The sequence below is a fragment of the Gorilla gorilla genome, chromosome 4 (genome assembly GCF_029281585.2).
Source record: "Gorilla gorilla gorilla isolate KB3781 chromosome 4, NHGRI_mGorGor1-v2.1_pri, whole genome shotgun sequence".
NCBI classification, from domain to species: Eukaryota; Metazoa; Chordata; class Mammalia; order Primates; family Hominidae; genus Gorilla; species Gorilla gorilla.
In genome coordinates this window covers 99,478,764-99,613,611 of record NC_073228.2, presented here as the reverse complement: position 1 = coordinate 99,613,611, position 134,848 = coordinate 99,478,764, and the positions used below count along the sequence as shown (strand labels likewise).

The following is a 134,848-nucleotide window of genomic DNA, read 5'->3' as shown; positions in this document are numbered from 1 at the left end:
GTACTTCAGAGGTTAATAATTGAACTGAATTTTCATCTGGTGTTTCCAAAATCTGGCTGAACATTATAATCATTCATACCTATGCAATCAGAATCTTTAAGGATGGGGACAGGCCTAGGACTCTGCATTTTAAAGGTATGCCGAAGAAATCCTAATGTTTATTCAGATTTTCAAACTACTATATTACTCCAATGATGATTCTTCCCTTTATTTCTTCAGCAAGGTTCAACACGTGCCATTCTCTGCTCATTTCTTCCTTATCTTCATAACTGTCAAACTGATTCAGTGATTTTAACAACCTGGTCCACAGACTTAGCCACAGATGCACTTCAAAAGGCTGCCTGCATAGCCCTCATCTCCATGCCATTTCCTCAGGAAAACACTTCAGCTTTTTCTTCCAGAATGGGTTGGCTCCATCTACCTAAATGCTTTGTGTTCAGTTCTTGCCCTCCATCTGTTTTCTGGAGTGTCACTTGCTTCACAAGATTACCCTTTGCTTCGGGACCATAATCAAAGGGTAACCTTTTGACTTTTTTGCCAAATTCTGCCTTCCAGGGACCTCAAACCCAGGTTTTTCTAGACTGGAGGGTTGGAAAAACGCCTGAGTTGATACTGTCTCAGGTCATTCTTTTTTGCATTTATGTGCACACATTCTCCCTTAACTTTCGTTGCCTTCTTCTCAAATTGCCACCCAGTTACTGTGAGCCTCAGATCATTTCTGCTCACATAATTTGTATGGAGCTTACTTTGTGCCAGAGCTAGGCTAAGTGTTCTTAACATTGTCATTTAATACTAATTAATAAAGGTGAATGGTGTTAAACAACATGCCTAAAGCAAAGGAAATTCACGAATCAGTGTTATCAGATTCCAGAAACTCTAAAACAGTGGCCAGAATGTCTTTTGGGAGTTTAAAGTTTTGTTTTTCTTTTTTTAAGATGGAGTTTCGCTCTTGTTGCTCAGGCTGGAGTGCAATGGTGCAATCTCAGCTCACCGCAATCTCCGCCTCCTGGGTTCAAGTGATTCTACTGCTTCAGCCTCCTGAGTAGCTAGGATTACAGCCATTCACCACCACACCCACTTAATTTTTTTGTATTTTTAGTAGAGACAGGGTTTCTCCATGTTGATCAGGCTGGTCTCGAACTCCCGACCTCAGGTGATCCGCCTTCCTTGGCCTCCCAAAGCGCTGGGATTACAGGCGTGAGCCACCGCGCCGGGCTTTATACATAAGTTTAATTAGAGAAATTAGATTAAAAATTATTTCCTGAAGTACCAGTATTTAATATTCATATTAGTATTTCTTTTGTTATATTTTGTTTGAGAATTGTAGTGAATTTTCTGCTATTTTTATCCATTTTTTATTATTGATTAATTAGATGTTTATACACTAGTTTGGCATCTGATAATTTCCTATGGGAAAAACATGTTTCAGCTTCCAAGTAAACTTTTGGAACACAATCTGTTTGGGGTCACTTGTCATTTTTCATGAAGTGTCCCTTTTAATTTCTGGTCAGGAAAAAACAATTTAAAATCCTGTGCTCTCTTTTCACTTTATGAAAAGGAGCTATTAAACTTCCTTTAGTTTAGAATTCTCTACAGAATAGGATTAGATAGAAATACTCATACATTAAGGGAATTAAAAGATGTGGTTATTTAAAACAGTATAAAACATTAGGTAAATATTTACTAGTTTGTAATGTATGAATATGAAGGTATACATATTTGGTTGCTGCATAAAAAGTCTGATACCTCCTTTGGGAAAGTTTTATAAGAATACAAAAATGAAGCCTATTTTGGAGTATGAGTGAATGTGGCTTGCAGATCCCTTTTTGTCTTGGCACATTAAAAAATGTAGAAACTTTGTTTTGACAAGGTTGACCCTTGTGTCTCTACAGGTCTTCCTTTCACTCACTTTAGTTGTTAATGGCTAGAAAATGTCTCAGGCTGCCATGCTGCTTGTTGTAAGGTATAACACTCAGCTGCTGGTTATAAATTGACCCTCAGTTTCCAGGAGAGGTTTTTTTGTTTTGTTTCTATTTTTGTACATTAAAAAGGTACATTTATGTATTATATACAGGTACAATAATTTTTCCACTTGTGTTTTTAAAGACTTTTTATACAGATGAAATGAAAGTCCAAAAACTCCCTCATTTAGAGTATGTGCCTCATTTTTGGTTTAGAAAATGTAGTTAGTCACATAAGATCTATCGTAACTCCAGACCATTCATGGTGTCTAGCTGTCCCTATGCTACGATAGTGGGTTTTTCATTCTTTGGATTAGAAACTTTTTGAATAGCAATATTTTAAATCCTGGTATGCCTAAATAAACACCCTTACAACCATAATATTTTTATAAATGCTAAACTATCTTTAGACCTCAAAATGTTTTGAAGTAGGAAAATAAAGGTGAGTATCTCTTTAACAAGAGCTATTATGAAACATTTGAAATATTTGTTCTTATTAATTATAAACTTAGAATTGAAAATAACTGTTTGTTTTAGGGAAGGGAAATGGCGCCAACAGAATGATGATTGAAGTTGGAGTATGCACCAAAACAAGGGTTGGATTTCATATTATATCACTGGACTGTTGAAATAATTGTCATGTCATGAGGGTTTGAATCAGTATAAAAAGTTTATTTGGGCTTCATTTTTCACCATATACTTTCCCTGTATGTAATGCTTATTATAAAAACATTTAAATTACATTAATTTTGGGGGGGATAAGGTGGGTATGAAAAAAATGCTTATCTTGCAGCTTTTTCTTATAGTAAGCAGTATAATGGCCTACAAAGATATTCATGCCCTAATTCCCAGTTTGTGAAGATGTGGCAAAAGGAATGTAGTTGTTCATTTGTATAATAGCTAATGTATGAACTACTCTCACCCAACACGCTACTTACAACACAGTATCACCAACACCATTGTTAAGTACTTCACTCTAATTCTCTTTAAAATAAACCACATTAAATTATACTCACAAAACTTAAGTGGTATGTTTCAGGCTGAGTTTCAATATTAAATGGGTATGAGACTAAATAAGTCTTGGCCTTTAGTGTTTATTTGAATTTGTAAAATAGGCCTTGAGCTAGGTTTCTAATGGCAACATTCTGTTATTCTAAGACCACCAATGTTTTCCAAGTCAGAAGTGAGCTGAAACAAAATACTGAAATAAACTGCTTGGTGCAGCACCTATGAAGCAGCAACCTTGGTTTCCATTGGACAGTGGGACCCTCTGTGCTTGAAGCCCTTCTTAGGGTAGAACCCCTTTGCCAAGAAACCTATACGGTAGAAACAGATGCGTAAACAGGTCTTGGTTCTTGGTGCTAAGACTATGAGAAGGAAAAGTTGTTCTACGCTCAGAGACTATTTTAGTGGAAGCCAATATCTATGAATGACTGAAAGTAATTACATGTGCCTGCTACATGCCAAATAGGTTATACTTTTTTTTTTTTTTTATTGAGATGGAGTCTTGCTCTGTCGCCCAGGCTGGAGTGCAGTGGCGCAATCGCGGCTCACTGCAAGCTCCGCCTCCCGGGTTCACGCCATTCTGCTGCCACAGCCTCTCCGAGTAGCTGGGACTACAGGCCCCGCCACCAAGCCCGGCTAATTTTTTGTGTTTTTATTAGAGACGGGGTTTCGCCGTGGTCTCGATCTCCTGACCTCGTGATCCGCCCGCCTCAGCCTCCCAAAGTGCTGGGATTACAAGCGTGAGCCACTGCTTATGGAAAAACTAGCCACATTAAATACATTTGCATTGTTTTATTATCTGACTCCCAGGTGACAAATAACTTGGGTTTCTAAGACCCTGCCTTTTTAATGCCATTTCCTTCCCTTTGATCATATAAAATACGGTCATTAATCTTCAGAGAAGAAATCCTACATACTTTAGTATCAAGCAATCAAGAGTGTTTCTGGAAAACATCTATATAATAGTGGTTTAAAAGTTCTTACCTTAATTTGTTCAATATAATAGATAAAGAAAGGGAGAATACTGTACAAATAGTCTTTATATACACCCTAGCTTCAGAAGTTTGGAAATTAGCCTGTGAAGAAGTTAAGCACTATGAAGAAGTTGAGTGGTATGGAATAAAAGACAACTACAGGTTTGGTCTTCGCAGAGTGAGTTATGTGTTTTCTTGCCTATACATATTCCTGGCAGTGCAAATTTCTGTTGTGTTGAGGACACAAGTGTCTCTGGGCACAGGAGAAAAGCCAGATGGAGCAGAAGGTTTTTCGTATGGAAAGAAGGAGGAGTTTAGGCACAGAGAAAAAGCATTGCTGAGAAGGCAAATTTATATTGTTATAAGCAGCTTCTATTAGGTGGAGATAAATATATTTCTGAATTGCCTGAGGCCAGCCTTCCAGTGCCTCAGAACAAGTGTTATGCATATGGTTGGAAGGTTTTTCTAAGAAATAGATTCAGAATAAAGAATCAACTCACTGGGCCCAGATTTACATAAACAGTGGTGAATAATTTGTAAATATTGGGAAATATATAGGCAGCATAAAGTTTTTGTGTCAAGTAGCTTCTAAGAAAGCCCAAATAAGATCTAGTATTGCAAAGGATCTTGATACTGCACCAGCCCACCCTTTGCTTCAGGAGAGGAGCTTTTTGTGCTTAAGAGGTAGTAATCATTACCCACCAGGGCTTCAGCAACCGGGGATAGATTGAATGCCCACCATGTGCCAAGCTCTTTATCACCTCATTTAATTTTCACTTTTTTTTAATAGTGGCTATTATCCTTATTTTACAGACCAAAAAACTTTTATAAAGAAGTCTCAGAGAGATTATCTTTTCTAAAATTATCTGTATTCTTAGGCAAGCAGAATCTGGCCCCAAAGATAGTTTCCAATACTGTTGTCAAATGTTGTTAATGATTGCTGTCAACTCAAAGAAATGGAAAAAAGTTGAGGTGTGTATCTTTGAGTCTGACTCAGTTATCCTACGAACCTGTATTCAGATGCTGCCATCTACCTTTTAGTACTATCTGAATTCTAGGAGGAAACTTAAGAAGAAGGGAACCTCCTCCCGAGGATTAACTTTGCAAATTTAAGCCTATGTAATGATAGAGAATAGAATACTCCACTATTGTTACATTTTGAAGTTGATATAAGCTGGCTGAAGTGAGCTTATTGTTTCATTTAATCATTTAATCCTTGATAACATCACAAATGCCGGCCCTTGGTTTTCTCTTTGGCTTTTTCTAACCTGTCTTTCCAGAGTTCAACTTTCTTTTGGCCATCCCATGTTAAGGTACAAAGGACTTTACTTTTTTTTCCTTTATCAACTAATCCCCGCAGAGAAGATAGTTGGTAAAAGCTCATGGGTGTGTATATGTTCATTCATTCATTCTTTTCTTTCTTCCTCTACCTATCCATCCATCCATCCTGCATTTTTTGAATATTTAATGTTGGTATTATGAATACTTTGAAGCTGTTAAGTGCTAAGTGATAGAATTTTGGCCTAGAGACCACATGGATTCTTTAGTATAAGAGTCATTTTGGGTTGTAGGGGAGGGGGTTTATCCAGTACCATGTAGGCCCCACTCCATTTGAAGTCTATCCCTGAATGTTTGCCTTATGAACACAGTGCATTACTTTTTTGTAGAAGGACCTACTAGATGAGTACTAATGGCTTTTACCTGGCTGTAATGGCTATTGGGTTTGCTTTGATGGCCAGGACTTTTGGAGGAAACATCCTTCACTGGACATTAGCATCAGCATCTTGTGCACCTCCAGTCAATGTCCATAATGTTGCTTCAGCTGTTAGCCTCCTTCTCCAGAGACAATTGAAAGAAATGCTTTTAAAATAGAGGAATATTTCTGCATTATAGTTTGTTCCAGGAGAAATCTATATTTTGTACTTCCCTCTGCTTTTGTCCATTGCTAGAATTATTGCAAGCCAAGGTATTTCTTCTCATACATAGTAAAAGAACCTTTTTTAAGCTCAAGTATTTTTAGATACTAATCTGAATCAGAGTTGTATGCCAGTGCACCATGGAACTTGTCTTTCTTTTCCCATAAAGATAAAAAGCTCTGTTTACTTGTATTAATACCATTTATCAAGTACAGTACCTGTTATGTATCAGACACTAGTATTAGATGGTTTACATATATTTAGAGAAACAGTGTAGCATAATGTTTAAGAACAAGTTCTCTGCTCTTGTGAGTTCAAACCCTTGCTCTATCTTTTACTGGCAGTATGACCTTACATAAGTTATCTAACCTCTCTGTGCCTCGGTAATAGGCATCTGGTAGATTAAATGCATTAATCTATGGAAAGTACTTTGAGCCATCTCTAATATCTGATGATAGCTCAATAAATGTTTTTTCTAATGCCTCAGTAGCCTACAAGATAGGTATTGTTATCCCCATTTTAAGATAAGGAAATTGAGATTCTGAAATTAAGGAATATATCCAAAGTCACACTGCTAATGAATGGTGGCACTGGGTTTAAACTCTGGCTTGTTAGGCCACAAGACCCTTCAAGACTTCTCAGCACAGAAGTTTGGGTTATTTTTCTCTTTTCTCAGTGTATCTTTTGAGACTGTTGAAGAAGACCTGGTTTATGACGTAGTGCTGAGTTCATCAATGATTTCTGATTTGTAAACATCACATTTGTATTTGTAAATATCTTCTGAAAGGAAGTAGCAAAACTCTACAAAAGAACAGAGAGTTATGGAAATTTAGTCTCTGGGGTCACATTTTTATAACTGTATATCAAGGGAACGATTTGACATAATATTAAACCCTTAACACAAGTGTGTGTAACTCTAATCTGAAGAGGGAAATGCCTAATTAGGTAGAGGCCAAAACAGCCTAATGTTTTTCCTGGCAACCATCCTTCCTCTCTCAGGGAGGGCTCCCCACCCTCTCTGCATTGGAGAAGATGCAGCATGTTTATTTTATGGCATGGAAGGAGACTCAAGAAAGCATTTGTAACTATTCTTCACTGTGTTGCATAATATACCTTGTCAAGTTTACATTGTAGGTTGGGGTCCTCTTTGATAAATGGAAAACTAATGGTGGGTCTTGAAGTAATACTAGTAGAACTCCAAGTTGATTACTGATACCATCTGCCAGCAGGAACTCCCAAGGAACACTGAAACCTTCAAATGATTACACTCCCTCTCCTACTTTACTGCTGCACGTCTCCCCATACTCGCCCAGGACTCTTCTGCTGTTCCTTCAGTGTTAGGTGTCTTCAGTGTTAGGTTGTTCTTGGTCTCTAATTCTCACTGTAGTCTTCACGTCCCCAACCCCTATCCCACCTAACCAAGGCAATGCCTTCCTCCCCAGTAATTCCAGTAACCATTTCTCTGCTGGTGACTTCCAAAGCTAAATCCCCAGTTCAGATCTTTCTCTCATGCTCCAGGCCCAGCTCTCTCACTAACCACTGGACATCTCCATTTGGATGTCCCATAGATGCCTCAAAATCAATTAGTTTAAAACATCTCATTATCCCCTCTCTGCTGTATTATTTCCCTCCTTTCCCACCCAAATTTGCTTCTCACACTGCATCTAAAGTATTCTCTACACTGCAGCCAGAGGGATCTTTCTATAAAATACAAATCTGTCACTCTCCTATTTAAGATCTTTTAAAGGCTACTCTGGATCCTTAAGATAAAGCCCAAGTTTCTCAATATGAGTTACAAAGCCTTTTGTGATTAGACACCCCACTTTTCCTAACTTCTCCAGCCTTCTCTCTCACTACTCACCTCCCCTAACACACAGCATAGGCTCTGACCTACACTTATTGAGCTTCTTGCAATTTCTGGCATATATCCCCATTCTCTTTTGGCCTCCAGGCCTTTGCTCAGGCTGATCAATCTGCCTGAGCCCTCACCTCTACCAATCAAGCCTCTTTCCCTTGACTCATGTCTGCTTATACATTGGAGGTCTCAATTTAGATACTCCTTCTTCTGGAAGACCCCTCTGCCTGATTCCCTGTGTTTCTGATAAACACAGGGAATGTGTTTCCTCTCTCTGGCTCTCCCATTACACTCTACTTTCCCATGTATTTGTGATTTTAATTGTTGATCTTTTCCACTAGACTATAAATTCCCTGAAGGCAGGGTTTGTGTTTAGGTTGTTCAATATTGTATCCACAGTGGCTAGCCCATGGATGTATGGAAGCTGGAAAGATAGAAATAGTAATACTTCACAAAAAGTTTGGAAATCCCTTTTGTAAGGCAACAATGTGCACTCTGTGTGTGTGTGTGTGTACTATAGATCAAATTTTTCCTTCTTGGTGTTTTGGGATGCTACTTGCTGCTACTATGGGTGAAGCCAATGGAAGGGAGTCTATGTTTGGAAAATTAGAAGACGGGAGGGCTGCTGGTGTCTAGAGTACTCTGGGAATGCTGTTTCTTTGACCAAAGTCTTGGGCCTTGCTGCTGTCCTGACTACCAGATGGTGAGCATATATGCCTCACAATGGGGCTGAGAAAGCAGTTACCTGTGTGGCAGAAGGGGAGGGATTTGTCCTTAATTTTTAGTGCAGAAGTAAAACACTTTGAACATGACCATCTAGTCCTCAGTATGAATAATTTCATATGATTTTTCCCCAAAGAGCAAGTTTAAAATTTTTTATTCTACGTATGTAAGATGTACATTGTGGGTTTTAATATACATTGTGATACCTCAATCAAGCTAATTAACGTATCACCTCACATAGTTACCATTTTTGTGTGTGTGGTAAGAACACTGAAGATCTCTCAGCAAATTTCAAATAGACAGTACATTATTAAGTATGATCCACATGCTGTACATTAGATCTCCAGAATTTATTCATTTTAACTTTAAAGTTTGTATCCTTTGACTGAAATCTTCCATTTGCCTCGGCTCCCAACCCCTGGAAACTACTGTTCTATTCTCTGTTTATTTCTATGAGTTTTGGCAACTACTGTTCTATTCTTCATTTATTTCTAAAGAGATTCCACATGTAAGTGAGTTTGTGCAGTATTTAGCTTTTTGTACCTAGCTTATTTCACTTAGCATAATGCCCTCTAAGTTCACTCATGTTGTTGCAAATGGCAAGATTTCTTTCTTTTGTAAACTTGAATTATATATATATGTATATACATAGATGACAGTTTATCCATTCATCTGTCAGGTGGTTTCCACATCTTGGCTATTGTGAATAATGCTGCAGTGAACATAGGGTGCAAATATCTCTTTGACATACTGTTTTCACTTTATTTTCCAGAAGTGGGATTGCAGGATCATGTGATAGTTTTATTTTTAGTTTTTTTGAACAGCCTCCATATTGTTTTCCCTAATGGCTGTACCAATTTACTGTCCCACATACAGTGCACGAGGGTTCCCTTTTCTCTACATCCTCACCAACACCTGTTATCATTTGAGTTTTTATATATCTGTTGGCTATTTGTATATCTTCTTGGAAAAACATCTATTCAGGTCCTTTGCCCATTTTTTTATCAGGTTATTTGTGTTTTTGGCTATTGAGTTGTTGAGTTCCTTATATGTTTTTGGATACTAGTTCCCCATCAGATATATGGTTTGCAAATATTTTCTCCCATTTCATAGGTTCTTTCTTTTTGCTGATTGTTTCCTTTGCTGTGCAGAAACTTTTTAATTTGATGTAATCTCACTTGTTTACTTTTGTTGCCTGTGCTTTTGCTGTTATATCCAAAAAGTCATTGTCAAAACTAATGTCAAGGGGCTTTTCTCCTATGTTTTCTAAGAGCAGGTGTTGATAATAGGAAGGAAACAACAGGAAATTTAAGGGCAGCAGGACCCTTAACTATCCAAGACTGTTTAAATGGTGTTTGTACTTAAAGTAAAAACTACCTGAGCATATTTTAACATATGCCTCAAGTCTGTAGCGTGGATCTGGATTGCAGATTCTCCAGTGCTCAATCATCCTATATTTGTGGGAAGAGAAGTCTGACATTTCCCAAAGGATTAAGTAATATTGTTTGATATGGAATAAAGTGCCATGTATATTGAGCTTCTTTAGGAGGATAGTTTTATTTATCTTTTTGGATTTCTGTCAAAATAAATGCAAGGGGAGGGAGGCCCAGTGCTCCACTGGTTCCTTGAATAGAGGTGAATTTACTGTGAAACAATGGCTCTTAAGCTTCAGGGGCTCCTGCTTGCATGAGCTCTAGCCATGTATTTACAAGATCATTGTCATATTTACAGAAGTAAGACATTTTAAACATAATTGATGAATGCCACTGATTAAGACCACTGCCTCTTTTCACTCCCACTTCCCTTGATGTCGGGTGGTGCTGAAGTGGCTGTGGACAAAGAGAAGTTGAGTTGGGGATACATTTGGATTACAGAGATATATTCATGTTGTTCACAGTCACTTCTGTGTTGAGTTACTACTAGCTGTCCTGATTAGGAGTGGCTTCCAGGAATATTCTTATAGACTTCTGTGCTAACTCATCTGGCATCAGGACAGTACATCAATAACAAACTGAAACATCATAAGCTTTAGACTCTGAGAAACCTGGATCCACCTGCTCAATGAGCATAGTTCTTTGACTATCTAGAGTCTGTGCAAACCCGTGAACACCTCAATTTGGCATCCCAGGTAGAAGAGTGGTGATAGAGGATTCTTTGATCCTTTGATCTAGTGCCCCACATGTTACTGTCCTGGCCAAGAGCAATGAAAGATCTATTGTGGGAAAACTTTTGGCCTGATTTTACACTATTATTTGAACTACAATCTAATTTAGAACATTTTAGAACATTAGAACATTTAGAACAAGGAGAAAATATATATTTTTTTCAGTTGCTGTGTATCCTCTCTGCTTTTGTAGCTATGTCTGTATAGCAAAAAGAGAGTGAGATGACTTGACTCTTAGTCTGCATTAATTCCTAATTTAACCCTCCCTACAATCATTTGTTTAGTTCATTACAAAGAGTTACTCTTTCAGCCTATTATATTTGTTGTTGTTTTTATAAAATATTTTTAGTAGAAACAAAAATATTATATAAAAATATAAAAGCTTTCATAAATCCTTAATGTAGAAAACAGAAGTTTTTTAAAAAATAAAATCCACTAAGTTTGTTGTAAATTCTTACCTTTTTTGGCATACAGTATATGCATATTATGTTTAACTTAGTTAAAACATTTTATGACAAAAGTGGATCATATCCATATTGCTTTTAAACTTGTCTTTTTCACCTAACAGTATATCTTGGACATCTTTCTGTGTTCTTTTTAAAGGGCTGTCCAGCATTGGGTGGTGGGGGGAGTGGCCTTGTTAATACCATTTAGTCAATCAATTCCTTATATTTGGGTGTTTTCTGGTTTTGGTGTTTCTTTTCCTGTTTTTTTTTTAACTATAACAAATGATGCTATAATGAGCATTCTTGTTCATATATCTTTGCACACTTTGGGAGTTTTTTCCCCCGGTAATATAAATTTCTAGCCATAGATTGCAGGATCAAAAGATATTTACATTTAAAAACGTTAACAGATGTTTTCAAATTGCCATCTAAATCATTGTACCAATTTATAGACTCGCCAATAATGTATGAGAGTGCACTCTTTCTCCACCCTTGCCAGCCCAGTATTATCAATCACTTTAATCTTTGCCAATCTTGAAAATAGTAGCTAAGGGTTTCTTAATTTTTATTTATTTAACAGTAAAGTTGGACATCTTCTCATACCTTCAATACCTTCATATTATTATATTCTTCTGTGCTTGCCTGTTCATATCCTTTGCCCATTTTGAAAAAAAATTGATTATTTTCTTACTTACTTGTAAGAGTTATTTGGGATTACTGGGGATATTAGCCCTCTGTCTTAGCATGATATTTGGTTACAAAGGACATTTACTATTGCATTATTTTAATATTTCTTACTTTTTCGTTGGATACCATATCATCACTGAACATACTGCATTTTAAACTCTTAAATTAAATTCTGCTATGAAAATCCCTTCAGTTATAGACTCAATGATGCTGCATGTGGGTTATTAATAGCAATAAAAGGAGATGTTTCATACAGTTAAAAAATTACAGAAGTGAGCATTAGTCAAAAATTTACTCAGAAGGTAAACTTGTTCTGTATTAGGGGAGGAAGTTGTCACTTTTCTTCCCTAAGCCAAGGAGGGAGCCTAAGTCGGAAGCAAAGTTTCCATTGCCAAGCTTACATAAGTTCTGTGATTAGAAATTAGTCCTTGTTATAGCAGAGTGCATATCCTGAATAGTTCATTTTTATGTTTCATGAATATACTGCTCAATATTAGGCTCTATATTTAATATTTATATCTAGAAAAGTTAGACAATTTTTTTTTTTGAGACAGAGTTTTGCTCTTGTCGCCCAGGCTGGAGTGAAATAGCGTGATCTCGGCTCACTGCAACCTCTGCCTCCAGGGTTCAAGCGATTCTCCTGCCTCAGCCTCCCGAGTAGCTGGTATTACAGGCGCACGCCACCACACCCAGCTAATTTTTGTGTTATTAGTAGAGACGGGGTTTCACCATGTTTGCCAGGCTGGTCTCAAACTCCTGACCTCAAGTGATCCACCCACCTCAGCCTCCCAAAGTGCTAGGATTACAGGTGTGAGACACTGCACTTGGCCAACAATTTTTAATTGTATAGGAAACTAGCATTTTTGAAGTACTTCTGAATTTAGCACCTAGGTCAAATTATGTTGGATATGTTTTCATGGAAACTGTTGTATTCTCTTATTTTGCATGGTTTGGCTCTTAATTGCTTATAATTCTGGTACATATTGAGTACAAGGAAAATATATTTTAAATACGCATAAGTTAGACTTGCTACAAACATTGAGATTAGAAGTTGCACACTGACCACTAGGTCATATCTGCTCCACAGGCGTATCTCACATAGTTTGATAACTATTTTGAACTAGTTGCTAAAGCTTAAAAATAGAGGAATTTCTCTTGAAAAGTGGAATTTTGGATAATAATGGATTTTATATATATATATATATATGTTAGTCATGGACTGTCACTACATAGTAGCTATTATTTTTAGACAGAGTAAGTGCTCTCCAATTTGCCAGAGCTCCTGTCATTCTTTAATATATTACAGCTGGCCTACTTCACTCATGTACCTTATGTAGATTCCTCTTTCATTATTTGTAGGTATATATATACATAAAGGCAGATATATAAAGAAATTTCTTAGTTTTTTCATTAATAAATTCAAGACATCCAAAGCTTCTTTGCTTTATTATTTTTCTGGTACATTCGTCTCCTTAAAAGGAGACATTAGAAGCAGTAAACATCCCAGAGATAGTAACTTTCTTCTTCAGAACTTTTTCCAACAAATCACTCCATTGGCTGGTGAAAAAGAAGATGACTGAAAAGGTTTATACTTCCTGGAGTTCCACTATCTTGCGCTGTAATTTCTTTAGGTCTTTCTGTACTTTATATTTCTCTAAATCCATGTTTGTTTTCTGTATTTGTTGGAGGGAGCTGAGAGAGTCATGAATTGATTTAAATCCTGTAAGAGGGTACAAGAATAGGTACACTTAAACAATGCATTAGAGCTTTTTTTAAAAAGGTTGCTAATCGGCAGTCCTGCCATAATTGATTATCATTTAATTCCAAGCGCATTAAATTCTATGAAGACCAGCCTAAAATTGTACATAATATTTCTTGTATGTCATGAAGATCCATTCACAATAGTGTTTCAACTTATATCTGGTTATCTGGTTTCATTGTGAAATTTAATTATTTTTCTCCTCCTCTCCCCAAATATATTGTGTAATTCTATATTGCAAGAGAGAAATTTAAAATATTTTATTCTTTCTGAATGCTTTGACGAGAGACTTGTGTGATTTTTTTTCAGTCTTGTTACCAAATTGAAGGTAAAGATCACAGATGAGATTTTAAATCTTCTCTGAAAGTAGCCTATTTGAGGGACCTAACAGCGGCCCCCTGCTTCCCTCCTCCCTCCTGGCACTTTGTATCTCTCTTATGCATGTCTAGTCACTCCTGACCACAGACCTATCAAACCTCAAGGCCTTAGGGCACAACCCATTTGTTATTCACTGGGGCCTTTCACAGAGTCGTTTCTCAACACATTTTTATTAAAGTCATAAAGCAGCAAACCATTAATTTGAAGTTCCCCCTTTTTAGAACTCCTCCTCATTAGTAAAATGAAAGAACTTGCAGATGGTAAATTCCTTTTCAGTTCACCCTGAAGTTTTACTAATGGAATAAGTAAAATTAAACCTCTGATAGTTAAACAGAAAGCAGGGCCTTTAAAAGAAGGGCCAGTTAAGTTTGGGACATGATTCCTGGCCAGATAATTCATTATTTTGATATGACGGTGGGAGGGGTATATTGGGAGGGTTGAATTTCCAGGCAGCAAATTCTACTTATATGCCAGGAACATCTGGCAGATTGAGACCCTCATGTCCTCCCAAGGCACCTCCAAGGTATCTCTATACAGGACCAAATTTGGTAGAATTTACACATGAATTTTTCTGAGATCTAGAAGACAAAAGAAAAAAAATTACTTGGGACTTTCTCTAGTAAAGAAACTCTTCTGAGTCCTGGTAATTCCCTCAGAATTATGACTCAAGGCAGATGGCTGCTCCACAGCACCTATCCCGTGTCCTTCCCTTTGAGAAATTAGATGAGCCTTTCAAATTAATCCTCTTTGATGTTAGCTCAGCTTGACACTGCTGCCATTAGCCTCTTCAAAATAAAAGCAGTCATTATACTGGACTCTGCTAATTCATCCCTCTTTCTCACTTCTAAAGGTCAGGTCTCCAGTCTGACATCTGTCCAAGCTCATTACTTGTGGTTCAATGAGAAGGGCATTTGATTTAGGCTCTTAATTTCATAACATACCCACAAGTCACATCTTGGGTATGTCCAAGGATTTTCCAAGTCTGACAATTCCATGAATTAGTAAAAATTCCATGATCTTAGTAAAAAAAAAAAAAAATTTCACACCAATGGCAGGCCTGTGACATTGCCAAGTGTAAGTGAAGAAAGTTAATTTATTTATATGCCTTCCAGTATAATACTCATATTCTATAGGATATTTAGAAAAGTGGAATAAATACATAACGATGTCACTAATGACAAGATTGATCCCTGGCCATTAGCTCAAAGTGGAAGACTGAGGGATTGAACAGGAAAGGACAGATATTCTTTACTTAATAAAAGGTATCTGCTCACCTGATTGATATTCATTCTGCATTGTCTCTAATTCACCCCAGATCTGCTTTTCCATTTGTTCCATCTTTTTGGACAATTTATTTTCCGTATGCTTTACTTTACTTAGTTGTGTTTCCCGTTTCTGTGTGTTAATGAAATTCTCTACTTTGCTTGAAAGCTGCAGCAGTTTTTCTTCCATTTTATTTTCAGACTTTTCCTGTAAAGGAGATTATGGGATAAAACTTCAGAAATGTACATGGATTTATCTTTCAGCTTAGAGAAAATATTTTTAACATTCATTTTTCTATGTTAAGCATGAAAATTCAAACCAAGTTCCTTTGTATCTAAAACTGTGTGCATAAGTATAAGAGTTAATCCCTTTGGCCCTGTTCATTTGTAGTTTCTGGAATTCAACATGTTATGGAATAAAAGAAAAGGGCTGTAGCGTGGCCCAAATGCCTTGAGAATTTGGCATTTAAGTCTAATAGTCAAAGACATTTTAGATAACTGCTTTTCCTGAGTTTCTTGGACATACTCCCTCAATTTCATACCTCCACGTGGACAGACTTCAGCTAGAATAGTGACTCGCCATTCCAGTCGTTTATTAACATCACCTGGACCATACCCCAGCCCCAGGAATTCTGATTTAATTGGTCTGTGATGGAGCTCAAGAACTGATAGGATTTAAGCACTCTCCAGGTGATTCTAATGTACAACCAAGGTAGGGACTGCAGAGTCAGCCTTAGGATAATCAGCTGCTTTTCTTCTCACTTCTCCACCGGGAATCTGGGAGCAGGAACTGGGCATGGCAGGTATGACCCTTTTGATTCTCCTCTCTTTGGCCCCATCTGCCTCAGGAATAAGTGTTGGTGGATTCCAGTCTCTGTGTTCCTTATGGTGGGAGGTTTCTGCCTGCACAATGACCCCACCGTTACCTAGTGCTGCATATAACTGGTAAAGGAATCTGCCTGATTCAGGAGTGAAGAGCTAGCAGTCCCACTCGGCAGCTGCAGTCTTACCACACATACTTTGATAGCCTTACCAGTGATAAAGCTTTATGTTTATCTCCAACTCTTGGCTCCTTTGTAACTCTATCAGCTGTTTACAAACTCAGGTTGGAGCTGGGGACATTATTTCCTGAGCTGCCTCTGCCTAAAGTCTCTCTACCTAAGTTCTCAAAACATCTTACTTTAGTCACCTGCAGGACTGGCAGCCATTGACCACAGTGATGGCGTTGTGCTGCCCTTCCCATTGGGTAAGATGTGCTGGTTGCAGTGGGAGAGGGGACCCCTGAAATAAGTATATTTCTCATAAACCTTGGTAGCCTCACCCCAAAGCTTGGGGCTGTCTTTACATGGTCTGATCTGAAAAAAAGAGTTTTGAAAACTTTTAATCTACTAACAGATCTCCAGAAAAGTCAAATGACTTGTCTGCACATCACTCAGGGAGTGTGCCTTTAACCACTGATTCCCAGGGGAGGCCCCAAGAGAGTCAGACTCCCTGGGTCTGGGGTGGCAATCTATTTTTTTTTTTTTTTTTTTTTAAAAACCTCTTCAGATTCTTTTGGTACAGATAGAGCACACTCTGAGAAACACAGGTTTGCAGAGTTGGGGAGTAGCAAACAGGACCAGAAGACAGGCCTCTGGACTCCTATTGTGGTGTTTAAAAAAAAAAAAAGTTACTGAAGCAGTGAAGATTACCATAAATGTTGAAGTACAAATTCCCAGACCTTTACTCACTGCTAACAAGGACTATGCAGGTGCTTCCTTCACAAAATAACAGAACTCCTCACCAGTTTCTCCTGCAGGACCTTCAGACACTCATTTATATGGCCCAGGTGGTCTTTTCTATATTTGAGAAATTGGTTTTCTGTCCATTTTTTATTATTCTCAACTTCTTCATACAGATTACTTGAAAGTGAATGAAATCTACGGGAAAAAATGTTTTGTTTCGTTTTAATAAGTGAATTTAAACATAAAAAATTAGTATTGAAAAAGTCTGCAGTTTTTTGAGGTGACGAGACTCAGTGTGTCTAGCAAGTATTTGTGGGGTGACGTGGGAGGTGCCAGAGGCAAGGTAAGTACACTCTGGGTTCCTGTCCTGAGCTTGAGTTCAGTCCAGCTACTGTTAACACCCCCTCTACATACCTTAAAATACAAACACACAGTGACAGGAGCACTGCTGGCTAGGAGCTAACCACAGCCACACTGAAATGTAGTGTTATCCATGCAGAATTCCTCTCATGGCCTGGGGCTCACTGGTTGTGTGTGGAGGAAATACTTTGATAAGTTCCCTTGGGGTGGGGATTATTACTCATGCTAGGAGTTGTCTGTCAAAGGCCAGATAGTAAATATTTTAGGCATTGTGGGCCATATAGTCTCTGTTGCAACCACTCAATGCTCCATTGCAATGGGAAAGCAGCCACAGATAATATGTAAAGAAATGAGTATGGTTACAGTCTAATCAAACTTTATGTAATATTCACATGTTATGAAATAGAACTCTTTAATTATTAGAATGCATAGAAACCATTCTTAGCTGTGGGTAAATGTGGCTAAGGGTGATAGTTTGCTGACTCCTGCTAAGTGCTGGTATGTGGCTGGGAGAGGAGCAGGGGCAGAGAGGACCTGCATTGTCTAGCAGAGGAGAGAAAGGTCAGAGGCAGGAGAGTGGAGGAGAAAAGCCCCCAAAGAACCTGGGGAATGCGCCAAGGGGGACTTTAGGTTGCATTTGTCTCAGGCAAAATCTTCCATAAAGTCCCCATTGCTACCAATGAGTCTGTGTGAGTGGATTTTTTTTTAGAGGGCGTTTAAAGAGGCCCTGAATTACTCATGTGGGGCAAAAGCAGAAGTAATAGAGGTACAGGAAGGTACCTACGGGACCTATCAAGATGATGCACCATGGAAGTATTAAATAACAGAGAATGAAAGATTTTTAAAAATAGAAGTGGATAAAAGGGTTGGAATCATATATCATCAGTTGAGAAGTCACTGTAGAGTGGCCGAGGGTTTGAGGAGAGAGGGGAATCCAATCTGAATTAAATGAGGTATGGGACTGGGAAGAAGTAGGATGAGGGATGGGGACTTGTGAGTGGTTTGTGTGTGTGTTTTCTGCATGTGACTTGCTCATGATAAGATGTTGGCTTCAAATTCCCTTTTAGAATAGGTAAAACTGTTAGATTGGCAAGAACAATGTTTGTTATTGAAAATATTCAGACTGTCTTACAATGTGTGGTACAGACAGTTAAAGTAATAATTGCTCTGATGTTTTCAGACAAAATTATATGCATATAATTTAGTTTGTGATGTTTATCATTGGAAATTAATTGATTAAGTCATGCTGGACATACACTGCATGTACATGCCTCTCTTGCTCTTTGGAAAAAGTGTTTCGGCTAATTATTAGAAAATACAAGTTCTGTGAAATCATTATTTTTAGGCTAATAGCTTTCAACTGGGGGCAGTTACCCCCCTCCCACCTGCTTGCCCCTGGGGGACGTTTGATAACATCTGGAGACAATTTTGGTTGTCACAACTGAGAGGTGTTACTGGCATCTAGTGGGTAGACACTAGAGATGCTGCTAAACATCTTACAATGCACAGGAGAGACTCACAACAAAGAATGATCCAGCTGAAATACCAATAGTGCGGACACTGAGAAAACCTGACTTAGATGATGAAACCAAGGAATGGGAAATGTAAGTTAATTTTCCAATAGTTATATTAGTTACAGTCTAATAGCTAAATTCTGATCTTCGTCCTCTGAATTCTCTCATTATTTTTGACACAGAGTGATATTTTTCACATAGATAAGAGGCATATCTTGATTGACTGTTGAGTACCTCAACACTGAAGATGGAGTTGGTTTCTATTCGTGTTCTTAGTCTAATCATGATTCCCAATCACCTGTGCTATTGGTTAACAGCTGTTGGATCTCAGACAAATAAGCCCACCCACTGGATACGTAGACTCCCTCATTTTAGCCAATTGTTTTCTCTATCTGGAATACTCTTCCTCAGAATGTCCATTGGCTCCTGCCCTAATTTCATTCAGATTTACATTCATACACCACCTTAAAAAAAAAACTCTTTCTCCTTATTTGAAACTTCCTATTCTCTTACCCTACTTAATTTTTCTCCAAAATTCTCATCACCATCTGACGCACACTAAGTTGTGTTCTATCTCCTCCACTAAAACTTAAGCTCCATGAAAGCAAGAATTTTGCATTGTCCATGGCTGAGAACAATGCCTGGAATATAGTAAGTGCTCAATAAATAGTTGGCTAAATGAACAAATGGGTCATTCTTTCTCATTAAGTATCTTTTATTAGCATTGCTGACAAATAACAAATCATAGATTTGTCAAGCTATTTAGAAATCTAATCTGCTTTGGCTTTCATCTTCCTTTCCCTGTCTCTGGTGGAAGTATTAATTAATAGTCATAGTTAAGGGGGCCAGTAAATCCCCAGATAATCAAGAGATAGCTTTACAATTGAGAATCCAGCCTTCAGTGCTCACCTTTACTGTATAACAAATAAATGAGAGCATTTACTCTTTTATCACTGATACAATATTAACATCCCTCTGAAAACCAAGGAAACATTAAGTATGCCCATGTAATATCTCTGGAAGGGCATATCAGTAATTGAAATTCTGAAATTAAAGCCATAAAGAATGAATTACTACTTATCCTTTTATTACAAGATTTGCTTGCAGCTGGCGATTAATTTTCCTAGTAACACTCAGAAGTTGGATTCTGTTGGTAGTTTATTAAAATTCGAAAGCATTTTTGGAACAGCAATCTCCTTGAGAGATGAAAAGAATAAGTAAAATAAAGGTTTGTATAACTCTTTCTTTGCATAAGCTTTTCGCGGACATAATGGACATGATTTGCCATAATATATTAATTACAGAACTTACAGTTAAAATCTCAGCAGTATGAATCTATCTTAGATGACATTCACATTTTAGATCCCAAATCTTCTATTTCAATAGATGTATGAGCATTTCTATTAGATGTATATAGATAGGTGATGAGATAGAGCTTTTTCTTTCCTTTTCCTCAAAACACAAAAGTCAGACGTTTAAATTATAGCTAGAGACCTCACTAGGATGATGAGGGCTATTGGTTGTTTTTATGTTTTTAAGTGTTTATGCTGATTTAATCAAATTAAAGTATACACCGAGAGCAATTATAAGGGAGAAAGTTACAAAAGAGTGAAGGAAAGCTGAGTGAAGATCTACAGACATAGCAGAGCACAAGGCAGAGAGCTGCAGTGAGGGATTAGTGGTGAAGGCAGCCAGGGTCTGCCTTCCTTGGTCATGGATGACATACAGAAATGAGGATGTAGCTCTATCCTAGGCCAGTTTTGCCAGTGCACTTATGTCCCAAAACCAATGTCTTGTGTTAAAAAAAAATCTATTGAATGAACTTTTCCAAGATTTTGAATTCTTGGAAACTATTACTGCTAGCAGGCTATCAAGAACTTAGATAGGGCTTTGACCAAGTGTGAATGTAAAAAGAATTAGTGGCCTTTCATTTGCTGATAAACAGAAGATATTTTCATTTTTGTAATCATATTTGAAAAAGAGCTTAAGACAGACCATATGCTATTATTTCTTTGGAGACTGAGTCTAAGATTCTGAGTTTCACATTAGAAACCAAAAATTAGTTCCAAGAAATACTGTTTTTCTACTAACTTTACACCTACAGGTAGAACTCTCAAACTAATTTCTTCTTAATGTTATGTGATTTCTAATTAGTGACACTAAAAATCAATTCTGCCTCCACTCTGATAGAAAGACTTTTGTTTCTTAGATATTCCAAATTGTTCAAATCCCAATACATTCACAGCCTGTTTCCCAGCCACCCAAGTCAATGTGGTCTTTCCCTTTTAAAAATTTCTGTGGTAGAATTAGTTTTCAATAGACAGAATTGTGAGATGGAAACATCATGAATTGATCAAAACAGTTTGAGCTTTAGAGTGAGACACTTTCTAGCTGTGTGATTTTGGGCAAATTAATCTCCATGATTTTATATGTCCTAATCTTTAAGATAGGGATAAATAAGATCCACCCTGCAGAGCTGGGTGCATTGAGTATCTTCAGCACTAGTGGTTGGTAGGCATTCATAAATGACAATTACTATATTTATTATTTCTGCCTATTGATATATCATCTCATTTAACATTGTCTTAACTTTTACTTTTCCTGTGTTTAGCTTTTCACTTATGTTTTTTCTTCCCAACTGTGAGTGGCAAGGATTATGTTTGGATATTCTAAAACACAGTTTACATAATATAGGTGCTCAAAAATCATTCATTCATTCATTGGCTTCTACTTCCGTTTCAATGTGTTGGGTGCTAAAGATACAAAGTTGAATTTGACATATCTCTGTACTGGGTAATTATTAACTTTCTACTGTGGTAGTGTTTTCAAAGTTGGATGATATTATTTGAGTCTATGCATTTGCTTCATTGACCAAACACTTTTTCTTTTCTTATAAATCACTGTCTACTAAACAAGCGTCAGCAGTAAGAGCTATCTAGGGAGTGACTGGTAAGTGCTGCCCCTGCCAAACCCTTGTTAAAAGACAGCTTTATTTCCTGATGGCCAAGACTCTTGCTGTGTAAGAACTAAGTAGGCTTAGGACGTTACTTAGCAGAAGCTCAGAGGATGAACCTTCTGAGGAGGAGGCACAGTGGAGGGGTTCAATGCATGTCTTTGTCGGTTCTAGAGATCAGTGCCCAAATCCCAGCAATTCACTAGAAAACTGTCAGAAAACACTGTAGCTTTTAAGTTCAATATAAGTTTAGCTGACCATTAAACTTGAATTTGTAAATGTTTCTAAATGGGAAGATTGCCTATCTAACCTTTTTTTTTTTAATTTGCAGACATAGTTTTATTTATATTAATTTATTTATTTAGATACAGAGTCTCACTCTGTCGCCAGGCTGGAGGGCAGTGGCACGATCTCTGCTCACTGCAACCTCCACCTCCCGGGTTCAAGCCATTCTCCTGCTTCAGCCTCCCGAGTAGCTGGGACTACAGGCGCCCGCCACCACGGCCGGCTAATTTTTGTATTTTTAGTACAGGCGGGGTTTCACTATGCTGGCCAGGATGGTCTCCATCTCTCGACCTCGTGATCTGCCCGCCTTGGCCTCCCAAAGTGCTGGAATTACAGGGGTGAGCCATCGCGCCCGGCCAGATGCATAGTTTTAATTTTGAAAAATGCGCATGTAAAGTTTGAGGTTCCTCGGCTGCTGTTTCTGGTGCTCGGCCGTCAGGAATGGTGGCTATGGAAGCCGAGGCTCTTTGTATGTTTTAGCCGCTGGTATCATTTTGACAACCTGTCTTGACAGGTTTTAACTGTATCTTGGCAAGTGAGGTGACATAAAAGCCATCGTCTCGGGTTTCAATTTACTAATGAGGATGGTGGTGGAGATGGAATTACCTTGGCGTTTTGAAGGCATTTGCTCCTGGATTCCCTGCCAAGACACCTGCGAGTAGGTGTGGCACGGGGAAACTTTTCCAGTATTGCTCTTCTCTTCTCTCCCACATTTTCTATGATTGACATCTGGTAACCACAGAGGTATTCCGAGTGAAGGTGGCCCTGGCCTGCAGCAGCTCTGCTCTTTTTTTTCCCCCTACTTTCCTAAACTTTATTAAAGAAAAAAGCACTAGAACATAGTCACTTTTCTGGGATTCCTCCCACCAAAATGTGACGTTTGATTTTCAAACATGCCAGAAGTGGACATGGTTCCCAGTTGTACTAAATAGGTGAGAAGCTGAAGTCCTAAAGTGTTCATCTTCCAACTTTTCCCAGTCTGTGGTCTGTCCTTGGATCAGTAATAATTGTCTGAACAGCTACTATGGCTTCATTAATTTTTGTCTGTAGCTCTCTGAGCTCTTCTATATGCAGCAATTGCAGAATTTGAGCAGCTTCATTAAGAACTACATCTCCTGCATCAAAACCAGTAATATTTTGTCTAAAGCAGCAGGCAAACCCTCTGTTTGATTTGCCTTAGCAACTGCACCCTGTCAGGTGCTCCTGAACCAAAATTTGAATTGCCTTAGGCATTACCAGGTAATCGTCATGACATTGAATCTGAAGCAGGTTAGCCTTCACACCAGCCTTAACATCAGGATTATTTACGTCCAAATTGATCAATGGTTCTGCATTTTTAGTTGCATTGTCAGCAGTTTTTGCATGATCAGGTACTAAGTCCTTGTATTTTTCAGCATTATCTCCATATTCAAGCCTCACAGCTAAACCAAGAAGCCAGTCAATAGCTTCTTGTTGATCTTGAATCTTGAAAGGACTGTCAACATCTCTGAGACACTTTTCAAAGAACTTGTGCCAGTCACTGCTGTGGATGTTTCTTAAATTAGCTGTCTTCAATCTTGTAGTGTCTAATTTTCTGGTCTTCAAGCCAAACAAAGGTTAACTTTAACCTTTGTTAAAAGACTTTTTTAGAGACCAGGTCCTGCTCTGTCATCCAGGCTGGCATGCAGTGGTGCAATGATAGCTCATTGTAACCCGAACTCCTGGGTTCAAGCGATCCTGCTTGCCTCAGCCTCCTGGGTAGCTGGGACTACATACAAGTGTGTGCCATGGTGCCTGACTAAACTTAACCTTTAATGTTATTAAAACACTTTTATTTAAAGTTAATCTCTTTATTCAGAGAAAGTTCTTTCTTTAAAAAAAAGTGAGTTCTATACATTATCTACTTCATTTTTAAATGTATATGTACCTCAAAATCCTAATATTAGCAGCAATTTACTTTTTTTAAAGTAGTGGAACTACTTATTTTTGTTCAAAGTTAACCTTGTTAAAATCTAAATCCAATATACTAGATTGAAACAGAAGTCCTCTGATTGAAAAAAAAATAACCCTGTCTTACTTTCTCTTTGAGCAAAATACATTTTCAATACATATCTCAGTCAAATGGTTAATATCTCTAATGTGAAAGAATCCTACAAATTGATAAGACAATGACAAAAATCCCAATACAAAACTTGATAAATAATAATGGGCAATTCACAGAAAATTCAAATGGTAAAAGGGAATGCAAATTAAAACAGATGCTTTTTTCATCCTTTGGCCAGTATTAAAAAGAGAACACATTCATCATTGGTTAAAATGTAGAGAAAGGTCTTCTCACACATTGCTGGTGGAAGTGTAAAACCCTACAACATTTTGAAGAAGAAATTTATAAAATTAAATATATATGTGTATATATATGTATATCTATATATGTGTATATAGATATACATATATATGTATGTATATATATATACTCTTTAACCTAGCAAGCTTGCCTATAGAAATAAAAGTGCCAGTATTTAAGGATATCTAAGGATATACACATAATACTTTTTTTGTTTTTTGTGGTAGTCCTAAACTAGAAATAATCCATTCAGCAATAAGATAAACGGTTGAATTAATTATGGCACATATATAAGTTAAAAGATTGTACAGCTATTAAAAATTTAGAATATTTAATGATCTGGAGAGATATCCAGGATGTACTAGAAAAATCAAATAATTGAGTAATATGTATAGAAATTATTTTTAAAACCCATGCTTCCTCTATACATATAATATATACATATCCTTTCTCTGTTATATACTTATATTAACAAGGAGGAAATTGAGGATGTCTACATCCCTGGTGTTAATATTGATTACAACAGAAGGCTGAGATGATGACCTCTTTTTTCACTGTTGTTGGTTTTTTGTTTTTTTTTTTTTACAATTAATGCATATTTTTAATTTTTAAAATTGGAGAAAATTTAAATATAAAAGTCAGTTGTGTAACTAAATGAATTATTAGAATTATTTGCCTGGGGAAAAGCATGGTTTATAGATTCACTGCCACCTACTGTAATACTACTGAAATATTAAGACTTCATTATTTAAAGTGAGAAAAAGAGTCAAGTTTACACAGTTATAAAAGTGTCCAGATTCAGATTTAACTACTCAGATGACTTTCCATAAGCCAAATTCCCATAATACCAAAGACAGAAAAAATAAGCATCATCAGTAATGCAGCAGTTAGCCCTGGATCTCAAACATTTCCTTTTTCTCTCTTTTCCACTTGTTAATATACGTCATCCCTTTAAGTCAGCCTTCCATTTCAGTTTATAAATCCCATCCCTTCCCTATACAATCAATTCTTAATCTGTATATCTAGAAACAGACTACTTTTCTACTTTTCCTTTGGACAGTTTTGTCTTAATTCCAAGCTAAAGGTATTAGATCAGCTATTCACTGAACACCCTCATTGTGCTAGAATTTAAGAAAGTAGAAATGCTTTCTTAGAGTATAAAGAACATGAGTATTTTCTGTTTACTTGACAACTACTTCTCCAAGTTTTAGTGAGGACAATTGTTTTACATCAACTTGTAAGACACACATATTTTGCATTTTAGCATCTCCAAAATCAAGAAATATCTTAAAATGATGATATGCTATGGTTTAATTGTTAGCTTCATGTCTTACAGGTACAAAATTATAATGGTGCATGTTATATTCAATGGCACTTAGATTTAATAAAATACAGTAGAGACGGGGAAAAATGGAGAAAATAGAGTATTATCAGGATACTGGATTTGATTAAGGCATTAAACCCAAATGTTGTGAGACATAGAGGAAAAAGAATAAGAGCATAAGGGACAGTATGATAGTATCCAAGTAACTAGAATTTCCCTCTGCCTGCACCATGACCCTGGGAAATGATGATCATTTAAAAAAAAAAAAAAAGGAAGATTTGATAATAAGGAAGCCAGTAATTTGAACATTTGTGGAGCTGTCTCCTTTACTGCTTTCTCCATTGAGTGGAGGAAAAAATTCAGTTTAAGATGGGGTAGAGAGCAGTCTTAAAAAGAAATAATGTAGGCCGGGCACGGTGGCTCACGCCTGTAATCCCAGCACTTTGGGAGGCTGAGGCGGGCGGATCACCTGAGGTCAGGAGTTCGAGACCAGCCTCAACATGGAAAAACCTGGTCTCTACTAAAAATACAAAATTAGCCGGGTGTCGTGGTACATGCCTGTAATCCCAGCTACTCAGGAGGCTGAGGCAGGAGAAAGGCGTGAACCCAGGAGACAGCTTGCAGTGAACAGAGATCGCGCCACTGCACTCCAGCCTGGGCAACAGAGTGAGACTCCGTCTCAAAATAATAATAATAATAATAAAATAATGATAATGTAAAGGAGTAAATAGAGGATGTTAGGAAGAATCTTAAAGGAAAAGCTTGTGTATCAAAATCGTTTTTAAAAATATTTGATAATCTTGAGGAATGAAATTATTTTCCATAGTGCTTTACATTGAGACATTTTAATATACAATTGATAATAAGTAAAAATTACAGGAAGGGTAAAAATGATTGTGTCAATTCAGTTGAGATATTGTGCAGTCAAAGTGAATGATAAGATTAATCTTCATCATTCTTTTATTATAAATATTATATAAGTTACTTTAGTGTAGAATATTCTCTGTGTTAGTTCACTGCTTTATTTCTTGGCCAGGTTCAAATTCCTGGGATAGGTTTTTATTTCATGCCAATGCTTTCATTAGGCAAAACTCTTTGGAATTCACTTAACAGAATTAAAAATCTTCTATTCACTTACTTGAATTCCAAAAGGTTCATTTCGTGGCGATAATCCCCCTGGACCATCTTTAAATTCGAGGTTTGCTCAGAACTGGCAGTTTCTATCTTTCCTAAGAGCTGCATCACCTAGTCAAAGTACAAGAGGGTTTGTGCATATGAACAAAACCACCAGCATTCACATTAATATACTTTATTCCTTTAAGGAGCCGGGAAACAGATTAATATACTTTATTCCTTTAAGGAGCTGGGAAACAGACTTGAACCTAAAGCATGATTGCACTTGAAAATGCCTTGTGTTCAAATGAGTATTACAGTTACACTATCTTCAAGGAAAGAATAATAGGGAGTGTTCCATTCTGTTGTCTAGAATATTCTTTTTGATCATAGGCCATCTAATGATATAACAAAAACATGCTGTTTCCATTAGTTTGTTTATTAGTCTGTTAATTTGATTATATTTCTACTTCTCTATTGTCTCCAGTTACAATACAAGATATGGTATGCTATTACCACCATATCCTCAGTGCACATTAGGTGATCAATGGTAAATGCTCAACAAATACTTATTGAATAAATGTTTAAATGCACAATCAGGCTCTGAGGAAAACACACATGACTGGCCCAAGATTTCCAGATAGTACTCTGACATGAGCACAAGTGAATCCCAAGTGAAATGACTTAGGGCATTTAAGGATAGGAAAAAAACAAATTCCAGTTTTAGAATTTAAGATTAGACCACCTTTCAAACTGCCAGAAACATTGAGAAAGTTTCTTTATGTAAAAGAACTGGATTAAAAAATAGATGCAGAATTGCAACCCATAATCATGCCTAAACTAGTCACTTCTAAGGAGAATGAAACTACATGATTGGCTTTGGTCAAACAGAATTCAGCTCCTAATAAAGACGGTCATATGGAGGAGAGTGGGCATTTAATAAAATGAGTTCTTACGAAAGAAAGAGGGGAGTAACGGAAGGATTTGAATAGGTAAGTGTTGGGTGGGCAACCAACAGCACTTGAGTGGCTATTTACAGGAGAAAGATACACTTAAAACAGGCTAAAGATGGAAATGTTTGAAATAAAATAATAGGCAATTTATTATAATAAGAAATTACAGGTAAAGGCAAAGGAAAATAAAGCAGCAGAGCAATATTAATGTTAGGTAAAATATTACTTAAAGCAAAACACATTTAAAAATGGGACAAAGATGGTCATCTTTATAGATGAAGAGTAAAACTCATTGTGAAAATAGAGAGCTGTGAATATATATTGAGCAAAAAAGCAACAGCTTTTCAGGATAAACAGACAATACATTAATGATTTTAAATGACTTTTCTTGACTCTTTACTGGTCAAGTAAGTAAAATATAAATAATGATACAGGAAAATGTAAAAACTATAAATGTATTTCATAGATTTATATATCAAACCATGTAACTTGGAAACAGCATTCATTTTTTCCCAGTGCCCACTAAGCATCTGCAACAACTAAGCACATATGCAACATTAAGTAAATCTCAAATTATTCCAAAAAGCAGGAAAAGCACAGGCCATAACTCCACACTGTGCTAAAACTAGAAATTAATAAGGAAGCATAAAGGAACAAAAACCCAGTCACTTGAGTAAAAAAAAAAAAAAAAAAGCAACAAAAAACCCACTCTTGATTTTAGTGTTTCACATGAAAATGTGCCTCTCAGATGTCCTACTGCAGGGAGCATAATTGGCCAAGGGCTGTGACTACTGTGCTCAAAATCCATCACGAGTGTCCACCAGACCATGCTTTCTACAGGCCGTGCCTAGCCAATGCCTGAGTAGTCCTTTGATGGGTGACTTTCGTTCAAGTAACAAAGGAACTCACTGAAATAATCTTAGAATGGCACTGCAATCCTAAAGCCTTCTTTCTCCATCTTTTTCACAGAAACCAGACCTGTGTCATAGTCTCCCTCCCAATTTTTCTTCATCAATTTTCCTCTCAATAAATTTCTTGCACATCTAATTCCTTTATGGCATTTGCTTCTCAAAGGATCTGGACTAACACAAGTGCCGAAGAGTAAATCAACACTGCAATTACAAATTTACTTAGGAGAAGATAATGGAAACATTACATATCAAAAGGACACAGCCAAATATATAATCAGAGGTAAATTTGTGGCATTAAATATTTTCATAATTATACAAGAAAGAATAAGGCAATGTAAGTGAATCATTCATTTCACGAAGTTTAAAAGGAATAAAAAATTCCTAATCAAAGGAAAGCAGGATGAAGAAATTGACAAACTGTGGGAGGCAGGATGGGCTCGCAAAGATGTCCATGCCCTCAGTCTGAAACCTGTGAAGGTGCTATGCTGTAGAGCAAAAGGGATTTGCAGCTGTAATTAAAGTAAAAGGGGGAGATTATTCTGGATTATCCAAGTGGGCCTAACTTAATCACAGGGGCTCCTAAAAGCAGAGAAGTTTTTCCAGCTGGTGTGAGAGGGATGCAGCAGAAGGTGAAGTCAGAATGACTTGAAGCATGAAATGGACTTGACCTGCTGTTGCTGGAGAAAGGCCACATGGAAAACACAAGAAGGAAGGTAGGCGGCCTCTGGAGCAAGGACCAACCCCCAGCTAACAGCCTGCAAGGACCTCAGGCCTACAACTGCAAGGAACTGGATTCAAAAGTTTGAATGAACCTGAACAGGATTCATTCCTAAAGCCTCCCCAAAGAAACACAACTCTGCAGACACCTCGATTTCTGCCTTATGAGATTCTGAGGGTCCAGTCTAGCCCCTCCCAAATTTTGACCTACAGAAACCATGAGATAATGCATTTGTGTTGTTTTAAACTATTATGTTTATGGTAATTTGTTAAGGCAGCAATTGAAAACAAAGATTTTAAAAATAAATGAATAAAAACAAAAGGTATGGGGTTGATGTGTAATCCAAGGGCTGGTTTTTCGAAAAGGTAATAGGCAAAGTTTGTTCTACTCTACATGTGAAGTGAGGAAACTTAAGTATGAAAATTAAGAAAGAAAAAAGAGTAGGTATGAATATCTGTAAGCCAAATAACATAGCAGAAACATTCTAAAAACTGAAATTATAGGTGAAATGGAAGTCTGATAACCAGAGGGGACTTTAATTCACCTCTCAATCCAAGACAGCAGTAGACTGAAAAATAAGTAAGGATCAGAAGATTTAACCAGTAAGTTATTCCCTATAAGTACTGATTCAACTTTGTGCCCTAAAAATACAGAATACGCTTTTTTTAGAACATGTATGAAAATGGACTATCCAGCCACCAAAAACAATCCTCAAAATATTCCAAAAACTAAAACTTACATATATTAAAATTTTTACCTACAATGAGATGAAATTAAAATGAATACCAGCATAACAAAACAAAAAGTCCTTAACTCAGAGGGTGGGGAAAAAACTTCCTTGATATGGTTTGGCTGTGTCCCCATCCAAATCTCATCTTGAATTGTAATTCCCATAATCCCTACATGTCATGGGAAGGACCCCGTGGGAGGTAATTGAATCATGGGGGCAATTACCTGCATGCTGCTATTTTCATTATAGTGAGTGAGTTCTCATGAGATCTGATGGTTTTATATGGGACTTTTCCCCCTTTTGCTTGGCACTTCTCTTGCCTGCCACCACGTAAAACATGCCTTTGCTACTCCTTCACCTTTCACCACGACTGTGAGGTCTCCCCAGCCATGTGGAACTATGAGTCCATTAAACCTCTTTCTTTAAAAAAATAAATTACCTGGTCTTGGGTATGTCTTTATTAGCAGTGTGGGAACAGACTAATACACTCCTCTTAACTATTTAAGGGAAGATACCACATGCAATTGCAGAATTTCTAGGAAATAATAATGAGAATACTACATGTTAAACTCTGGGGGATATAAGGAAGAAGAATGAATGCTCAGGAAAAATTCACAGCCATAAATGCTCATGTCAGCAAAAAAGAATACAAATACATGTGGTTTTAAAAAGTTGCAAAATGAACAACAAAATACCCTGTAGGCAAGGAAAAAGAAGAGATAAAAGGTGAAATTGGAGAGTTGGAAAAGACAATAGAAGCAGAAAATAAAAAATATATAAAAGGATTTGTTAATTGTAAAACCATTGTTAAGGCACACCTAACCTAATCAAGGGGGAAAAAAAAGAAAGGCACAAATATACAAAATAATAAAATAGAATAAATAAAAGCAGAGAGAATTAAAACCACCCTAAAAGCATTTTGCATAACTTTATGCAAATTCAAAATCTGAAGGAAATAGATATTTTTTTCTAAGAAAAAGTAATTTATAGAAGCTAACCTCTGAAGAGATAGAAAGTTTAAGCAGACTAATCAACAGAAAGAGACCTTATCTCAAAAAAACTAAATAAAATATAAAAAATGAAAGCTATCAAAGGGCTTCCTTCCCCATCAAATCATCAGGCTCAGATAATATGTCAGAAGCAAAGCTACCAAATCCTTAAAGAATACTTATCATACTCTTTAAACTGTTTCAGAACATAGAAAAATAAGAAAACTTTCAAATTTTTTTATGAGGTCGGTTCAATGGTGATTCCAAAATCTGAAAACGATGGCACAGAAAATAGGTTAATCTCACTTAAAAGCACTAATGCAAAATTCTTAAGTAAAATGTCAGCAAACATTATCCTGCAGCACACCAAAATACATCATAATGAGTGTAATTTATTTAAGAAAATGCAAGGATGGTTTAATAATAGGAAATAATTACACTAGTATAACACGAGAGAACACATCATTTCATAAATGCTGAAAAGGTATTTGATAAAATTCAATAATCGTTTTTGATTTCTAAAAAATTCAATAATATAGGAATAGTTGGCTACTAAACCTGCTTAATGGGGAAACTTACTTTCCCCATCATAAGGGAAACACAGGACAGTTAAAGTTAGGAAGAAGACCAGGATGTCCACTATTCCCACATACTATCTAACATTGTTTGGGGTTATTAGTCAAAGCAATTAGAAAAGAGAGAGAAATTTTGTATACGAAAATGAAAAAACATGAGCTAAAACTATTACCATTTACAGATCATATGATTGTGTTCTTGGGGAGGAAGGGAAACTAAAAACTTACTATAATCAAGAAGAGAATACACTGGAATATAAAATTAATATTGTCTTCATAATATACAACTAACAATGAATTAGGAGGCATATCGAAGCCCCTGTTACAATAAACTAAAAAGATTTCAAAATCTCAAAATACATTTAATAAGAAATTATGCCAAATCTACATGAGAAAAATTTGAAAATACTCCTCAAGAACTTAAAAGCAAACTCAGACAAATGGGAAGCACACTACATTCTTGGATAGAACACTCAACATTATGACTATGTCAATTCTAAAATTTATTTACAAATTTAACATGATTTTAATAAAGATTAAAATAGTTTATTTTTGATTTATTTATTGAAATGAGACAGGCTGATTTAAAAATTATAAGCAAAAACAACTAATTATACCAGGAAACTGAAAAAAGAACGTAATGGAAGGAACTAGCCTTACCAGATATAAAAATACTATAAAGATTCAATAATTAAAACAGTAGTTAAGACACATATTAGGAAAACTACAAATGGACGAAGGATTTAAGTGTAAACAACAAAGCCATGAAAGTGCCTGAAGAGATATGAAGAATTCTTTCAAGACTTTGTGTAGGGAAGCTCTTTCTAACTGATCTGAAATTCCAGCAGCCACAAAAGAACTGATAAATTCAACTACAACTAGAGAACTATTTGTGCATGTCAAAAACCAAAGACCTATGACAAACTGGGGAAATGCATTTGCAATTTGTGTCATAGAGAAAACAGCTCATCTCCTTACCATATAAAGAGCTCCTAGAGATAGAGAGGAAAAATAGCCCAGTAGAGAAATAGGCAAAAGACATAAACAGATAGTTCACCAAAAAAGAAATACAAATGCCCCTTAAATATGTGAAAAGATGCTCAACTTCATCCATAATAAAAAAGGCTAATTAAAACAAAAAGATACTGCCTTTTTCCTATAAGAATGGCAAAATTCAGAAGTTGAACAACACTGCATTGGTGAGGCAATGGAGACACAGGACATTTTACATATTGTTGGTGGGTGTGCAACGAGGTGAAAGCCATATAGAAAGCAATTTGGCAAGATCTTTCAAAACAACACACATGTACTCTCTCTGCTTAATTCTCTCTGATTTTATTTATTCTATTTTATTTTGATCCAGAAATCCCACTTCTGGATATTTATTCTACAGATATATCTATATGCATACAAAATGACATATGTGTGCAAGGTTATTCATTGCAGCATTGTTTGAAAGAGCAAAATATTTGAAAGAACCCAAATGTCCATCTATGCAAGAGCAGTTAACTGAACTATTACATACAAAGGAAGGGTATGCAGTTGTAAAAAAGGATAAGGAAGGTCTCTGTGTATCAATATGGAAAGATGTTCAGGATATATTTGTTTAATTTTTTTTTTAAAAAAGCATAGCTCTATATATATACTATTTATATATACTATATATATACACTATTTTTTGTGCAATAAAGGGGGAATAAAAATATTTATTTGCATTTGCTCATGTCTGCATAAGGGCATACTGAATGCATCCACAATTGAATAAAAATGCTTACCTGTGAGGATCATGAAAAAAATGTGATGAATGGTTAAGGGGTGGGAATGAAAATTCTCTGGCTATATTTTCTTATGTAGTTTTGTTTTTGAGCTATGTATATGCATTATCTTTAAAAATATACTAAACAGAGAGGAATTATAGTCCAATGTCACTTTTGAATCCTGATGCCAAATTATTGAATTATTATACAATAACTGTATAGCTTTCATTATAGAAATCCAAGAATGTTTCAGTATTAGGAAATGTATTAACACATTAGAAGGCCAAAGAAGTCAACAAAGAACACACAAATCCCCAAACCAAAAAACAACCAATATGGTGGTTCTAGATATTTGTTGATATCTAAAAGGCATTTGATTAAAGTAGATATTCCATCCTGATAAAAACTAAGTAGGAATCACTGGATACTTCCTTAACATGATTAAAAAATATTTCTAACCAATAGCCAGCAGCAAACAGCAAAGACATTTCCAGGATAATCAGGAACCAGATAAGTTTCCTTCTATGACCACTTTTATTTAACAGTATTCTGGAATTTCTGCTCAAGACTTTAAGAAAAGCAATGAAGTCTTAAATCAGAAAATCAGAGATAAAATTGCCATATTATTGATATGATTGAGTACCTTGAAAAACAAAGAGAGTTTAAAAATTATTGGGCCTAATAAGATGGGTGGGTAGGAGGTAGATAAGGAGAGCCAGATGGGACTAGAGTAAACTATGTGCTCAGTAACACCTGCTCTGGACTAACTGGCGCCTACCAACAAATAATCAAATGCCAAACTTTCATATTTCCAATTTCCAGAGGATGTCTACTTTGTTCTGCCCAAACGACTTCAGAGGAGAAGAGAAGTGTTTGTTTTGCATAAGATGTGACAAAGTGGAGCACAGAAAACTTTGCACTGGGCTCCACTTTAGTGAAACCATTGACTGGGAAGGTGAAAAAGAGACACTTCAGGCAGAAAAGAGCACAAACTAGAGGAAGATGTGTAATATCTTGGTGTGAGTGGCGACCTACCTACAGGGAGCTCAGTATCACTGGGCATAAAGGGTGAGTCAAGAAGCACAGATGGCCTTTAAAATCCAGACCAACCAAAGGACTTACATGTTATTTTGTAAGAGATACAACCCATTGCAGGGCTTTAAGTGGGATGTAACATGAACAATTCACATTTATGTTGGACTTTTAATAATAATAGCTTCCATGGGAAGTTCTTTTGTTTATATTCCTTGGTTCAATAGTCTTTGAGTAAAAATAACTTTACTACTTCCAGAGAGTAAAAAAATAACAGCAATGGTGGACTCAAGCAGTGCATGCTTAGAGTAGATGGCTGTGTTGGAACACAGCAGACATTCATTAAACATTTGTTGATTGAGTTGACTGTTTCCATGGCGTATATGAGTGAGCTGTCAGAATTACACCCTTTGGAAGAAAAGAGTTCTCTTAAAAAATTACCACCTGATAGGGCATTTTGATAAGCTATAATGATCTTACTTCTGGCAGTAACACGTAATATGAGTCCCATCTATTTTCAATTACCTTCATGTCCAAGTTCTTGGAAAGAGTTTCCAGTGCGGGCACGAATTCTTGAATGGCTTTCTCAATTTGCCGGTACTCTTGCCTGAATAAGTGAATGTCTCCAGAAAGCTTCACAATGCTTGAATCACATCTAATGGCAAGATGGAAATTGGTGTGAGATCAATACCTTTATAACATTTTTAACACTATAGTAGACACCTGCACATTCGTTTGATGGCCAAAGTTCTAAAGTCATTTGAAGAATGAGTTGGTAGATACAGGAGTGTATTCAGGAATCTCTTTCTTCATTTTTCCCTTCTCTTTCTGATGAGAGAGAAACCAGGTTGAATGCATTGGCTCAAACCAGAGCACCAACTTGAAATAGTTTACATGGGGATATTGTGGTAAATTGAGGGAATTTTTACATTTTCAGCTTGATATTAACTTAGTCATAGGAGTTATAGCAAATTTTGATGTTTTGGAAATATACGCTGCTGCCTATGGTTAGGCAAAATTAAAATTTGTTCCTCTTATATATCGTGTTCTAAATCCACTTTCCTCTCTTTATCCTCTTTTCTTGGCCCCCAGACTATCAATTCTCCGTTGGCAAGAAAAGGTGTCCCAGCAAATCAAAATCTTCCAATCCATCTTCTCCAATTTCTCACCCTTTTAGCCTCAAACAAAACTCCTGTTCCTTGAATGGTCTCAGTCAGGCATTGTCATATTAGGACAAAACCAATTCACACTAACATATGAATGAAGGTTTGGTCCATAAAGTTGCATGTGATAATTTAGGGAAGGAATTCTGGTGAGAAGGAGCTAGTGAGGTAAGCCGAAGATTATCTTCCCAGTATGTTAGGAAAGATAACACACAGAACCACACCCCCACAACCGTTACCTGTGACTCTCTTGGAGGAGAGCAGGTTGCACAGTGTATTAATGGTCAGTTTCTGTATACTTTCACATATGCATGAAGGATAGGTTGAAGAGCACTGAAGGACTTTATCTTTTGTATATCTGAGTTATCAAGGATTATTTTGATATTTGTCATTTTATAAAATAACTGTTTTGACTGTCATCAAATAATATTAATTAGGAAATACATTTTCATATTATTATGCTAAGTGATATAAATATTGTTTGCTTTATGATGTCAACATTTTTAGGATCCCAGAATGAATCTTTTAAAGTTTTTGGTGCAAAAGATTTGAGGCAAAGGTGAGTTAAGATGGCAATTTTGCCTGAGCATTTCTTTAAAAAGATACTAAAGGTATCCCTTTAGTATCACCCTTAAAAATGGCTGTAGTGGGGGTGAAGAAGCTGCTGGGAGAAAAAATTAGGAATTAGTCTGATCAAGAATGGGAGCAGGATGGTACGCACAAAATTCCTGATGAAAAGATGTTTTACACCTTTGCATATACAAACTGTCATTGTCAGAATGGCACCTCTATTGTTGGTTAGTTAGAATGTCCTGATGTGAGTCCATATTAAGACCCCCAAAGACTGCTCAGGAGTGGCTGCTGCTACCACCACTTCCTGCCATCTCCCTTCTATCCTTCTTTTGTTTCCCACCCTCAGGGACAGCAGGGTCTGTGCAGTGGAGGCTACTGGTTAAAAATGTGGTTTCTGGTGTCAGATAGACCATGCTTCTGCTACTTCCTAGGTTTATGATCTGGGAAAAGCTTCTTTTTTTTTTTTTGAGACGGAGTCTTGCTCTATCCCCCAGGCTGGAGTGCAGTGGCACAATCTCGGCTCACCGCAAGCTCCCCCTCCCAGGTTCATGCCATTCTCCTGCCTCAGCCTCCCGAGTAGCTAGGACTATAGGCATGCGCCACCACGCCTGGCTAATTTTTTTGTATTTTTAGTAGAGACGGGGTTTCACCGTCTTAGCCGGGATGGTCTCGAGCTCCTGACCTCGTGATCGGCCCGCCTCAGCCTCCCAAAGTGCTGGGATTACAGGCGTGAGCCACCGCGCCCGGCCTGGGACAAGCTTCTTAACGCCTACAGATTTCAGTTTTCCTCATCTGAAAAAAAGGGGAAATGATGCCATGGTCACTGCATACAGTTGTACAACTTGTCTACCACACGACTCCAGGAGTGCCAGAAACACGTGGTTGACAATGCGAATAATGTCTCCTGAGTGCTCAACCTTCAAAACTGTAAGTGGCTGTCCTGAATAGTGTTACTTTGTAGGTTATTTAGGGATGAAAGGAGGTGATGCACGCAAAGCATTTAGCCAGTGCCTGACACAGGGGGAGTACCCACATAAGATTAGCAGCTATGATTTATTTACTCAACTTGAGAGTTGCCGCCTATTCATTTTCACCTCCCCTAACCACCACCCACTAGCCTAATCCCACATGTTGAAGTCAAGGACTGATTCATGGCTTTTCAAAGCTGCACTCTATATTCCAAAAGGAGTTCCTCTGCCTCCTCCTTCTTTAGAATGATTTTATTGTTTCTGTTAAAATAGTACATCACCATTAGAAAAAATTTCATATCATGCCTCAAAGAACAAAGAGGAAAGTTAAGATCTTTCCAAATCCCTTTTAAAAAGTAACATTATTAATATTTGATTATCATTCTGTTCATCATTATACATATATACTTAAAATATATGTGTACATATATATATATATATACATATACACAGAGATAGGAAGAAAACATAATTTAGAATACTGGGATTATATTATATGCATCAACTTTAAAATATTACATTTAATTTTACTTTAACCTAAGAAAAGATAAATGTAGTGAGAAATGAAGAAATTGTTGAGTTTCAGATATGTATTTCTTCACTATGAGAGAGATTTCTTTTCTAAAAAAAAGAAGCTATAAAAAGCTATCATAGATTGGAATTGTTATACTTGTCACAGCTACCATCTCAATACCAACTTTAGATATTATCTGTTGACCATAAGCCAAAAAATGAGAAAATAAATAAGTTTATATACTTGTGCCTTCAACATTTAAAAAAATAATTTGCTAATTTTAAAATGTTAAATTTTATGACATTTGCACTGTGTTCTGTCACTAGAATGTATATGGTTATTTAATGTTCACTTTATATGTAGATTAGATGTTCATTGATAATCCTTTCAAGCCATGATTTCTTTTCTAAGATCCTTATTTTGATTTATTCCATGGTTGGCCAGATTTTGTCATCCAGATTTTAAAAGCAGGGCTCAGGAGTACTAGAATTCTCAAGTTCTTGAGTGCTTGAGAATACCTGACTTCTCTTGTGATTGAAAGGTAACTTAGTTGAGATAACATTTTTTTTCTTTCTTTCAGAACATGATAAACATCAGTCCATTCTTTTCTAGCATTGGTTGAGGTGGAGAAGTCTGAGGTGATGACATTTCTTTCCTTTTTTATGAGACTTGCTTTGTCTACCTGGATGCTCGTTGCAGTCTTTATCCTTATTGTTCAGCAACTTCAACCAGGATATCTTGGTTTCATTGTTCTTATATCATTTTTTCCATGGTCACAGTTTTTCCTTTTAATCTGTAGATTCACATCTGTATTTCAAGAACACTTTCTTCTCTTATAGGCATGATTTTTTTTTTTTTTTTTGAAGAATTCGTTCTGTTTCTTCTTTAGGGCCTTCTATTAGTTCTATATTGGATGAGTTTTCCTTGCCTGTCATATGACAATTTTTCTACAATCATTTTTATATTGAAAAGTAACTATCTCTTTTTATTTGGTGTGGTTTACTCATGTTTTTACTTTTTATAACTCATTATTTTTGGTTGCATTTGTTCTATTTTAGGAGCTTCTAAAGTAGATTAATCTTCATAGTATCTTGACTTTTTCTTTCATCTATCCCTGAGCAATTCCAGTTTATCTATCTCCTTTTGTTATCTGATAGTCTCTTTTGGAGGGAAACGTTTTTATACCTTACTTTTAAAATGATTATTTATTTTATCAAAGTAAAAGATGCCTGTAATTTGAAAGTTAATAGTAACTAATAAGCTAATAATAAACTACAGTGGTTTCTGACCCTTCCTCTCACTGCCTCTCTCAGTTCCTCTCCCTAGTGGCAAGGGCCTGAAGCCTTTTGAAAATTCTGTTGCATAAAGTTACGTTGTTCTCAGCTTATCCTACAACTTGAAAATTGGCTTTCATTCTGCTAAGGCAGTTTTCATGTTTCCATCTGCTTTCTAGGTTCCAAGACTTCTATGCTGATATCCCTGGTCCTTATGGGTTTATATTTTAAAGAGAAAATCTTTTTACTGTAGATTCAGTGGGGCTTTTAGAAGGGCCAAATTACATGTGACTGTTCACAAGTAATCCTTTTTTTTTTTTTTTTTTTTTTTTAATTCTTTGTCTTTTGTTCTTAATTTCTTTGAAACCGGGAGAACTTTTGGCTTGAACTCTTCCTGTGCTTTTCTGGGAAGTTCCTTCATGAAGTGTATTCACTAGTCTTTTGCTTATGTTTTATGTATCTATTATCTGTCTGTCTGTCTATCATCTATCTATCTGTCTTCTGTCTATCTGGGGATGATAGTGGAAGTGATTCATATGCATGACTGCATTCTAACAATAACTATTATGTCTTTGAATGTTTCTGCTACCTGCAGAGGATCAGTGAGTGTGTTTGGTGGCTGGTAGATCACATCCTCTATTCAGGCTTGCAGTATCAAATCTCTCTCCTTCCTCAGCTTGTTGCACTTCAGCCAGTTTCTCTCAGGTATAAGTGGGCAAGGAGGGAGGTCCTAGATGATAGAAATGATAAAGAACACGGTTGCATCTTTGGCTAGACCTCCCGGCTGTTTGGTATTGCTGACCTGAATCTCTAAGGGGACATGTTGTCTTTCTCCGATGACCCACCCGAGCCTCTAAGTAATGCTGCTTGATTCCATTTTGCCAATGCCTCTCAAAATTATGACTGTTGACTAGTGGGAAATCATTATGTTTAAATCTGAGAAGGACTGTATCAGTCCAAATGTCACAATATTTGGTAAGTGTGCTCTGTTTGTGGTCAGTGGTTACAGCAACTTCCATATTATATTAAAGATGGAGTTTTTTGTTTTTCTTCTTTTATTTTTCACTGGCATTGATTTGTCTCAAGTAAGAGGAGTGGAATAAGAGGTTTTTATTCTGCCCTCTCTGACCAGGCCTGTCATAATATCCACATTATTATGTTTCTTTAAAGAACATGATTTTGCTTTTAATCACAAATCAACAAAATTTATCTTTTTTTTTTTTTTTTTTTTTTACCCACATGCAGGTTTGTTCTGGAGTCCTAAAGAGCCAAATGGGGCTAGAGAGTTCGCCTCTGACTGCGGCTACGGATTGTAAGTCATATCCATCCCTAGGGGTGCCCTTCCCATGCTCGCCTTTTCCTTTTTTTGCACTTCACCTGAATCTCTAAGGGGACGTGACCTCTCTCTCTGATGACCCACGCAAGCCTCTACTCTATTAAATAAAGGATGGGTATCAAAAGCAGGCTGGCAACTTTGGGAACCTCATCTCATTGGGAAGACTTACTTTTAAACTGCCATGTATTGCCATGGGAAATAAGGTGTAAAATTCAAATCTCATTGTAGTTATTAAATATTGAGACTGATTTATGGAGCAGTAAAATGTTTGCTAGCAATTATGTTAAAACAATCAACTTAATTTTACTTATGCCAAAATGCTCATTGGAATAGAGTTCCCTCTATGTGGAAAGACAGTAATCAATCTGCCTTAGCTTGTCCATTAGTCATTTGCCTGGCAAAGGCACAGAAAAGAAACAGGAGAGGGAGGGTGAATTTAAGTCTCATGGCCCTTAGCCAAATTCTGTCTCACATTGCCAAATAGATTTCAGAAATTTTCCATAAAAGGGAGACATTTCAAGGAAAAATAAGACCTTGTTCTAAAATCACTGCTTTTGATTGAAGGGGAAGGTAAGCAAAAAGCAAGCAGAGCAAAAAGAATTGCGTATTTTGACATAATTTCATTGATCTCTTAGTTTCTTTGAGATCCATTTGCTATTTTGTCTTGTAAATAAAACACGGTTTACAAAAATAAAATAATTGGTTTGTAAGTGGTTTGCAGAAAGAAATAGTTGGTAGGAGTGTCATCAGCATACCACCAAATTGAACCAAATTATATTTCATTTAAAACATGTTTGAAATTAGCCAGTCATGGTGGCGTGCACCTGTAATCCCAGGCACTCAGGAGGCTGAGGCATGATAATTGTTTGAACCTGGGAGGCAGAGGCTGCAGTGAGCCAAGATCACGCCACTGCACTCCAGCCTGGGTGACAGAGCGAGACTCTGTCTCAAAAAAGAAACAAAGAAACCATGTTTGGTTTTATCTTCTTTGCAAAATCTTGGCACACCTAAATAGGGTTGTGGGTTTGCTGATATTTGTTTTGTTATCTTGTTTCATTACTTACCCAAATGTTATAAAACTTCTTTGGTATTGATAAAATATTAATGAAATAAATATTTCTCTATATTATTTATTTATATGTTAATATACAATATAAATTCACCTGTTTATTCTCTGGACTGGCTGACAGTTATTTTTTTCTTGGATGAGAGTTTTTCAACCATATGTATTATTTCCAAGACGGCATCTTTTATTTTTAACAGAAATGAAGCCACACTCCAGAACTACAGAGTCTTTCCTAAAGCCACTAAGTCGTTTATGTTGTGGGCCAACCAGAAACTTGGGCATCCCTGACACCTCCTCCCTTCCTCCCCTTTGAGCTCCATGCCCATTCCAGCTAATATCCTGATGGCGTCTCATACACAACATGGTGGAAGCCAAACATTTTATTACTCCGTTTCTCTTTCCACTTCCTTGTTATAATTGCTCCTTGTTTCATATTTTCTTCTCTGTGGCATAACATGAGTATTCAACCAGTCTCCAAGCCCAGAAACTTTGGTCATTATCCTTGACCTTCCCCTGCTTAATTCATCCTCCATGTTTATTCATGCAGTAATCCTGTAGATTCTATTTCTCTAATGTCTGTGTTGTCTGTCCCCTACTCTGGGCTTTCATGTCTAGTGCCTTGGTTTAGGCCCTGCCACTTCTCACCTGGATTGGTACAATAGCCTTCCTCTGATCTCCACAACCTTTTTTTGTATTCTACCAATTCACTGCAACTAGAATATCACAAAATATGATATGCCACCCCCTTACTTAAAATCCCCCCATGGTCATTTATAACCTTCTACATAAAGTTCGAACTCTTTACCTTAGCCTACAAGACCCCTCATCCTCCAGGTCTGGACTGCTTCTCTGGCTTCCTGTCCCAACTTTCTCAAAATGCCTACTCCAAAATACCATAACCAAAATGCCATTCTCCCAGGTAGGCCCATGAACATGTCACAGTGATCCTTCCCTCAGTTCCTTTGCACATATTATTCTTCCAGGTAAATTGTCTTTCTCACTTTTCCTTGTCTAGTTAACTGTTATAAATCCTTCAAAACTCAGCTCAAGTGTCACTTCCCCTGGGAAGCCTCTCTTCTGTGTGGGTCTGATTTGGACATTTCCATAGCATCCCAGACTTTTAGTACAGCATTCACTGTATTGGTTATTGATACAGCTTGTTTTTCCTGGTAGACTGTAAACAGCTATAGAAAGGAGACCATGTTGCTGAATTCTAACATTACACGGCCTGGCATAAGATGAGTGCTTAATACATTTTTGTTGAATTAAATGGGTAAATACCCTAAGAGAGCTTCGTCTTAGGTAGTAATTATCTAATTCTTAGGTAGTAATTATCTAATTCCGAGAGGATTAATCAGATGGAGATGGGAGTATTTCAGGAGAGAGGAATGAGGTACTGGCAGAAGATGTAGTGATGGAAAGGTGTCCATAGTCAGCCATTCACAAGTCATCTTTGATGTGTCCGCCAGAGTGGTGCTGCCATTCTCAATACCTACACATATTTGCTGAACTGCATACCATCAATTCTTTTGATTTAGAAATCTTGTACAAAAGATGTTATTCAAAACTTTATCCATTTGGCAGTAAATCCCATTAGACTATTATAATTCTTGTATATTGTAAATGTTTTACTCATTAGCATTTGACACATATGGGGATTTCGTACATGGTTATGAAGGTGCGTCTATGTATGGATGTTGGCATTTGGACGGTTGAGGCTGTAAAGACAGAACTTTGGTCGCTTCCATTGGAATCAAACTGTGTAAGGGGTCTTTACAGAAACTTTGAATCTCACAGCTAGCGTGAGGCATTCAAAGTTCTATGGTACACTTTCTCAAATGCCATCTCATTAGTTTAGCTTAATGTGTAGACAATATCTTTTTTCCACAGCATGGAGCTTGTTTGGGAATGAGAATTCACTGGCCAAGAATTTACTGTTAAACGTTAGTTAACATGCTTCTTCTCACCTGGCTACTCTTCCTCGAAGATCTCCAACTCCTTGTAGGTGTTTGATGTTTATCTCGTGTACTGCAAAGTTAGTTCCTGTGGCCGCCTGATCTCGAGCTCTTATTTGGTCTTCTAAAATCTGTAATTTTGAGTCAAATTTCCCATTAATTTCCCATCACACATGATAAGGAGACATCATTTAAAGCAGGGGTTACCTAAATGAATGCATTTTGTAATTAGGCTGATGGTGTGCATGAGTGAGAGAGTCCTATCTCAGAGAGAAGTGATCTCTGCTAATTTATCTGAGGGAAGCAGCAGTGGTTTGATTCTAGGTGATTATTGCCAAGTGGGAAAGATGTCTCAATAGTGTTTTAAAGGAAGCTAGAAATCCAGATTTTATATGAAATTGCTCAAATTAACAATATTGGCATATTATTCAAGATCTTTTGTAAACCATATATGGACCAAACAGAACATGCATTGTGTTGATATGGTCATGGGTTGCCGTTGGCCATCACTGACATAAAAGCTTTTCACAAAAATGTATTTCACAATTGGTGCCATAAGTTTGGAAAAGGATTTTTTTCAATATTGCATCAGGCAAGATTTTTTATGGATTGAACCAGAACCACAATGAAGTTAACACAGCGCAAGCAAGTCTGAATCAACCTGTTTCATACACAATGAAAAAGAGTTTATCTAGATTTTTTAGAGAATATGAGAGATTTCTGGCTCATTTGTGTCCAGATTTTGTCCATGAGCATTGTTAGTCACGTCTTTATTGTGTTTTGGTGTTCTGGAAATAGAACTGACTTTCTTCTACCACCAGGCTAGTGGTCCCAAGAACCATGGTTTTTAACTTTTTGTACCCATTTATAAGTATTGATTTAAAAAATTAAGAAAAAATTCTGCTTGTCCATAGAAAAAAATTGTATTATACTTGACATTCAAATAAATTCCAATGTAGAGTGAAGACATATAAGAAATTGGTATTTACTAAGAAAAAAAGTGAGAGTTCTGTGTAGGCCTTTGAAAAACACAAATCTGTTACTTGGGGAGACATTCCAGTTTAAGTATTATATTTGACAAAGTCCTAAATTATGTTTAAACTATGGTTATGAATTTTACTAGGAAAGGAAGACTTTTTAATAGCAAATAAATTACAAGAATTTCAAAGACCACGGACAGACTCTTGCTCATTTTTAAACTGGGATTGAGACAACCCAAGAGCAAATGAAGCCTTAATTGAAGATGTAAAAGTGTCAAAAACACTAACTAGAGTTTGGTTTTGTCTTTTTGCATGTATGCAGGTATTTTGTTTTCTGTTTTGGTAAAGACAGTGATGAAAGGAAACTTACTCTACTATATGCTAAAATATTTTCTAAAATAAGGATAAGTAAATCAGTGTAGTAAAGGTATATAGCTACCTGTAACGTCACTGAAGACCTTGGTAAGTGTAGGAAAGGAATATACTCTATATGCAATTCATAAATCAATGGGGGAGTAATTTCACAAGTGGGCTGGGGTCTCTAATTACTCAGAAAATAATTAATTTAGATCCTTACCTCATGTCATATATCATTATAGATTTCAGAAAAAAATAGATCTAAAATATTTTGTAAATTAAGCCATAAAAGTCACAGATAATAGAGGAGATTATTTTGTCTTTGAATGAGGAACTTTCTAGTCTTAGAAGTACAGTAGTCTCCTCTTATCCAAGGGGGATACGTTCTAAGACCCCCAGTGGATGACCAAAACCTCATATAGTACTGAACCCTATATATATTGTTTCTCCCTATACATACATACCTATGATAAAGTTATTTATCAGTAAGAGATTAACAATATCTAAAAATAGAACTATTATAACAATGTACTATAATATCATACACACTGTGGCTGTAACTCTTGTAGCTTGAAGTGCGACAGCAAAACTAGCATGAATTTATTTTTCCTTTGTCACAATTTCATGGATAGAAGATTTGTTCTTACCATAGATTTTAGCAAACTCAGCATACAATTTTTTTTTTTCCTTATTAAGTCTAGAACTTCAACCTTTTCCCTAAAGAAAGCTCTTTACGGCTTCTCCTTGCCATAGTGGAATTGCCAGCATCACTACTTTTGTGCTTTGGGGCATTATTAAGTAAAATAAGGGTTACCTGAACATGAGCACTGTTGATACCTCATCTGAACAGTTGATCTGGTAACCAACAGGCTACTGAGTGACTAATGGGCAGAGAGTATTGACAGTGTGAATGTGCTGGACAAAGGGATGATTCACACCATGGGTGGGATGAAACAGGATGTGCAAAATTTCATCCCGCTACTCAGAACACCACACGATTGAACACTTATGAATTACTTGGTTCTGGGATCTTCCATTTAATATTTCTGTAAACTTTTGAAATCACAGAAAGTGAAACCACAGATGAAGGTGGGAGGACTGCAATAATGAGAGAAATTACAAAGCAAAGTATTTGAATATTTACCTTTGTGTAAAACTTGTAAAGACATTGTAAATACAATTAAGATAGAAAAAGCAAACTGAAAAAACATTTGTAACATATACTATTGCCAAGGGTTTCAGTGATGTACTGCAAGCAGCCTGGAGCTGTATGTGAAAGTGGATTGTATACATCTCTTCTCATCTTTGTGTACAGTGTCATCTTGCTGGTTGTTTGAAATCATAGGAGTATTTACACCATAGAAACAGGCAAATACTACAAACCAGGCTCTCTTTTCCCCTAGAAAAGAACTGATTGTTGATTGTTAAACACTTACTACCATATTACCAGTTATTATTTCTAATATGTAAAATAAAAGAGCTCGTCAAATCAACAAAATTTAAAAGTACTAAAACCCAAAAGATAAATTAACAAAAGACCTAAATCATTAGCAGAAGAAATGAAGCTGTCACTTTATTATTATTAATTTTGTTGTTGTTGTTGTAGAGACAGAGTCTCACTGTCTCAAACTCTTGGCCTCAAGCAATCCTCCCAAGTCAGCCCCCCAAACCACTGGGATCACAGTTGTGAGCCACAGGCACTCAGCCAAAATTGTTACTTTAAATAGTCACTTTAAAAAAGTGGACTCAACACTTTCACTAAGAAAAAAAATCTTATTTCTGTTCCATGAAGTTAGCAAAAATTAAAGTGATAAATTTCAATTCTGGCATAGGTAAAGTGGAAAAAAAGCACTCAAATAATGCTAATGGAAGTGTAAATTAGTATAAACTTTCCGGAAAACAATTTGGCAACATGTATCAAGAGCTTTCACAGTATTCACACCTTAGTAATTCCACTTCTAAGAATAGATACTATGGAAATAATCCAAATGCAGATACACATTTATGCACAAAGATATTTCTTTCTTAAATTATTTTTATTTTGAGACAGGTTCTCCGTCGCCCAGGCTGGAGTGCAGTGGCATGATCATGGCTCACTGCAGCCTTTACCTCTTGGGCTCAGGTAATCCTCCCACCTCAGCCTCCCGAGGAGCTGTGTCTATAGGCGTGCACTACCCTACCCAGCTAATTATTTATTTTTTCTTGTAGAGACAGGGTGCCACTATGTTACCCAGGCTGTTCTCAAACTCCTGGACTCAATTGGTCCTACTGCCTCAGCCCCCCAAAGTGACATTTCGACATTAGGACAATAATTAAGCAAATCATGGTGTATGCACCATGCAAAGAGATTTTAATGAGACATGATAGAGTTTAGGATGAATGTTAGAATAAAAATCATGCTTACAAACATAGTCTCAGCCTCCTAAATGGAATACTTGGAAGGACTAAAGGGAGATTCATCTGGGTATTTGTAGAGATCACCATTTGGTGGTAGAATTGTGAGATATTTTTTCCCCAAGTTTAAACATTTTTTTCCTAAACTTTCAAAATAATTATGATGAACAAGTATTGCTTTTGTAAGTTGAGGGGAAAACCCACAGTAAAACAATGCTATATATAAAATTTTCTTTGAGTTAAAAATAAATTAATTCGAAAACTTGTAATCAACTGCCTTCTTAAAAAAAGGAATCATTTGATTTTTAAAAAGAAACAAGCACTTTGATGCAATTGTGGTAGATTAAAAAAATTTTTTTTTCATTTCATTTAAGGACCTGTGTCAAGCTTTAGCTCACACGTGAATTGATCTTGTTAGCCAACTTGCAAATGGGCTGACCTGGTTAATGAGGTTAGGTTCTTTTAAAATGCTTGAATAGCATCCATTTCTCTATAAAGTGCTTATAGTTATTTACTAAAGGTAGCTGAATGGTTTCTTCTTCATAATGTTTTAACTATGTTATCTACAGCCTTTAAAATATTTTCTAGTTCAATTTTCCACAAACTCAATCCAGTCCTTTTCATTTTCCTATATATGCCAAACCCTTAATAGGATTGTAGGTATTTTGAGATTTTTGTCTTTGTCTTTTGGAAAATGTTTTGGATTTGTCTTTTTTCAGAGAGCTAATCTAAGATAGTCAATTATTACAGAAAAATAAACTGTTTACCAGATTTCTAGAGATTTGAAAGAAAGACTTTCTCCTTATTGCTAATAGTATTTTACTGGGGTATAATATGTATTGAATGCACAAGTCAAAGTGTACATCTGGGCGGATCTTGACTCAATGTAATGTAATCAACCATATAACAATCCAGATCAAAATATAGAATATTCTTAGAAACAGTTCAATGTTTCTAAGAATGTTGTTGGCTTTTTCAATTACCAAGAAGTTTTGACTCCTAAATTGGAATCTTATTTTAGCACTATGCTGTACTTACTTGATTTTCTAGTCATTTCAAAAGGCACAGGGCTGCTTGCCTCTTGTCACTTTCATGATACTTCATTATGCATGGAAATACCTTTAATCACTTTGAGAGTGGCATTGACCTTTGAAGCACTGAGGTCAATTCAAAATGTGCTAAATACCAATAAAGTGCTTTTTAAAAGTTCACTGAGAGTTTTAACTTTTCACACCGCCTCAGGTACATTATGGGGTCTGCTAAACCCTGCAGATGGAAAATAAATTAATCAATATCCTTGCCCTTAAGAACAAATTCATAAAGAAGTAATTGCTGGTTCAATCCCATAATTTTAATAAAATCCAGTATTCTCTTTGATAGTAGAAAAGGACAAGTATCGTGAGACTGCATTGCTGTCAATTCTCATGATAACTCCACAAGTTTTGTGCCAGTTTCCTAAAGTACACTATCTGTAGCCCTTGCATGAAAATTGTTAACCCAGATTCATCATGTACATTTGCACCCTAGCAACTCTCAAAGACCTCTTATACAAGCATGTTTCTCTTGATTTAGACAAAGAATTTTCTTTTTTTGATGAGAAACTCTATTTTTACTCTAATGCCTTAAAATTAATTAATTTATTCATTCATCAATTTAAGGAATATTTAGAGTGCTGACTACAACACCACTGTTGTCTGGTATGGGATATGGGATTTAGCATGAAGAAAACAAACTCTTTGACTTTATAGAGATTATATCTTAGAAAGAGAAAACAAACAGGAATCAAATATAGACCATGGTAGTTTGCAATGAGTGCTATGTGACAAAAAAAATAAAGTAGGCTTTAAGGGAGATTGAAACCATGTGGGTAGAGGTGCTATTTTATAAAATGTCATGCAAATCCTCTGTTACGAGGCTATATTTGAACAGAAACCTGAAGGAATGAAGAACGTTGCATAGGAATATCTAGGGGAAGATGATCCAGCCAGAGTGAATTGTGAGTGCAAAGACCCCAAGGCCAGAATGTGTTTGGAATGTCCTAGGAACAGCTGGGAGGCCAGTGTGGCCAGAGTGAAGGAAAGAAGGGTAGAAGATGGGGCCAGAGAAATTGCTGGCATCAGATTGCAATGGCTATACAATGGAGCATTACTGATGTGCATTATGAAAACCTCTATTTGAAGTTATTGCACTAATAGAATCTTGGAGATTTAGGCTAACATAAGCATCTTAGCACAATGTCTGACATAATGTCTTTGTTGTCACAAAATAAATATACAGTAAATATTTTTTGAATAGAAGTTCCTTCTACTTTTTGGCATAAATGAACAGCTGAAAAATTAAACTGTTTCCCTCTTAGACCACTAAAATGTGATCATCTAAACTTAAGCAATAGTGATATATTTCTGCACTTGAAAAATGACACTGATGGTTGATAATCTTTATCAAGCAATGCTGCCAAAATACAAAACAAAAACAAAATAAAACAAGAGAACTACCTCAATATTTTGGCTGAGTTTTTTGACGATGCTGGTGATGGTCTGGATGTGGCTTTCCAGTAACTTCCTGGCGAGCGATTCCTCTTTTCGAAAGCCATGGGTCCCCTGCAGGCAAGCAGAGATGTCCTCCTTGATGCGGAAGGCTTGTTCAAGAAGGAAAGCTATGGTACGCTCCTGGTTGTTCAGTCTGTCTTCTAGCTGACCTCTCTGGGTGTTTGGAATGATGGGGAGAAAAGGATGACTCCTGATCAGAAAAAGGAAAAGGAAACACCAGGGCATTACAAGAATGAGCTGGAGGAGCCAGGAACCAGAACTAGAATCCTCACTTCTGATCCTTTATTTTTGCCCTGTGAGAAGTTTGATAGGATTTTAAGCACTTGCCATGGTTAGAATTTGGTGAAGGTCTCATCTAAGAAGCAGATGCACTTTTCATGCTTCAAGCCAATTGGTGGTAGTTAGGAGTGGGTAGAGGGATTCATGAAAGAAGATGTTAGAAGCCTTCTTCCAAGACTGATGCCTTTATATACCCCTTATGAAAATTCTACTGTAACGTAGAAAAAATTAAGTTTTTATAACTATAAAGATGCAAAAGTGACTGTGTTAGAGAGTTTTCCAAGGTGTGAGTCCTGGAATAGGAGTCAGGAGGATAGGCCCCCACAAAAGAATTCTATGATCAAATACACTTAGAAAACCTTGCATATGATGTCTCTCCCTTAGAGATTCACATTGTACATTTTCATATTGTCTAACAGAATTCTAATTTCATAGTTAGGGAAATTAGTTCATGAATGGTACCAATCATAATCCCAAAAGACATAATCTCAAACATTGAAATTCCTAAAGTTTAAAATCCCTTGACTGGATTAAGGGATACCTAGAACCTGGTGAAGCAGTGTATCTTGTGAGGGTGTTTCCAGAGATTAGTATGTGAGTCTGAGTGCACAACGTGAGAAAGACTTACCCTCAATGTTTTGAGTGTTTCGAAAATCATAGAAAAAGTAAAAACACAGGTGAAAAATACAACAAATGTCCCCTGCCAAATGATTCAATCATGTATGACTTCTGCCCCTTCACACATAGTGCCATGCTTGCCTTCAAAAAACACTCTTCATCAGAGAATAAAAAGAATTCCACAAGGTGAGCAACATTCTGAACCAAAGCTGCTTGCTGATATAGAGGTTCCTCCAGTGTTCTGAAACTCATTGAGTGATGAGATATTCTTAGTTAGGGATTTGACTGTCAAAGAAGATAGACTTCCGATATTTGCCACTAAATCTAACACAGACAAACTAGTGCATGCTTCACTTTGGCTGAGGAATGACACTTTCAAAATCGTCCCCATCTTTCTTATCAACTGTATGCCATCATGCCCCAGTTGGATCCAAACATTCTTGAACTTACCTGCTTCTTTGTATATTAATGACTGGAAAAAGTGAAGCACTTTATAAACATTTATTTGAAGATTTGGTGGACTTCGCAGAAGAAAATGGATTTTAGTAGAATCCCCAAACCATGACAGATTTGGAATTAAGTCCCATCAAGGCTTCTAAAAGTGAATCTCAAGGTGTCATCAATAAAATTTGTTTTTGTCATTCAGCCCAATGCATATGGTGAAAAATTCAGACAAGTGAATTGGCCACCCCATATGGTTTAAAAATATTTCATTTGTTTGCAGTGGCATTCCTCCCAGCTAATGACATTTTAGGAAATTTTAATGAATTAAAGCCACATTTGCCTGAAGAAGCCAACAAAGTTACCAACTGGTTCAAATATAATTATGCACACAGTAAGATAAGAAGATACACAATAGTGTGACTATTTGATTATCAGTATTGCTTCTGCATATGAGTGCACGTGGAATGAATTTCTGTGTACCCAAAACAGCATAGAAAAATTATGCAAAGATGGAAATATTTAATAGAGAATGCTCATGTTGGTGTATGTCGAATCATAGAAGAATTTCAAAAAGAGCAGTGCTATGTGGAAAATGAATGAAATGTGAACATATTCTCTGACGAGAGTCATGTCTTAAAAGAAAAAAAAAAGCAGCAATTCATTGCCATGCAAGACTTCAAAATATGACTGTGAATGTTGGCCAGCTCTAATGGACTACCTCCATGCAATTGCCCATAATGTATCCTTGTAATATACTTTTTCAAATGTTGAATTTTCTTTCTAGTTCTTTCCCACTATCTTAAATTGTCAGCATTGTTATTATTACTTTTCACAATTTGCTATACTATGTATTTCATCTTCACATCATTTGCAATACTGGAGTATAAATTGTATAAAGACTTTCAGAAAGTTCTAATTTGTTTTATGCATATTTTGTCAATTTGACTCCACAAAAGTGCGTTATCACAACATTGACTTTGTGTGTAAGCATTGTGTATGTAAAAATGTTGAAACTTCCCCAATAAATGAAGAGATGTCCTTTTTTGTACAACTGCATTTGTGAAAGATGAAATTTCTCAAGATCTCAGCTCTTTGTGCAATTGCATATGCCGTAGTGACTCATTGAAGTTTTGGATCAATCTTATCAAACGACTTAGGTTATCATCATGGTGTTGCAGACGACTACAGTTATAAAGCTGGTTGCATAAAATTACCATCCATAGTGTTATGCATTTATACATTTTGAATTTTGACTTATTTCTTTATGAATATGGTTCATCCACTTATAACATTATACCCATATGACTGTTGTTAGTATACCTGTATGTTCATGCTTGTAAAAATACAAATGTTACTATTGCCTATTTTATTATGTAAAGTGGCCTGTGAAATGCTCTGTCATGTTTTTATATGCTTCCAAAATAAATCTCCTTTTATAAATGTGAAGAAATGTCTTTTAAATTATTTTTTCCAGAATTATATTTTGGGGATTTTGATCTTTTTGGGATTTCTACACTTGGTATTATGACATTCAGGATTGTGTTTTTTTGGGATTATCAAACCCATTAATGGAATAGTTAACTGGTCCTAGGTCATCCAAAGCCCATGTGTTAAAACACTTGCTTATATAGTCCCCAAATACAGGTTATTTCCAAAGCCCTTATGTGTACTGATTTCTGACCCTATACCAAGTCACATTTTTTATACATGAACATGACAACATTCCTTCAAATCTATATAACTGAGTGAGAGGTTTACTTTAAATTTGTCTTTAACGCTATTAAATTTCTTGGGGATTTCTTACTATCCTATGACCCAGTAGAAGGGGCTGCGGGTTTTCTCTTTTTAATCTTACCTGCTTAGTACATTGAATTTCTGCACAAATTTTTATTTGAAGAAATGTTTCAATGTCCCAGAACTATTTATTTGGTAGAGCCAGGATTAGCTCTAGGTCACCTGTAACTTAGCCTATGATGTTTTCCATGTTGCCGCCTCTGAATGGTAGCAAATTATGTTGTGAATATCACTGGAAAGATAAGTCAGCCTTAAGGAAAAGGAGATTTGGCCTTTGTTAGGGCCTGGAAATAAAATGATGAATAAGCCAGATAAAGCCCCTGCCCTCTTGGAAATTTATATTTGTACCTATATACTTATGTAGATGTATAGATATATAGTATATATCTTTTAAAAATGACTACTATATATGCTGGATCATAAAAAGCCAAGGCCAAATAATTCATGCTTGTTCCCATTGCATGAGCCAAAATAACTATTTGCTTTAGGCCAATAGTGACAAATTTTCTTGGAAGTGAAAATGTCCTCGGGACAGCAGATTTTAGGGCCAGATTGTGAACATTAGCATTTTCTGGACTGCAGGTTTCAGCTGGGGTTATGTTTAGCTGTGTTTATCAGAAATCCAGAGAGAGTGACTGAAGCAAGTAGGGTTTGTTTGGCTCAAGTAACAAGAAGTGGAAAGGTAGAGCAGCTGACTGAGGAAGTCATCAGGTGCCCAGCTCCTTCCGGCTTCCTGGCCCACTCATAGTGTGTGACCTTTACCCTCAGGTCTCAAGGTTGTTGTTCCACCTTGAACTATTGTGTCCCCATTCCCAATAGAAAAGACAGAAGGCAAAATGTAAAATAAAATGTGTGCATCTGTTGAGTTTGTCCCCACCCGTCCTTTTTTAAATAGAGACAGCCTTTCTAAAAGACTCACTATGACACTTTTGTCTATATTTCATTGGCTAAAGCTATGTCATATAGCCACCTCTTATACCTTATTTTGTTTTGTTTTTTGAACTGGGTACATTGTAGCCTTAAACAAAATTGGGACTTTTATTAGCAAAGAGGAGGGAGAAAACGTCTACTGGATTGACTACTGGTGGTATTTGCCATATGCAATTTTCCTCCTTTTTACCTCCAATTTGATATCAAGTATCTCTGCCAAAGGAATTTAAAAAATAAGAAGTTTGTTTCTTCCCTGTTGGTTGTTTGCTTTCTGAGGATTAATCTGTAGCTAAGTTTTTTTGGGCAATGCCAGAAGCTGGCTAAAGTTTGGCCACAGACATAATTTTATTACCCTAGTGATGGATGGTTGCTCACAAGGATCAGTGTGTGCGGATGGCAAGGCTTCAACTGCCCAGTGAAGGTCAGCAGAATCTGGCTGGCTTATAAAAGAAGAAGAGGGGCTCATGCTATGCAGATAAATAAAATATAGAAATATATTACTTCTTTTTAATTTAGTAGCTCTGTAATTTCATCTTTATAAAACTGCTCAAAAGAAATATAATGTAAACCTTATAGACAATTTTAAACTTTCTGATAGCCACATTAAGAAAAATTTTTAAAAAACTGATGACAGGCCAGGCATGGTGGCTCACACCTGTAATCCCAGCAGTTTGGGAGGCTGAGGTGGGCAGATCACTTGAGGTCAGGAATTTGAGACCAGCCTGGCCAACATGGTGAAACCCCATCTCTACTAAAAATAGAAAAGTTAGCCGGATGTGGTGGCACACGCTTGTAGTCCCAGCCGCTCGGGAGGCAGAGGCACAAGAATCACTTGAACTCGCAAGGTGGAGGTTGCAGTGAGCCGAGATTGAGGTACTGCACTCCAGCCTGGGTGACAGAGCGAGACTCCATCTCAGAAAACAAAATAAAACAAAACAAAAACTGATAACGTTAATTTTAACAATATAATTTATTTAAACCATTATATCTAAAACGTCATTGTAACATGTAATCAATGTGAACTTTTTAATGGAATATTTTACATTCTTTTTAAAGATAAGTCTGAAGTCCAGTGTGTATTATACACTTATAGCACAACTCCTCAATTTGGACTAGCCACATTTCAAGTGCTCAACAGGCACATGTGGCCAGGGGCTACTGTTTGGGATAACATAATTCTAGAACCTGAGAATCAGAAAGAGGGAAGAAAACGTCGCTGAGCAGTCAAAAACATTACCACCGTGTCCATACACTACTCCTGCACTTTATAAATAGTTATGGCTAGTATCTTTGAGCATTTAATACAAGCCAGACCTTGTGGCTAGCACTTGAAATGAGTCATCTATTGAATCTTCATGATAACACCATGGAGGCTCTATTAATATTACCCTGTTTTTAACGATAATAAAACTGAGGCTTAGAAAGATTGAATAACTTTTGTCCGAGTTTACCCAGCTAACAGCAGTGGACCAGTATTCAAGCCTAGGCAGTCTGAAGTTCATACTACATTACATGCAGAGAAGAGGTCCCCTCCAAACTCTGCCTCCAAATCATCCCTGGAATGTGCTTCCTCCTCAATTTACCCACTATTCTAACAAACCAAGTTGGATGATTTCCGGGTCCATACAAATGTAATACCTGATAATTCTATGTTGAGGAGAGGGCTGCCTACTAATAGATGAAAGAAATCACAGATTAAAGGCAAAGATGAGCAAAAGAGTCAGAAGTTCAACGAAAAGTAAACAAAGTAAATTAGAAATGGGAAAAGACAAAGGCCAGGGCTATTTCATGTACAGGCAAAGAAACTTAAAAATCCTGATACCCTCTCTTGGCATTAATATATTACTCCTTCCCTTCACTGATCAGCTTCTTGAAGAAGCAAGCTAGTTTTGTTGTGCCTTTCAATATGTGTGGTTTGCTCCTCACCCTATGATAATCAGATTCTTCTCTTTCTCTCTCTTCCTCCCTCCTTCCCTCCTCTCTCTCTCTCTCTCTCTCTCTCTCTCTCTCTCTCTCTCATTTTGGGGGAAGCCAACTGCCATATTGAATAGCCCTGTGGAGAGGTCCACATGGTGAGGAACTGAAAACTCCTGACAACAGCCAGCAAGAGTCTGGGGTGTCGACCAAGAGCTATATGAGTGAACCATCCTAGAATTCCTGATCCTGAGAAACTGAGATAAATATTCGCTGTTTTATGCCGCTGAGTTTTGAGATACTTTGCTACACAGCAATGGATAACTAACATGGACAGTAATCTACATGAAAAAATGAGGAAGGTCTGAGACTCAGATGGTGATCTTGGACATAAAGAAGGAGAATACATGTTACAGATATTATAAACCTAGAAGTTGTAGAACTTTGAGATAGATTAGAAATGAGCCTGAAGGAGGGAGAGATTCTGATGTTTTGGATTTGAGCTTAATGTATGATGCCACTTTTCATGAAGACTGAAAATTCAAACAAAAAAACAGTTAGGTTTTGGGGGAAGAAAACAAATTTGAGATTTTGTATATGGCATCTCTCTAGAGATGTCCCTTGAACAGTCTGAAATGTGTCTGAAGATAGAGATTTGGATGTTATCAGAGAAGTAAATGGTGGTTGAAGACTTAGGTGAAGAAAATGAGATTGCCTGAGCTGGCAGGTGTGCGTGTGTGTGTGTGCGTGTGTGTGTGTGTGTGTGTGTGTGTGTGTAAAAGAGAACAGTCATTTTTGGAATCACTCAGGTAGCTTTCAATGGTGGTTGAAGACTTAGGTGAAGAAAATGAGATTGCCTGAGCTGGCAGATGTGCGTGTGTGTGTGTGCGTGCGTGTGTGTGTGTGTGTGTGTAAAAGAGAACAGGCATTTTTGGAATCACTCAGGTAGCTTTCAAAAGGAAGAGTTGCACCACCACTGCTCACCTTGGCTCCTACCCCATCCCACATACTACAACTGTCTGGTGGGGTAGGGGCCTAGGACCTGAGAAATGATGGGGGATTCTGTGGGACTCACAGAGCAGACTTTGGTCCCATGGAAAATATTGCCATCCCCCATGCCCAGGGGTCCTGTTGTCTCTGCAGAGCCAGCACACCTCTGCTTGGCTCTGGCTGGGTCTTCAGAGGACTCATTCAGCTTCAGTCTCCTGGGAAAATAAAGCTTTCAGCAAGCAATACAGAATTGAGAGTTAGTGAGAACATGGGAGCTAAAGTAAATTGGCCCCAGAGGGATATGACAGCTCATGTGAGACAAAGTGCAGAAAGAAAGGAAATGAGTTAGACAGTTATTCAGAGGTTAAAAAAAATCCCGGGCTGACTATGGTTTTGACAAAAATGTTGAATAAATGTGGCTTCCCATCCTCTCTCCCTTACAAAATCCTGAAGGACTTGGAGAAAGTGAAAAACCCCTGGGGTGGTGGGGGCTATTTTAAACTGGTGCATGTGTGGGTGGTGCTGTGGATGCCGTGATGTGCCACCCAGCTCCCCGTTCAGGAAGGAAGGACTTCTACCCCCCAACTGTTGGGAGTGCTGCCAGCTGGCAGACTTCAGCTGTTAGCTTTCTCTGAGAACTGCCTTGTCAAGGTCATGCCCACTTTCTGGGGCAGCTTTATTCAGTGATTGGACAGTGTGTGTGTATAAAGGCCTGGCATGCTTGGTCTAACTCTGGACAACTTTGAAGGGCTGTCCCAGCTCCAGAGCTTCCTGTGAAGTTGGTTGAAGTCTTCTTTGGCTCAACTGTTGGAGCCATGGTACCTAATATATATAAAATCCATATATAACTAATTGAAGTTAGTTGGCTCAACTCACTTCATATAGTTCAACTATTCCTTCTGTTCAGTTCCATTCCTTTCCCTTCCCTTCCACAGGTGTTGATCCCAGTGTGCTCTGTAATAAGCCTTCTATTCGCCAATCTCCATCTCAGAGTCTGTTCCCTGGGCAACCCAACCTGAATCAGATGGCTGCGTTGGCCTGGGACAAGAGACAGCTTGGGAGGGCTGTGGGAAGATAAAATAGGGAAAGGGAACAACATAAGTCTGCTCTTCTTCTCTATTTCCTTGGGACCAGTTGTTCTGACTCCTGTGAAATGTTAAACTATTCTAGGTGTCCTCTAAAGAAAGATTAGGCAGGGCAGAAGGACTGTGTTGGTAAGGAGTTAGAGCAGTAACAATAACAAGAAACTTGGGGAACAATTGACTTTGGGGAGTTGCTGCCACCTTGTTTCACTTCTAAATGTCCACAGGGTGGGAAAGCAAGTGTTCTCCTAAACCTGCTTCTTCCTGGGGAGCAAAAGGTGAAGACCTGACAGGAGAAGTTATTTTGTGGAATAGGGAGTGGTTTTCTGGTGCCTGGGGCTCATCCACACCCCACCCCTGGACTCACTGGAGCTGACAAGGCTCCATTGGAGACCAGGATCTGGCTGAAATGCCCAGGGGAAATGAGTTCAAAGGCCAGATTAACAGGACTTTTGAGGAGCACAGCCTTTTTAAAAGTAATTAACCTACAAATAAACAACCTAGTAGATTACAGATTCCCATAGAAGAGAAATATTAAAATGTACACAATAAATTTCTAAAAGGCTATTAAACATATTAAGAGAGAAGACAACAGAAGATATTAGTAAAATAAGAAAAACTAGAAAACGTAAAAAGTAAGTAGAACCATTAGGTATGGAAAATATAATTGAAATAAAAAATAAAAGGTAGGATAAATATAACAGAAAAAATAGCTAAAGAATGAATTAGTGATTTGGAAGACCAGACTGAGGAAATTTACCAGACAGAACAAGGAATGGTCACACAACTTGGAGATTCAGGGTCACGATTTGAAACTCACAGATTCCAAAATCAAATGTTAACATTAGCTCCCACATTTTCTCATCATTCCAACAATAAGCAGGGGACATTAATGCTAGTCATGTGACCTAATAGGGTAGCTGCAGAAATAACACCCAGCAGTATTCTTAGGCTCCAAACCCACAGTTATTTTAGTTCTTTCTTCCTTTCTTGATCCTGGTCACCATTATCTTTTCCACTTTTCCTCCTAACAAATAGCACATCCTCCATACAGCAGCTAGAGTGGTCTTTCTAAAGTGTAAATGGTGGCCCTTGACTACTTAAAACCTTCCTATGGCTTATCCATTCTCTCAGAATAAAATCTTATCTCTCCTTTCTAACCTCATTTCCTCCCATTCTTCCCTCCATTTATCTCATTCAACCACATAGGCCTTCTCTCATAATACCCCATTTTATCTTCTCGAAAGCATTTGTCATTATCTAAAATTATCTTATTTACTTGTTTCTGTTTATTGTCTATCCTCCATCACTAGAATGAGAGCTCCCTATGTGAGGCACTTTTCTAGCATGTTCTGCACAGTCCCCCAACACTGAGAAGAATGTGTGGCACACAGTAGGCAGTCAATAAATATTTGTTGATTGACAGACTGATTTCTCTACCTGGACTGTTCCCTTAAGGCTCAGTTGTTGGAAAACTGGACAAAAAAAGTGGCTCCATAAAGTCACAGCTTGTTGGAGCCTCAAGACATAGTTTACTCTCTTGAGCAATATAAAATAGTCTCAGCCTGGGTGAGATTCTTCTTTTCTTTTTTTTTTTTCAAATTGAATATTTCATTAACATGGTAGTTTTTGTAACATGTGCACACACACTCGCACACTCAGAGAGATTCTTCTTTTCTATCACCTGGAAATCTGAGGTGCAAAGAAAACTTTGCCAAGGGGTTTTGTGAGTCAGATTGCATTTACCACTCATTTGGTTCAAAAATGTTGTTTTGGAAAATCACCAAATGGTACCTACCATATATACAATCCATTCCCCTAAAACCCCCACCATGCTGTCAGTGCTACCCTGGATTGGATATATGAGTCAGAGGCAGAAGGGAAGAAGATGCCAGGCTCTGCTGAAGGTGACACATAGCCTAGTGGTGGACTGCAGATTTGCTCATTATTTTCTTTGAGCCAGTGCTGCTTTGTGGCCTCTAGACAATCTATATCCCAGATTTGCCAGCAAAGGTATTTGGTCTCCTGGTTTTCAGTCTTGTACAGACACTTATAAATTATGCTTCATTTCCCCCCAAATTTAGAAATTGTTTTCTCCTAGATGTTCTCAGTATGGCAGATACCGTTAGTTACCTTCCCAACAGCCACCCCCAACTTCTGCCTGACTTGATTCATCCTTCCTGTCCCCCATGTCCTCCTGAGGGGCAAACTAATCATAAAGATTCCATTCTTCTGGGTTGAGATGCAATTGGTTATGGTAAAAGCATGTGAAGCAATTCTGGCCCATGAGATGCAAAGAGAAACCTGCTATGGGGCTTCTGGATAAAGTGTCTTTGCCTTTTCAAGAAGGGATACACAGAAGAAACTTCCCTCTTCTTCGCTGAATGTTGTCCTGTCTGTGCATGATGCTTGGAACTACCAAAGGCATCTTGTGATCATGAGGAAAAAGGAAATGGCAGAGAGAAAGAATAAAAAAAACACCTGGCTGCTTAATGATGTTCTGAAGCTACTAAATTTATCAAACTCTGGATTTTTTTTGTTATATGAGCTAATCAGTATTTCTACATTTAAACTATTTTTGGTTAGTGCTTCTATTATGTGCAGCTGAAGGCATTGTGTCTGTATCTAGTCACTTATCAATAAAAATGTCATTTCAAATAAAGATACATTAAGTACTTACTAAATATTTACTCTAGTTCATATACAATATTTACTCTAGTCCATACACACATTTACTCTAGTCCATACCTGTAATACTACATATTTACATATAATGGCTCTGTTCCTCAAGGAACTTAGGTTAATTCAGTATTTCTTATACTTGAATTGGTATCACAGGGGAGGGTGAGGGAGGGAAGTTGTTAAAATACAGATTACTCCACTCCAATACAAACCTACTGAATCAAAATTTTAGGGTAGGCGGGGAGAGTAAGAATATGCATTTTAAGCAAGCGCATAGGTGATTCTAATGTATCCTAAAGACTAAACACCACTGATTTGTTCAAGACTGGTCATGTGAATCAGCGAATAATATAAGGCAGGATATATAATGAAGTGCCAAAGTAGTGAACTATGGAATATGAGCTCTCAAGTTCTGTAGACATCCAGAAGCAGCTTGGCAGGTTGGAAAGCAAGGTAGACTGAGGGTAGAACACAGGCTCCACCACTTACCAACCGAGTGTTCTAATTGCTTCATCTGTAAACAGGGCCAACAAGGCCTATTTTGCTGTGTGGTTGTAAGTTCTGAGATAATAAGTGAGATGCATGCAGTAGAGAGGGTGGTGAAACCAATGCCACACACCTGTATGTCTGAGGTTAGGAGGGTCCCAGGGCCTCACTCTTGCGGGTGAGGTGCTATTGGCTAATGTCAAGATTATATCCCGAGAGAGCAATGAGAGGGCAGACCCAAGCCAGCAGGTCTGTGGTCTTGTCTGTCAGGGCTGATTTCAATGCTGTGGCTATTTGGCCCATCGAAGGAAGCCTTTTAGGAGGGTATCACCTACTGCTATGCAAAGCTATTTGCCTGCAACCATGGAGACATTAAGTGGGATGCAAATGCTGGACTGTAGTTATTTCTTCTCCTAAATTTTTAAAGATTATTTTTAAAATTTATTTTATGTTTAAGTGGAGAGCTTTCCTTTTTGAAATTCCTTTTCAGGCCTGGGATTTACTATTAACTGTAGTCTTATTATTATTGCTAATTCTTAAGGTTTAATGAAGCACCAAATGATGGCTCTGTTTGGTTTTATTTACATGGTTCCTGAAGATCAACAGACAGCTTATATTTTTTCCCTATTTGCATTTCCACAAGGACAGAGAATATTGTTTTCCAATTGACCTTTCTAAATCAACCATGGAAGAACAAACACATGAGCATGTCTCAATTTTCTAAGAGAGATTCCTGACGAGGCCATTATTCAAATCATTAGGTATTCCTAAGGGATAAAAACTGAGGGCTTTCCCTAGTAGTAAGATATAAATTTAAGAACCTCACGCTTGCTTAGTATGTTATGTATGTCAGTGGGACCTAGATCTAAATTTAACTATGAAAGGAAAGAAGTAACTGGATATTCCAGACTAGTGCAGATGGAGTCACCAACCACAGGAGGAAAAATTCCTAGGGGGCCTTTTCAGAGAGATATTTGGGCTTCACATAGATCATTGATTATGTAGCTGACAACTGAATCCGAACAGATTTTCCACAAACTCTGAGTTCTATTTTTCTCTAATTCGGTGTGACTTACACCAGCTGTGCTGTAGCTGGCAGATCGGCCGGTACATGGAGCCTCTCACTTCCCTGCCTGTTCTGTTCTTGTGAATAGAGCCCTAAATTTACTGGGGAGATTCTGATAACCATTTTGGCAACCTGTAATACTCAGAGAATCAAGCTTGAAAATTTAAACCTTTTTCTAGAACACAAAAAGGCATACTGAAGAAAGATGTCTACATTTTTATGAGATCTAATATATGACTAGTTACGGTCTGAGTGCAGAGAGTCCTACGAAAAAAAAAAACCTGAAGTGAAATCTCAGAGAATATTTTGATGCCTCACAAAAATAATCTATGAGTTTGTGTGGGGAGTGATGAAATAGAAAAAACATTTTCTATAGTTTCTGTGTTGCTTGTTTATAACCACCCTGGCAAGTGGATGTTTGTAGCTGGAGAGACTTCCACTGCTGAGTTTTAGGTAGGGCTGAATGCTCTGGGGGGTGAGGCAGGCAATTTGAGTTCTGGTGGGCCCAGTGCAGGAGGAAGTACACCAGGCCAACAGGGCTGGGCCAGCACAGAGCATCAGGAAGGGCCCAAAAAGAACTCCATATAGTGGTATGGTCCAGAAGAGACTGGAGAAAGAACTGGTTGTGATTCTTTTCCAGTGAAAAGTGATGCGCTCTATAAGGCAGACTCCAAATGTTCAGCAGAATTTTTAGTAAGATTGCAAAATGAGTGATGTGCCTGGTACGATTGGTTTTCCTTCATGTGGAGGCATCAAGGTTGACAAAGGTTCCAAACAGAGTCCCTGTGTCAGTGAGGGCAGGGTGGATGTCTGGGTCATACTTACAGGTGAAGCATATGCAAACTGCAGTAGCAAATTGTTTTGATGATGTTGGGAGTTCCTGTAGCATTTGTGGCCCTCTTGAGATACCTTCCCATATTACCTTGGTCTTTGGGGGTGGGGGTGGGGAGTGTTTAATGTGAGTCTCCAGGGGAAAGAACACTGTACTTGGAGTCAGAAGACTTGGGTTCAAGTTCTATCTCTGTCACAAGCTAACTTCAACCTCTCTGAGGTTGCCCGGAAGAGGGCTCCCTTTCTGTTCTGTGGAGAGAGGGACTCCTGACCCTCCCACCTGGCTGACGAGATCAAGTTAAAGGATGTGTACCTGAAATACTTTGCAATGTCTTGTAAATATGTCTTGTACAATGTTGTATATATGTGTTCTTACAATTATTTATAATTATTAAATATTGTTATGGGTTGAATTGTGTCCCCCCAAAAGAAACAGTGAAGTCTTAAAGCTTAATACCTCAGTATGTGACCTAATTTGGAAATTGGGTCTTGCAGATATAATTAGTTAAGGTGAGGTCCTACTGGAGTAGAGTGGGCCCCTAATCCAGCATGGCTGGTGTCGATGTGAAGATGCCTGTATGTATGTATGTGTGTGTGTATGTATGTATGTATGTATGTATGTGAAGGTGGCTGTAGGAAGACAGAAACACAGGGAGACACCATGTAAAGATGGAGGCAGAGATTGGAGTGACACATCTACAAGCCAAGGAGTGCCAGGGACTCCCAAAAGTCACCAAAAGCTAGGCAGGAGACAAGGAACAGGTTCCCCTTGGAGCCCTCAGAAGGAACCAGTCCTGCTGGCACTTTGATTTCAGACCTCCAACCTCCAGAATTGTGAGGTAATACATTTCTATTGTTTAAAGCCACTCAGTTTGTGGTAGGGAGCTCATAGCCCAGGAGAAATGTAAGGAATTTATTATAACACTATCTTATTTCTATTTAGTGCTTATAGTCAACGTATCATTTTCATTGCATTCCCACCACTACCCTGTGGCATGAGTAAAATTTGTCTCTACGTAGGAGGAAACTGAGGCATGGAGGCTATGAGTCACTCAGCAGCGAAACATTTTAGTTAGCCTCTCCTCTTTCTCCTACATCACAGCAGCTTTGCTTAGGCCAGTTAGTGGCTCTTCCTGCTACATTTGCACTTTTCTCAGAGGAGAAAGGTGTGTCTTTCCCTCTGCTTCTTCATATGTAACTTGCTGCCAACATCATGTAATTTTTCACCAAGTCACCTTTCCTGCCTGGCTCACATCTCTCCTCGGAGTCCTAAGGGTCTTCTCAGAGGCCCAGAGGTTGGTGGGGGCTCCCTCTGTGCTCTAGAGAACTGAGATCAGCATCAGCCTGACCTCAGTGGAGTTCTCACGCTTGAGCAGAAGGTCTTAAATGTGACAAGAATCCAGACAGCCTCTTGGGAGGGACTGAGCATCATTTGGGCAGCCCCTTCCCTTACTAATTGGGGGTCCCTATGGGTAATGCCCAATCCCTGTGACTGTGCCCACTCTCAGCAGAGCCTTGCCCATCACAGGTGGGTGGGGGGGGGCATGAAAAGAAGAAAGACCAAAAGACTGCACTGTGGCTGATAGCAGCACCATCCAACCTAACATGATCTATCCATAGAAAGTTCAACCAACAGAGTTTTGTCTTCCTTTCTCATGCATTGTAATGTGAAATATCTGTCTTCATCATGTAGTAACAAAAGCAATGCATCACGGAATAATAAAGTGTCTGCCATGGTGCTAAGAACAACCTTGAAAATGAATACTTTCAGACCCTGAATTCCATATTCTACTCATGAGGGGAAGTCATTAATCATTTATTATTTTGCCCATTTGACTTGCTGAAAGTTTTATGTATCCAGATTTTAAATATCATTCTTTGGCTGTCAGCCAGACCTTCATCTTCAAAAAATGTACTCTTGAGAGAATTCCTGAGTTGTATATTGGCTATAGCCCAGCCTGGAAAACTCAGTATAAAACCTCAGTTCCTTGGCCTCCTTTTTGTTCAGGAAAGTTGGAATTTGCCTCATGGGCAGCAGAAACTCAGGATTCATTCTCTCCAGAGACTTTCAAATAGAATCCCAGATGCTATCATAGTTCCAATTTGTATTTCCCTCCTTTTCACCCCAGCCATCCTTGCCCCCTTTCTGTTCCTGCTACACCATAAGAATATTCCTGCCTTCGAAACTTTGCTCTTCCCCTAGAGGTCCACATGGCCAAATTCCTAACTTCCTGGTCTTTTCTCAAATGTCAGATTCTTAATGAGGCCTACCCCGGCCAGCTATCTAATAATTCATTTCTCTCCTTTCTGCTAGAATGGCTCCAAACGCATTATTAGATAGCTCCCTGAGGGACTGGATTTTTACTTTTTGAGTTGTTATTCTTTGCTCATAGTATTACCTGTAAATATACTCATATAGGCTTTAAGGCCAAACCTCTGAAAACCTGTAATATAAATTCAGGCCATTTAATGAGTTGATAATGACTTTTACTTAAGTACTCTGTTTGCATGTCAATCCATTTGTTGTCACCCAATGAAAACTATGAGTTGAAGGCTGAAGATTTTTGTTTATTTATTTATTTATTTATTTATTTATTTATTTATTTATTATTTAGAGATTGAGTTTCACTCTGTGACCCAGGCAGGAGTGCAGTGGTACACTCTCCATTCACTGCAACCTCCACCTCCCGGGTTCAAGTGATTCTCCTGCCTCAGCCTCTCGAGTAGCTGGGATTACAGGTGCACGCCACCATGCCCGGCTAATTTTTGTATATTTAGTAGAGATGGGGTTTCACCATGTTGGCTAGGCTGGTCTTGAACTCCTGACATCAGGTGATCTGCCCACCTCTGCCTCCCAAAGTGCTGGGATTATAGATATGAGCCACTGTGCCTGACCAGTGAAGTTATTTTAAAAACCATTGTTCTTTATTTTTATTTTATTGGATTGAATATGTCAATTCAAAATGTCTGCACTTATTACTGAAATGCCCAAATGCTATTTTGCTTTTCCAGTTAATCAGCTGATTTAAGCAGAGCTCTAACAATTCGATTGTTCTACCATTACTTTCCATTAAATCTGTCAACTACAGTTCATCAAGTGTATTCAGTACATCATGATAGGCTACTGGAGGGGTATCAAAAATCATAAGGCCATAGAGTGCCTTCCTTTAGGGAGTTTGCAGCCTGTTCTGAGAGATGCGAAGAGAGAGACCAAAAGACAATTAACAATGTGAAATCATAAATAGAAAGTTCCAGATATATGGTTTAGATGGTAAGAAAAGGGGTAAGGGAGAGATTAAGGTAGAAATAAATGTTGGAGTGAAGTAATCTTTATCATGCTTTTGCTTTGCATTATAGACTATTTCTTCCTCTTTGTCTTCATTTTAATTTATCTGAAAGCCAAAGAAATCCAAAAACTTTATCTTCTACTGCTTAAGTTTGTTACCATTTTCCAGGAATTTATTTTCTCATCTCCTGGGATGTACATCACCAGCTTGAGCTAAAGAAATCCACACAGGTTTGTAATAGAATTTGACGGATCAGAAGAATGATTTTTATTTTCCATTTGTCATGCAGAGAGTCAGGTAGGGACAAGTTTCCCTTTTCTCCTTGGAAGATAAGGTTAGCTAATACATTTATTTATAATAATTATTTTTGTGCATACTACATTCATTGTCCTTAACTCAGAAAAAAAGTCATCTGTCCAAATATTGCATTTTTTAAACATTTAAAAATATTTTTCCCATGCCTGGTTTTATTTTTTTCTAAATCATAGACTCATAGTCATATAAACAAATACAAGTTATGCGGAACATGAAAAAAGGGGCTAAAATAGTGTGATTGAACTATTTGGAATGTATTAAATTTAACTGGCCAAGGGACAGGGGAATTCTTGTGAAAAAATGCAGTAAAAATTAGTGAAGAAATCTTATCATCTTAATTGTTAAAGATAATTTTTAAAAAATCGAAGTTCAAGGTATATTTAGATTTTTCTCTTCACATGAACTCATTTCATTCATTTCACTATTTTTTTCTTCTGTGGTCATGATTATTAAAATCAGAATTATTTTAAAGCTGCAGTAGTTTCTAGTCCAACCTCTTTGTTTTTCAAATGAAAAAACTAAAGCCCAGAGACATTATGGAACTGACTGGTGTTACACAGCAAAGTAGTAGAAGGACTGAGACTAAATCCCCAGTGCCCTGAAAACATGAATGACAGCATTAGACCAAATCCTGCTTTGACATATGGAATAGAAAACAACTCAAATTAATATGCATTGCCTCTGCAATGCCACCTTCATCACTGGCATCCTTGGGTATTTTGGACAATGTGCATGTGTTAACAGTGTGTTACTCTATTTCCAAGTGCCTGGAGTTGTCCCTCTGTGGTACACCTTTCCTGGGGGAGCTCCAGGTATGGCACTGTAAATAGCAGAAAGAACATCTTCTAGTGATTAGTGAAATATCTCTCAAAATTTCCTGAGTTTTTATCATGAAATGTTAACAGGTTTACTTGGTTTATTTTGAAGTCAATAGTTAGCTATATCTGATATTGTCGCAATATGCAATATGTTGTATTGCTTTTCACATAAATCTACAGGAACCTATGGAGGTCATTTAAAGAAAAGGTAGTTAAATCTGCTTGTTCTGTCAATCAGAAAGGAACAGGATCAGGTTTGTCTTTCTGACAAGATTTAGTCTCTTCTGAATGCAGAGAACTTAACGGTTTCATTCAGGTACATTCATCTCTGACTGAATAATTAAACAGGATTTTTTCTTTTTTGCGTGTGAGATTTGTCACAATAAATGCAGTTAATAGTTAAAATTAGTTGTAATTTACACACTTACTTGTCAACATATTCAACTAGATCTGTAGAATTCTTGGTTGACATTTTGGCTGGAGATAATCTTACCTAAAACAAAGGTTACAGATTCAGAATATATCATCTGCTTCTTTACAGATTACTTGTATGCAGTTTATCTTTAAAGAGTTTTAATTTTAAACAAAATGTATACCATAGACCAGATAATCAGCTCAGTTAATCTTACACATGTCCCCTTTGTATTGCTAATGACTAAAAACAAAATTAAGTTCTGTGGAGATACTAGAGAGCTGTATTTCATAGATTTGGTATCACAGTCAAGAAAACCTTTTTGGAAAAGTCAAAGCCATAGATTATTCTTAGATAATTTTAAAATGAAATATCTAATGATTATTGACTGAGTTACTAAAGAAGTCTTCACAGAGTGAATGATTCCTGACATGCTGATTTCTAAGAGGAAACAGCTAATTTTCAAACACAAAGCCCCGAACTAGAAAACTAGCCTATCCAAGTACCTGGATGTCAGATTATTATAGCCAGAGCAGTCATACCCATGATTTACTAACATTAAGTATAGCTGGCCATATGTACACTTAACTGGCAACTTCTAATTCAATAAAATGGTACTACTAGAAAGTTCTATTTCCATGAAAGTTGATAATTTGCAGCATTTTTATGACAGGAAAGAAGATACCCAATGTACTCACTGTTTTTCATATCTCAAAAATGCCTTAAATTCTTTTTTTTTTTTTTTTTTTTTTTTTGAGACGGGGTCTCGCTCTGTCGCCCAGGCTGGAGTGCAGTGGCGCAATCTCCACTCACTGCAAGCTCCGCCTCCCGGGTTCACACCATTCTCCTGCCTCAGCCTCCTGCGTAGCTGGGACGACAAGCACCCGCCACCACGCCCGGCTAAATTTGTTTTTGTATTTTTAGTAGAGATGGGGTTTTACCATGTTAGCCAGGATGGTCTCGATCTCCTGACCTTGTGATCCGCCTGCCTCGGCCTCCCGAACCGAAGTGCTGGGATTACAGGCATGAGCCACAGCGCCCAGCCGAAAATGCCTTAAATTCTAATGTTCTTTTAAGTTTAAAAAAACAAGACAGATTTATCCTAATTTTAATAGCCTATTGGTGAACTGGATTCAATATGGAGAATATGAGTGGTATTCCATCTCAGTTAAAAACTTTAACAAAATATATTCCTAGGATATTTTTTCTTGCTTTATGTTACTGTGTACTATAATGGTGGGCAGAATATGTTAAGACTCATATACAGAAAGCATTCCTTTTTCAAGTGCCCAAGGAATTACTACTTCTTAAGTTTTAAGAAACTTAATTGGATACCTCCCTCCTTCAAAAAACCTTAAAAAAATGTGAAGTCCATTTTCAGGGATGCTAATAAAGAACGCCTGACAAAGTCTCTCCTGACCCAGCCCTGTTGGTGGTGGGCAGGCAGAACAGGCTCGAGGCTGCTCACGAGGGAGCCTGTGAACCCCCAGGAGAGAGCTTGTACCCTCCCCCCATTGCTGAATGGGGTCTGCAATGGGTCTAATGCTGTTAAGCCACGTCTTCCCCTAGAGAGTGGATCTACTGACTCACCGGGCACTCAGGTGCCCACGTTATGGAAACTGTCCTAAGTCAGAGGACCTGATGCCTTCTACCGTGGAGAGTGTTTTCACTCCTGTTTCCCACTGAAACAGTACTGAGTCCTGAGACCTCACCTACTTCATTGCCAGTTGTTTCCTCCTCACCTTTCCACTGCTCCCTCTGGTCTGTGGGGGGATCTATTTTTGGCATTTCCTCAGCAAGGGGTTGGTCCCTCCTTATATGTTTGGAGAGTAGTCCTCTCCAAGTATTTGTGGAATTAAAGTGTACGATGAATACAGTGTCCAAGGACTCTAACTTGTCCTCCTTTCTCCTTCTGGAGTGTAACAATTAGATCTATGTTTTATTTTTATTTTATTAATTTTTAAGTCTTATTTGAAAGACCACAAGTAGCATCTTCTTAAAAACACACCTACAACACACACTTTTTAAGTGACAGATGTTAAGCACAACAATGGAGGAATATTTGGAAAAGTATAGAAAAGTTAAAGATACAGAATAAAAATTCTCGCTTGTAATTTTGCTACCTAGAACAAAAGCCATTGATGTTGGCTTTTGGTGCAATTTTTTAAATGTAATTTTTAGGTATCTAAGACAGTATTTAAATTTTTATATCTTTGCTAATTGAACATAAGAGTCAGTTCTGTTTCATCCTCATTCCTATAAGCTAGGATGTTATTATATATAAAAACTGTCTCACAAACAACTTGATGGCCACTATGGGAATTTTTTTACATGTATCAGTTTTATCCATTTCATAATAATGCTTTGAATGTTATAGCTTTTTGGTTTTATGGGCTATGAAATACGTTCTTGTATATGACATAATTTTATTTGACATGATGCCCTATAAAGTGGATATCATTACCTTCCCATTAGTGTAAGGATGACATTAGTTACCTTAAGAAGCTGAAACCCTTATTATGGAAAGAAATTAAGATGACTATTTTTTATAGGTGAGGAGCTTCAGGATCAGAGAAGTACGGGACTTGCCCAAGATCATGTAGATGATGATGATAATCATACTGTAGCCCTTCCTACTTGCTAAGCACTTACTTAAGTGACTCATTCAAACTCACAATAACTTTGTATGATAAGCCTAATTCACCCATTTTACAGAAGAAGAAACAGAGAGGTTAAGTAATCATTCCAAAGTCCCATAGCTAGTATGTGGTACAGCCTATTATATAATACATACCAAAAATCAATGTTTGATATTGTGCTAGTGCTTTATGTAACAAGTGACTGCATCTGCCTCTTGTTATGTAAATTACAAGGTGTTAAGAGAAGTACAAAAAAAGTCTAAAAACACTGCTTTAAAAAATGTTCTTTTTAACGGAGAAGATATGACAAGTTCTAATAAAGGAAACATTCTATTTAGCTATACCGGTTTTCATGTTAGAGATAAAGATAAAGTCTGCACCTTGAGTTTATCATGGTTCCTTTTGAATCATCATAAAACATACATCATGATCAACTTAAAAGAATTTTAGCCCCATATATTAAAAATCAGTCTAATTAATGAAATTGTAAATTGAGGTCATTTTCCTTTTCAGCTTGTGTTTTCAGCAGCCATTTTGCCAAGACAGAACAAACAGGAAATGTGGGAGAACTATTCTTCCAGAACTTCTTAAACTCTCTAAGCACTCTAAACTTTAAAGAAGCTGAGCAAAGTATTCTAATTTTAATGTGAATATTGAAAAGTACTTGCTTTCTTTTCTTGGTTATTGTCTGAGCCAGGAAGGGGGCCATCAGGTTCAACTGGCTGTTCCTCTGCAGTCGCAGTTGGAGAGGCACTTTTGTTTACATTTGTATCTAGGTAACCAGAATGCTGAATCAGGTCAGGAACTATGACAAGTGAATTTTGGCAGTGCTGCTAATTTTTTTTTTTAATTGAGGGCAGTTTCTGTACATATAGCTTGGCTTAAAGGGAGTCTTTCAATTTGCTTTCCATTTCCCCTCTCCTCACTTATCCCAATTCTCCCCCATCCCCCCATAACATCTATAGTTAGCTAGAAGGGCATTTCTTTACAGATACTTCTATAAGACCTTTAGAAACCTTTTTAGGATCAGACAGCTCTAAAATAATCAGGAATGTATTTTTTTTAATTATACTTTAAGTCCTGGGATACACGTGCAGAACGTGCAGGTTTGTTACGTAGGTATACACGTGCCATGGTGGTTTGCTGCACCTATCAGCCCATCATCTACATTAGGTATTTCTCCTAATACTATCCCTCCCCTAGCCCCCACCCCCCGACAGGCCCCAGTGTGTGATGTTCCCTTCCCTGTGTCCATGTGTTCTCACTGTTCAACTCCCACTTGTGAGTGTTTGGTGTTTGGTTTTCCGTTCCTGTGTTAGTTTGCTGAGAATGATGGTTTCCAGCTTCATCCATGTCCCTGCAAAGGGACATGAACTCATCCTTTTTTATGGCTGCATAGTATTCCATGGTGTATATGTGTGGCATTTTCTTTATCCAGTCTATCATTGATGGGCATTTGGGTTGGTTCCAAGTCTTTGCTATTGTGAACAGTGCTGCAATAAACATACATGTGCATGTGTCTTTATAGTAGAATGATTTATAGTCCTTTGGGTATATACCCATTAGTGGGATTGCTGGGTCAAATGGTATTTCTAGTTCTAGATCCTTGAGGAATCACCTCACTGTCTTCCACATGGTTGAACTAATTTACACTCCCACCAACAGTATAAAAGCGTTCCTATTTCTCCACATCCTCCCCAGCATCAGTTGTTTCCTGACTTTTTAATGGTTACTGTTCTAACTGGCATGAGATGGTATCTCATTGTAGTTTTGATTTGCATTTCTGTAATGACAAGTGATGATGGGCTTTTTTTCATATGTTTTGGCTGCATAAATGTTTTCTTTTGAGAAGTGTCTGTTCACATCCTTTGCCCACTTTTTGATGGGTTTTTTTTTCTTGTACATTTGTTTAAGTTATTACTCTGTTGTGCCCAAGCCTTCTGAGGGTCTTCATTGGGATTCATTATTTTGTTTATATGTAATAAGAAATAGAAGAAAGATAGTGAAGTAGGAGAAATTTAGAGACCTCGAATAGTCCATAAGTACCTGAACTCATGATGCTTGCTTTTCCAGCTTTATTTTTTGTAGATTTGATATTTTTGAAAAACAATCTCTGTGATTTTTTTCTTTTTTCTGAGGAAGCCAATGTACCAAGGAATTGTAATTGCATCCTAACTAAGGTCTTCCTGTTTCTGGGGCCTCTTCCCAAGGGTGACTTAGTAGCACTGTGACTGCAGGAAGGATCTATGATGTCAGTGTGGCTGGCCCTCACAACTGAAGTCAGGAAGTCCCTGGGATTTAGAAGCTTTGAATGTTTTCTATAGTGCTCATCGTCATACAAATCACTAAGCCTTTCACTTCTTTGTCTCATGGGGTGGGAAGTGGCCATTGTTATACTGATATTTCACACTCTTCTCCTGATTTCATCTTCACAGTTTGAAAAGTGACGAGTTATCATCAAGCTAGACAAAGAGGAAATGAAATGCTGCGGTATGCCCAAATCTTTCTCCAAGTATGTTAGGGAGGAAGCTAACTCTTCTAGGTTACAAGGGGACTTCACAGATAGTGCAGCACTGATGAAAAGTGACATGGGTCGGAGTTTTACAGAAATGAAAATATTGAACTTTGCCTTTGTAGGGGAAATTTTGTTCAGTTATTTAGCCAAAAGGGGGTGGATTGTTTTAGCTGTAAAATGTTTCTCCGAGTTTTAAAATCAGAATTTGCATGTTTGTTAGTACTACTTGGCCTCCATATACAGAAATGATGCTTTGGCTAAGTTGTTGTCAAAATTATGGTATCAGATTTGCCTTGTTTAAAGGCACACAATGTTCAGGATGCTGAGTGACAAACTTTGATCCCACAGATAAAGGACACCTATGATTTGGGCTTCCATGCATATCCCCTAGTCCTAAGCTAAGCCCTTAAAACTCAAAGATGCAGTAGTTCATGGTTTGCAAGCAGTCCAAAAGGCTCATTATGCTACCCTAATCACCATTGTATCTAGTGCCAAGGGAGACTGACACACAGCAGTGACTAAGAGCAGGTGGCTACAGATTCTGAGAGAGTGGATTGGAACCCTGACTCCTCAACCTACCAGCTGTTTACTTTGGACAAAATTACATCACCTCTTCAAGCCTCAACTTTCTCCTCTGTGAAATGAGCTAATAATATCGATCCCATAAGATGGTTGAGAGGATTAAATGTAATAATATACTTACAGTGCTCAGCTGAGGGCGGTGCCAGGAATCCACTAAAAGGTAACTATTATTAGTGATTATTTCACAAGGTGCCAATTATCCAAGAAACAGTCACAAGCAGAGTCTGTGTGAGAAAGAAAAACTAGATTTAACCTTGCTTAACAACTTTTTAAGATTCTTTCTCTTCTTAAATTCAGCTTTTAATCCATGGTATTTGGTTAGAAAAATGGGCCCTACTAAAATGGACAATTTTGGTAGGTTTGTTCTCTAAACATAAATGGATATTCAATTTTAACATAACAATGCACATAATATATATGTATATTATTAATGTCTGCTCTGGTTTGAATCTCTCCACCAAAACTCATGTTGAAATGTAATTGCCATTTTTTTTTTTTTTGAGTTGTAGTCTTGCACTGTCACCCAGGCTGGAGTGCAATAGTGCGATCTTGGCTCACTGCAAGCTCGGCCTCCCAGATTCATGCCATTCTCCTGCCTCAGCCTCCCAAATAGCTGGGACTACAGGTGCCCACCACCACGCTCGACTAATTTTTTGTATTTTTAGTAGAGACAGGGTTTCATCGTGTTAGCCAGGATGGTCTCGATTTCCTGACCTCGTGATCTGCCCACCTCGGCCTCCCAAAGTGCTGGGATTACAGGCGTGAGCCACCCTGCCTGGCCTATTGCCATTCTAATAGTATTAGGAAGTGGAGGCTTTAAGAAGTGATTAGGTCATGAGGGCTCTCTCCTAGTGAATGAATTAAAGCCCTTATTGTGGGAATGAGTTAGTTATCATAGGAGTGGGCTCCTGATAAAAAGGATGAGTTTGGCTTAGTTTCTCTCTCTCTGTCTTGCATTCTTATTTCCCTTCTTGCTATGTTATGATGTAATATAAAGATGTATCCTCTCAATCTTGGACTTCCCAGCCTCTGGAACCATGAGCCAAATAAATGCCCAGACTATGGTATTCTTTTTTTAGACAGAGTCTTGCTCTGTTGCCCAGCCTGGAGTGCAGTGGTGCGATCTTGGCTCACTGCAACCTCTGCCTCCAAAGTTCAAGCAATTCTCATGCCTTAGCCTCCTGAGTAGCTGGGACTACAGGTGTGCACCGCCATATCTGACTAATTTTTGTATTTTTAGTGGAGACGGGGTTTCACCATGTTGGCCAGGCTGGTCTCAAACTCCTGACCTCAAGTGATCCACCCATCTCAGCCTCCCAAAGTGCTGGGATTACTGGTGTGAGCCACCATTCCAGGCCCCAGACTATGGAATTCTGTTATAGCAGAAGAAGATGGACTCAGATAGCTTCTCACTTGTCTAAAATGCATATGTAAAATCCTTCTCAGAAGTCAATAATCTTCATATATCTTTTCTAATCTAGGGCTAATAAAAGCACAGAAATTAAAAATGTTCAATTTCAATCTTTAAAGTGGCCTTATACTATAGTATATTTAATACAGATCTAAAGACGTAATCCTGACATGGTGGTCAGTGATGGGGGATAGTCAGTGTTGAGGGTCATCAGACAGAAACGCTATGTGTTGTGCACTACACAACCCTCTGGGGCACTCATGGTAACACTGTAGATTTTCATATTTGTTACAGTAATTTTTCAGGCATATATCAAGAAAATATCTCATTTTACCAAAGAAAGTCAGGATAATTTTCTGACATGGAAGTAAAGGGTTTTGAGAAAGCGGCAGCTATTTTTAACTCACACAAGGAGTGTACAGTGAGGCACTGTCAATGACCAACTGCATATATGATGGTGGTCCCATAAGATTTTAGTGGAGTGGAAAAATTCCTATTATCTAGTGATGTTGTAGCCATCATAACATTGCAGTGCAATGCATTACTCATGTGTTTGTGGTGATACTGGTGTAAACAAACTTGCTGAACTGCCAGTTGTATAAAGGTATAGCACATGCAATTCTGTACAGTACATAATAGTTGCTAATGATCATAAACAACTATGTTACTGGTTTATGTATTTACTACAGTATACTTTTTATCATTTTTTAAAATTTTTAGTTGACACATAACTGTACATATTTATGGGCTACAGAGTGATATTTAGATACTCGTATACAATGTGTAACAACCAAATCAGGGTAATTAGCATATCATCACCTCAATCATTTATCATTTTTTTGTGTTGTGAATATTCAAAATCCTCTCTTCCAGCTTTTTGAAAATATACAGTAAATTATAGTTAACCATTTTCACCCTACAGTGCTGCAGAACATCAGAATCCATTTCTCCTATCTAGCTGTAATTTTGTTTTCATTAACACACGCTCCTCATTCTCTCCTCCCCTTACCCTTCCCAGCCTCATGATTCTATTCTTTATTTCCATGAACTCAATTTTTTTTTCTGCCACATGTAAGTAACAACATGAAGTATTTATCTTTCTGTTCTTGGCTTATTTTGCTTAACATAATGTCCTCCAGCCTCATCCACATTGCTGCAAATGACAGGATTTCATTCCTTTGTATAGCTAAATAGTATTCCATTGGGTATATAAACCACATTTTCTTTATCCATTCATCTATTGATGGACATTTAGGTTGGATCCATATCTTAGCTATTGTGAATAGCACTGCAACAAACATGGGAATCCAGGTGTCCCTTTGATATACTGATTTCCTTTCCGGTAGTGGGACTGCTGGATCATATGTTAGTTCTATGTTTAGTTTTTTGAGAAGCCTTTACAGTGATTTCCATATTGACTGTACTCATTCACATGCCCACCAACAGTGCATAAGTGCTCTCTTTTCTCTGCATCCTCACCAGCATTTGTTAACTTTTGTCTTTTTGATAATAGGCATCCTAACTGGGGTGAGGTGGTATCTCATTGTGGTTTTAATTTGTATTTCCCTTATGATTAGTGATGTTGAGCATTTGAGCATTTTTTCATATTTCTTTTGGCCATCTGTATGTCTTCTTTTGAGAAATGTCTTTTTTTTTTTTTTTGGCACGGAGTTTCATTCTGTTGCCTAGGCTGGAGTGCAGTGGTGTGATGTCAGTTCACTGCAACCCCTGCCTCCTGCGTTCAAGCGATTCTCCTGCCTCAGCCTCCCTAGTAGCTGGAAGTACGGGTGTGTGCCACCACGCCTGGCTAATTTTTGTATTTTTGGTAGAGATGGGGTTTCACCATATTGGCCAGGCTAGTCTTGAACTCTTGACCTTGGGTGATCTGCCTGCCTCGGCCTCCTGAAGTACTGAGATTACAGGTATAAGCCACCGCACCTGGCCCTTTGCCTACTTTTTAATCAGATGATTTGCCGCTGTTGAGCTGTTTGAGTTCCTTATATGTTCTGGATATTAATCCCTTGTCAGATGAATAATTTGCCAATATATTTTCTCATTCTAATAGTTGTCTTTTTACCCTTTGATAGTTTTCTTTGCTGTGAAGAAGCTTTTGAGTTAAATATAGTCCTATTTGTCTATTTTTGTTTCCATTGCCTGTGCTTTTGAAGTCTTTAAAATCTTTGCCTAATGTCCTGAAGTGTTTCCCCTATGTTTTCTTCTAGTAGTTTTATACTTTCAAGTCTTACATTTAAGTCTTTAACTTGTTTTGAGTAGATTTTTAAATATAGTGATGGATAGTGTTCTAGTTTTGTTCTTCTGCATATGGATATTCCATTTTCCCAGCACCATTTATTGAAGAGAGTATCCTTTTACCATTATATTGTGCTTGGCACCTTTGTCAATAATCAGCTGGCTGTAAATGTGTGAGTTTATTTTTGTTCCATTGGCCTATGTGTCTGTTTTTATACCAATACCATGTTATTTTAGCTACTATAGCTCTGTAGTATTTTGAAGTCAGATACTATAGTGTCCCCAGCTTTGTTCTTTTTGCTCAGGATTGCTTTGGCTATTCAGGGTCTTTTGTGGTTCCAAATTTTAGGAGTTTTTTTTTTTCTATTTATGTGAAGAATGTTATTAGTAATTTGACAGGGAATGTATTGAATCTGTAGATTGCTTTGGGTAATGTGGTCGTTTTAAGAACATTAATTATTCCAAGCCATGAGTATTGACTGTCTTTTCATTTGTTTGTATTCTCTTCAATTTCTTTCATCAGTGTTTTATAGTTTTCAGCGTAGATGTCTTTCACCTTTCTGGTTAAATTTATTCCTAGACATTTGATTTTTTTGTTAGCTATTTTATATCTTTTTCAGCTAGTTCATTATTGATATATAGAAATGCTACTGATTTTTGTATGTTGATTTTGTATTCTGCAAATTTACTGAATTTATTTATTAAGTCTAAGAGTTTTTTTGTGGAGTCTATGTTTTTCTAAATATAAAATCATGTCATCCTCAAAGAGGAACAATTTGACTTCCTCTTTGCCAATTTGGATACACTTTGTTTCTTTCTCTTGCCTAATTGCTGTGGCTAAAGCTTTCAGTATTATGTTGAATAGGAGTGGTGGAAGTGGGCATCCTTGTCTTGTTCCAATTCTTAGAAAAACGGCTTTCAACTTAACTGCATTTTTTCTAATTTTTAAACACTTTTGTTAAAAACTAAGACAAACATACACATTAGCCTAGGCCTACACAGGGCCAATATCATCAATATTACTGTCTTCCATCTCTTGTCCCACTGGAAAATCTTCAGGGGCAATAGCACATAATGTTAGCTGTGAGTTTGTCATATGTGGTCTTTAGAGTGTGGAGGTATGTTCCTTCTATGCCAGTTTGTTGAGAGTTTCTATTATGAAGCAATGTTGAATTTTGTCAAAAGTTTTTATGAATACATTATGATGATCATGTCATATTTTTCTGCATTCTTTTGATATGATGTATTACATGTATTGACTTGCATATGGTGAACCATCCATGCATCCCTAGGATACATCCCACTTGATCATGGCATATGATCTTTTTGGCATGTCATTGTATTTGGCTTGTTGTATGCGTGATGCACATCAATGCAAAACTTCTCAACAAAATATTTTGGGACAAGAAATGGAAGACAGTATAGGCCTAGGCTAATGTGTGTGTGTCTTAGCTTTTAACAAAAATGTTTAAAAATTAGAAAACATAAAATTTTAAAAATAGAAAAAAGCTAGGATATAAAGAATGAAAAATTTTTTGTACAGCTCTATAATGTATTTGTGTTTTAAGCTATGTGTTATTACAAGAGAGTTAAAAATTAAAATGTTAAGTAAAAAATTATAGTAAGCTAAAGTTAATTTATTATTAAAGAAAGCAAAGGTTTTAAATAAATGTAATATAGCCTAAGTGTACAGTGTTTATAAAGCCTACCGTAGGGTACAGTAAAGTTCTAGGCCTTCACATTCACTCATCTCACTCATCACTCATACACTGACTCACCCAGAGCAACTTCCAGTCCTGCAAACTCCATTCATGATATGTGCCCTACACAGGTAGGCCATTTTTTATCTTTTATACCATATTTTTACTCTACCTTTTCTATCTTTAGATACATACATAGTTACCTTTGTGTTGCAATTGCCTTCAGTATTCGGTACAGTCACATGCTGTACAGGTTTGTAGCCTAGGAGCAATAGGCTATACCATATAGCCTAGGTGTTTGGTAGACTATACCATGCAGGTTTGTATAAGTGCACTCTATGACATTCACACAATGATGAAATCACTTGACACAGTTCTCAGAATCTGTCCATTGTTTGACCTTTGTAAAGCAATACATAACTGTATTTGGGCCACTGACAGCCAGGACCCTGGGTGTCCTCTGTTGAACCGGCCTTAACTAGTCATGGGCCAAAGCAGCCAGTCGTCATTGGCAGGCTGTGTCCTCCTCGACTCTCTTTTATTTCTTTCTTACTTTTGCCTAACCTCCTACCTGTTGTCTCAAGAGATCTTAGGGTATCCTTTGGGTCTCTCTTAGGGCTCTCACCTTTGCTTGTGCCATTCTGATTTTATCTGCTCTGGCCTTCTAGTAATCTCTAATGTGTTTAGCACTTAACATTTAGGCGATGTTCTTCATGTTTCACCTCATCATTCTTACAAGTGAGGCTGCACAGGTGTGAATATCCTGATTTTACAAATAAGAATACAAGGAGATTCAGAGAAGTCAAGTGACTCACTGAAGAAACTGGTAAAACTCTGACTGAGTAGACCTCAGGCCTGCTGACCCTTAGTCTTGTGTACCATTCCTCCCGGGATGCATCACACCGAATTCCACTCAAGTGTAGGGCTTTGACTTCCATTCTCTTCCATTCTGTGTTTGAACCCAGTGGAGAGACTAGGGTTGCTATTTCAGTGAATGGGGTATTTTTGAGGCAGGGTATATTTTCATTCCCCTCAAGCTGAGTGACTGATTTCTCTAGTCTTGAGGGAGATGATATGGATCATCTGGTAAAGTAGTTAGAAACATGTTCTTTGGCAACAGACTACCCAATTCAACTCTCCTCTCTGCTGCTTACCAGCTGGATAGTCTTGCAAAATGATATAATCCTGCTTTCCACCTATAGAATGGGATGATGATAATAGCACAATATTAATGATTCTGTAACAATATTATAGAAATTAATCAGATATGTAAAGCTGTTAAAACATGGGCTAGAGCACAATAAGCACTCAATGAATCTTAGCTCATGTTCTCTTAGGTCTAACCATGTCTGTTTTATTGAATTTTCTAGGTGGGTTTCTTAGTAGGGACTCAATAGCTGTTAAATGAATAAATGAAAGACTTTGTACTTTAGCCGTGAAAGATCCAGCCTGTGGAAGGAGCCAGAGGCCAGTTTCCATGCACTATTTCTGAATGGTCCCAGCCTCTCTCCTAGTGCGTGGATCTGGCCCGTCTCCCATTACCACAAATCTCATTCTAGGAACCTCTACCACTAACTCAGCATCAACGGAATTCTCTAAGATTTCTAGAACCATTTATTTAAGAACAATTCTCAGCACCTCCTAATTTAAGGCATTGATTGTTCTGGGAACATTAAGAAAATGTTGAAAGTCTCCTTTTCTCAAGAAACTTCATTTCTCTGTAGGGGAGAGGGGTGAGCCCACAGCTGACTCTAAATCAAGGCAGCCAGGGCTACATTATATGGTCAAACAGTTCCATCATCCTGTGCTTCTCACGCTTCCTCAAACTTTCTTGGCTAAACCAAACCCAGGCTAAATCCATCTGTCTGCTCACTCTGCCTGTATTTTTGCAGCAGAACATGGCTGGGAGAAAACATGCAACCATGTTGACTGGTCTCAAAATTTATGACCACAAACCTTAAGTGGGTCCTTAATGCTTCCTGGCAATTATAATATCAGATTTCCTTAGTTCATCACTCTCCTACTCGCCTAGATGACGCTCATGCCTTTTCCTCTGACCTCAAACTGCCATCAACAACCCTGTCACCTGCTGACCTTTCCGTTTTACTTCCCCAATTAAACAGAAATAATCAGAAGGAAATTTTGACAAGCTCCACCCCCACCCCCACATCTATCCGTGACCTATGTGCACCCATGTCCATATATTCTGCCTCCTCCTGTTCAGCAGATGAGCCATCTGTGCTCCTCTTCAGGGCCAATGCCCCAGTGGTCCTCAGATCTCACTCCCTCTCAACTATTCAAAGACGTTGCTGCAGGGATTTTCCCCTCTGCCCTCTTTATTGGCTCATTCTCATTGGCGTGCAAACATACATTTATTTCTCCCACTCACCTTAAAACAAATAAACAACTTCCTCTTGATCCTATAATATATCCCCTTCCAGCTACCACTCAATTTGTTCCTTTTCTGCACAAGAACATTCCCTGAAGTGCTGTTTATATTTTTCTCTTCATAGTTTCTCTCTTTGCTATGGTCTGAATTGTGTCCTGCCCCCTCTGATTCTTACGTGGAAGCCCTAACCCCCAATGTGGAGATAGGGTCTTTTGGAGGTAATTGCATTTAAATGAGATCATAGGGTGGGGTCCCAGTCTGACAGAATTGTGGCCTGAGAAGGAGGAAGAGGCTGAGCATCATGGCTCACCCTCATGCCTATAATCCTAGCACTTTAGGAGGCTGAGGCAGGAGGATCACTTGAGCCCAGGAGTTCAAGACCAGCCTGGACAACATAGTGAGACCTCATCTCTATAAAATATTTAAAATTTAGCTGGGCATGGTGGCAGCGAGTGCCTATAGTCCCAGCTGAGTCTGAGGTGGGAGGATCGCTTGAGCCTGGGAGGTCAAAGCTGCAGTGAGCTATGATTGTGCCACTACACTCTCTCCTGGGCAACAGAGCAAGACCCTGTCTCAAAAATATAATAAAAATAAGGAGGGAGAAAGAGAGATCGCTATCCCTCTGCCATGTGAAGACACAGGGTCTGCAAGCCAGGAAGAGGGCCTCACCAGGAAACAAATCTGCCAGTGCTTTGATTTTGGACTTCTAGGCCTCCAGAACTGTGAGAAAATTAATTTTTGTTGTTTGAGCCAGCCTGTTTGATATTTTGTTAGGGTAACCCAAGTAGACAAAGACACTCTTGAACCACTGTTTTCTCGGCCATGTTCTGCAGTACAGATACGGGCGGGAGTAAGCAGAGAGATGGATTTAATCAGGGTTTGGTTTAGTCAAGAAAGTCTGAGGAAGTGTGAGAAGCACAGGATGATGACGCTGTTTGACCGTATAATGTAGCCCTGGCTGCTTTGATTTAGAGTCAGCTGTGGGCTCACTTTCTCCCCCATGGAGAGATTAAGTTTCTTGAGGACAGAGGCTTTTTTTTTTTTTTTTTAATATTTATATTTCTCCTTACATTTCTCAGTGACCTCAGCACAATCGATGCCTTTAATTAAGAGGTGCTTGGAATACTTCTTAAAGAACTCCTAGAGAATCTCCTGATGCTGAGCCACTAGGTAGAGGCTTTCTATCTATCCCTTGTAACTTCCATTGATGCTGCTCTTGTCAAGATCCCCTCTAACCTTTTTATCAGTAAATCCAGTGGTTAATTCTCAGCCCTCATCTTACTTGCCCCATTATCAGCATTTGACAGAGTTGACAGCTGTCTTCTCCTTGATACTCTTCCTTTACTTCTCTCCCACTTTTCTGCTACTCCTTTTCATGGATTTCTCGCTCATCTCCCTGACTTCTGAGTGGTTGATCCATCATCTCAGTTGCCTAGACCTTTCCTGAAAATCCCGCATCCTTGGAAACCCCTCCTCTACCTCTGAATGTTGACGTGACCTAGAGCTCAATCCTTGGACTTCTGCACTCGCTACCTTGATGATCTCCCCTAACCTAATGGCTATAAGCTGATGTTCCCTCAAATCCCCTTCCACTAAAAGCTGCTCCCTATATAGTGTTTTCCATTGCAGTAAATGGCAATAGGCTTTTTCTAGTCTGCTCAAGCCCCAAACCTTGGAATCCTTCTTCACCCCTCTCTTTCTCTCATATCCTACTTGTTTACCCCACCTTTAAAATATATTCAGAATTGGGAAGTTTCTAGCTGTTTCCTCTGCTAGTCCAAGCCACCATTATGCTAGCCCAAGGCATCATTCTTTCTCCCCTGGATGATTGCAATGGCTTTCTAATGCATTTCTTATTGCAATGGCTTTCTAAAACCAATCTTGCCCCCTCTCATAAATTATTTTCAACAAAATAGTCAATAAGGTCAAAGTTAAGACTGAAGATTTTCCATCTCGCTCAGAGTAAAGGGCAAAACTTTTCTAAGATCTGCAAAACCTTCTGAGGTGACGAGACAGGGTCCTCCCATAGCTGCTGATGCCATCTCCTGCTACTTTTTCCCTTGCTTACTCTCCTCCAGCCATGGTGGCCCCCTTATGATTCTTTGAGTACACTGGCAGGCCCTTGCCTCAGGGCAGTTGACCTTGCTGTTGCCTCTGTTTAAATGCACTTTCCCTAGATCTTTCCTCTTTACCCCCTTTCTTGCTTCTCGACTTTACTCAAATATCACTTTCTCAGACAGCCCTTCCCCGGCTATCTAAAACCACTGTTTCCTTTCATATGACACATACTTCCTGTTACTATTTCCCTCTGAGTATTTTACCTATCTAATATATGTAAGAGTTAAAGAAAGAGGAAAGAAACATGAAGAGTGACTCAACAGTCAAAGACAGGTTTATTTTGGAGGGTAAGCCTGAGAGGGACTTCTGACCAATTTCAGTCAGGAGCGCTCTCACCGACTAAGAGTATTTAAGAGTTCAGGGTGGGAGAACTTATCACAGGCTTGGAATGTTTCCGTGTGGAGGAGAAGTTTATTGCAGAGTTGAAATGTCTCTGGTTGGAGGGGAGGTTATCCGGGGGCTGACATCTCTCTGGTCATAGGAGAGGTTATCTTGGGGCTGGCATATCTCTGGTCAGGGAGGGGTTCATTTTAGGGTTGGAATGTTTCTGGTTGGAGATGTCATTTGTGGTTTATGGTTATGCTGACATTAGCCAGTAGGCTGATGCCCTTTGGATTGGATTTAGGCAGTTTTTGATCAAGGGGAATTTTAAAATGGCAGTGCTTGTGAAAGACGGTGGTGCTCCTGCTCTGTCAATATACATTTTAATTCTTTACCCCGCTAGAATCTAAGCTTCATAAGAGCAAAAATTTTTGTCTCTTTATTTCACTGCTCTGCCTCAATGCCTAAAGTGGTGTCTGGCACATTGTAGGTGTTCAATAAATATTTTAACAGAATTTGGCACAGTCTGTCACACATATTCACATGTGCAGAGTAAAACAAACAAACAAAAAATGACTAAAAAACAGATGAAATCTCATGTGATGGCAAATGCAGTACACAGATAGGTGAGCTAACAATTCAAAGACAATGACCACTCCTGTGGCTGTTTATTTATTATGTTGCCCCCAGGTATAGGACTCATAGGCCTTTGTGGGGCCAATAAAAGCTGTGCTCATTGTTACTTTACAGAATGTATATGTAGTAGGTCTATATGTAGTAGATCTATACTATATGGCAGTAGGAATATTTATTCTAGCTGCAAAAATCTTTTTTCCTGTGGAGAAGTTTCTTGTTCTGCCAGAGAGGCTCTGAGCAAGCCCTTGTGGACCCAGCAGTCTGCTCTGAAAAATGCTTAGTCAGCATCCCTGAGACATCAGCCTACCAGGACCAGGCTGGTGGTGGGCAGCCATCCTAGATTGCTGCTCTAATGATGAAGATCTATTTTTGTTGTGTAGCAAGACTGGTGTCCCCAACTCTCCAGCCTGACACAAGCACCTGTACTTCAAGGTGACCAGAAATATCTGTTTAAAACGCGTATAAATAGATTCTAATTCCAAAATCAATGGATGTATTTTTGGCCCTAGACATCTACACATTTAGGCAAATGGCTCTAGGACAGAAGTTAATATTGTATCTGTTTTGTCTCATCAATTTAAAGAATAATGAAAGCCATAAGAGAAAAGTTTTCCTGCGCTCTGGGAATAGCTTTTTGTCCCGCCATTAAAATATATATGATTCTATTCTGTATAAAACTTACTCCTGAGGAACCCTCTCCTCTGAAGAAAGGCCCATTTCAATAGAGGCTACATACCCACATCTCCCTATGGCCATGATTACTTACCTTGTAAGAGTTTGGGCATCTTCCATTCATTATTGTTGCTGTCTAGCATGCCTTATCTTTTTAAAAATCAAAGTAAAAATAATTTGTCTAATGCATTTATTTCCCTAGAAATGTGTGATTGATTTTCATAGGTATAGAAACACCTAGGCCATATTGTAGAGTAAGGAGATAGGAACAAGTCAAACATTTGACTGAATGCCTACTATGTGCAAGGCATTCTACATGTATACTCATGTATTTATAATTCAGCCATTCTCATAACAACCCAATGAATATATTATCCCATTTTACAGGTGCAAGCTGAGAAACTTTCTCAAAATATGACAAATCCATGCTCTTTCCATCTTACCAAGCACCTTATCACTAGGTCTCTCTATATCTTGTCTTCTTCTGCCCCCTTCTTTTTGGCACCACTTCTGCCCTTTGCCAGGCACCTTGTGCCTAGATACTCAAGTTCCCCACTGAAGTCATCCAATCATTCATTCTCTCATTCATTCAGGCATACAAGTATTCAAACATTTATTGGGTATCTTCTATGCACTTTTCTAGGTCTTGAGAATACAGCAATACCAAACAGAAAAACATCTCTGCCCTTGCCAACATTCTAGAAGGGAATGGTCAATAAGTACACAGATAGCTAAGATGCAGTGTGGTGAGTGCAGTTGAAGAGGAAAGTCCTGTAGCTGCAGGAGTGGAGAGCAGGAACACATAGAGGCCTTCAGGGAAGAGGGAGGGAAGAAGACTTCTTGGAAACTGTGACATCTGAGGGGAGTTTTGTGGCCCTGTGAGAATTAGCCTCATGCAGTGGACAAAGCATTTCTGCTCAGTGAATGTCCATTCCCATAATAGGTAGTGCAGGGTGGCAGGACCAGAGGGTTGACAATCAGAGATGAGGCTGTACAACTGAGTAGAGGCAAGACTCTGAAAGGCCTTGTATCTTTGTAGGCATGATAAAGAGTTTGCAATCTATCCTGCAGGTGATGGGGAGCTGAGTTGTCAAGTAGTGTTTACTGAGTCCTTGAGTCCTGTGGATGCACTTATGTGCTACAACAAAGCCTAAAAAGATGCTGATGAAATGCAAACATGGGCAAATGTATGAACTCTGATTCTACTTTGGTGTAAAGGTAAACTTAATACCTCAAGTCAATAATGTAATATATGATGAAAACTTAAGTCCTTGTGGAAAATTCTGTTATATTTCTTCCTTGTGTCTAAAACTGCTGTTTTTTAACCCCTTCAAACTATTTGGAAACTTGGGACCCTGAGGCCACATTACTGCTGAGGAGTTTCACAGCACTTTGTCAAAGAAATACCTATTAGTTACAAAGCAGTTTCATTTTTGTGACATGAAAAAATATACGTATGAATTTGAAAAGTCTCTGTGCAAAACAAAAAGACAAAAAATCAACTTTGAAAAATTATTTCCCAGAATTGGGGTGCCTCTGTAATTATTTTTATGTTTTAAATGTTATATTCAATTTTCACACATATATAATTTTACATAAAAGTGTAAATGTCATATAGCATAGAAATAACAGAAAGGATTAGTATTCTGAATATATAAAAACATATTCCAAAGTATACAGGAATGGACACCTGTAATTATCCCTTTTGAAATAATCACTGTATACATTTTTATGTGTTTCTTTCTATTTCTATGAATGTGTATGTATGTGTATGTATGTATGTGTATGTATATACATATGTATATGTATGTGTATATATACATATATACACACACACATATAATTGAGATCACATTATATATAATTTTATATCTTGACCTTTTCCACTTAACCTTAATTATAGGCTATATTTTGACTTCTCACTTGTTATTACATATTTTTGAAAATCTGATTTTACTGGCTGTATAAAGTACATTCTATGGAAAATATAATTTTGTTTTTCTGCTTTTTTTTATTTCAGGGCCTTTGAATTGTGGTCTTTTTTGTGGATATAGTACTCCAATAATATTGTAAACAAAATCTTTTCATATATTTCTTATTGTTTTCTAAGTAAATAGTAGACTGATATGGTTTGGCTGTGTCCCCACCCAAATCTCATCTTAAATTGTAGTTCCCATAATCCCCACGTGTTGTGGGGAGAACCCAGTGGGAGGTAACTGAATCATGGGGATGATGGTTTTATAAGGAGCTTTTCCCCCTTTGCTCGGCTCTCACTCTCCCTCCTGCCATCCTGTCAAGAGGTGGCTTCTGCCATGATTATAAGTTTCCTGAGGCCTCCTCAGCCTTGTGGAACTGTGAGTCAATTAAACCTCTTTTCTTTATAAATCACCAGTCTTCATAGCAGCATGAGAATGGACTAATACATAGACCTAAGGGTAGAAATATTTGTGAGGATATTGATAGGTACTGCCAAATTGCTCTAAAAGAGATTATTATATTTTTGCAAAGCAAATTAAAACTATGCAACAAGAAACAAATTTTCATACCCAAATGCAGTAATTACAGGTCTGAAAATATGTCCTAGGGAAATAACCCAAAATAGAGAAGAAGACATATATCAATGTGTTCATCACAGTGTTAAAATTACCAAAAAGTGGAACTTGCATAATTTTAGGAAATCTGAACAGTATTACTTTTGTAGGACTTAGTTATAATATGACAACCATGAAAAAGTATTTATTAATAATTACTTATAATATGGAAAATGTATACATTACAATGCTAAGTGAAAACTCAGGATAAAAAATGTCATATACAGTTTATTGTATTTTTATTACTTTTTTTATATTTTAAAAAGTGACTAAAAGACAACTCTTCCTTTGTTGTACAATTATACTTTTTTATTCAAGTTTCCTTACCATTGTCACTTTTTGTGTAAAACTTCAGTCATCTTTTCATTTTCTAATGGTGTACTCCAGTTTTTACGTTTTGCTAAGTCATGATAGAAATCACAAGAACTTTCTAACTGCAGCCTGCCTTGAAGTAAACAGCCTGAAGATTTCTGCTAATTCCAGAATGCTTTCACAGATTCTAGCCGATAAGAGATAGATGTTTAGAATCAGGAATTCCGATTTGATTACTGACTTGCCCAGCTCTCTGCATCTGTTAGAAAGCAGTGCAGGGGAAGTTTTGTCTGGTCTATGATTGATCTGTGAAGCATGCAGGAAAGCACTTTCAGAGGAGAATGATCAGCTTCAGACTGAGAAAGCACTTTTCCCTCCAAATCTCAGCCTTGATTTTCATCAGTCAATAATACATTTTAGATTTTAGTTTGTTTTTATTTTTTAAGATGGAAGAGAAAATTATTTGATGTGACATAAAATGAGCAATGTTTCGAAGGCTATTCAGCAGGAGAGCTCTAAAATTTTTGTAAGAATTGGGAGGTTGCTGTAATTATTTTTATGTTTTAAATGTTACATTCAATTTCCATATATAAGCATATAATTTCACATAAATGGTTGAATGTGATTTTTTTTTTCAGTAGAGTCTTTTTTTTTATTACTATTTTTACTTCCTTTATCTTCTAGCCCTCTTACCCATGTAGCCTTGGTAGGAGACCTTTCTAACTTCAGAACATGTCAAGTAGGTTAAAACACCCCTATTCGACTCAGATTTTTGGGCGGATACTGCACTTCAAATGTTAGCCAGGTTTGGAAGCTCTGTAGCAACGGATTCTCATTAGTAGTCTGCTAAACCTATACTTAGAGAAGTGTTATCTGATTTTACACAAAGAATTGAAGACCTAAAGTTGCTGGCAGGTAAACAGGTTCTTTTTTTTTTGTGGTACTCCAGTTTAAAAATGCGGAAATAGGCCAGGTGTGGTGGCTCACACCTGTAATTCCAGCACTTTGGGAGGCCAAGGTGGGTGGATCACCTGAGGTCAGGAGTTCAGGACCAGCCTGACCAACACGGTGAAATCCTGTCTCTACTAAACATACAAAAATTAGCTGGGCATGGTGGTGCATGCCTGTAATCCCAGCTACTCAGGAGGCTGAAGCAGGAGAATTGCTTGAACCCAGGAGGCAGAGGTTGCAGTGAGCCAAGATTACGCCATTTTACCCCAGACTGGGCAACAAGAGTGAAACTGTCTCAGAATGAATGAATGAATGAATGAATGAATGAATGAATGAATGAATGAATCTATTTATTTAAATAGAAAATAAAAATGCAGAAATAAATGTTATGTGACTTAAAAGATCATCCTGTGGGCATTGACAGGGAAGGGCATAAGGGGACCTTTTGGGCTGATGGAGATGTTCTAGAGCTTGAACTAGTGGTGGGTACATGAGCATAGAGGATTTATCAAACCCGGCCCAACTATGTGCTTAAAATAGATACAGTTTATTGTAGGTAAATTATACACAAATGAAGGTTATAAGACAAAAACATTTCTATTCATTTACACTCTGGGTTTTGGAATTTGCTGTGAAATCCTTTCAAAAGAGCTCCAGAGTCTTGATAATAATGTCAAGGATATACCTACGCGTTTATTTTCACTACAGTCCTCATCCCTCCTCCACTGGTGGTAACGTGAGTTTCAGATGATTTATTCTGTGGAGCCACTTAAGGACTAGAAAGGGAGGGTGTAGCAAAAGTGGCTCTGCGGGTGACCAGGCGCCACTCAAGGAAATGTCAGCAGCTGTGGGCATTGCACCCTCATTCTGCTACAGAAGTGGCTCGGCTCTCTGTTCTTCCACAAACATCTTGCAGGTGGTAGCAAAACATGTAGAAAGAGGCAGTTCTTGATGTGGTATCATGGAGACAGAGTACAATTCTCTCTCAATTTCTTTTTCTCTCTCTCTTTCATTACTATATCAAATATAGGTCAGGCGGAACAATTGGTACAAGTTAATAAGACATCATTGTTTCTGATGCAAGCCAATCTCCAACTACTTGTTACCATTTTGCTTAAGGTGGTTTGGCGCTAAACTTAATTGTGCTTTTTGTTCTGTTGTTTACTTTAATCATGATAACCAATAAGTTATACTTCAAGGAATGGTTTCATAGTATGTCCGCCTGAAATTCCCCTTGGTTAGAAACACTGAAATTTAGACCATGAAAGGGGCAAAGCAGATAGTCTCATTTCCGCTAGCCTCCCAACATTTAGACTTTCATTAAACACTGTTCTCCCTGTATGTTATCAGGGAGACCCTGCCTTACATCTCAATTTTTGTTAAAGGCAACAATGCCTATGTTCATGTACGCTCTTCATTTGCTATTACTAAGTCCCAGAGAGGGTCCAGTCGTAATTCTGGCTTCAGCCAAAGCAAAGGAGCACAGTAGAGTCAGGGAGATCTGGTGGGGCTGGAAAATGCAGAAGGTGGAGGAAAGTGTGGCAGTGAGTGAATCTGATGGGGATCTGGGCTGGGAATTGTGAGAGAGGTAGGGGATCTGGGTGAGCATGTGGCTGGCATGGGAAAGCACACTATCTACCCAAATGTCTCCACCACCTCCGATGAAACCTCTAAACCATGTTTCCCAATTACTTTTTAATATTCACAACTGTTGTTCACAAATGTAAAGTCTGAAAATAATGCAAATTTGTAATCTAATATTGGGTGTGTAACACGGAATCAATGAATTTTTTATGCTCATAACACAAAGAAAAACTTAGTTCAAATTGGTTGTATAGAATCTGTGATAGTTTATGGAGTTTAGGTTGAAGTTTTTGATAGTGTTGTCAACCCTTTTAAGAAAAGCTCTAGAGTCTCAATAATAATGTTAAGGATATACACAAAACTGAAGAAAGCTACTATAGATACTCATGAGGAAAAACTTCAACCACTTTCAAGAAAGTCAGAAAAATGGATTTATGGATATATGTCTGGTGTGTATGTGTGTATGTATTTTAAATATCTCAACAAAATCCCTAGGAATTCCATTGAATAATTATTTACTAGCCTAGTTTAAGTAATAAATAACAAAACTATATATTTAAGTAATGAAACTATTCAATAATGAAGTTTTCATTTTATCCAAATTGAGAGAAAGAGACCAACAGATATTTACATTATAACACTTAATAGATACAATAATGGCACTGACCAAATGATAAAAGCTGTAGGAAGTCAATCAATTATCCACTGAGATTCTGTTCTTTAACATTTCTCCAGGTGGCACACCCACAGTAGGAAGGACCTGGAGCTGCTACCACAGTTGGTGGGAGGGGTGGGCCAAAGGGGAAAATATTGCCCCTCTCTAGGCCTCTAACCCCTCCGGAGATCTTCCTCATCAGATTGGATACGAGTATGACTAAGATGAGGATAACTGCTTTTTAAACGAAAATGCCAGTGAGTGCTGTCAGCAAGATGAGAAAATAAGACTTCCCAGCTCTCGCCCTCTTGCAAAAACATTAATTTGAACAACTATCCATGCATGAAAATACCTCCACAAGAGCTAAGGGATCCAGGTGAGAGATTATAGCAACTGAGTGCAGCACAGAAATAAGAAGCTGCATTGAAGAGGGTAGGAAAGATAGTTTCACATTATCCTCGTCACCCTTCACCTAAGCTCACACAGTACAGTGCAAAGATACTGTCTACCTGATCCAATTTTGGGCAAAACCAAACTTTTGTCAGCTTTAGGATGACTTCAGTTTTAGGATGACACAAAATGTGAGAGACAGAGCAAAAGATGAAAATAATACAGGATCCTGGGTGACTTTATTGAGCTACTAAGTCAAAGATTTCTTGAAAACTTTATTACTTTAGACTTTCAAGTTTTATAAAACAATATATAATCCCTTTATTGTATAAATCAGCTGGAATAGGATTGTCTGTTACTTGCAATAGAAATATCCAAACTGATATGTTTTTAAAAAAGAGTATTATTACCACATATATCGGTCATACTCTTTAGCTCTTAGGTATAAACATAAGTAAATGACATGATTATTTTAAAAAACTTTGGATAAGCAAATCAAAGTTGTAAGACAGACCACTGACTTAGTAGTATTTTATTTGTGAGATAGATACTGAATCACTTGATGTAGAATAGTTTTTAATGTTTTTAATATCTTTTTGAAAGGGATTTGAACATTAAAAAATATAAAAATTTTACCTTGCCTTGGCAACATGCTTAGATCTCAACACCAAATTTATGTTTCTACATATATATATATAATATATATACATACACACACGTATATATACATGTGTGTATATATACATGTATATATACAGAATATATATATATTCATAGTTTTAAAATACATATTGATAAAACATGATCAATCTAGTCTGGGATAAATTTAAATTAACTTCTCTGTTTGCAAAAAGCAAAATTATTTTAGATTATTTCTAATTGCTAATGAACCTGTGGTGCTTAAGGGTATTAGTCAGGGTTTTCTAGAGGGACAGGACTAATAGGATATATGTATATATAAAGGGGAGTTTATTAAGGAATATTGACTCACGTGATCACAAGGTAAAGTCCTACAATAGGCTGTCTGCACGCTGAGGAGCAAGGAGGTCAGTCCAAGTCCCAAAACCTCAAAAGTAGGGAAACTGACAGTGTATCCTTCAGTCTGAGACAGAAGGCCCAAGAGCCCCTGGCAAATTCCTGGTGTAGATCCAAGAGTCCAAAATCGGAAGAACTTACAGTCTGATGTTCGAGGGCAGGAAGCATCCAGCACAGGAGAAAGATGTAGGCCAGAAGACTAAACCAGTCTAATCCTTCCACGTTATTCTGCCTGCTTTTATTCTAGCTGCACTGGCAGCTGATTAGATGGTGCCCACCCAGATTGGGGTGGGTCTGCCTCTCCTAGTCCACTGACTCAAATGTTAATCTCCTTTGGCAACACCCTCACAGACACACCCAGGAACAATACTTTGCATCCCTCATTCCAATGAAGTTGACAGTATTAACCATCAGAGATGTGGAACAATTTCTCCAAAGTACAAACTTAAGCTTTTTTTCCTCCCCGTACCTTTCATAATAACTCAGGTTTTTCAGGTTTCAGGAATGAAAATATTTCAACTAACCAAAGAGTTATTAAGCTGAGAACATAGATAAAATCTTACTATTTCAAGTAGAGCAATGTAATCATAAACCACTTGAACATTAGCCAGCTTGTAATATTATTATATATGGCTGAAAGAGCATGCCACAAGTTGTCATGAAAGAAGAAGTTCAGAATATCAGTTCTTTTCATGTAAACTCATCTTTCTTGTCCCTTTGATGTTTTCACCTCCAAACAGGAGAAGCAGTCTTGGGAATCTGAGCCATTTTCCCTCCAGCCACTTTCATTAACCTTTAAGATTGTTTTTCTTGTTTACTGAAGAGCTGTGACTTGTCCTATTGAAATCTTGCTCTTGACTCAAGTCTCTGTTACTGCCCCTCGTCTGAGAGACTTGCTACAGCAAGAGAGAAAGAAACGGATAAAAAGAAGTTGATATAGATGTGCATTGTGTTTTCTCTACACAGTAAACATCTGTTCATAGAACATAGCTAAGTATTTCTCTGTGTAAATGTGGAAGGGTGGGTTCAGGAAGCTGTGAGACAGCAAGATGTTTCTGGAAGGAACTGTATCAGACCAGGAGGACTTATTGGCCATGTTGGTCACAAACAATAACTAGATGAAAAGAGGACCCACAGGAGTTACTGTAAGAAGATGGATGTATCAGCTCACCCTAGGGAGCATCTGACTATGCTGCCTTATGTCACGACTGCAGGGAGATAAGGTCTTTAGGTGACTCTCCTCATTATAATGAGATACTAATAAGGCATAATGAAGGAAATAGTAAACCCAAATGGGACATTTGTGACCAAGACTTGGAGGGGCCTAGAGATGGAAAGAGGAAGCTTTAGGGGGGAGCTTGGAGGTACTGAAGGGGAGGAGGCAGGAAGGGGAAGAGCCAGACTCCTCACCGTGTCACTGAGTCTTAGGCTCCAGCTGGTTACTAGGACAGCTTGAGGCAAGTGTTTTCAAGCAGGAATTCACAGGAAAGGAGGTTCTGCTACTCTGACTCTGTGCTTTTACTGGAAAGACTACTGCCAAAGGCTATTTGGCTAAGAACAGGCAGACCAATCCCAGTTTGTACAGGACTTTCCCAGTTTTAGCACTAAAAGTCTTGGGAAACTTTTCAGTAGTTGGCCACCCTAGAACTCTGTGGAGTTGGATTTGGGCCTGGTGCTTAGCGACCTTGTGGGAAGTGGTGCTCTCTTGGATGCCATATTACTGACCAACACAGGTCAAAGAAGAATAGTGGAAGAAAATTTAAAAAACATAGTTTATATAGGAGATTTACTTTTCTCTGCATTTTAATTTGGGTTCCAGGTGCCCTTGATCCAGGGAAAGAGGGACAGAGTCATTACTATTGAGGTTCCAGATCATACTTCCAATCTTCCTCCAGGCTAGGTAAGGCATCAGTGATCAACAGACCTGCGTTCTGAGTTCAGGGGACAGAGAAAAGGTTTAGGACTATGAGGTGGAGGAGGGTGGGAGTAGATGCCTGGCTATGGAGTAGGTTTCTTCTTCCCCCCACCTCTGCCACAGCAAGAAGCTGGCTATTCATTCAATTTTACTCTTTCTCCTGATGGAAAACAAAGTGTATGCCACAGTTCTTGTTGGGAGAAGCCATTACTATTTGAAAATATGGAAAAGGGGATCAAATTATACAAAAAAATCCACTGATTTCAACTAAAAATATGTGTGTATGTGATAAAAAACAGCTGGGGAAAATATATAAGATAAAATAGTGCCACAGAACGAAGAAGAGTCGTATAAACCTGTAGGAGCAGTTACCTGTCCTTTGTGGAAATTAGAAAACAGAACAGTAACACTCTTTCACTCTAGAAAAGGCTGTCCAGCACGTGGGTGAGCCTCTGCTGATGTGAATATATGATGGATACAGAGCTGAAGAGCTCCTAGGGGGGTGGAGTGGGACATAGAAGAACGGGTAATTTACCTTTGAAGCCTTTGAAGCTGCTTCAGTGGCTTCAAATTATTCACTGGGATATAATACTTTTTCCTTGATGGAAGACTTCATGGTCAAATAAGTTTGGAAAACACTTCCCTTAGCTCTCTTTACAGTATGTACTTTAGCATATCAAACTACTTAAATTTGTTTAGCTATTTTCAAAGCCTTATTTTATTATAAATTGGGAAACAGTTATTATCATCTCAGGGATATAGTGACCTACAGAACACAGTTTCAGAAATACTGCCTCAGAAGGTTTGTTTCTAGAATAATGCCAGTGAAAATCTTAGAAAAGAATGTCCTTGAAATTCTTTTAGAGGTCAATGGCATCTTCACTGGTAAATTTCCAAAATGGAACCTTCTGCAATCAGAGGTATAGGACCAGTGTCAATACCAACTGCCCAGGAAATTTGGTCCCTCCACTTAAACCCAGGTTTGACATTGGAATGCCTGCATTTTCAGAAAAGAAGCATTATCTTATTTCATTGGAGCTCTGAATCATTGAATCTTTGTGAATTCTCTTGTTAAACAAATCTTTTAAATCCAAAATCTAAAATGAGACATCTTTCAGAAATGTTGTAAACAAAGAAAGGGTTTAAAAGGCAAATATGATAATTGAAGTGGCCATTTCAAGGTCCAAGTGATAATTTAAAAAGAAGATTTATCACTTAAGACAATTGTTGAAATCCTTTCTAAAATTTAGATGGAAGAAAAAATAAAAATTTTGTTGAATAAGGGCCCACTGAGAAAAGATTGCTATTTACTTGGGGAAATAGTTGAACTAGTTAAATACAAATATAATTTCCACTTGAACACTACTCTTACAATTGCAAACTTGTTGAAAGGGCAAAACATAGGAAAATTACTCTATAAATATTTTATAACTAGAGAACATTTTAGCTGAGCAGCCTAAACATAGCCTTTTAGGTTAGAGACAATATACTCTCATTTTCATATGATGTAAATAGGTCATCCATCATTATCCAAGATAATTCTTTTGCATTTAACTAAAAAAAAGGCTTTGTTCCGATGAAACAGTAGGCACTGATTAATAATATTTAGAAACAAGATATATTTTCTTTCAAGAATTCTTCTGAAGATCTGTCTTTATTGAGTTTTCCTAAGATGTATGAATCTTTGTACAGAGTTATTATACTTGACTAAAGTCTTCTTGAAAAGCAGTTTCTCTCTGAGAGTCATGAGACACAGGGAGAAGAGTAGATATGTGGGCCTTGGATGACCTTCTGTGTTCTTTCTGGAATTGTCATGTTCGTACACTGAACCATGCCTGGGAAAATTTGTGAATGGTGTTTTTCTTGGGGACTTTCACACCCCCCAAGAATATTTCCCCTCCCCATTTTATAAGCTCCACAGGATCCAGCCCTTTAGTTCCCTGACTTCCCAGAGATCCTTCTTAGGTACTCCACCCTGGCCTGCTTAATAATGCACCTTTCCTATATGTCATTGAAACTTCAGATCTTACCCTCCTACCTTATTCACAAGAGCAAAACATTGGAAACAAATGTGAAACAGTAAGAACATTTAAAAAATAGATTCTTATGAAATACTAATAAATAATTAAATGGATATTTTGATCACTAAAGAAATGTTAAGCAAAACAACTCAGACGCATGAAGACAAATGCCACATGTTCTCAGTTATAAGTGGGAGCTAAATAACATGTACACATGGATGCAGACTGTGGAATGATAGACACTGGAGACTAGGAAGGTGGTGGGGGACAGAAGGTGGGTGGATGATGATAAATTACTTAACGGGTATAATGTGTTGTTCTAGCAAGGGATACACTAAAAACTCTGACTCCACCACTACGCAATCTATACATGTAACTAAATTACCTTTGTACCCCATATATGCATACAAAAATATTAAGGAAAAAACAGGATATAAATTCTGTGTATTATATAATCCATATATTAAATTATTTTTAAATATATTCTACATATGTATGTATATATGTATATAAAATATGTAAATTCTATCTATTCTCCCTATACCCATGTATCTATATATACATGCATACACACTGTTTATAGCACTTATCTCTTTAATTACAGTTGATTTTTGTCTTCTTTATGTTTTATTAATTCCAATTTCCTACAATGAATGTGTACTACTTTCCTAGAAAGAAAAAATGAAAATGGTTGAAAATAATAGAACTATATTCTCTGTGGTTCATGTATTTGAATCCTTGGTTTTTGCTAGAAGAACTGAATCTATTTCTGTTCCTCCAGCAAACTGATATTATGTTAACGTCTGTCATGCAGACCTTGAATTTTGTGTCAAGAAGTCTGGAGAATAGACTTGGCTGTCTGCTGATTGGCTCTGTGACTTTGGGCAAGTTCCCTGGCCTCTCTGAGCCTCAGTTTTTTCACCAATAATAGAAGAGGTCTGGGAGGATCATGGCAGACTGGAAGCAGGACTAGATTGCAGCTCCCACTTGGACAGACAGAGCAGTGTGTGGAGGTTCGCATCATGAACTTTTGCTCCAGAACGATTGCAGGAATAAATCAGGAAAGCCAAGAGAACCCACAGCGCTCTGAAGGAAGCAGATTGCTCCTGCAGGACCCAGGGGACACCCCAAATACTGTGAGTGCCCAAACTGTGGAAGTGGGAAAGAGGGATCATCCGTCCCTGAACACACACTCTCACTGGGGAACCTGAAGGTCTAGATCATGGGAGAATATTCTGACCTTACTTGGAGCTGAATCAATCTAGAGAGCCGAGCAAAATACAGGGGTAAAGCCCTGTGGGCTCGCTGGGTCCCCTAGCAAGCCATTCTGCCTTGCCTCACAGGGATCCTTGAGGAAAGCTGCCAGAGGCACTGGGAAAAGGCCACTGCAGAAGAAAACCTCCAGCTGAAGTTTGTAACAATTTGAATGGATAGAGAAGTCTCCTGGCCAGAACTCGGGGGAGGGCATGAATCCAGTGTGCAGACTTCACAGGTAGGGGAAGCACGAAAGCCCTATTTACTTTCACAGCTAGGAGGCAGGTTGCCTGGGGCAAGTTCTCAGCCCTGCTCACCCACTGCCTGGAAATAGACTTGCTACTGTTAGGTGGGGCATGGTGGGAGTGAGACTGGCCCTTTGGGTTCTGTGGGAGCTGGGTGAGGGCTGTGACTGCTGGCTTTCCTTCACTTCCCTGACAACCCGCATGACACAGTAGAGGCAGTCATAATCCTCCTAGGAACACAGCTCCATTGACCTAGGAATCACACCCGCATCCCCAGGAGCAGCTGCAGCAAGACCTGCCCAAGGAGAGTCTGAGCTCAGACATGACTAACCCTGCCCCTACCTGATGGTCCTTCCCTACCCACCCTGGTAGCTGAAGAAAAGGGGCATATACTCGTGGGAGTTCTAGGGCCCTGCCCACTGCCCCATACTACCACAGCTGATGCTCTCTTGAAAGCGCTGCCTCCTGGCAGGAGGCCAACCAGCACAAAAATAATGCATTAAACAACCAAAGCACAGAATCCATTTCACTCCTCTGCCACTTCCACCAGAGCAGGTGCTGGTATCCCCAGCTGAGAGACCCACAGACAGTTCACATCACAGGACTCTGTGCAGACAACCCCCACTAGCCCAGAGCTTGGTAGACTTGCTGGGTGGCTAGAACCAGAAGACAGATAGCAATTACTACAGCTTGGCTCTCAGGAAGCCACATCCCTAGGAAAAGAGGGAGAGTACTACATCAAGGGAACACCCTGTGGGACAAAAGAATCTGAACAACAGCCTTCAGCCGTAGACCTTCCCTCTGACAAAGCCTACCCAAATGAGAAGGAACCAGAAAACCAACTCTGGTAATAAACAAAGTTCTTTAACACCCCCCCAAAATCACACTAGCTCACCAGCAATGGATCCAAATCAAGAAGAAATCCCTGATTTGTCTGAAAAAGAATTCAGGTTAGTTAATAAGCTAATCAGAGAGGCACCAGAGAAAGGTGAAGCCCAATTTAAGGAAGTCAAAAATTGATACAAGAAATGAGGGGAGAAATTTTCAATGAAATAGCATAAATAAAAAACAATAAAAACTTCAGGAAACAATGAACACGTTTATAGAAATGCAAAATGCTCTAGAAAGTCTCAGCAATGGAATTGAACAATCAGAATAAAGAATTTCAGAGCTTGAAGACAAGGTTTTCGAATTAACTCAATCCAATAAAGATAAAGAAAAAAGAATAAGAAAATATGAACAAAGCCTCCAAGAAGTCTGGGATTATGTTAAATGACCAAACCTAAGAATAATTGGCATTGCTGAGGAAGAAGAGAAATCTAAAAGTTTAGAAAATATATTTGGGGGAATAATCGAGGAAAACTTCCCCAGGCTTGCTAGAGACCTAGACATCCAACTACAAGAAGCTCAAAGAACACCTGGAAAATTCACTGCAAAAAGATTATCACCTAGGCACATTGTCATCAGGTTATCTAAAGTTAAGACGAAGGAAAGAATCTTAAGAGCTGTGAGGCAAAAGCACCAGGTAGCCTATAAAGGAAAACCTATCAGATTAACAGCAGATTTCTCAGCAGAAACCCTACGAGCTAGAAGGGTTTGGGGTCCTATCTTCAGCCCTTAAACAAAACAATTATCAGCCAAGAATTTTGTATTCAGCAAAACTAAGCTTCATAAATGAAAGAAAGATACAGTCATTTTCAGACAAACAAATGCTGAGAGAATTCGCCACTACCAAGCCACCACTACAAGAACTACTAAAAGGAGCTTTAAATCTTGAAACAAATCCTGGAAACATATCAATACAGAATCTCTTTAAAGCATAAATTTCACAGGACCTATAAAATAAAATACAATTCAAACGAAACAAAACAAAATAAAAAACAAGGTATACAGGCAACAAACATGGAATAATACCTCACATCTCAGTACTAATATTGAATGTAAATGGCCCAAATGCTCCACTTAAAAGATACAGAACTGCAGAATGGATAAGAATTCACCAATGAACCATGTGCTGCCTTCAGGAGACTCACCTAACACATAAGGACTCACATAAACTTAAGGTAGAGGGGTGGAAAAAGACATTCCATACAAATGGACACCAAAAGCGAGCAGGAATAGCTATTCTTACATGAGACAGAACAAACTTTAAAGCAATGGCAGTTAAAAAAGACAAAGAGGGACATTATATAATGATAAAATGCCTTGCCCAATAGCAAAATATCACAATCCTAAATATATATGCACCTAACACTGTAGCTCCCAAATTTATAAAGCAATTACTAATAGACCTAAGAGATAGACAGCAACACAATAATAGTGAAGGACTTCAGTGCTCCACTGACAGCACTAGACAAGTCATCAAGACAGTCAATAAAGTAACAATGGATTTAAACTATACCCTGGAACAAACGGACTTAACAGATATTTACAGAACACTCTACCTAATAACCGCAGAATATGCATTTCATTCATCAGCACATGAAACTTTCTCCAACATAGACCATATGATAGGCCACAAAACGAGCCTCAATTAATTTAAGAAGATTGAAATTATATCATGCACTCTCTTAGACCACAGTGGAATAAAACTGGAAATCAACTCCAAAAGGAACCTTCAAAACCATGCAAATACATGGAAATTTACCTGCTCCTGAATAAGCATTGGGTCAAAAATGAAATCAAGATTGAAATTAAAAAATTCTTCAAACTGAATGATAATAGTGACACAATCTATCAAAACCTCTGGGCTACAGCAAAGGTGGTGCTGAGAGGAAAGTCCATAGCCCTAAATGCCTACATCAAAAAATCTGAAAGAGCACAAACAGACAATCTAAGGTCACACCTCAAGGAACTAGAGAAACAAGAACAAACCAAACCCAAAACCAGAAGAAGAAAGGAAATAATAAAGATCAGAGCAGAACTAAATGAAACTGAAACAAACAAACAAACAAAAAATACAAAAGATAAATGAAACAAAAAGCTGGTTCTTTGAAAAGATAAATAAAATTGATAGACCATTAGCAAGCTTAACCAAGAAAAGAAGAGAGAAAATCCGAATAAGTTCAATTAGAAATGAAACGGGAGATATTACAACTGACACCACAGAAATACAAAAGATTATTCAAGGCTACTGTGAACACCTTTACATACATAAACTAGAAAACCTAGAGGAGGGGCATAAATTTCCAGAAAAATACAATCCTCCTAGCTTAAATCAGGAAGAATTAAATACCCTGGATAGACCAATAACAAGCAGTGAGATCGAAATGGCAATTAAAAAATTATCAACAAAAAAAGTCCAGGGCCAGATGGATTCACAGCAGAATTCTACCAGACATTGAAAGAAGAATTGGTACCAATCCTATTGACACCATTCCACAAGATAGAGAAGGAGGGAATCCTCCCTAAATCTTCTATGAAGCCAGTATCACCCAAATACTAAAACCAGGAAAGAACATAATCAAAAAAGAAAACTACAGACCAATATACCTGATGAACATAGATGCAAAAATCCTTAACAAAATACTAGCTAACCAAATCCAACAACATATCAAAAAGATAACCCACCATGATCAAGTGGGTTTCATACCAGGGATGCAGGGATGGCTTAACACATGCAAGTCAATAAATGTGATACACCACATAAACAGAATTAAAAACAAAAATCTCATGGTCATCTCAATAGATGCAGAAAAAACATTTGACAAAATCCAACATCTCTTTATGATTAAAACTCTCAGCAAAATCGGCATACAGGGGACATACCTTAATGTAATAAAAGCCATCTATGACAAACCCACAGCCAATATACTGAATGGGGAAAAGTTGAAAGCATTCTCTCTGAAAACTGGAACACGACAAGGATGCCCATTCTCACTACTTCTCTTCAACTTAGTACTGGAAGTCCTAACCAGAGCAATCAGAAAAGAGAAAGAAATAAAGGCCATCCAAATCGGTAAAGAGAAAGTCAAACTGTTGCTGTTTGCTGATGATATGATTGTTTATCTAGAAAACCCTAAAGACTCCAGAAAGCTCCTAGAACTGAGAAGAGAATTCAGCAAAGTTTCCGGATAGAAAAATGTACACAAATCAGTATAGCTCTTCTATACACCAACAGCAACCAAGCTGAGAATCAAATCAAGAACTCAACTACTTTTCAATAGCTGCAAAAAAATTAAAATACTTGGGAATACACCTAACCAAGGAGGTGAAAGACCTCTACAAGGAAAACAACAAAACATTGCTGAAAGAAATCATAGATGACACAAACAAATGGAAACACATCCTATGCTCATCAATGGATAGAATCAATATTGTGAAAACGACCTTACTGCCAAAAGCAATCTACAAATTCAACACAATTCCCATTAAAATACCACCAAAATTCTGCACAGAACTAGAAAAAACAGTCCTAAAATTCATATGGAACCAAAAAAGAACCCACATAGCCAAAGCAAGACTAAGCAAAAAGAACAAATCTGGAGGCATCAGATTACCTGATTTCAAACTATGCTATAAGGCCATAGTCACCAAAACAGCATGGTACTGGTATAAAAATAGGCACATAGAGCAATGGAACACTATGCATAGCCCAGAAATAAACCCAAATACTTATAACTAGTGATCTTTGACAAAGCAAACAAAAACATAAAGTGGGGAAAAGACACCTTTTTCAACAAAAGATGCTGGGATTACTGGCAAGCCACATATAGGAGAATGAAACTGGATCCTCATCTCTCACCTTATATAAAAATCAACTCAAGATGGATCAAGGACTTAATTCTAAGACCTGAAACTATAAAAAGTTTAGAAGGTAGCATTGGAAAAACCCTTCTAGACATTGGCTTAGGCAAGGATTTCATGACCAAGAACTGAAAAGCAAATGCAGTAAAAACAAAGGTAAATAGCTGGGACTTAATTAAACTAAGGAACTTTTGCACGGCAAAAGGAACAGTCACAGAGTAAACAGACAAACCACAGAGTGGGAGAAAACCTTCACAATCTATACATCTTATAAAGGACTAATATCCAGCACCTACAACAAGCTCAAACAAATTAACAAGAAAAAGCAATCCCATCAAAAAGTGGGTTAAGGACATGAATAGACAATTCTCAAAAGAGGTTATACAAATGGGCAACATACACATGAAAAAGTGCTCAACATTCCTAATGATCAAGGAAATGCAAATCAAAACCACAATGCGATACCACCTTACTCCTGCAAGAATGGCCATAATAAAAAAATAAAAAATTACAGATGTTGGTGTGGATGAGGTGAACAGGGACCACTTCTACACTGCTGGTGGGAATGTAAACTAGCACGACCACTATGGAAAACAGTGTGGAGATTCCTTAAAGAACTAAAAACAGAACTACCATTTGTGTATATATATATATACACACACACACTATATATATATACACACATATATATACACACACACACATATATAACACACACACATACACACACATATATACACATATACACACACATACATACATATGTATGTATATATATATATTCTAGAATACTACTCAGCCTAAAAAGGAATGAATTAACAACATTTGTAGTGAACTGGATGATACTGGAGACTATTATTCTTAGTAAAGTAACTCAGGAATAGAAAACCAAACATTATGTGTTCTCACTCATAAGTGGGAGCTAAACTATGAGGATGCAAAGGCATAAGAATGACACAATGGACTTTGGGGACTCAGGGGTAAAAGGTGGGAAGGGGGTGGGGGATAAAAGACTACAAATTGTGTGCAGTATATACTGCTCAGGTGATGGATGCACCATAATCTCACAAATCACCACTAAATAACTTACTTATGTAACCAAACACCACCTGTTCCCCAATAACCTATGGAAATAAAAAATGGAAAAAAAGAGATTTGGAGGAGACAACCCTTGAGGTGCCCCTCTAGGTCTGTGAGTCTGTGGCTGTAACTCCCCCTAGTAAGATATGGCTACTGGAAGAGTCTTGTGCTTTGGTCCCAAGGAATAAATTTAAATGAATAAACATTTTTGTAACATAAATGGAAGTTTTTTTGTGAGAAGTGTTTGTGGCCATGTAGGCTGTCCTGGGCCCATATTTATTACTGTAGGATAATAGTTCTCAAACATATGTGTTTATCAGAATCACCTGGAAGCTTGTTAGAATGCAGATGGCTGGGTTCCAACCCAAGAGTTTCTGGTTCCATGGGTCTGGGGTGGGGCTGGAGAAACAGCATTTTTACAAGTTACCAGGTGATGTTGATAGTCTGGAAGAACCTACCTAAAGAGAATATCCTGCTTAGGGAAGGACATTTCTAAAATCTGTGTGTTTTGGATCTCTCTCTCTCTCTCTCTCTCTCTCTCTCTCTCTCTCTCTCTCTCTCTCTCTCTCACTACCCTCTCCCCTCCCCTCCCCTCCCCTGCCCTCCCCTCTCCTTCCCTTCCCTTCCCCTCCCTTCCTTCCTTCCTCCCTTTCTCTCTTCCTTCTTTCCTTCCTCCTTTCCTCCCTTCTTCCCTCCCTCCCTCCCTTCCTAGAATTCTTGGAAAAGTGTTCTGAGAGTTACTCAAGGATACCTTCAAGGATCTTTTTATTTTAAAATAAATGTATTTGAAAACATTATTCCTCTGAATGCTCTAAGTAGGAACAAAGGAAGGAATTAATGAGAGGCTGGGGTCTGAGGGTGGAATAGGGAAGAGAAAGTTGTTGCAGTTGACTCCAGTCTACTGCACGTAACTGTCACATCATTTCTTTGACTAATTAATTAAACAAGAAAGTGAGATGGCTTTCTCAAAGGTGCGTGTTTAACCTAAACACCAGGATGGTTTCAAGATGTCACAGTTACTTGATCGGCACCTGGGTAAACCCTCATGCACATTTCCTCTTTCTTTTTACTTGACTTACAAAATCCGTGGCAGCCTAGAGGTGTGTGCATCAGAGTCAGCAAACCCACACAGGGGTGCTGAGAAGGCAGCCTCCTCTGCCTATGGAACTAGTTCCCATTCCAGAAATAAATCAGGTATTGTAACCTCCTAGATTGTTGCACACACCACTCCCTTTTCCTGGAGTGCCTAAGACTAAGCAACTTCTTTTTCTTTATTTTGTTCTAAGAGCTCTTTGTAAATCATTTTATTGTAGTACTTACAACATCTTACTGCGATTGCTCAGTGATGAACTGAAAATATCTTAAGTGCAGGGATGGTCTCTGTATCTCCAGAACCTAATAGAGTATGTAGGAAGCATTTGCTATTGAAAATAGGGCCATGGATATTCATTCACAGACACAATTTTATATTTAATATAAGTAAAATGATCAATAAACAAGACCACAACTCAAGAGCGAGCAAAGTGTGAGAGATCAAATACCCTTGTAACTATCTTCCTGTTCAAATGAAGCATAACCATAAACTTCCTCTGGTCCCCAGGCACTCTCAGCTCTCAGCCTCTCACAGTCTCTCTCTGCTCCAGTATCTGCTAGTGCTTTTGTGGAAATTGCAGGAATCTGCCTTGGCTTTCTCATCTAACTTTTCCCCAGACATCTCCAAAGGGGATTCCCTTTTTTGCTTCTTTTCTTAGAGACAAAACAGAGCCCTGATATTTTAAATGAATGAAATCCAGCATAATGTAATTAATGCTTAGAAAGAAGCTTGGATGTATTTGATGGTATTTTCAATTGTATCCTTGCTTTTAAAAGAAGGAGGTATTTCTCTCCATTTATCTGTCTAGCTATTTAAACTAGCTATCTATTATATATTTATTTGTATGGATAGAACCATGTCTAAAATGACATTTATCTCCTTTTAATCACGGATATTTTAGATGGTAGAATTCAAGTATTTATTTAAGATGCTGTTCTTTATCCGGGTAAGCATAGGTACTTAATTAGTGAGCATGCATTATTTTTATAATTGCTATTCCAAAATAATTAAAGAACCTACTGCTTCTGTAAATATTTAGAAGGCTCCATGCCTCATCTAATGTCAAACTATGGATTTATCTGCCCTGTTATTTAGAGGGCCCCAAACACAAAGATGCATAGTCTTGAATTACTGAACTTCAGAATGGAAAGATGTCTTGTATTTATTTATAGCAGTTTTGACTTTTGAAATGCTGCTGAGCTGAACTTGGGTGCCTTTTTAATCTGCAGTACACATGGGGAATGAATCTGACACTATTTACCAGGTAGATTAAAGAGAGGGATATGTCAGGCAGCCAAGGTGGCTTGTGTTTAGAATGAGTCAAAGCAATGGTGTTCATCAAGCTTTCTCCCCAAAAGGTATGTAGCTTCAGAGACTAAAACATAGTGTACAAGGTGGTCATGAAGTGATTGTTCTCCAGGTGTGATATTATGGAGGGTTGTTGTCTTAAATGTTGTTGGTAAAGGATCTTTTTTATCTTGCAGACTTTATGGGGTTTTGGTGCTGCTATGAGCTAGCTATTAGTTCTTGCTGGGAACCGAAATTTAAAATGGAAGTTTTGGCTGAATCCTTGGGTGATAAGTATCACATCAAAATATGAGCTGTGAGAGCATCCTATAGGAATTTCCAAGCAAATACCCCAAAAGTAGTTATATGATTCAGACACATCTCTATTACCTCAAGGATAAAGAAGGTCAGTTGTTGGAGATCAGGGAGAATTTGTGAAAAAGGATTTCATCGGACACCTAGTCCTCAAGGAGGAAAGGTTTATATGTGTGTGGGTACTTCCCTTGCAGGCCGAGTCAAGAGAGAGGGGCTTTGATGGGATCTCTTGGAGAATACGACATGTGTCCCCTTAAGTTAGGAGGACACACTGAACTGGTGTCTGACTCCTTCCTAGGAAATATTCAAGGTGAGAGATGGGCTGAGGACCTGCTGTGGTCTCATTGAGCCTGTAGGATGGAGTAAAAGACATACAATAGAATGACAGGGAATGAAGGTGGTCTGGGGACAGAACTCTTCGGCTCCCTTTGGGATAGTGGCAGAATGCACCTACCGCAGAAAGTGAAGTCCCAGAGAAAATAACCCTTTGTCTTAGTTATGGCCCAGGGACAATAGCTACCCCTTGTACTGAGATTAAATCTATGCAATGGCTTGCTCCAAAAGGATGACAGGTCAAAGGCAGGATAAGAAAACATGTCAGTGGAGTCACTAGTTTATAAGCCATGTTAATATATACTTGGGATAGAAACCATAAAAACCCTACAAGAAAACCTAGGCAATACCATTCAGGACATAGGCATGGGCAAGGACTTCATGAGTAAAACACCAAAAGCAATGGCAACAAAAGCCAAAATTGACAAATGGGATCTAATTAAATTAAAGAGCTTCTGCACAGCAAAAGAAACTACCATCAGAGTGAACAGGCAACCTACAGAATGGGAGAAAATTTTTACAATCTACCCATCTGACAAAGGGCTAATATCCAGAATCTACAAAGAACTTAAACAAATTTACAAGAAAAAATCAAACAACCCCATCAAAAAGTAGGCGAAGGATATGAACAGACACTTTTTGAAAGAAGACATTTATGCAGCCAACAGACACATGAAAAAAATGCTCATCATCACTGGCCATCAGACAAATGCAAATCAAAACCACAATGAGATACCATCTCAAACCAGTTAGAATGGCGATCATTAAAAAGTCAGGAAACAACAGGAGGATGTGGAGAAATAAGAACACTTTTACACTGGTGGTGGGACTGTAAACTAGTTCAACCATTGTGGAAGACAGTATGGCGATTCCTCAAAGATCTAGAACTAGAAATACCATTTAACCCAGCCATCCCATTACTGGGTATATACCCAAAGGATTGCACATCGTGATGCTATAAAGACATATGCACACGTATGTTTATTGAGGCACTATTCACAATAGCAAAGACTTGGAACCAACCCAAATGTCCATGAATGATAGACTGGATTAAGAAAATGTGGCACATATACACCATGGAATACTATGCAGCCATAAAAAAGGATGAGTTCATGTCCTTTGTAGGGACATGGATGAAGCTGGAAACCATCATTCTCAGCAAACTATTGCAAGGACAAAAAGCAAACACCACATGTTCTCACTCATAGGTGGGAACTGAACAATGAGAACACTGACACAGGATGGGGAACATCACACACCGGGGACTGTTGTGGGGTGGGGGGAGGGGAGAGGGATAGCATTAGGAGATACCTAACGTAAATGACCAGTTAATGGGTGCAGCACACCAACATGGCACATGTATACACATGTAACAAACCTGCACGTTGTGCACATGTACCCTAGAACTTAAAAGTATAATAAAAATAAATAAAAAGAAAATACTATGTTTGTCAGAGTTGTTTAAAAGTAAGAATATAATATTCTGAGCAACAATAAAAGGAAAGAATGAAAAAAGAAGATATACTTGGGATAAGTCAGAATTATGGCACCAGTTACTTTGGGTTTCCATATGCAACCTCTTACATAATTCCTGAAACATTAATTGGTCCCATACCTGCTGAAAAAATCATTACCCTCAAGTGGAAATTAATAACAATTACAACATGAAACCAAGCAACCAATGAACAAAAACTGCTTGCTGGTAGTTCACACATCACTAAATATTGAACAAATTTAAGGAGTATCACTTAGGGCACTAGATGATTAGTTTGACCTGGGACACCCACATGTCATGGTTTAGCCTTGTACTTGGGATTTTGGTGACTCATAGCTTGGTCCTAAGCTCATTCCTTCACTCTTTAGCACAGGTCTTGCCCCTAACACCATATCCCACACTATCTGCTTCACAGAGAAAACACAAGATTGGGGCATTTTGAGAATAAACCTGTAAAATCAGAAAATTATAAGCCTGATTTTATTTAAATCAACTTTAGTTAAAGGGTATAACTAAATTTCACAGATTATCAGTTCCAAATAGCAATTGTTCATAAAGAACCAGGAAAGAATGGGAGTCTGTTGACGCATGAGATTTGTGAGGATAAGTCTTGAATTGGCCATTACATCTTAGATAAATAAGATAAGGTGACAAATATTATCATAATGGTTACTATAAAATGATAGTTGAAGATAAACTTATTCTGTGTCTTGTCATCATAAAATTGAATATTGTCTCTGTTTACTATGGAGGACATTCAGCTTTCTTAACATATTGAGATGCTGATTTGAGTAATTTCAAGGAATGTTGACTTGTAAGTTCCAGACTAGACTAGATTATGATATGTATAGAAACCCAATTTATTAGAGTATTTGTTGCAGAAAACTATGTTTTTACTTACATTTGTAAACTATGTTTTTCATGAGAGGTTGATTTACCATAGAAGGTTAAGTGTTGGTGATTATTAACTAATGGTATGACTAATGTAGCTCAGATTAACTCAGTAAGAAAAAAAGGACTGGATTTTTTAAAATTAGGAGCATACCTAAATGCATAACTATAACTCTTCTTTATGATATTTATTTACAATTAAAATGGAGAGTCTAACATATTAACTTGGAAACACTAAGAAAATTTTGAATTCTTTTCTGTATCTTACAGTAACCTTTACCCCTGTCTAACCAACCAAGTCTACCTCCAGGGTAGAGGTTGTAACAAGATCTGACCCTGAAATCCAGACAATTTCCTTGACTCATTTTTGCTTCTCCACTTGTCTATTATTCAGAATTTTTGTTACGATTTATCAATAATTTAACTCTAAATGACTCAAGCAAAAGAGCTTAACTCACACAACTGTAAGGTCTAGGCAATATGTTAGGCAAGATCCAGTATCGCTGGGATTGGCTGTCTCAATCCCAGCTCTGCTTCCTCATTTTGGCTTTGTTCTCAGGCAACTTCTTCCTCAGTATGGTCAGATGGCCACTAGCAGCTCGTGCTTCCATTTGAACAACTTAGTGGGAAAAGAATTCTTTCTTAACTCTTCCAATAAAAGCCCTGGAACTGATGGCTATTGGTTCTGATTGGCCTAGTCTGGGTGCACCCCAAACCAATCACTATTTTAGAAAGATGCAACACTCCAGTTGGCAAGGTCAGGGTCACAGCTCCCCTCCCTGTGAACAAGAGGAGGACCTGCCTATTAGATAGACCTAGAGAGCAGTGTGAAGGGGATGTTTCGAGTAAGAAACAGGTCTCTCTGGTTTATGTACAGCCTTGTCAGGCCTGGCTTGCTGTTCTTCCTTCTTTCCTGACAAACTGGTGGAGTTTGTCAGTGTGCACACACTGTGCCCTTACACTATGCCTGGCCCCTATCTGCTCCATTTTTTCCTCATCTCTAAGCCCTCATAACCTTAGCCCCGCATTAGAAGCTACATGGGACACTTTAACTTTAAAAGTTAATGGTACCCAGGCCCACCTGAGAGATTGTAATTCAATTGGTCTACAGTAGAGCCCTCTTGGCTGGGTTTTGCAAAAGCTTCCTAGGTGATTTTAATGAGCAGGGTTGAGAACAGCTTCCTCAAGCTAAACTTGATGCTGGCAAGAACTTGTCCGCCATTCACACCGAGGAAAAAAGCTGTCCTAGAAATTTAACCAGACCCAATCCTTCAGCTGAAGGAATGAAGCACGAATGGTGTCATTACAGTTATTTACCAGGACAGAGAAAATATTTGGAGAAACATAGGCCCTTCTTATTACTCTTGAAATGATACCAGAAGCTGTCCCTTATTTTGTCCTTGCATATAGTTTACCCAGTCTATAATTAACCTGGCCAAGATGAGTTATCAAATAGATGTTGTTCATTGATTTTTAGAATGAGAGATGTTTAAAAGTGCAGGCTTTGTGTGTGTGTCTGTGTTTCCTCCACCAAAAAAAAAAAAAAGATTCACTTAAAGAGGAATAAATCTTATGTATCCTTGCTTTTTTATACTGATTCTTTTTTCATTTTCCGTCCCAGGATTGAATTGTCATTGCTTGGCTCTCAAGAACCACGTTGTATATTTTCTGCTGCATGAATCATTATAAACAACAGCTTTGGGAAGGCATTCTAGGGCCAGTAATTACACTGATGAAACAGAAAGACTGTATTCCAAGTGAGGTTAATTTTAGCAGAAGTCAGATAAAAATGTTGTCAACTAACAGCAAACATGCCGGCAATGGAGCCAAAAGCACTGGTAGCAGAATCTGCTTGTTTGGGCTGAGCAATTTCCAGGGTCACCACAGAGTGCCAGACCGGACCTCCGGGCAGCCCCAAGTTGCTTAAAAGTTTGAAGTAGACATAATTAGCTGATTATGTAATAATCCTGAGAAATTACAAATGGAAAGTTTCCTAAATTAGAAATGTAACCAGGAGTATATAATGCTGACCATTTTAAGTTATGGATGTGAGGTGGGGTTGCGGGGTGGGTGGTGAGGCTCATAGATCTCTGTAGTTGAGAACTGATCCAAACTTAAAACATTTATTTCTCCATGGAATAAGCTATTCTGTGAAGAAAATCCCTGAATAGAAAAAAAGAATGTTGCATCTTATTAGGAAAGACATTTAGATGTCTTTTTTTAAACATCCATGCTTAAACTTTGTTAAACATTATGCTTTCTGCAAGGAATACAGTTTCCTTAAGAAATCACATAGGCTCCTTGTAGCCAGTATCTGTCTCAGTTCAGCTTACGGAAATGAGTTACTGGATAATTAAGCAAATGAGTCTTTCCAGAAAAGAAAAAATTAAGGCTAAAAATGCAAAGGCAATTGGTGAAGAAGTCTGCCACTGAAGAGAATTTTGGCATAAGGAGTTCAAAGCATGACTTAAAAAAAGCCTTCGACAAACTCAGAGATTGCCTTTGGAGGATACAAGAATACCAACTCATTTTAAATATAATAAATACAGGGAAAGAATCAAGCATCTACCTTAATTTTCCTGTAAGAACTATAACTGAGGGTAAGCAAGTACTAGATAAAGAGTAGTTCTTCCTTAGAAAATGTTTTATCTAATGAGGAAGGAATGTTAGAATCAGGAGATCACCATTTTACAACCCTCAGTGAATTAACGGATCTGTGAACTGGCCATCAACAGCTCCTGACGTGACATTTAAAAAATGCAAACAAAAATCATGTGCCTCCTAATGGATGTATACAGCACCACCAATCAAGTAGTCTTGCCAACAAAAAAAGAAAAATATCTTTATCTATCCATCATCTGTATATTTATCTCTATCTATTAATCCATCCTATTATCTAGCTACCCACCTATCTGTCCATCCATCTATCCATCCATCCATTCATCCATCATCCTATCAATCTATTATTTAGCTAGCTAGCTAGCTATCAAACTTCAATGTGATCAAACCTGTAAATATTACTATCAACTTATAGGAAATAAAAGAGACAGGGGAACAAGCTGTTCAAAGACACCTTGAGAATGCAAACAGCAGAAGTTAGAAAGATGGAAACTCCATAAGACAAACAACTTGGTATCTTCAGTAATAAAATCATAAGGAAAAAATATTAGCTATAGTAGAAACCTGTAGATTATTAGAGGCATAAGAATAATATTAACTAACTATGCTCCTTGGTTGAATCCTAGTTTTAACAAAAAAAAACTTAAAAAAAATTTATAAGCCAATTGTAAAAATATGAGCACAAAATGAATATTTGATAACATTAAATAATTATTGTTACTTATTAAAAGTAAAGTCTATATTTTAGATATAAAGTGAAATATTTACAAATGAAATACTCGAATACTTAGGAGCTACCTCAAAGTAATCTGATGTGAGTGGGGAAGTGGTAAGGAGTTTAGAAGAAACGAAAAATTATATTAAAACATTTGAAGCTTTGTGATGGTTACATGGGGACTCATGATAGATTAAAGATACATTCGTCTGCTTTAATATGTGTGGTGAGGAATCCAACTTCATTTTTTGACGTTTGACTGCTGAAAGCTTTTAAGCCTCACCCTTCCCTCATCCCCTTGGACCTCACATCTGGGCAAACTGATAAGAAAGCCTGGTGTTCCCTTCCTTGTCACAGATGGGAGAGCCAAATCTTGCAGGCCCCTTCCCAAACAGGCAAACCCTCCTTGTCTCCCCACCCAGGCCAATCTCCTTTCCTGGCTTCACCAAGCCATTTCAAACCTGCTTTAGAGGCCTGCCCTGCTCTCCCCAGAGAACTCAATTATGTAGCCAGTTGGTCAAACATGTGGGTGGCCAGGGGACCCCCACTTGCAGCTGGTGTCTGAAGTAGTGGCAGTCTTGTTGGAGATGCTGCTCTTTAACTTGTGTGGTCTGCACTAAATCTGAGTGGCTAAGATCAGAATTCTGCTGCAGTCCACAGTATACTAGTTGGTGTCAGATAACTCTTCATTTACTCCTCTCTCAGAAACATCTAGGAGGAAGTCATAAAACCCATCTTCTTTTCTAAATATACCTCACTGAGCCACTGGGATGTCTCCTTTATACAAAAATAGGAAGGTTTGGGTAGATTGAAAATCATAAAAGCAATTAAATGATTCTAGAAAGCAAGCTGTATCTGAGGAAACAAGAGGCAATTTCTCAGCTATGAGAGAAAACTATTAACACTGACTCCACTCAAGCGCAGATTACTCTTGTTGGGCCCTGCTTTCTTTCTGACAAGCCTAGAGCTATTTTCTGAAAGCACTAAAGACTTCAATGTTAAAAATAACTTCAAGCTGAAGACAGAGGAACATAAATTAATCCATTCATGCAACATATATATTTATTGAATGTCTACATATGCCAGGCATAGTTCTAGACTCTGGGCATCTGTGGCCAAAGTAGACACAGTCTCTGCCCTTATAGAGCTTAGAGTCTAAAAAGGGCTTGGATTGGGGAGATAGACCAGAAAAGTAAGCAAATAAATGAGTTAATGTTTAAAATTGTGATAAGTGCTTTAAAGACAAATTTAAAAGTTAGCTGGAGGAGAATAGCTGGAAATGATGATCTCAGTGTTGATGGGCAGCTATGTGAAGAGCAGAAATGAAAGTGGGTGTAGGTCTCCCAGGTGTAAAACCCAGGCATTGCACAGGGCCCTGTGCTTAGCAGAGTTTCATGCTTGCTGTAAAGCTCAACTGGCACCATCTTGAAATTCTTAATAATGAAAAAGAACATCCACATTTCAATTTTGCACTGAGACCTGCAAAGTATGTAGCTAGTCCTGTGGAAAAGCATTACAATTAGAAAGAATAGAATTTGCTCAGACTGAGACAAGGAAGAATCGGTTGTATGAGAAAAGTTGAAAGACAGCCAAGAAGGTTGAGGGGAAAGAGTGAGGAGTTGAGTGGCAGGAGGTGAGGCCAGAGGGAGGCAGAAGCTCTGACAGTTGTGGGAGTGTCCTGTCTGCTGTGGCCATAAACTCAAATGAGTCCAGTGGCACCTTTTTAGTCTATTTTCATGCTGATGGTAAAGACATACCTGAGACTGAGCAATCTACAAAAGAAAGAGGTTTAATTGGACTTACATTTCCATGTGGCTGGGGAAGCCTCACAATCATGGTGGAAGGCAAGAAGGAGCAAGTCACATCTTACATGGATGGCAGCAGGCAAAGGGAGAGCTTGTGCAGAAAGACTCCCATTTTTAAAACTGTCAGATCTTGTGAGACTTATTCACTATCGGGACAACAGCACAGGAAAGGCTTGCTCTCATGATTCAGTTACCTCCCACCAGGTCCCTCCCACAACACATGGGAATTCAAGATGAGATTTGGGTGGGGACACAGCCAAACCATATCAGGCACAAAGACCATGCCCTCCTGGGGATTCCTTTCTGACAATCCATCCCTAAACTGGGGCTGAAGCCTTACGGCACAGGCCAATAAGAGACAATAAGCAGCTGGAAGAGAGCCAGCTGACTGGAGGCTTCCTGTTGGTGTTCTCATCTGGAGGCAGAGGGAAGTTGGATCTGGAGGTGGGGACCAATGGGGCCATTGCTGGGATGATGGGGCTTCTCTCAACCATCATCAGGGATCCAGGAAGGTAGAAGCACCAAGTAGAGGAATCTTCAAACGCCTGGGAATTATTTTTCTCTATATTCTCACTTTAAAGTAATATCTCAAATCCTGTATTCTTTCTTCGAAGAAAATCTGGCATTTTAAATAAAGTCTATTTTGATTTGATGAAACAAAGTCAATTTATAAATCTAGTTGGCTGTTACTAAGTTATGAATAACAAATAATGCCAACAAGTGGTGAGTAAAACTTAAATCATTAATAAATTTCAGGTATTTTCTGCTATGTGTAAGGTAGGACATTCTAGACTTTTTTATTGTGTGAGACAAGCAGCTATTTTTATTTCTCTCAAACCTTGAGATCACTAGATACTCAGGAGACAGGGGTTTAACAGAGCTATCTTCAAATTGATTGGAGACAGGAAATTGCTACCAGCTATTTTCTCTGCCATCTGAAAATCCAGGAGACCTTAGGGGAGAAGCCATAGTGCAGTACAAAGGTCATGTTGGAACCGTTATTTAAAGTGTCTAAAATGTCTACATCTTTTCCTCACCAGTGGGGGCCCTTAGGCCAACAGGTCCTCCTGACCAGGTCATAGTCTCAGACCATGGTGCCAGGGTGGGATGTAGTGATTGAACTGGTACAAGATGGCCTTGGTAGGTAGCTGACTTTATAGACCCTCGATACCTGCCATATCTGTTTGGGGATGAGAAGATGCTTAGCAGGTAGGTCTTCCTCTACTCACCTGAGGAATGGAGCTTATGAATTAGAATAAAGAAAGCGGTATCTGCAGTTGTTGAACACCTATGATGTGCCACACACTTTAAGTGCATTCTCTCACTTAATTCTCACAATAAATCAAATAAGCAGTTCTTCTACAGTTGCTAAAAGTGAAGCTTGAAGCAGTTATGTAAATTACCTAAGGACTGGGGTCTTAATGACCACGATTGGAACCCTGGAATTTGTGCTTAAAGTCTCCCTGAAGTCATAGTCCGTTCTCCCAATGTTTACCCCATTCCTCTCCAAGGAAGCCTCTTCTCCCATTTGCCACAGAACTGGAGCAGAGCTGGGTCTGCAGTCAGCATTGTGTCCTTTTCAGACTGACTGATTCCTGATTGGCCCAGTGCTTGCAAGAAACAGATGGAGCAGACACTAGGATGCTGCTGCGCTCAAAAGAGACAATCAAGCCCTGCTCCATAAGACTTTTCTACATGACATTTTGTTAGATAGTTTTAAATGTTACTGAAATCAGGGCACTAAAAAGCAAACATTAGCACAGCTTGGTTCACTGGACGTAGGCTGAGATTGGTTGTTATGTTAAAACTGAGATTCATTGTTATTATGTTTTTAAGATACTGCCCAGTTCAGCACAGTGGGTTTTGCTTTAAATACCAGATGGCTCTGAATATCCAGCCAGATTCTCTCAGGGTATAAGAAATTTCTTGGCAGTAAACTGGGCATTTGGGGAGGTGTATTAACTCTTTCTGACTTATAATATGTTGACTATTGAAGTGCATCTTTAGTGTTCCCAAAGTGTTAAAGAGACTCATTCAGAGAACTAAAAACTACCTAATGCATATGAAAAACAAGACATTATTAAAGAGAAATTACTACCAACAAACTAAAAATGATGCATTAGATATAAGCAATACTGTCTCTAAATTGAGTTTAACTATGACCACTGAGATGAGTGAAAAGAATGATCTAGCCACACTGGCCTCCTTTCCCCCTGAACTGGTGAACCCTTTCCAGCCTTTGGACCTTTGCAAATGTGTTCCCTCCGCCTGGAGGGCTTTCCCAACCCAGCTCCGTAGTGTGATTGTCTTTTTCTTATCCTCTTGGCCTCAGCTTAGACGTTACATCCTCAGAGGGCACTTCCTTAGCAGTTCTCTGTCACTTTGCACCAAGTTTATTCCTTTAGCAGCATTTCTCACAACGTGGCATTTTTTTGGTCGTCTATGTGTTTATTTCCTACCTCCTCCTCTGGAATATAATCTCCATGAGGGAAGGATCTAGCATGTTTGCTTTAGTGATGTGTCCCCAGCTCCTAGATCACAATGCCTGGTACTTTCAGAGAATCAATAAGTATTTGTTAAAAGAATTCATGATTAACTATCCCTTGACATTTGACAATAATTTTGAATGCCAAATTTCTCTAGTAAAAACCAAATCTAAATTTTGTCTTTATAACTGATCTTCCTCTTAATAATTATGAATACCTTATTCCCAAAACAGAAGTTGATACACATGTAATACATTAGAAATAGCAAGCAGATGTATGGGACTATGCATTTTTTTCCTCTTTCTGAAGGAAAAAAAATGATAGTACACTCTTACATGGAGATTCAGAGCGCAGATAGTCTTGAAGCAATCAAGATATTGACTGGCCTTCACGTTTGCCTGGGAGAGAAAAGTATGAGCAGAAAGATCAGAAACGAACTTAACCTATTACTATGTTGAGAATTCATATTGAAGGACTTTTGACTGAATTAATAATAGCAGAGAGGAAAAAGAAAAATAGACTGACAAACATGATGAAACAAAGGGTAATACTGTGGTTTTTATCTAAACTAGGTTTGAAAATTCTTCATTGTCTAATTATTTCTAGAAGATATATGCTGGGTTACATTTTATGAGACTTTAGCTAGATTGTTAGAAACAGCAAAATAAATGTATCATTCTGGTGTAATTAGAAAAAAAGAGACAAAAATGATGGCACAAGACTTTCAAAGGATTTGGAGAGATAATATGTTCTATAGGACTTGGATTGAAAGCCTAAAACTTTGTACTAAGCTGGGTAAAGTAAAAGCATATTTAATTACCTAAAAACCACCAGTTAAGAAGGAGGAAGGGCACTAATTTCAGGAGGGAAAAAATTATGTGGCCTTGATAATACTAAGTACTAGATGTCTTTATTGTAAGTCTTTTCTCACAGATGGAATGATACTAATTGCATATGAAAATATTATGATATATGGAGAAACCGAGTTTTTAATTATCCCAAATTTATATCATTTTTGCTCATGCTCCTAATAAAAAACAAAGCTCACATTTTAAATTAATAAGGCTTCCTAACCCCCAGAAGTTGGCATCTGCATCTATCTTGGTATGGATGAGAATACATTTTATTTGCAATATGTTGCTTGTTTGATTATTATTCATTTTCCTTTTGATTGTCAAAGTGCTTCACTGCAAACCAATTCCTCTCTCACACTTTTAAAATCCCACTGCAAGGCTGGGCAGAATCCTTATTTAGTCTTCTACCACATTATGGCACCTAACCTATGGCATTACCCTAGGCTACTATGATGTTCTCCACTACTTTGGCCTCATGGAGCTCATTCTCCTTTCTTTGGGTAACAGAACTCTCATATTTTCCTTGGGGACCCAGCTGTGACTGTGACCCCAACCTGGCCACATGGCACATCCTGCCCTCCTGGCTGCAATGTTTGGTTGGGGCTAGGCACTTGACACAAGCTGATCCAATCAGAACTGATCCTGGGACTTTTACAGGAGTCAAAGGAAGAAGGCTTTTCCTCCGCTGGACTTTCAGCTATGACCATGTTAACTTGGAGAAAGGAAGCCCACCATAAGGATTGAGCTTGCTGGAAATAAAGCCACGCAGAGGGTGATGGCATAGCCCTGAGATGGAGAGAGGCTCCTACCTGACAACTGTTCTGAGCAGGTGGATTCAGCTTGTGACTTGCCCTCTGCTTGGATGGAGAGTCGTCCATCCTAGAGGTTCATTGTTAGTTCGTGGGCCAATGACTGTCTATTATAAAGTTATCACTCATTCATGGTGAAAAGAGAAAAATCAGATTAAGGCCAAGAGTTTTCAAAGAAGTTAGCTTTTCAAGTTGAAGAACTGCTCCTGTTTCTAAGACTGTAGACTTTTTACATCTTTTAATGTTAAATAGTCCTTCATTTGTGATAGTAGACGGTATTTTTTTATGTCCATATTTGGAATATAAGTATGTGATGACAGCTGCTGTAACACCAGATATTAATAGATTAACCCAATAAATTAATGTCTTCCTCAAGTAAAATCTGAATATAGGGACTATCCTCCAGTTCACTCAGGGACCTGAGTTGCCTTCCATATTGTGGGTCTGCCCTTAGTTGTATTCCCCAAGGTCTCATCTGTCCAGCTGGCAATGTAGGAAGAGAGGGAAGATTGCTAGAGGGAAATTTTTATTGGTCAAGCCTGGAAATGTGATATACAATTACTGCTATTCCTATTCCTTTGCTAGAACTCACCATGTGGCCAAACCTAACAGCAAATAAGGCTGGGAATTACAGTTTAGCTGTCTGCTCAGGAGGAAGAGGAAGCAGGATTAGTGACAACTTAGCCAATCCCTCCCACATTTGGCAAAATTAAGTTTCAAGCCTTCTGTTATATATCTTCTTTTGTTCTTTGAAAGTTTAGTAGTCTACAAAATCCAAAAAAACCTGGTAACTACTGATCTAACTTCAATTCCTTTATTCCATAAATGAGAAGACTTAATTCTGAAAGGTAAAATAATCTGCCTAAGATAGCACAGCTGTAAGATGACACATCTGTACTTAAACGAACCGAAGCCAGGATGGACAGCTTCCATTAAGCCAGGGTTACCCAAACTTCAGTCATTCAAGTCATTCCTTTGTTATCAGTTTAACTGCACCACCCCTACGAAAGATATGTTAAAGACCCCCAGTATTTCAGAAACGTGACCTTATGTGGAAATAGAGTTCTTGCAAGAGTAATACAATTAAAATGAGGTCATTAGGGTGGGCTGTGATCCATTATGACTGGTGTCTTAATAAAAAGGGGGAATTTGGACACAGACACACAAAGAGGAATATGACATGAAGACATAGACAGAACATTATTTACAAGCCAGGCATGTCTGAGGCTACCAGAAACTAGGAGACCTGGAACAGATTCTCCCTCACAGGCCTCAGAAGGAATCACCCTGCTGGCACCTTGATTTCAGGCTTCCCAGCTTCCAGAACTATGAGCCAACAAATTTCTGTTGTCCAAGCCACTTGGTTTGTGGCATTTTGTTATGGCGGCCCTAAGCAACTAACACAACCTTCATGATTTTTGCCATATTTGTGAACCTCTTGTGGTTATAAATTATGAGTTACAGGGTTTTGTTCTAAGATGACTCACCATTCAAATTTAAATAAATTTACTACCCTGAGTCCCTTGGCATACAGCTGGGCCTGTCTACATCTTCATACCCCCATGTCTTCTGCATGGGTTGAGAGCCCTCAGTTGGCCTCTTTCCGAGGCACTGGGGTAGGAGCTGCGAGGGACCTCCAGTAATAAGAGAAATGCAGTACGGTGGTTGTTCTAATCGTGAGATGGTTTTGTTGCTGCACTCCATCAGAATGTCCTTGGTCTCTGAACTTACTTGGGTGCTGACAGCCCTGCGTGCTGTCTGAGCTAGAGATCACTGCAGAAGGCAGGAGCTGGGGAACGGGATTCCTTATTCCTCCCTGTTTGAGATAAGTCTAGCCTCTCCTCACCTGTGTGGTTTTTGACTATTAAAATCTAAAATGATTGTCCTTGTATTAACTGAAATCATATTACATGGTCCACACTTTGGGAAGTATTGCCCCAAGCTGACAGCTCTGGCTGCCTTTAGTCATACTGACTCTTGTACCTGAGGTGTCCTCACCTCTTTATTCCGTTATCCAAATATTTTAATGCCCAATAATACCTCTTCCTTCATGAAACCTTTTCAGGTCCCCATGATCAGAGTACTTCTTCCTCCTGTTGACCCACAGCATCTATTTTTCTCTTCATTCATTGACTCTGATGCCTGGACTGCACTGCTTCAGGCAGTTGGATGTCCTTGTCTTGCATTATTATTTACTTTTTCATTGACCCTTGTCATATACATCTCTGTATCCTTATGTATGTTTTCATGATTAAACATTTATTGAGCAAGAGCATGATAGATATGATAAATGAAGTCAAAAGAAAAAAAGCTGTGATATTTCAACCTTGATCTATTTTTTTAAAGACGCAACACTCATCAAGATGAAAGGTACTATGGAGGTGAGTAATCTGAAAACCGAAATAGGTAAATACCGTGCGGATCAAAACTATTCCAATATATTAAGACTCTGAACAAATTCTAAAATGCTCCAAGAAACAGAGAAGTCAAAGATAGCTGATAGTAGGTTAAGAAAGATTGCATTCTTCATATAGAAAAATTGGAATAAAATTAGAAATATAATAAAGTAATTCTGTTCATCTTCCCAAATGTGTGGATTATTCAATTTGTAGTTTTGTTGGCCTCATCCTTTTTCTGGAGCGTTTCCTTGCTCATTGGCAGCTCAATCAGGGAATTTATCTTTGGTTCTCAAAGGTGGCTCTAAAGGTCAGGTGGAGAGAGGAGGCTAAAGTCAAGCAATGACATGGCTCAGGATCTGCAGGAAGAGATTTCACCTTGTTCCCTTTCAGGAGGTACAGAGTTGGCTCTGGCTTATTCTCTCATTACTAATGTCCTTTAGTTCACTTTGTCTTTGAAATGGGCCATTTTTTTAGAGCCAGAATCTGCTGAAAGATACACTATTTTATTTCATCCCAACTGATGCCATCGGAAAATATGGATTTTTTTAAAACTGGCAGATTTACTGTTCATTTTATTTCATGCAGCGAACTGAATACTTAAAATGATTGGGAAAATTACTAAACGGTCAAAAAATCTGTACATTTAGTTTTTTTCTTATTTAGTTAGTTTTTTAAATATACTTTAAATTTTAGGGTACATATGCACAACGTGCAGGTTTGTTACATATGTATACATGTGCCATGTTGGTGTGCTGCACCCATTGACTCGTCATTTACATTAGGTATATCTCCTAATGCTATCTCTCCCCACTCCCCCCACCCCACAACAGTCCCTGGTGTGTGATGTTCCCCTTCCTGTGTCCATGTATTCTTATTGTTCAATTCCCACCTAAGAGTGAGAACATGCGGTGTTTGGTTTTTTGTCCTTGCGATAGTTTGCTGAGAATGATGGTTTCCAGCTTCATCCATGTCCCTACAAAGGACATGAACTCATCCTTTTTTATGGCTGCATAGTATTCCATGGTGTATATGTGCCACATTTTCTTAATCCAGTCTATCATTGTTGGACATTAGGGTTGGTTCCAAGTCTTTGCTATTGTGAATAGTGCCGCAATAAACATACATGTGCATGTGTCTTTATAGCAGCATGATTTATAATCCTTTGGGTATATACCCAGTAATGGGATGGCTGGGTCAAATAGTATTTCTAGTTCTAGATCCCTGAGGAATCGCCACACTGACTTCCACAATGGTTGAACTAATTTACAGTCCCACCAACAGTGTAAAAGTGTTCTTATTTCTCCACATCCTCTCCAGCACCTGTTGTTTCCTGACTTTTTAATGATCGCCATTCTAACTGGTGTGAGATGGTATCTCATTGTGGTTTTGATTTGCATTTCTCTGATGGCCAGTAATGACGAGCATTTTTTCATGTTTGTTGGCTGCATAAATGTCTTCTTTTGAGAAGTGTCTGTTCATATCCTTCACCCACTTGTTGATGGGGGTTTTTTCTTCTTGTAAATTTGTTTGAGTTCTTTGTAGATTCTGGCTATTAGCCCTTTGTCAGATGAGTAGATTGCAAAAATTTTCTCCCATTCTGTAGGTTGCCTGTTCACTCTGATGGTAGTTTCTTTTGCTGTGCAGAAGCTCTTTAGTTTAATCAGATCCCATTTGTCAATTTTGGTTTTTGTTGCCATTGCTTTTGGTGTTTTAGACATGAAGTCCTTGCCCATGCCTATGTCCTGAATGGTATTGCCTAGGTTTTCTTCTAGGGTTTTTATGGTTTTAGGTCTAACATTTAAGTCTTTAATCCATCTTGAATTAATTTTTGTATAAGGTGTAAGGAAAGGATCCAGTTTCAGCTTTCTACATATGGCTAGCCAGTTTTCCTGGCACCATTTATTAAATAAGGAATTTTTTCCCCATTTCTTCTTTTTGTCAGGTTTGTCAAAGATCAGATAGTTGTAGATATGTGGCATTATTTCAGAGGGCTCTGTTCTGTTCCATTGGTCTATATCTCTGTTTGGTACCAGTACCATGCCGTTTTGGTTACTGTAGCCTTCTAGTATAGTTTGAAGTCAGGTAACGTGATGCCTCCAGCTTTGTTCTTTTTGCTTAGGATTGGCTTGGCAATGCAGGCTCTTTTTTGGTTCCATATGAACTTCTTGGTAGCTTGATGGGGATGGCATTGAATCTATAAATTACCTTGGGCAGTATGGCCATTTTCATGGTATTGATTCTTCCTACCCATGAGCATGGAATGTTCTTCCATTTGTTTGTATCCTCTTTTATTTCATTGAGCAGTGGTTTGTAGTTCTCCTTGAAGAGGTCCTTCACATCCCTTGTAAGTTGGATTCCTAGGTATTTTATTCTCTTTGAAGCAATTGTGAATAGGAGTTCACTCGTTATTTGGCTCTCTGTTTGTCTGTTATTGGCATATAAGAATGCTTGTGACTTTTGCACGTTGATTTTGTATCCTGAGAATTTGCTGAAGTTGTTTATCACCTTAAGGAGATTTTGGGCTGAGACAATGGGGTTTTCTAGATATACAATCATGTCATCTGCAAACAGATACAATTTGACTTCCTCTCTTGCTATTTGAATACGCTTTATTTATTTTTCTTGCCTGATTGCCCTGGCTACAATTTCCAACACTATGTTGAATAGGAGTGGTGAGAGAGGGCATCCCTGTCTTGTGCCAGTTTTCAAAGGGAATGCTTCCAGTTTTTGCCCATTCAGTATGATATTGGCTGTGGGTTTGTCATAGATAGCTCTTATTATTTTGAGATACATCCCATCCATACCTAATTTATTGAGAGTTTTTAGCATGAAGTGTTGTTGAATTTTGTCAAAGGCCTTTTCTGCATCTATTGAGATAATCATGTGGTTTTTGTTGTTGGTTCTGTTTATATGCTGGATTACATTTATTGATTTGCATATGTTGAACCAGCCTTGCATCCCAGGGATGCAGCCCACTTGATCCTGGTGGATAAGCTTTTTGATGTGCTGCTGGATTTGGTTTGCCAGTATTTTATTGAGGATTTTTGCATCGATGTTCATCAGGGATATTGGTCTAAAATTCTCTTTTTTTTTTGTTGTGTCTCTGCCAGGCTTTGGTATCAGGATGATGCTGGCCTCATAAAATGAGTTAGGGAGGATTCCCTCTTTTTCTATTGATTGCAATAGTTTCAGAAGGAATGGCACCAGCTCCTCCTTGTACCTCTGGTAGAATTCAGCTGTGAATCCCTCTGGTCCTGGACTCTTTTTGGTTGGTAAGCTGTTAATTATTGCCTCGATTTCAGAGCCTGTTATTGGTCTATTCAGAAATTCAACTTCTTCCTGGTTTAGTCTTGGGAGGGTGTATGTGTCAAGGAATTTATCCATTTCTTCTAGATTTTCTAGTTTATTTGTGTAGAGGTGTTTACAGTATTCTCTGATGGTAGTTTGTATTTCTGTGGGGTCGGTGGTGATATCCCCTTTATCATTTTTTATTGCATCTATTTGATTCTTCTCTCTTTTCTTCTTTATTAATCTTGCTAGTGGTCTATCAATTTTGTTGATCTTTTCAAAAAACCAGCTCCTGGATTCATTAATTTTTTGAAGGGTTTTTTATGTCTCTATCTCCTTCAGTTCTGCTCTGATCTTAGTTATTTCTTGCCTTCTGCTAGCTTTTGAATTTGTTTGCTTTTGCTTCTCTAGTTCTTTAATTGTGATGTTAGGGTATCAATTTTAGATCTTTCCTGCTCTCTCTTGTGGGCATTTAGTGCTATAAATTTCCCTCTACACACTGCTTTAAATGTGTCCCAGAGATTGTGGTATGTTGTGTCTTTGTTCTTGTTGGTTTCAAAGAACATATTTATTTCTGCCTTCATTTCGTTATGTACCCAGTAGTCATTCAGGAGCAGGTTGTTCAGTTTCCATGTAGTTGAGCGGTTTTGAGTGAGTTTCTTAATCCTGAGTTCTAGTTTGATTGCACTGTGGTCTGAGAGACAGTTTGTTATAATTTCTGTTCTTTTACATTTGCTGAGGAGTGCTTTACTTCCAACTATGTGGTCAATTTTAGAATAGGTGTGGTGTGGTGCTGAAAAGAATGTATATTCTGTTGATTTGGGGTGGAGAGTTCTGTAGTTGTCTATTAGGTCTGCTTGGTGCAGAGCTCAGTTCAATTCCTGGATATCCTTGTTAACTTTCTGTCTTGTTCATCTGTCTAATGTTGACAGTGGGGTGTTAAAGTCTCCCATTATTATTGTGTGGGAGTCTAAGTCTCTTTGTAGGTCTCTAAGGACTTGCTTTATGAATCTGGGTGCTCCTGTACTGGGTGCATATGTATTTAGAATAGTTAACTCTTCTTGTTGAATTGATCCCTTTACCATTATGTAATGGCCTTCTTTGTCTCTTTTGATCTTTGTTGGTTTAAAGTCTGTTTTATCAGAGACTGGGATTGCAACCCCTGCCTTTTTTTGTTTTCCATTTGCTTGGTAGGTCTTCCTCCATCCTTTTATTTTGAGCCTGTGTGTGTCTCTGCACGTGAGATGGGTTTCCTGAATACAGCACAGTGAAAGGTCTTGACTCTTTATGCAATTTGCCAGTCTGTGTCTTTTAATTGGAGGATTTAGCCTATTTACATTTAAGGTTAATATTGTTATGTGTGGATTTGATCCTGTCATTATGATGTTAGCTGGTTATTTTGCTCATTAGTTGATGCAGTTTCTTCCTAGCCTCCATGGTCTTTACAATTTGGCATGTTTTTGCAGTGGCTGGTACCAGTTGTTCCTTTCCATGTTTAGTGCTTCCTTCAGGGGCCCCTGCAGGACAGGCCTGGTGGTGACAAAATCTCTTAGCATTTGCTTGTCTGTAAAGGATTTTATTTCTCCTTCACTTATGAAGCTTAGTTTGGCTGGTTATGAAATTCTGGGTTGCAAATTCTTTTCTTTAAGGATGTTGAATATTGGCCCCCACTCTCTTCTGGCTTGTAGAGTTTCTGCGGAGAGATCCGCTGTTAGTCTGATGGGCTTCCCTTTGTGGGTAACCTGACCTTTCTCTCTGGCTGCTCTTAACATTTTTTCCTTCATTTCATCTTTGGTGAATCTGACAATTATGTGTCTTGGAGTTGCTCTTCTCGAGGAGTATCTTTGTGGTGTTTTTTGTATTTCCTGAATTTGAATGTTGGCCTGCCTTGCTAGGTGGGGAAGTTCTCCTGGATAATATCCTGCAGAGTGTTTTCCAACTTGGTTCCATTCTCCCCATCACTTTCAGATACACCAATCAGAAGTAGATTTGTTCTTTTCACATAGTCCCATATTTCTTGGAGGTTTTGTTCATTTCTTTTTATTCTTTTTTAGTTTTAAAAATAATTTAGGTGGGGGAGTGAAGAAAGATAGCTATGCACTTTTGACACATATTTTATGCCAGATACTGTGATTTATGCATTTATTTGTCAAATAGGCAATGCATTTGATAGTTCACAATTTGAAAGACACAGTATGGTACACAGAGAGTTTCCCTCCCATCTTTTTTCTTCAGCACCCCTTGTTTTCCTCTTTGGAGTTCATCAAAGTGAAATGATCCTTGTGAGTCCTTACAGATATATTTCATTCATATTGAACCTAATTTTTTTCTTTAAAAAATGCACAAATAGTGATATATTACATACTCTAATTTTTTTTTTGAGATGGAATCTCGCTCTGTTGCCCAGGCTGGAGTGCAGTGGCGTGATCTCAGCTTACTGCAACCTCCACCTCCTGTGTTCAAGTGATTCTCCTGCCTCAGCCTCCTGAGTAGCTGGAATTACAGGTGCATGCCACCACACCCAGCTAATTTTTGTATTTTTAGTAGAGACGGGGTTTCACCATGTTGGTCAGGCTGATCTCAAACTCCTGACCTCAGGGATCCACCCACCTTGGCCTGCAAAAGTGATGGGATTACATGTGTGAACCACCACACCCTGCTTACATACTCTGATTTTATAGGTTGCTTTTTCCTTGAACAATTTATTTCGAAGATCATTCCATATAAGTATGCAAATAATTCTTTTATTTTACAGATTTTTGTTGTATGGATGTGAGTTTTTTGAACCAGTTTCCTATTTTTGTTTATTTAAGGTTATTTGTAAGCCTCTGTAATTACAATCTTTTAATGAAAAACCATGCACATGTTATTTCTTAGCTGTGTGAGACTGTATGCATAAATTTTTTGATGTGGTATTGCTTGTTCAAAATATATATCCTTTTTATGTGATAGATGTTGCCACATATCCCTCCATAGTTACTGTACCAGTTTTCATTCCCACTAGCAGAGAGTTATTAGGACCATAATAAAGTAGTTGAATTAATCTTTCCACAACCCTATGAGCCTAGTATGATTATCCTATTTTGCAGGTGAAGAAACTGAGGTTCCAGTGAATAAACATACTTGACAAAGAAGGCCTAGCTAATAACAAGCAGTGCCAAGCTTTGAACCCAAGCTTATCTGAACACAAATACATAAATCTACCTTCTTTCTGCCATGCCATCCCCTTGTACCTTATTATTTGTATTATAGGCACAAATTTTTCCAGAAATGTTTGTTTTCAAATTCACATGATTGTAACAAAAATGCTTACAGCAGTATGCATCGTTAGTATAGCACTTAACTTTTAAAAATGCTCTCATGTTTGTAAGTATATACTTATAAAAAGACTCGGAGGGCAGGTTATATATGTGAGCATTCTGACACTGGTAAATAAATTTTTTAAAAACTTGAACATTTAGTTACTTGCATAAGGTAACACAATGAGTGAGTGGTAAAAGAGGATCCAGAAACTTGCCTTTCTACTATTTAGCACCATGTTATACACAAGGTGTGCAGGTGGCTGACCCCGCCCCAAGGAAAAAGGAAACAGACAGGAAAACAGGCAAGTGCACCCACCTCTCTCATTAGACAGTGATGATCTCTGGTTCTTTGAACCAGGATAGGCAATCACATGTGAGTTCAAAATGCTCTTTCATCACTCCTTTCTTTTTTTAATTTAGGACTATATAGTTTGATATTTTTCCCAAAAAGAAGTGACAGACTTGTAAAAACAGAGGGGGTGGGAGAAAATGATTACAGTGTAAGATACAAGAAATAATGAAGTTCTGGAGACCACACAAGACTACAAGCTCAGTAAAGCAGAGATTGTTTGTTCTTTTATAAAATAAATATTTGATATACCAAAAAAAATTTCCAGCATAGTACACTATAAAGCATAACAATAGAACAATCACCTGGGGAAATATCACCCAAACCAGAACTCTGACACTACCCATACCACCGGGGCCACCTGTATGTTCTTCACCCATCATATCTCCCTACTTCCTCCAAAGGTGGCACTATTCTGAATTGTGTGGGTTTTAAAATCAATTCTATCACTTGTGTATATAGTTCTAAATAATATATAATTTAGCTTTTGATAGAATTTCACAAATCCTGGGACATGGCAGAAAGAATGAAAGAAAGAAAGAAAGAAAGAGAGAGAAAGAAAGAAAGAGAAAAGAGAGAAAGAAAGAAAAGAGAGAGAGAGAAAGAAAGAAAAGAGAGAAAGAAGAAAGAAAGAAAAGAAAGGGAGAGAAAGAAAGGAAGAAAGAAAGAAAGGAAAGAAAGAAAGAAAGAGAAAAAGGAAGGGAAAGGAAGGGAGGGGAGGTAAGGGAAGGGAGAAGGAAGGAAGGAAGGGGGAGGGAGGGAGGAAGGAGGGAGGGAGGAGGAAGGAGGAAGGAAGGAAGGGAAAGAAAGAAAGAAAAAGAAAGAGAAAGGAAAGGAAAAGAAAAAAGAGAAGAGAGAAAGAAAAGAAAAAGAAAGAAGAAAGAAAGAGAAAGAAAGAGAGAAAGGAAAGACGGAAAGGAAAGGAAGGAAGGAAGGAAAAGAAAGAAAAGAGAAAAGAAAAGAAGGAAGAGAGAAAGAAAGGCAAATAATGAAGCTCAGTCCATTCTGTTTCACCAGCCATTGAAACAGGCAAAGATGTGGTGCATTACTAAAGCTTATTTTCCAAATAATGCTCTTTGGTATTTAATTATGAATATTGCTGTCAGTTATTATAAAAGAAATTCTTCTTATTAATAACCATTAGGAGAGTGGAACTGTTTAGACTAATGCAAGACCAGCTCTTTTTTGTACTTTGCAGGCATGAAGATGGATGCTATTTACATTTGTGATCTCTGGGAGGATCCCAGAACCTATTAAAAATAAAGGAATTTTAGGCCAGGCATGGTGGCTCACACCTGTAATCCCAGCACTTTGGGAGGCCAAGGCAGATGAATCACAAGGTCAAGAGATCGAGACCATCCTGGCCAACATGGTGAAACCCCATCTCTACTAAAAATACAAAAATTAGCTGGGCGTGGTGGCACATGCCTGTAGTCCCAGCCACTTGGGAGTCTGAGGCAGGAGAATCACTTGAACCTGGGAGGCGGAGGTTGCAGTAAGCCAAGATCGCACCACTGCACTCCAGCCAGGTGACAGAGTGAGACTCCATCTCAAAAAATAATAATGATAATAATAATAATAATAAAATAAAGGGACTTTATGTATGTTTTATGTATCTAACAAAAATCCTCTTTTGTGACACATTTTGGAAAAAGTAAATTATTTAGGTTAATTAAGTATTGTAACACCAGTACATTTCCCAAATAAAATAACTGGATGTACTGCAAACATACTGAATATATCAAACACAATAAACTTCATAAAGAATAAAAGTTTAGGAACTACCAAAATCTCTAATGAATATCAGGTCATTGGCAAGTGTAGTTAATTTTATCCCATGGCCATCATGCACTCTTAAGCCGACAAGCTAATCACAGAATGCTCTTTCACTCACTTGTATCAAGAACTGAAATGACTGTGTTTATTTCAAGGTCTTGGTTTCAAATGCAAAGTCATCAACCAGTGGCACTATAATTAAGTCGTCAAGAAGTAAGAAAGTTCTTTTGAAAAATGGTGTTAGCATGGCTTGTTCTAGCAAGTTAGAAACAAGACGAGTTCACTGCTCAAGACTAAAAACAAAACATTCTAAGAAGGTACTCCAGGCAAGTCAAGCCTTGACATTAAGGCTATTAAGCATTTAGTAGATATTTTTCTTGTGCTGTTTAAATGGAAAGAGGAAAACATATATTTGAAGTATATTCTTAGGTAAAATCTGAAGATAAAATCAAAGAATGTAAGTAAAGAACAGCAATGAAAAATAATGACATTTAGTATTTGCTGAACACTTACTAGGTATCCGGCATTATTCTAAGTATTCTGTGTATTACATCATTCAGTCCTCAAGTAGATGGTGTTACTAGTCTCATTGTACAGATTAATAGATAGGAAAAAAAAAGTTAGCCAACTTTCCCAAAGTCCCATGTGTAGTAAATGATGGTCAAGATTGGAACCATGTAGTCTGTATTGGTTTTTGCGGCTACGACAAATGGCTACAAATTTAGTGGCATAAACAACATAAATTTTTTATCTCACATTTCTGTGTTCTGCAGGACACAGGTCTGACACAGGTTTCATTGAACTAAAATCAGGATTCATCAGGGCTGCATTCATTTCTGGAGGCTCTAGGAGAAAATCCATTTTCTTGCCTTTTCCAACTTCTAGAGCTGCCCACATTCTTTCGTTCATGGCCCCCTTCCTCCATCTGTAGAGCCAACAAAGGAGAATTGAGTTCTTCTCATGCTGCATTACTCTGACCTTCACTTTATCTCCTTTGCTTACTTTTAAGGGCCCTTGTGATTACTATTAATATATTGCCTACATATATCATCTAGAATAATCTCCCTATTTGAAGGGCAGCTAACTATTCATCTTCATTCCATCTGCAACTTTAATTCCCCTTTGCCATATAAGGTAATGCTTTCACTTTCCAACTTTAGGACATGTTTTAGAGGCCTGGGGGTTACACTTCTGCATAGCACACAGTCTTATTCCAAAGCCTATGCTTTTAATTTCACCTACTGGCACTGCAGAAATGTTAACATTTATTATTTTGAAAAACCTAGTTTGCAAATTTTTTGTTATGTATGATCCAAAGTGAATATATTTTAAGAAAAAAGCATTTGACATAATGAATTTGGTAATGTTACCTCAATATTATTTTATTCAGAAATGCTGATTTGTTGTAGGCATCCATGCATTAACTATTTTCTGAATGTTGTTTATGAAGTATAGGGATGGAGCCCTCACCACTAGATAGAAAGCCTGGGGCAGCCAGGTTCTTCTGTGGGAGAGGGTCCTGTTTGTCCATCTGAGCAACAGCAATTGTATGCGCTGAGTTAGAGAGGATCTAACTCTATGCCTTCTCCTGGTTGGGCTGATCTAACTCTATACCTTCTCTTGGTTGGGCTGAACTGAACCCACCCTTGCCCTGTGGCCCCCCACCGCCCCACGCTTTGGACTTTGCTTATATGGTAGATCCTGCTTACATGGTAGATTTACTCCTGCAGATTTGCCCCCTCCTTGACTCTTTGGTAACTTCTTGGCAATCACCCATCTTCACTTGTTAGTTTTGGCAACTAGACCCTATTTAAATAGGGATCTCCTTCCCCAGTACTCCCTCCTCCATTCCCACATGCATTATTGCCTTGGAACCATGGTGATGAGGTCGTTTTCACCTGGGTTAGTCTACTACCTGGCTGAGCACTGAATCTGGACGTGACATATGTAGACTATTCCCAGGAAGCATGAGTTTCACAAGGAAAGAATTAGGGCAATAACTTGAAGCTAAAGGGAAAGGAATTGGAATGAACCTGTTTATCGGCTGAAGAAAGGAGCCAGGGAAGAATGACAGTGACTGAGGATACAGAAAGATCAAAATCTCAAAAGAAGCAAAAAGGGATTAGATTAAGAAGGGCAATTCTAAGAAAGACCAGAGGGTCAATGTAGCTATCTATATCACAGGGGAAGTTGAGGTTGAAGCCAATGGAAAGAAATGCTGGAGCGACTAGTTTCTCTGAAGTAGGATAAAAGATCACCTGCAAAAAGAGATAAGTAAAGAAATGGGAGAAGTTGAATAGTGCCAAGTTGAAAGTACTTTTGTTTCAGTTCTCTAGTGCTTCAGGACAAATCACCCAAAATTTTGTGGCTTAAAACCCAGCCACTTATTATTCATGATTCTGCAATCTGGGCTAGAGTCACCTGAGCAGTTCTTCTACAAATGGTGTCCAAGGTGGTTCCTGAACTTATGTGTCTGGTGCCTCAACGAGGATGCCTGGAACAACTTGGACTCCCTCAGAGCCTAATGGTCTCAGGATAGTTAGACTTCTTACATGATGGCTGGATTCCAACAGGGAGGAAGCAGAAGCTGCCTCGGGCCTAGTACTGGCATGGTGCCGCTTCCAAATCATTCCTTTGGTCACAGCAAGTGATGAGGCCAACCCAGAGTCAAGAGGAAGGAAAATAGGTTCCACCTGTTGAAGGAAAGAGCAGCATGCACATACAGGGAGGGAAGGATTGATAGCAGCCATCTTTGGAGTAGATCTACCACAATCTGAAGACTCCTCCGAGCCTGGAAACCGTCTAGTTTCCTATTGCTGCTGTAATGAATTACCACATTCTTGGTGCTCACAACAACACAAATGTATTATCTTACCGTTCTGAAGGATGGAAGTCTGAAATGACTTTTACAGGACTAAAATCAAGGTGTTGGCAGTGCTCTGTTCTTTCTGGAGATCCAGGGAGAGAATTTGTTCCTTGCCTTTTCCAGCTTCTAGAGGACGCCTGCTTTACTTGACTCATGGCCCCTTCCTTCATCCTCAAACTACATCACACCAAACTCTGCTTCTGTTGTGACTTTTTTTTTTTTTTTCTGATCTTGACCCTTTTGATTACATTGGACCCACTTGAATAAGAGGATAATCTCCTCATTTAAGAGTGTTAACCTAATCACATCTACAAAGTCCCTTTTTCCATGTAAGGTCACATATTCACACATTCTGGGAATTAGGGTGTGGGTACGTTTTGGGGGGCATTCTGTTAATGCAAACTTTAATTTGTGATACTGTCAATATATAAAGTTCTGAGAGTGTCTCCAATGGAACTCAACTTCCCAGTAGTAAGGGTAGAGAAAATAAATTATTGAATTCATCCAAGTTTAGGGGTCAGTAGAGTAGGATTAAGGTATAAGGCAAAGAGGTAAGTGAATTAAGGAAGCTGATAGAGGTCATTGAGTTGATTGTTTCTAGGGCCAGGTAAGAAGAGAAGAAAACTCAGGAGGTCCTGATAGCCTAGGAGAGGATCTTGGTGAAGTCCAATAAGATTTTTTTGGACAAAGACAAAGGAGATGTAGAAGGATGAAAGAGTGGTAGGGACTCTTTCCCTTCATTTTGTACCTACCCATTTTCCTTTCTTCTTTCATTCCTTCCTTGTTTCCCACCCCCTCCCTTCTTCCCTCTCTTTATTCTTTCTTTCCTTCTTTTCTTTCTTCTTTTCTTCCTTCAAAACAAATCGGAATATCTTAATCTTCTTTTAAGAAAATTCAACATCACTAAAAATAAAACTGTATTAGTCCATTTTCACACTGTTATAAAGATACTGCCTGAGACTGGGTGATTTATAAAGGAAAGAGGTTTATTTGACTCACAGTTCAGCATGGCTGGGGAGGCCTCAGAAAACTTACAATCATGGTGGAAGATGAAGGAGAAGCAAGTACCCTCTTCGCAAGGCAGCAGGAGAAAGAGCAAAGGGGGAACTGCCAAGCACTTTTTAAACCATCAGCTCTCATGAGAACTCACTCACTCTCACAAGAACGGCAATGGGGAAACTGTCCCCATGAACCAATCACTTTCCACCAGGTCCCTTCCTCGACACCTGGGGATTACAATCTGAGATGAGATTGGGTAGGGACACAGAGCCAAACCATATCAAATACTTTTAGACAGAACATTGTTCTTTTTAAAATGTAAGCTAATGCATATCTTTGGATAGGCAGCTCCAGTCGTGTCAGCAATCTGATCTGTAACATTGACACCACCAGACAAATGTTTCAATAGGAAACCTAATGAAAGGGATCAATGGGCCTAAAAATAATGGCACTACTGATTTGACAATCAAAAAAATGCCAAAATTTATTAGTATTGAGCAAACAGAACAGTTTATGACTAGATAAATGTATTTTTAGCAATATTCCATTTTGACAATATTTTGGTTCCTTTTAATTTTCTAGAACTCTAGGTTGCAAGGATTTAAGATGGGATCATCATCATCCCAGAACAGTGTTTTAATCTACTGCTTTGACGGAGGCAGAACTTCTACATTTACGATTTCAGAGGAGAAGTAGTTCTGGGGGATGATCTAGGTAAGATGTGACCATGAGATGGGATAGCTGATGTAGATTGGAGGGGTGAGGTCATTGGAATGAAGGGGACCAAAGAAGGAGCCACTCATGCAGGACTCAGGAGGAGGCAGAAGCTCAGACAGCAGCAGGCAGTGAGTGCAGGAGCCAAACCCTTACTGACTGTCGAGGTTGTTCGAAGGAAACAATGAGGGGAGACAGGGAATGGAACAGTGCCTCAAACAGTAGTTTGGAGAGATTAATACATGATTAATAAAAAAAAGTTATCTAAAAAAAAAAGGGGGGGTTCTGTAGTCCAGTCCATTTGAAAACACTGAGGAAACTCATTTAAGTTGGCCTCTGCCACATGGTCTCTCTGAGCCTTTGGTACAGTCATATGTATTCTGTACCCCAAGTTAGGGGAGTGGGGAGCTCACTCACAGTCTTCAGAATTTATCAAAATGATTTGACCAAAGAACAGCTGCAGAATGTCTTGAGGAATTTGTGCTTCCTGGGAAAATGCTACTGTAGAAATTCTGGGTGAATCCAGAGAGAAACACCACCTCTCTTCTGTGCTGGCCCACACACTGTGCTGTGCCCATCTGCTGTGTATCTTCCCCATAACTTTTGGAAGATTCTTCTTCAACTTTCCTTTTTTTTGTTTTCTTTGAGGCTGGATATCGCTCAATTGTTCAGGCTGGAGTGCAGTGGCTTGATTGCGGCTCACTGTAGCCTCGACCTCCTGGGCTCAAGCAATCCTCCCACCTCAGCTTCCACTCCAGCCATGCGCCAGCACTGCCCAGCTAATTTTTGTTTTTTGTTTTTTTTTTTGGTAGAGATGAGATTTTACCATGTTGCCCAGGCTAGTCTTGAACTCCTGGGCCCAAGAGGTCTGCCTGCCTTGGCCTCTCAAAGTACTGGGATTATAGGTGGGCTCAGCCACCGACTGAGCCCAACTCCTTCAACTTCTTAACTCTATTTCCTCTTTGATATGGCT

The 134,848-nt window shown here is 38.1% G+C and overlaps 1 protein-coding gene and 1 pseudogene across 1 annotated transcript; both read right to left on the bottom strand.

Moving 5' to 3' along the window:
* Positions 1-13,158: 13,158 nt before the first annotated feature.
* Positions 13,159-72,302, bottom strand: FAM81B (family with sequence similarity 81 member B). The gene is made up of 10 exons (XM_019026163.2): positions 72,154-72,302; positions 70,776-70,879; positions 67,485-67,549; positions 49,467-49,710; positions 43,253-43,371; positions 34,917-35,046; positions 26,752-26,858; positions 16,914-17,049; positions 15,143-15,338; positions 13,159-13,451 (listed from the first exon to the last, which is right to left on the bottom strand). The coding sequence occupies exons 1-10, from the start codon at positions 72,275-72,277 to the stop codon at positions 13,318-13,320; spliced, it is 1,359 nt and encodes a 452-aa protein (XP_018881708.2). The 5' UTR covers positions 72,278-72,302; the 3' UTR covers positions 13,159-13,317.
* Positions 22,924-25,548, bottom strand: LOC109026735 (RNA transcription, translation and transport factor protein-like; annotated as a pseudogene).
* Positions 72,303-134,848: the final 62,546 nt, after the last annotated feature.

Bases quoted from the DNA above. Each gene is read 5' to 3' on its own strand.
- FAM81B (XM_019026163.2), bottom strand. From the start codon at position 72,277: ATGCAATTACAATTCCTTGGTACATTGGCTTCCTCAGAAAAAAGAAAA. The intron at 67,550-70,775 runs GCAAGTACTTTT...CCTTTGTTTTAG, and splicing joins ACAATAACCAAGAAAAGAAA to GTAAGATTATCTCCAGCCAA. The intron at 13,452-15,142 runs GTGAGCAGATAC...ACCCTCTTACAG, and splicing joins GCAGAATGAATATCAATCAG to GATTTAAATCAATTCATGAC.